Source organism: Arachis ipaensis, chromosome B3, assembly GCF_059453495.1.
Source record: "Arachis ipaensis isolate K30076 ecotype BB chromosome B3, ASM5945349v1, whole genome shotgun sequence".
NCBI classification, from domain to species: domain Eukaryota; kingdom Viridiplantae; phylum Streptophyta; class Magnoliopsida; order Fabales; family Fabaceae; genus Arachis; species Arachis ipaensis.
The window spans coordinates 7,538,676-7,682,854 of NC_142438.1; the positions used below are offsets into that span (position 1 = coordinate 7,538,676).

A 144,179-nucleotide genomic window follows, 5' to 3' on the forward strand; every position below is an offset into this window, starting at 1 on the left:
CATCCTCGGAATTTGATTTTCAATCCATTAGCAAGGTACATTATGATCGTTTTTCATCTCCACAATGTATTTTCACGGTCCATTAGAACTCTTGCAAACTATTTTCTTCCACAATGTCTCTTCCTCCTCAAAATATATCCACCACGATTTAAGAACAAGACTACACTCTTGATAACCATGTCCCCCACACTTAATCCACCATGTCATGTTAATTTCCCTCTGCCAGCTGTAACTTCCACTTTCCTAATTTATGACGAATAATTAATGAGTTTAAACAATTGTAATTACACAACTTTATAAAAGCATGAAAGTTAAACTCATAATTGATATGCAACAACCTTGTTAGGTTTTCTGATTGGACAATACCGGGGGGTTGGGTTTTGGAAAAGGAATACTCTGTTTCCTGTCTTTCTCTTGAGTGCATATGGGATATTAAATATCTCTTAATAAAGGATGTTTTTCATGTGTGATGTTTGTAATTTTTTAAAAAATAATTTAATTTTAATTTTATTAAATTATTTTTAGATACTTTTTATTTAGGTCAAAATTATTTCTGAACGCTTTTAATTTTATTCCTAATGTTTAGACCGAGTTAACGTCTAAAAATCCATCACTTATATTTTGGTAACTGAGTCACATGTAGTATAGTTAGAGAAATTATTTCATCCTTTTCCGAATTAACTATCTTCTTTATTTACAAAGTTTATTAAAAAAATTTTGTTTATTTATTAAATTTAAATAAATTTAGGAAAAGAGAAATATTTATTCAGAGACTAGTGAATGTGAATGGTCCCGCTCCCGCCACGTGTGAATATAAACTGAAGACAGAAAAATGCACGTGGAAGACGTGGTTATGGAAAAAAATATATATAATATATATATATATATATATATATATATATATATATATATATATTAGAAACGTGTAACAATGGGCGTCCGTTTTAAGGACATAGGAGCCTCTATAAATAGATTGAGGTGAGTTGCATTGTTTCATTCATCAGAGAATTCATAACACAAGCAAGCAGTGAACATATGATGAGCACCTTAATTAGCTGGGGTTCAACAGAACGTAAGTATATGTAATATAGTACATACAATGGATCATTTTTATTTTTCTTTATTCTGTATATAATATTTATTCAGGTGCTTTGTGTGAATGAAGGAGGGAAACTAGTTTTATATTTGTGTGATAAAATTAAAGTCCTCAAATGTGAATTTTATTCTTTATGGATAATTAAGTTTTTGTCAGTATTTTAAATTTTTATAAAAATTATTTATATGTAAAATGATCGGATTTATTTAAGTTTTTATTGATAAAAATAATAGTTTATTTGTTATTTATTACATAAAATTTCATGGGTAAAATATGTTTTTTCTATATCTAACTTTTAACATTTTTCAAATTTTTCCGAACATTTAATATGGGTAAAATTTGATTGATTTATTATTATTATTATGGGTAATGCTAGGTAGACAAAAAAAAACCAGAACTTGCTTTATTTAATATTAATTAATTGTCGCAACAATTAATAAATGTTAAATAAGGCAAGTTAAGGTTGTTTTTTGCTGATTTTCTTTAGTTACCAAATATTTTCGATTATTATTAGGTACCAACTGCATTACTACAAAGGAAAGAGAAGACATGGAAGTTGGTATGTCATCACAAAATACGCTGCACATGAATAGTGGTGTAGGAGACAAAAGCTATGCACATAACTCTTTCTTTCAAGTAATAAACATTTCTCTATAAAAATGTTTCATAACAATGATCTTATTATTATTATTATTATTATTTTTCAAATTTTTTATACTAATTAATGTGAGTGTTCTTCTAAGCAGAAAAAGGCAATCATCAAGGCAAAACCAATATTAGAAGAAAGTATCACAAGACTCTATTATAATATTCTTCCCAAGTGTTTAAAGGTTGCTGATTTAGGGTGTTCTTCAGGACCAAATACTCTTGAAGTGATATATAATATCATCAACATTGTTTACAATACTAGCTCCAACTTGAATCTTAGCTCACCTGATTTCCAATTTTATTTGAATGATCTATTTGAAAGTGATTTCAATACTATTTTCAAATCACTCCCTCAATTCTACAAAACATTGGAAGGGAAGAAGGGAAACAAGATTGGTCCATGTTTCATTAATGCAACTCCTGGAACGTTCTACAAGAGGCTGTTTCCTACTTCTTCCATGCACTTCTTTCATTGTTCTTATAGTCTACATTGGCTTTCTCAGGTAAATAATATACCAAACGAACTCATGTTTTATCTAACAAGTTATATATTTTTCTCATTCTTTTCAGTATATTATTGAGTTAAAACCTTGTTTTATTATAATTGAGATTATTGAGTAAACTTAACTCAATTAACCTATATCTAGAGACTATATTTTGATGTGAGAATTGTAATACATTATCTACCTGTTATTAAATTGGATAGATTTTAATATTATATTAGATTTAAAATTGAGTGGATCTATTATGAATCTCACGAGACCAATATTTAAAAAAGAGTTTCATATCGAAAGATTATCTAAAAAGAATTTTATAAAATCTTGAACTCTTTTGTGATATGAGTTAGCTTTTATGGTGATGGTTCTCCCAAAGTTTTGTAGTTTATTATATTAGTGCTTTTGTTGAGAGTCGTTGAAAAAGACTATATATAGAGGGTTCTAATTGATAAAAGGCCGAATAAAATGTCACTGAGTAAAATATTGTAAAATGGAGCTATAAAAAATGCCAACTTTTAAATGAAATGCTATATTATAAATCTCGCAGAACCAATATTTAAAAAAAAGTCCCACATAAAAAAGCTAACACCTGAAAAAATCCAATCTCAAAAGCTAGCAAAAAAGATGGGAGCTATTTCACTTTCATAAATTATTTAGAAACTATATATCCTAAAAAAAAATGTGGACCTTGTAATATGCTGAATATATATATTGTTCCTTTGAATTTGTTGTAGTCTCCAGAGGAGTTGACTATTGATGGAGGTGGAACAGTGGAAAGAGACGGCATATATTTAACAAGCACAAGCCCAATAGGAATGCAGAAAGCATATCTTGGCCAATTCCAAAGAAACTTGAAAGCATTTCTGAAATCACGTTCAGAAGAATTGGTAACAGGGGGTGAGATGGTTTTGACATTTATTGGAAGGCAAAATAATACTTCTGAAATCAGAGCTACTTGGAACTTATTGGGCCTTGCACTTAATGAAATGCTCTTAGAGTATCATACTAAAATTTCTTAACGCAAAAATTTGAAGTATATGTCAATATTTCATGTTCCCTTGTAGTATTTTTTTTTCTTTTCTTTTTTACTTAAAATATAAATTTTGCATAACTACTTTTTTTTATATACTGAAATTTTCTTAGAAAACAATAAAAATTGAATACTAAATTTTTTTAGTCATAAAAGTTTTAAATATCATGAATCCATTTGTTCAAAAAATTTGAAATTAGAAAAACATAAATAATAATTATATATTTATATATATATATATATATCATGTACAAACTTTTTCTTTGCTTCTTCCTCTGACTTTTACATGCACTCATTTCTCTTTAATTTCTCAACATCAATTTTCAGTACTTGATAAGTAAATATTTATTTGTATAGTATTTAATTAAAACTGTTTTATGTATATCAAAAATCAATTATTATATATATTAATTTATATTCTATACATTTGGCTAATTAGTAGTTAATTTTTTATATACTTTATTGTGTAATATTATTCTTTACATAGCATTTAATACAATATAAAGTAATTATACCTTGAATAAAAAATAAGTAGATGTATTATGCACAATAATAACATATATGTTGCATTGTGACAGAATTTGATTGAAAAGGAAACTTTGAAATCCTTCAATATCCCAAATTATGACCCTTCAATAGAAGAAGTTAAAGAAATAATTGAGGAAGAAGGGTCTTTCATTCTTCACAAAGTGGAAACTATCTGGATGGGTTGGCATGGCAACATGATGAATAATGAAGAAGGTGCTAATGGCAACAAACTTGATGAGAATATGACAGGGGAGTTTATAGCTAAATACATTAGAGCTGTTACTGAACCCCTTTTAAAGGCTCATTTTGGACAAAGGATCATGGATGAGTTGTTCCTTAGGTTTAAAGATAAGGCTGCCCAACTTCTTAGGGAGATTCAAATATTGGAATTTCCAAATTTTATAGTGTCTCTTATTAAAAATGCTTAATATAAAGGTATGTATTGTTATGTGGCTCACATTTATTGTTCTTTTATTAACTTTTTTTCTTCCCTTCCTTTCTTACATTTTGTATAATGAATGTTTAATTTGATGCCAAAATGCAAAAAGATATATACTACAGTAATTAGTGTAGTCCTATTTTCATTAATGCAACTCCAGGGACATTCTACAAGAGACTCTTTCCGATCAGTTCTTCCATTCTTTTTATAATTTACATTGGTTTTATCAGGTGAAGAATATAATGCTAACCCATTTTGTTTAGCAAATTTTATGGGATAAAATATGTTTTTGTCTCTAAAATTTATGATTTTTTTTAAAATTACTACCTAAATTTTACTCGATTTTATCTCTAATATTTTAAATTTGTGTTAAAATTATTTTTAGATGTTAATTTCATCTAAAATGTTAAATACAAAATTGAAAATGTCTAGGATAACCCTAAAACAAATTAAAAACATTATGAACAAAATTCAAAACGCCTGGTAGTTTAAACACGAATCGAAAACGTTAAGTATAAAATTGATTGAATTGAAAATATTGCACTCTCTAAATTATAAAGAAATATAAGTCCAAACTAAAATCTACTAATTAGTTTGGTAACTATAATGATCATTTTCTAAAGAGTATTACACTTTACTTTTTTTTTTTTTTTTTTGAAATGCATGAGAATTTGCTCTCGTTAATAGATACACAACAACAATAGTGACAGTATGAAGTAATGTTTTTTATCCAACAAATTAAATTAGATTAAAGACCATAAGACTGCACAAATTTCAGGTTCTAGAGAAGTTGATTGAAGGAGAAGAACTACAAGTATGTGTTAGCATTTTCTCTCAACTGCACCATTTTGTTGAAGAGTTTTCGCACATTATTTTTGGTGCAAGATACCCTTTAATACAAAGAAATTAATCAAATTGAATTCAGGGCCATATCAGACCTGATGCATTTAATGGTTTTAGAAAATTGAGTCTCTATCAATTTAACAAAATTTTGCAGCAAAGTGGGCACTTCTGATTTTGCCTTCAAAAATTGAACCCAAGTAAACCTACAATGGTCATTCATTATTGTAAGAAAATAGTTGTGACCTTATTAGATGTTATTGATAAGGGTCCCTAAATGTCTCTATGAATGAGATCAAAAACTGAATCACTAGTTGAATTGCATAAAGGGAAAGAGAGTTTCTTCTGTTTTGCTAAGTGGCAGGGTTCACAAATCTTATTGCCAGTATTATATGTAATGAAAGGAAAATCTTTCTTCATTGAATGTAAAATAGAATTGTTGGGATGTTCCAATTTATTTTGCCATGATATAGATGTGTTGCAATGATATGTGGTAAAAAGGATGGAAATTCAGAGGCGATCTTTGTAAAAATTTATGTATATGTTAGGCGAACTATATGAAAACACACAAAAATTAGAAAAATAATATCTTTTTAATTTATTTTAAAAATTAAAATTGTTATATTTTATTACAAAAAATCCCTGATTTCATGGCCTCTGTAAAAATATCTTTAGTTTCATGATTTCATCCCGTTATGTTATCAAATGAGGACAACAATGGAGAATTTTTTTTTAACTAATGTTTGACCTTTCCAACCCACATGGAGTGATGGGAGACACATATTCTTGATAAGTACTATGTTTACCGCCGCAAGATTTCAGCACACTTATCTTCTATTCTCAAATTTTCTGGAACCAACACGTGTCATATATAATTCATTTAGGTTATGTTTGATTGAAAAAAAAAATAAAAAAAAAAGAAAGTAGAAAAAAATTAAAAGAAAGAAATTGAATAAATTATTTTTTTTAAATGTGTTTAAATGAAAAAAATAAAAAAATTATAAAAAAATAATTTTATTTTTATAGTATAAAATATATTAAAAAAAAGAGTAATATTAGAAATAAGCAAATATAATAAATTTTTTCTCTACTTTCTTTCTAATATTCGAAAAAAAATTGATAAATTCTATTATTTTTTATAATATTTAACTTTTTCTCTCCTCAACTAACTAATAAAAGATAATTTTTTTTAAAAATTTTTTTTCTCTCTTTTATTTCTTTCCTATTTTTTCTCAAACAAACATAGCCTTATTATTTAAAAGATATTTTGTATTATAATTATAAATATTATTATCTTTAACTGATTTTAATTAATAAAATCGTTACAAATTTGTTATTTGATTTGAAGCTAAAAAATTTAGATATGGGTCAAAATATAATATTTTTAAAAGTAATCTTTTTTTTTTAGATGTAGAGATTGTTTAACAAAACACAACATTAAAGAGTTCAATTTTTTATTTTTTTGAAAAAACAAAATTGGAGGATTTAATTTTAATTTTAAATTATTAAATTTTTTGAGGTAAAAATTTAGATGATCGAATTTTAGTATTTAAATTTTTTTTAATGAAACGTAAATCTAAAAGATCCAATTTTAATTTTAAAGATACTTTAATTTTCTAAAAACAAAAAAATTGAATGATCTAATTTTAATATTATAAAAAAAAGTAATATTTTAATACTAAAAGGAATCATCGATTTGTGGAATGGCCACATTAACGTGAATACGTGATACATTAAAGAAATAGGTAGGATGGTACTCCTATTTAGCAAGTAACAGATCAATTTCGAATGGATCTAATCAAAAGAAAGTGTCAAATGAAGACATGCAACATTACTGTAGGTAGGCAGAGAACAAAACATAACGTCCAAAAAAATTAGACAGAAACTATCTTAAAAAATACGGTTCTAATAAAATCCACATGAAAATTTATAAAAATATATGAGGAAATAAAAAAGAAAAATAATATCTTTACTGCTGTTATTTATTCTTGCCATGTTAATCTATCTCCACAAATATTTGTTTATTAAAACTCATTATGAATGATCTAATTATTTAATTAGTATTTTTAAGATGCTTGTTAATTAATAATTTTAAAGCACTCATTAACCTATGTTAGTTTTAATTAAGTTTTAACACTAGAAGGAGTCTCTGTAAGAGTGTGTTTAAAAACTTTTAATAAGTTAGAGTTAAATAAAATTCTTGAGAGAATTGAATTAAACTCAATTCTAGAATAAAAATTTTGATTAGGAACCAAAAGAATGAAATTGAAATAAATCATACAGAATATGTTTGAAATGATTATTTTGTCCTCTTATTATTATCATTAATTTTTTACTGAGGATAATTTTAGTAATATTATAACTCATAAGAATAAAATTAAAAATCAGACCATAGATTTGATTTAAACTGAAATATGAGAATTAAATTCTAATTAGAATTGAATTTTGCATGATTTTTTACTAACAAATTATGGAAAAGAATTTTAACTCTTGATAAAATTGAAGACATAAAATTTTCAAACACACTCTAAATCTCTGAATCCTCTCTCCCTTTTGAGTGATTTTTGAGTGTGAACTTATAAACAAAAAGGGAGTCTCCATAAATCTATATTTTTTTAAAATCGGATTAGATGGACTTTTTCTCAATCATAATTAAAAAATAAGATTTTTTATTTTTAAAATTTATTAATTTTACACAAGATATTTTTGAAAATAACAAAAAATATTTTTAAAAAATCTAGAAATAAAATTTTAGTTTAAGCTATTTTTTAAAATATAAAAAAATATTTTTTTATATACTTGTTAAATAATTATTTAAATATTCTTATAAAATTTCGTATCAAATATACTAGTGATTTGTAAAAATATATAAATTATTTGTCACTTGTAAAAAATTATATTTTTTTATTACAGTTTAAAATATTCTAACTATTTTTTTGTTAGTAAGAAATTTAAAGAATGTTTTTGTCAATAATTAATAATTATTATTTAAAAAGATGTTCACGGGTGTCACTCTGGCTGTTTGTGTTAGTAGGTCTTCAACCTCAAGTTGGGCCACACAATTTTTAAAACAATAAATAAATAAATAAAATAAAAGAAAGTGGCTTTAAGCCACCGAGAGAGGGAGAGAGAGAATGTCAAGCCTCATTCATTTTTGAATGAGAGAAAAGGAAGCAGAACTTCGGCGTGAGGGAGAAGAAGAAATTGGAGAAAAATGACAAGGTCATTTTTTATCTGATTAAATTGGTAAATTTGCTTTATTTTTTATGAAATTTTAGTATGTTATTTCTGATATAAAGATGAATATTAGGATATAACTTGCTAGTTGTATTGCCTTCTCTTTTGTCTGATCTGAGATACCCACTTTGTGAAGGATTTATGTTGATTACATCAGTTTTGATGATGTATTTTGTTGATTGTTGAGATGCCCTAGTGCTACTAGAAAGACTGATTGTGTACCTATTATTCTGATAGTAGAAAATTTTTTTGGACTAGGTCTCGTGGGTTTTTTGTTCCTCTTTTTTGGAAATTTTCCTACGTTAAAATTCTGGTGTCTGGTTATTTAATTTCTGCCATTATATTTACTGCTTGGAGTATCTTTGGTATTGCCTATTTAATCGCACAAGTTGTGAAAAAAATATTTTTGGTGCTTCAGCTGTTAAACAGGTTCTTGTTTGAACCTTTGTTGAGTTTTTCCAACAAAGTGGTATCTAGAGCTCTGGTTGTTTATCTCTGTGTTGATTAAATAGAAGAAAATACTCATGAACCAAATATGGTCAAATTGAATTCCCAAAATTACTTGATTTAGAAGACCTTCATGGAAGATATGTTGTATAGCAAGGACTTGTATGATCATATGGAGGGGGGTAAATACAAAAATACCAAATACGATGCTGAATGGAAGAAGCTGAATCGGAAGGCAGTTGCTTTGATTGGGCAATGGCTTGATCGTAGCGTGTATCCACATGTTGACACTGAAACGAATGCCAAGAAGATGTGGAAGAAATTGAAGGAGTTATATGAGAGAAAGAATGTGCAAAACAAAGCATTCTTGATTAGAAAACTTGGCAATATGAAGTATATTGAAGGTAAATCGATGTCGGGGCACTTGAACATTTTTTAGGAGACGGTAAACTAACTGACAAATAATGAAATTACTTTAAATGATGAGTTGCAAGCCTTGTTGTTGTTGTTGAGCTCTTTGCCTGATAGTTGGGAAGTTCTGGTTGTAACACTGACTAACTCAGCTCCAAAAGGAAAGTTGACATTAGCAATGGTTAAAGAGAGCATGTTGAATGAAGAAGTCAGAAGAAGAGAGCAAGATTTGATTAATGCTTCCTCCCAATCAGAAGCACTTGTTTCAGAGTCACGGGAGAGAAGTCAAAGTAGAAAATCTCACAGTTCTGACAAGTCAGAGAGTCGAAGCAAGTCAAGAGGAAAGTACAAGCCAAGAAAGGAGTTTATTTGTCACCATTGTGGCAAGCGGGGGCATATCAAGAGGTATTGTAGGTTCTTGAAAAGAGAACAATCAAGGAGAAGAAACGAAGAGAAAGGTAAACATAGTGATAAAGAAACTGGTGCTATTGTTTATGAAGATGTTCTTATCACATATGATGAAAATTATGTGAATCTTGTCTGTGATGATTCCACTTGGATTATGGACTCTGGTGCCTCATGTCATGTCACTCTGAGGCGTGAATTTTTCACTTCTTATATTGCTGAAAATTTTGCTAAAATCAAATTGGGAGATAAAGGAGTGTGTGATATCATTGGTATGGGTGATATGTGGCTTGAAACCAACATGGGATGCAAGTTGCAGTTGAAGAATGTTAGACATGCGCCAGATATGCAGTTCAATCTTATTTCAGTGAAGGCATTGGATCAAGAGGGATATTGCACTTCCTTTGGTAGTAGAAAATGCAAGATTACCAAATGGGCTCTCATTATTGCTAGAGAAGACAATAGTCTCACTACTCTCTACCGGTTACAAGCAAAGTTGTGCAAAGAAGAGGTGAATGTAGCTGATGATTCCTCTTCTGATTTGTGGCATATACGTCTTGATCACTTGAGCGAGAAAGGACTAAGCGTCTTAGCCAAGAAGCACTCACTTCTCGTGAAAGGTACAATTTTAAATACTTGTACTCATTGTTTTGTTGGAAAGCATGCTAGAGTATCATTTCATAATTCTGGACCTCATAAGAGATCACATGTTCTAGATTTAGTTCACACTGATATTTACACTATGGATGCTAAGACACTAGGTGGTGCATCATATTTTGTTACTTTTATTGATGATTATTCTCGAAAAGTGTGAGCTTTTGTTTTGAAATCTAAAGACCAGGTGCTCGGTATTTTCAAACACTTTCATGCAAGTGTTGAAAGAGAAATAGGAAGAAAATTGAAATGTGTTCAAGCAGATAATGGTGGTGAATACAGGGGTCTGTTTGAAGAGTATTGTAAAGGACATGGGATCAAGCTTGAGAAGACGGTTCCTAAGACTCCTCAACATAATGGAGTTGCAGAGAGAATGAATCGCACTATCAATGATAGAGTCAGATGTATGCTCTCTCATGCAAAGTTGCCTAAATCTTTTTGGGGTGAAGCAATAAGGACTGTAGTAGATCTGATCAATCTTTCTCCTTTAGTTCCACTAAATGGTGATGTTCCAGAGAAAGTTTGGAGAGGGAAAGATGTCTCCTATAGTCACTTGTGAGTGTTCGGCTGCAGAGCTTTTGTTCACATTCCAAGAGATGAAAGGTCTAAACTTGATGGAAAGTCAAAGCAGTGTATCTTCATGGGTTATGGTTACGAAGACTTTGGTTGCAGATTATGGGATCCGGTGAATAAGAAGATAATTAGAAGCCGAGATGTGATTTTTCTTGAAGACCAAACTATTGAAGATCTTGAGAAGACAGATAAGCCAATAACTGTTAGACGTTCTGCTAATGATGAACCTGGTCCTTCCACTAGACCTCCTGTTGATGAGGGAGATGTACAAGTTGATAATGATGGTGATGATTTGCATGATGAACTTACACCTCAACCTGAGGTTCCAGATGCAGAAGTTCCACCAGATGTTGAAGTTCTACCTGAACCACCAGTTGAGCCTGAATTTAGAAGATCTACTAGAGAGCATCATCCTTTTTAGAAATACTCTCCTCATGAGTATGTGATGAACACTGAGATTGGGGAGCCAGAGAGCTACTAGGAAGCTATGTCTGATGAGCATAAAGAAGATTGGTTGAAGGCCATGCAAGAAGAAATGAAATCATTGCATGAGAATCATACGTTTGAATTGGTGAAGTTGCCGAAGGGTAAGAGAGCATTCAAGAATAAATGGGTGTTCAAATTGAAAGCGGATGAAAATGTCTCACGGCCAAGGTACAAAATTCGATTGGTTGTGAAAGGCTTTGAGCAAAAGAAAGGTATTGATTTTGAGGAGATTTTATCTCCAATTGTGAAGATGTTCTCTATTCAAGTTGTGCTTGGATTGGCGGCTAGCTTGAATTTAGAGGTTGAGCAGCTTGATGTGAAGACTGCATTCCTTCACGGTGACATAGATAAGGAATTGAAATTTATATGGAGTAACCAGAGGGTTTTGAGGTTAAAAGAAATGAGCACCTTGTATGCAAGTTGAAGAAGAGCTTATATGGGTTGAAGCAAGCGCCAAGGCAGTGGTACACGAAGTTTGATTCCTTTATGGAAGGTCATGGGTATAGTAAGACTTCTTCTGATCATTGTGTGTATGTTAAGAAATTCTCTGATGGTGATTTTATAATTCTCTTGCTTTATGTTGATGATATGTTGATTGTTGGTCATGACACTAAGAATATTGAAAGTCTCAATAAAGACTTGAATAGATCCTTTGCTATGAAGGATTTGGGTCCTGCAAAGAAAATCCTTGGCATGAGTATCACTCGTGACAGGAAGAATGGAAAGTTGTGGTTGTCGCAGCAGAAGTACATTGAGAAGGTTTTAGAGAGGTTTAGCATGAGTAATTCCAAACCTGTTAGTACTCCACTTGCTAGTCATTTCAAGATGAGTTCGCAGCAATGTCCTACAAGTGAGAAAGAGAAAACAGAAATGAAGAAGATTCCATATGCATCTGCAGTTGGCAGTTTGATGTATGCTATGGTTTGCACCAGGCCGGATATTGCTCATGTCGTTGGAGTTGTTAGTCGGTTTCTCTCTAATCCTGGTAAGGAACACTGGCAACCAGTGAGGTGGATTCTCAGATACCTTAATGGTACTTCCAAAGTTTGTTCATGCTTTGGGAGTGGCCAACTTGTGTTGGATGGTTACACAGATGCGGATATGGCTGGGGATCTTGATTTAAGGAAGTCTACTTCTGGTTATATAATGAATTTTGCAGGGGGAGCTGTGTCGTGACAATCTCGACTTCAGAAATGTGTTGCTTTGTCTACTACAGAGGCAGAATACATTACTGTTGTTGAAGCTTCTAAGGAACTCTTGTGGATGAAGAAATTTTTACAAGAGTTAGACATTAATCAAGAGAATTTTGTGTTATTTTGTGACAGTCAGAGTGCTATCCATCTCAGCAAGAATCCGATGTTTCATTCCAGATCGAAGCACATAGAGGTGAGGTATCATTGGATACGTCAAGCGCTTGAGATGAATTCATATGCACTTGAGAAGATCCATACTGATGATAATGGTTTAGATACGATGACTAAAAGTTTACCTATAGTGAAGTTTGATTCCTGCAAACAGAAAGCGGGTTTGATGGACCAGCCTATCCCCACTTGAGTTGGTAAAGGGGAGATTTGTTGGTGGATCCCCAACCTCAAGTGGGGCCTACACAACTTTTAAAACAAAAAGTAAATAAATAAAATAGAAGAAAGTGGCTTTAAGCCACCGAGAGAGGGAGAGAGAGAGAATGTCAAGCCTCATTCATTTTTGAATGAGAGAAAAGGAAGTAGAGCTTCGGATTGAGGGAGAAGAAGAAATTGGGGGAAAAGGGCAAGGTTATTTTTGATCCAATTGAACCAGTAAACTTACTCCATTTCTTATGAAATTTTAGTATGTTATTCTTAGTGTAGAGATGAACATTAGGATATAACTTGCTAGTTGTATTGCCCTCTCTTTTGTCTGATTTGAGATACCCACTTTGTGGAGGGTATATGTTGATTCCATCAGTTTTGATGATATATTTTGTTGATTGTTGAGATGTCCTAGTGTTACTAGGAAGACTGATTGTGTACCCATTATTCTGATAGTGGAAGATTTTTCTGGACTAGATCCTGTGGATTTTTTGTCCCTCTTTTTTTGAGGATTTTCTCACGTTAAAATTCTGGTGTCTGATTATTTAATTTTTGTCATTATATTTGCTGTTTGGAATATCTTTGATATTTCCTATTTAATCACACAAGTTGTGGAAAAATTATTTTTGGTACTTCAACTGTTAAAAGGTTCTTGTTTAAACCTTTGTTGAGTTTTTCCAACAGTTTAGAATATGATATTTTAATTTCTACAATCATTGGGATTTATATTAAATAATACATGTGCTTATGATTTGGTGAATAAAAATAGTGTACACATCAATTTTGGAAGGTGAATTATAAAATACGGAGATAAAACTTATACGTAACAAGCCAAATTACGATTGAATTTTTTAATATTGGTTGATATTTGGTATAATGCGTCATTGTGATATAACTGTGTATTTTACGGATATATTAGAGACATAAAAACAAATATTATCGGTAATTTGTAAAAAATTAGAAGAAGACCAAAAAAAAAGAAAAATGGAGATAGTGATTACTGCAAAAACGGAAAATATTTTTTTTAAAAAAGTATAAAATAGAGGGACAAGTTGACATATGATGGAGACGATTTTATACATGGTAGGGCGATTTATAAAAAGAATAAAAATTTAAATGTAAGCGAATATAAATAACAAGTTAGACGGCACTTTTTATGTTTTTATATTAGATTGACAATAATATTTTTTTTTTATTATAGACTGTTGGGGTATTAATTTTAAATGTGTCACCGTTTAATTTTGAATACATAAATTGAATCTTCTGATTTGTATATCTTCTATAATTAAAAAAAAAAACAAGTATAATATTTAAGTATATCACTCATCAATAGGTAGTGAAGTCGTAGTTTTTACCTCGACTCGTTAAGTTAACTCAAAATCGTAATTCGTTGAATTATAAGACGGAATGTAAATATGACTCGTAAAATATAAAAATTTAGAAAAATTTAATAGCAAAAACTGATTTTACAGATAATAAAATAAATCTCAAATAAGCTAAATTACCCATAGAATTATAACTAATATATATATATATATATATATATATATATATATACCATAACAAGTCAAAAGTCACAATTCAACACAAATTCACGAATCAAAACACAAATTCACAACTCATAAGTTCATACGACATTAAAATAAATTCAAGTGGCAAATAAACCAACCAAACTACTAGAATGAACAACTAATTAACTAAAATCTAAACAAGTTATTTAATAATCATTCTATTCTTCATCAGTCATAAAATCTTCACGAGTTTTACAAACTTCTGCATTACCATCTTCATCATTATCAGGAGCAGAAGGAAGAGGTCCTTGGAGAAGTTCTTCAAACTCATCATCATCAAGATAAGGAATTACCAAAGGATCCTTAGAGGCACCAACAACTCTATTACCACTTGCTCCATCATTTAAATCAGGATCTGGAATTAGAGCATCTAAATCTTCTTCTTCTCCATCTTCGTCAGCAACAATCCACTCATCATCAGAGTCCAACTCATCAAGACTATAGTCATAATCAAGACTTTTTCTAGTTTGTTTTTTCTTTGCTAATCTTGAGTTTGTCATCACAAACACAACATCATTCATGGTTTTAGCTTTCAAACGGTTTCTCCTTTTTGTGTGAACCTTTTAAAAGTAGATAAAAAATATTAGTCAAACAATAAGATAGAATTGAAGAATTAACAACCAAATTTATAAAAGTAAAATGCAACTTATATTTAATTACTAACCATCTCAAAAGCGCTCCAATTACGTTCACATCCAGATGAACTACATGTCAAATTCAAGACACGAATTACAAATTGCTGAAGCTCTGGATGTTGATCTCCATAAGAATCCCACCATTGAGCTGGAGTTTTAGTATAAATTGCATTTTGAGCTACTTTACTACCAAAAAACTCTTTTCAAGTCTTAAAATCTTCAAGTTGAACATCCATCTTAGTGATTAAATCTGGATTTTTTGTCATCCTTTCCATACAAGCATAAAACTGCTTCTTAAGCTCATAAGCAATTTTAAAACCAAAGCTATAATGAATTTGAGGATTCAAATAATAGCCTGCAGCATGCAATGGCCTATGAAATTGGTTGCCCCATCTTGCATCAATAATATCCCAAATAGGTATATAACTAAAATATAAAAAAAATTAATAAATTAGTTACAAAATAAACAATTTTTTCAGAATTGAAGTTAAAAATAAACAATAAATTAGTTACAAAGTAAACATTATGAACAACTCTTATGCATTAATTAAAAAAAATAATTAGACATTTTACCTTGTCTCAACTCCTTAAAATGTATCTCGTATTTTTTCCTTTGCACTTGTCATTTCTTCAAAAATAAATCCCGTTGCTGTCTTTTCTTCTGAATCCACCATACGAAGCACATGAAGAAGAGGGTAGGCAGCCCTCAAGCAAATTACCACTTCTTTCCAAAATACCTTATCTAACACCACACTTGCAATTATCTTTTCCTCTTTTGTCTTTGCAAATTTACTAGAAGTCCATTGATCAGAAAGAAACATTTTTATTAAGGAACCTTTGTTGTCATTGAGATATCCCAAATTAAGGTAAGAAGTTGTAAAATGGATCATACCTGGCCTCACCAAATCTTTCCCCTTAGTGTGGATGTGTAGTATTGCAATAAGAGCAGTTCTAGCATATATGTAAGTAGTAATCTTTCTACCTTTATAAATTGTGTCCATGTGAAGTGTTACTTTTTTTTTTCCAAATCTTCTAACATTAAATCAATGCAATGTGCTGCACAAGGCGTCCAAAACAACTTTTTCTTCTTTTTCATTAGCATTTCTCCTGCAGCTTTGTAGTTAGCCGCATTGTCGGTGACAACTTGGATGACATTTTCTTCACCAACCTCTTCAACCACATCATCTATCATTTTAAAGATTTTATCAGCTGTCTTAGTAATATGAGAGGCATCAACAGACTTTAAAAAAATAGTCCCTTTAGGACTATTAACCAAAAAATTTAGGATGGTCCGTCTTCTCTTATCTGTCCAACCATCAGTCATTATTGTGCAACCAACCTACTTCCAATATGCTCTATGTTCCTCTAGTGATTGTTGAATAAGCTCCACGTGTTTCTTCAAAAGAGGCACCCTTAATTCATGGTAGGATGGTGGCTTGAATCCTTGTCCATATCTTATAGTTTTCTCAAACATTCTACTGTATTCCTCGCTCTTTGAAACATTAAAGGGGATGCCATTGTTGTAAAAAAAGCACTAATCTCTAAACATACTTTCTCTCTCAAATTCTTCTTAAATATATTGTTGATTGTTGTTTGAGTACTAATGTGTGTTTTCTTGAATATGTTGCCATCTAGTTCTTTTCTCTTTCTTTTTTCACCAGTAATGTCAACTTCTTTAGTAGATTCACCTGAGCTTGCCCCACCCATGCTTGTTTTCTTCATCAAATTCACTTGCAACCCACTCACAATATCCTACATTTGCTTCTTAACTTCATCACTAACAGCTGTACAAGCCCCAACATCTTTTTGAGTTTCTGCTAAGTGGTGTTTCAATCTATAAAATCCTCCTGAAAAAATTTTATGACAGTATTTACATTGTATCTTCTTTCCATCTTCTCCAACAGATATCCCGTGCTCCCATCCTACATCAGTTCTACTTCCAAGAGCATTCTTAGAAACTTTTCTTTTACTAGCGATTCCAGCTGCACTTCCTGACTGAGAAGCTGGAATGTTAGTCGAATTTTCACTTGCATTAACTTGAGTCAATGTCATTCATGTTCAGAAAAAATGAAAACAGTAAATATTCAACAAATCAATTCAATATCATAGCAAAAATTCAACAATTTAACAAAAATTATAGAATTGTGTTCAATTTCAAGTACAACCATCTAAGTTCAATAACAAAAGTTTAACAATCCAATTTAAACAAAAAATACTAGCATAACAAAAATTAAGAATTATATTTAATGCCACAACAACAATTCAGAGATATAGATAGTTATAAAATTATTGGGATAATATAGGTGATAAATAACGAAGAATTGAAGTAGTGCTTATTGCTGCACAATTATTAGTACTGTCATAGTTGCTTATGATAAAGAATTGAAGATAGAACACATTACAATTACATTACAACATGCACATGTTTCAGGGTCTCGACTTCTGTAGTATGTTTAGCATTGATAATTGTAGTCTTCTGACACACATAATTTAATATCTTTTATTTATACAAACATATATACACTAAAATAAGAGAGATAAGAAATTCAAAAGTACAAGATAGTAAACAAGATTAATTAATGGTTATAAGGTTTGCTTATTCTATATATCATATTTGTTATAAGTCAGATACACAAAATGAAAATGTGTGCCTTAGCTTATGAGACTACTTTACCTGACCAATGACTATTGATAATAGATAATCAAGTGATTATGGCATCAGGATCTCATCCAGCATGCTATATATACATAGCCCTTGGAAAAGTATTTAACTGGATAAAGAAAGATGTGAAAACTTTGTAGAGTTTATTTAGATCAGAGTCTCAAGAGACTTAGGTACATCATTGGGATTTTGCTTGTGTTTGTGTGATTCTGTTAAGGGTTTGTGATATGATTGCGAATGGAAGGTTGCATGCGATAAATGATGTATGTAACTAAGAGTATGAATAAATATTGCTAATTTGATAACAAGAGAGAAATTGAGATAGAGGATAGCTTCTTTTCCTGTAAATAGAGAAGTTCATGTTGTTTACACATTCTACTAGGAGTGTACATGGGTCGGGCCATACCGGGTTTGGCTTAATCCAGATTCGGTCCGAAATATAGACCGAGTTTAATTTTTGGACCCTAACCCGATTCTAGACCCGATGAAACCTACGCACCTTCGGGCCGGGTGAAAATCGGATAAAAACCGGGTGAAAACCGGGTCTTTAGTATGTAAAAATCACCTAATCTCCAACCTTTATTTCACAATTCACATAGTAAAATTCACTTAAAAAAATATAACAAGAACCAACCCTTCTCTAAAATTATAACGTAACCATAATCAATACTAATATTGTCTAACACCAAATATTTAAATCAATACAAATAACACAATATTATGCATTTGTCTAAAGTCTTATGCATTTTAAACATAAAACATTAACTTATAATCTTATAAATGACTAATAACACAAAATATTAAGGTTTACAATATTTAAATTCTATATAAGAATAGCCATCATCCATTACTAATAACACAAAATATTAATTGTGTATGATGATCGGGCCACCGGGCCGAGTTCGGGTGACCCGAGCTATGACCCGGACCCGACCCGAAATAATGACCGGGTCTATCTTTAAGACCCTTACCCGGCCCTAGACCCGATGAAATCACACTAAATTAGCCCCTAAAGTGTTCGGGGCCGGATTGGATCTTCGGGCCGGGCCGAGCCATGTACACCCCTACATTCTACCACAGCTTTTTCTGAATTTATAATAAAGTTACTCATGTCTCAAGGTAGTTAAACTCATATATATAGCAGAGGAACACTTAGCTTAATTATAGTGTCAAGAATCAAGATAATTATTGTTCATAATTTGAGAACTACTATCTCAAATTCTCAATACATTTTGTGTTAAATATTATTGGGCATAATAAATTAACTCAGATTAAACTCAATCTTTTAGTTCATGATGGTTACCATGAATTAGTTAACGCTCTTGAACAAATGTTTGACACTACCATACCCTGTAATCAACTCTATCCCTATAACATCATTTACCTTTTCTTTCCTAATTAAAATATGATTGAAGAGGATAAAGATTAAAGAGGTCTTAACTCTTAACTTACCTGATGAACTAGCAGCAAAGGGGAGGGAAAGAGCAGCGACCAGCGATCCAAATTCCAAAGCCAGAGACAAAGAGGCAGAGCCAGAATTTGCGATGTTCATGGCCTCACGCAGTCCAACCACTACCATTCCGAGTCGATAACACTAGCGACAAACCTCACAGCGAGTCGGCGATGCTCCAAATTGGGGTTTTCGGTTGCGCAAAATTCAAATTTCAGATGGAAAGAGAAATAGAGTCCGAGATTGAGACTTGAGAGAGGTGAAAATTTAAAATTTTGGCCATAGAGAATTGGAGATAAACTGTAAAAGTGAGGGAGATTAAGAGATTGGAGACTGTTACTCTGCTAGGGCTCCTCTTCCATGGTCTTCTATTTAGATTGGGCCAATGGGTTAGATTGGGCTGCAATCAGGGGCTCAGGGCCAAGAATAATAACTTCTTCAACCTGAAACGCAACCACGCGGCAGAAGCGACGATTTCGACGACTCTGCGATTTTCAACGGCGATTTCACACGGAACAGCCTGGTTCTGGACGAGAAGCAAAAGCGCAACGGGAAGATGGAGTAGAAGCATATAATCGTGCGTTTCCACGAGTTTACACACGATTCTGACTACCTCACTTTCATAAAAAAAAAAATTAGTCTACAAATTTATGTTAATTTTGTAGATTCTCCCTCTGCTTTCTTTTTTATTCTCGTTTTTATGGTATTCTTTTTTTTTTTAAAGTTAATAAAAAAAATAATCTCTCTTTTTTATTTTCCTTTTTATGGTGTTTTTATATTTAAAAAAAATTAATAAAAAAAAGAATGAATGGTAAAATTATCTTAAACTAACTTAAAAAGAATAGGAGGAAGAATTGCAGAATAAACATAAATTTACATCTCCTAACTCGTTAATTATAATTCAGTCGCATTTAAAATTTTTATTTTCCCTTACAAATCATTCCCACCATGCATGAAATTGCTCCCATCATACGTCAACTCGCTTTAGGGGTAGTAATGGGTAGGATAAGATAGAGTTTAAACCCAATCCTAATCTTACGCGAGTTGAATTTGTTACTAAAATCCATCCTTACCCTACTCGCGTGTTAAGAACAATTCAACGCTAACCCTACCTGTGGTCAATCCGTAGTTCCGTACGTATCCAATCTTACTCGTGGATTTTCACAAATATGCAATATTATTATATAACTTAATAAATATGCAAATTTAAAATTTAATACAAACAACACAATCATTTCACAAACAACAAAATCATCGCATAAATTAAATAACATAACTATCACATAATTAAGTCTATATAAAAATCGAGACTTGCTACACATACAAGTCTTTTTGACTTACAAGTTTTACAAGTTGCTATTCATTAGGGTCTTTTAATGCGTTATTCAGTTTCCAAAGCACTACACTCACCGTGGATTATGAACGACTCCTCTTCCTCTTCCTCTTCCTCTTCCTCCTCTTCTTCTTCTTCTTCTTCTTCCTCTTCCTCTTCCTCCATGTATTTCTTCGTTATTCTCTTTGTCTTTTCATTAATTGCTTTACTTGCGTTTATTACTGGTATTCTTGCTTCCTTTTTTTTCGATTTTTATGGTTTCTGAAATCAAGCTTTGAAATCGTTTTGAAGATAATGGAACTTCAGAAATACACCCAAACGATTACAGAAATACACCCAAACGATTATAGAAATACACCCAAACGATATTTCTTCGTTATTCTCTTTGCCTTTTCATTAGTTGTTTTACTTGTGTTTATTACTGGTATTCTTGCTTCTTTTTTTTCGATTTTCATGTTTTCTGAAATCAAGCTTTGAAATCGTTTTGAAAATAATGGAACTTCAGAAATACACCCAAACGATTACAGAAATACACCCAAACGGTTACAGGAATTCACCCAAACGATATTTCTTTGTTATTCTCTTTGCCTTTTCATTAGTTGTTTTACTTGCGTTTATTACTGGTATTCTTGCTTCTTTTTTTTCGATTTTCATGGTTTCTAAAATTAAGTTTTGAAATCGTTTTGAAAATAATGGAACTTCAGAAATACACCCAAACGATTACAGAAATATACCCAAATGATTACAGAAATACACCCAAAGGACACCTTATGCATAATTCAGAACTCTTTCTCTTTCTCCTCCTCATCTTCTGCTGCTTCTTCTTCTTCAAAAACGATTTCAGAGCTTGATATCAAAAAATAATGGAAATCAAGAATAACAAAAAAAGAAAACAAAGAGAAAAGCACGTAAATGAAGAAGGAGAAAGAGAAGGCAAAAAACAAAAGAAAAGAAGAAGAAGAAGAGGAGGAGGAGGAAGAAGAATGTGCAGCAAGAAGAAGAAGAAGACGGTGCAGTGAAATTGTGCAGTAACGATTGAAGAAGGAGAAAGAGAAAGCAAGAAACGAAAGAAAAGAAGAAGAAGAGGAAGAGGAAGAAGAACGTACAGTAACGTTCAAGCGCGTTAATATAATAACTTGTAAAGACTTGTATAAAAAAATGCTTGTATGTGGAAAATTTCTCATAAAAATCTTTACTTAAATTAATAACACAAATATAAATAAAATGTAATGTAATATAATATTATATTTATATACCACTAAAATAAAATTAGTTTTTATATAAATAAAAATACTACATTATCAATTGATGATTACGACTCAATAATAAATTTCTTTTAAAATAGTTGAGTTCTGAAAATAGAATTTGAATTTTAAATTCGAAACCAAAAGAATATAATTATACATTTAATGTATTTAAAAAATTAGATAAAAATATTAAGATTAAATAGTTATCATAACGTGTGCGCGAGAGAGATAAGGTTTGATATAAAAATTTTGATGGTGGGAATTTGATAATATCTTATCTTATTATCAACAATAAAAGAAAGAAAGAGTGGGTCCTTTCTTGTTTGCAAATTGGGAGTTGCTATGGTGCTGAAGGACAAATTCTTCAGCAGGTGCTGATGCTGCGTGTCCCAAGGTGGTGGGAATACGCGTCTACCTAAGAAAATACAGAAGCAATATGAAGTGACGCAGATGTGATGGGACGAGTAGGTACTATATCAGTAACGTACGTACGCTAAGTACACAACCTTTACTTCTTATAACTTATTTAACCATTTAGCACTCTAGTAATATAATTAAAGATATTGAGAAATTAACTCTACAAATAAATACATTTTATTCTCCAAATAAAATAAAAAAATATATCACACATCTAAAATAGGTTCTTTATAATTACCCGGTATTGATACAAAAAAAATGACCGTAAAACTAAAAAATATAGTGCTTAATTTTTTTATTGACACATATAAAATAAAATATTGACTAAAGGTATTTCACATATTATATGTTATTTGATATTTTTAACGGTTGTTTTATTCTTATGTATTACCAACATAAAGTACTTCAATATTAAACTTGGTTAGAAAATTTATTTGATTTAGTACTTGCACAGTAGCATGGCTCCATCGTTATTATTCATTATTAAGGTCAAACCTATATCATTTACTATTTAGCTATTGTTCAGTATCACTTTAGACAATTTCTAGTAGAAAATTCATCTCAATTTCTATTTATAACTCACTTGTATTAAAAAGTAATTTTAGATTAATTTTTGTATTATAAACAATAAATAAAAACATAACGTGTCTCTTTCTTTTTCATCAAGAGAAACTAATTTTAGCCCTTATTATGGTTCCACTTAATTAATTAAAATAATTAAAAGGAATATAATTGTATTAGTCCGGTTGTATTTATTTGATGTCTATTTTCAGCAGTTTTTACTACTGTATACAGTAATAATCCGACAGAATTAAGAAAAATTTAGCTCATATCGTGAATATATATTCTTTTTCACTAACATTTTAAACATAGTCAAATAGAAATTTTACTCAACAATTGATAATCTAGTTATTACTTAATAAGAATATAACATTTTAGTATTTTTTCATAAAAACACAGTTTTAATTTTATTTTTAAATTAAAATAAATATTTTTTTATTAACTAACTCATTAGTTTATATTCATTATATTATTATATACTACTTAATATGTATTTATCGAAAAATAATATTAATAAATATTATATAATCTTAAAAAAAATTATATTGTTATTTACTAAAATATTTAATTTTTTTATTGATACATATTTAATTATATTTATAATAATAATCATGACTAATAAAAAATATACTTAATTTAAATATAAGTGAGTCTAAAATTAAAATAATTAATAACAGAAATTATTATACATATTGATACAACATTTTTTTTATTTTCTTTATTTATTTATTTCACAACAATATATATAATTTAGTATAATTACATATATCAAGCAAATCTCAAATGATTAATTTAACGCACGAAAATGACAACTGCTATAATATCATTAAAAAAATTATTCATAATTTTATTCTCCACGTTTTTAAATTATTAAGATATTAAATAATTATTTTAATATTATTGTTTATTAAAGTCCAAAAATAATATATTATATTTTTTTTGTATAATATTAAAATCAACTATTTTAATCATTCATTTTTTAAATCCCATTTCATTATTTGAGTTTTAGGATAGCATTATCATCCCTTATTTTTTTTAATGTTTTTAATTAAAAAAAAGACAAACAAATTACAAATTGAAAGATTATCCTATCTTTTATTAAAAATCAAATTAAAAGACAAAAAATATCCCCTTAAACTTATCTAAACATTTCAAAACCTATAAAATTTAACACACAAGTTAACTTAAATTAATTCTACCATTGGACTCGGATAATAAAAGTAATGGGACATGCATCATGTATACCTATTATCAAATTTACTGTGTCCACCACATCTATACTACCACATCTACATGTCAACTACTAATCACTTTGGTTAGCCCAGCTTTACCAAACAAAAAAGGTTTTACAACCCCGTCCATTTCATATAAAATATTATTAATTACAATAATTATATTATCCTTAACTGCATTAATTATCATCTCTAAACCATTTGCTAAGTACCGACAATTTACAGTTTTACACAGATACTGTCAATTGAGGGGGCTACGATAATTTTTGTTGGCTTACACAGACACGCATCATCTTTGGACACGCGTTTGAGCGACATGCATCGTCAGCGGGTGGGGATGGATCTTCACTCAGCACAGGAGAATTTTCCTTGCAAATTTCATCTTTTGCTCTCGGATCTTTTTGCTTTTCTACGTGGCAACGTCAACCCTGAAAGAAAGTGTAAATCAAATCATTTTCATTCTATTTATACCTGATGATATAAAAGGACGTAAATTGAATTTATTTGTTTTGATTTATTAGAAAAGTTTTATTTTATTTAGTAAATTGAATTTATTTGTTTTGATTTAGTATAAAATATAAATTAAATTCAATTGATTTGATTTATATGTATTGATATAATTTGATTTACATAAATTATTTAAATAGACCTGTAATCGATTTGGATTTATAACATCTATATAATTTTAATTTCCAATCAATTTATTCAAATAAATTATTCTAAATTTTAATGGAACATAAATGATATAATAATAAGAACAAAATATATTAATCTATATATATTTATTAACGGGGACAAGTGTTTCGCTTTCTTCTCATTTAGATTTGTCTCTCGTTATATCTTTTATTTTAAATGTAAAACGATAATTAATTTAACACACGCATACATATAGATTAGGAAATTTTCTTTCATATGTCCAACTATTTTTTTAAATCTCCTTTTTATATTTAAAGGGGAAAAACTATATCTTTTATTTTAAATTGTAAAAAATAATTAATTTATCATATATATGTAGAATAGGAAATTTTCTTTTATATGTCCAACTATTTTTTTTTTAATCTCCTTTTTTATATTTAAAGAAAAAAGATATTCATTGCTAAAACTTGAACTCAACACTATTGGTATAACTTATCATCTTGATAATCTCATAGTATAATTTTTTTTAAAACAAAATTAAGGCATTAACAAAAACGCTATATACACAATAAAATTAAATTTGTTATTAATCAATAAATCATTATATACACGAAATTTGAATCTCCAATAATTATTTCAAATATAAATATCCATGTTCTTTATTTAAATTTGTTTGAACAATTAAAAAAAATAATTGACGAAAATAATATTAAATTGATATAAATTGAATTTATTTTATATTAACATTGAATTATTATATACTAATAATAAAAATAATTCAATATAAAATTATTATATTTTTATACTTTAATTAATATTTTTTATATTATATGATATTTATTTTTATATAAATATAAAATAATATTTATTAAATTTAATTTTAAAAAATATAATAATTTTATATTAAATTAATCGGTTTAATCTAATTTATTTCAAATATTTTTTGATCGGAACAAAACCGACCCATTAACTTTTCGGGCCTGCTACACATCCATGTAACCCCATGTAACCAAGTTGGCCCAAACCCAAAACAATTAACGCGCATCCCAATCTCATTAAATAAACGTGACTTCGACGCGCCCCATACAAACAAAACGACTACTTCATTCGCGCTTCATTATAAAAAAATGTTCCTTCTTCTTCAACACACACGAAAACGCTCTGTCTCTTCGAATCTCTCTCAAAATCACTCAAACTTCAATCACATTCTTTGCGGAAACCACTACTGAAAAGGAATCGGAAGAAGATTTCACAAGCAACAACCAAAAACAAACGAAAACAGTAACAAAGACTACCAAAGGTATGAGAAAACTACTGTTCATCTAAAATCTTGCAATGTAACGTTCCACTTAGTTGCATTTTAGTTTTACTGGTTTGATTTGGTTTGTTTAGTAGATTGAACTATTGTGAATGATTTTTACAGTATAACTAGGTCTTGGAATAAAATTTTTTGTTATTTGCATTCAATTCAGTGTAACTAGGGCTTTAAGATATACGAGCTTATTCTTATTGGTGTGGATATTTAACTAGAGCTTTGTTACTATCTTCAATACTTCTTTTGCATGGAAGAATACTATTCTTGTTGATTGAAAGTTGATCATCATTTATTAACCACTTGAACGTTTTTCAGTTCAGTGGCTTTTGTAATTTTGGTTCTATGCATGAATGAGTTTCGGTTCTGTAGGTTGTGGCATTTTAATTAACTTGATTAAGATATACATGCTTGTGATTGTTGGTATATTGAATAAGTTTTGTTTAGGACAATTAAAATTAGAAACAACTCTTTCACTTTGATAAGCCATTCTACTGTAAAATTGTCTCATTATATTGAATAGATTTCAGGACGAATGGTAGTTGACCTTGATACTTAAAGAAAGATATCAAGTTTCAGTAAGAGTTTTTAAAGAATCCAATCTGCAAATGTCATTTTCAAAGAACACCTAATTGATGAAATTTGAGAAACTTTTCTTTTGGAAGATGTTGATTTGATTAAGATATATATGCTTGTTCTTATTTGTGGGAATAGTTTAACTACAGCTTTGAAAATGATTGTTACTATCTTCAGTACTTCTTTTGCATGGAAGAATACTATTCTTGTTGATTGAAAGTTGATCATCATTTATTAACCACATGAACGTTTTTTGGTTCGGTACCCTTTGTGATTTTGGTTCTGTGCATGAACGATTTTCTATTCGGTGGGTTGTGGCATTTTAATTGACTTGATTAAGATATACATGCTTGTACTTGTTGATGTATTCAATGAAGTATTGACCAACATTTTTCATTACAGCAAAACACAACAAGAAAATGGCAACAATGAAGGAGAAAGCACATTATAATGTAAGGAGATTAAATATATTTATCCGCTTTCATTCAAATAATATCTATTTTATATTATAAATATATCCTCACATTTTGTTTCAAAACTTGCAGAAAACTCACTATTGCAGATGCCAAACAAAGGCAATATCAATAGTGTATAGGGAAATGAGTCAAAAAAAAGAAAGATATTGTGGAAGAAATGGGATTTGGTGCCCTGGCAAATGTTCCAGAAATAAATGTCTCTAATACACTGTTGAAAGAATTGCTTGATCGGTTTGATGAAGAGAAAGGATGCCTGAAAATTCTCTAGGAAAAAATATACATAACTTCTCGAAAAGTAGAAGTTGCCCTCGGCATAACCAATGGAGGTAATACATTTTTCACTTACTGCTTATTTTCAGTTCATTAGTGTCCAGAAAATTAAACTGACAATTTTTGACTGATTTTTGTAATTAAAATATTGTAGAAAATTATTTTTCTGAAAAGGTTGATTACAACAACGTGAATCCAGCAGACAAAGAATGTGCTAGACATGAGTGTAGAAGGGGAGAAGAACTGGAAAAAATTCAAGAGGACTTTTATTGTCTTCATACAAAAGTGCTTCTTGCTCCCCACAACGGTAAGTGTGGCCTCCCCTCCATAAGCCACCGATCTTTCATGTGGACAACATTCGGGAATGGGATTGGGCGAAGCATGTTCTCAACTTCTTGATGAAAGGAGCTAAAAACAAGAGAAAAGGGAAGAAACAGTCTGTTGATGGCTGTGTTTTTGTATTAATGTTGATATACTTCCACGAAACGAAGTTCCCCCGCCCGTTTGCACCTGATGCTCCCCCTGCACCATGGGTGGCCCATTGAACAAGGGAAATGATGATTGAACGGATTTTATCCGAAGCAACAGAACTATTGATAAATACTCTACTAAAATTCTCCAAAAAATTTGTTTTTAAATGCTTTTAAAATACTCTACTAACTAAATAAACATCTGTTTTAGGTTGTAATTAATTTAGTTGTCCTACTTACAATTGTTAGTTTTTTCATTTGAATGTTTCTGCATTAAGAAACATTTTTATTGATGATTAAATAGTTGTCATGTACTATTCACCATATGAACATTTTTCGGTTCGGTGGGATTGTTTCATTTAGTTCACCCGATTGTTAATGTGTTTTCTTGGTGATTAAATAATTGAGTCCTTATTTCTGTTTTAGGGACTTCTATATAGAAAGGAAAAAGGAAAGAAAAAACAAAAATAAGAAACTTGGACAAGAAAGAAAAAGGAAAGAAAATAAAAAAGAAAATTGTCCAGACGGATTCTTCTTCGGAAGAGAAAAGACATTCTGAATCTGAATCCGAAAGCCAGTAAGTTTAATTTTCATATTGATTTCATTTAACTTGTTTTTGCTTAAATGTTCTTATGCGCTTGTTGCAGAGAAGAAGAAATAAAAAACCGAAACAAAAAAAGAAAACAACCACCAAAGGTGGTTAAAAAACAAACCAAAAAAACAAAGCCTGTGCCGATAGATTCAGAGAGCACAAGCAAATCTGAAAGCGAGTAAGTATTACATAATTTCTGTGAGACATTTTGTTGATTGCATATATATCACTTTTTGTTCAGCAAATGATTTATTTTCGGTTCGATGGGCTTCTAATTTTTGTTTTAGCACTTTAATTTAGTTCGGTTCAGTGGTGTCTGTCAGTTTGGTTGACTTCATTGTTAGTGTCTTGTCTCTGGTATAAATTCGATGTGTTTATCTATTTTCCAGAGAAAAAACACCCGTAATAAAAAGAAAACAACCGGAAAGGGTGGCAAAAACACCAGCCCAACCTGACAAGGAGTAAGTTTCTCGAATCATAAATTATTTTATTAATACTTACGTTCTAGATTTCTTGATACTTATTTTGTGAACTTTCAGAACTGAACAAGCAAAAGACAATGCTGCGGAAAGAAGAAAACGAGCATTGGAAATAATAAGAGAAAAAAAAGATCAAAGAAAAGAAATGATGGAGCTCAGTCAGCAAACATTGCTCCAGATCAGTTTGACTCTCCAAAGGCACAAAATGAATTCTCTCAGATGTAAGATTCAGTTTATTATTCCCGAATTCTTTTTCTTTCTTTGCTTACTTTTGCTACAACCATTTCTAATTCCTCTAGATTCAATTACTAATATTTATTTATCTTCCTTAGAGTGCCAACTGTAAATCTGGATAGCGAGCAAATATTACAGACTCAAGAAAGCTCTACACCTTCTGTAAATGCCGCCAGCAATACCAGGTAACTTGGTTCACTGCATATTATACTTTCGATTTGGTGGTTGCCAAAAATAAATTTAATGTGTTTCTAGACCTCTGCTTTTAATTTTGGTTTCTAATTTTAATTTGTTATCTATTTTTTAGGAAAACAACCCCGGAAAGCACGGTAAAATATTTAAAAAAAAATAAAATCTTCCCAAAAAAGACTTTTAAAACTCCACCAGTGTAGGTTAAAAATATTTATGTTACTCTTATAGATTTAAGTAATAATTTTTGTTTAATTAATCACAAAGAAAATGTGTTTAAATGTCACTAGAGCTACACCTGATTCTAAGCTACAAATTGTTGAGTTTCAACAAGAAACTCCTTCTCAACCTTTGGAAGTGTGAGTTTTTCAATGTGTAAATTCCTATTTTTCAAAACAAATTCTAATTATTCAATATTAACTTTATCCTTGTTTACATTCTTTAGACCTCCTCTTGTATTGTCTCTTCCAAGTTCAGTTCAGGAAGAGTTGATCAAGGATGACTTCATCTATGTCCCTCCACAAAAAGAAACACAACAAACTTCTAATAATGAGTAAGTTAATAAATATTTATTCACCACATGAATCTTATTCAAATTTTACTGCTTATACATGGTTTAATTATGGTTCAGTTGAAACTATAAATGAATTCAATGTGTTCTTGTCTTTGGACCCTCTTCTGTTTATTACAGCTGTCCTCCAGAACCCGAAAAGCAGGGTGTTACAGTGTCTCTTACGAGTTCTGTAATTGAAGACTTATTCAAAGATGACTATGTGTATGGAGTTTCTAATGAAGATTAAGTTTTACATAAAAATTCTTTTTTTTAATTTTAATGGTATAGGATAATAATTATGGGTTGTTATTGAACTGTTTTCTATTTAATGCAGCAGACCTCTGGAACAGCAAGAACAGCCCTGTGAAGAACCAATAGCACAGCAATCCGAACAAGAAGCACCTGTTGATGTGTAAGTTTTACTGCTTATACATGGTTTAATTATGGTTCAGTTGAAACCAGAAATTAATTCAATGTGTTGTTGTCTTTGGACTCTCTTCTGTTTCTTATAGCTGCCCTCCAAGACCCAAAAAGCCGGATGTTACGGTGTCACTTACGAGTTCTATTATTGAAGAGTTCTTCAAAGATGATGATGTGTATGAAATTTCTGATGAAGAAGAACAGCAACAATCCCAAGAACCTCCGGTGGCATGAAAATCAGAACAACAAACTCTAATCTTGTCATCATTTGATAGGTATGTTACTTTCTTTTCTTTAATATCATTTCAGATCACTATAAATTTTGATTTAGGTTCATTATTTGTTTAAATTTTGGTTCACTACAATGATTAAATATCATTTTTGTTTAATATCTTTGTTAAATATCTATCATCTTGCAGTGCTATTCAACCTAGGAAAAGGGAAGATGAAAGGCCTTCCTTTAACCTTGGGATAAGTCCACCAGCATCTCAACCAAGTCAGCCCTCTCAACTGAGTATTTCACAACTTGAAATCCTGGAAGAGGCGGTGATAGATGCTGGAGTGACAGCAGCATTAAACTTTGCTGAAGCAACAACTTCAGAACCAACCTTACCAGCTTCTGAAGTTTACAAAACCCCAGAGAAAAAGAAAAAAAAAATCACAAATGAGTTGATTGAAAAGTGTTATCATTGGATGACACATGTGAAACATACAAAAGATAGTAGCAATGAATATGATCCAATATTTGTTTTGAAACACGAGGCACTTTACGAGGAATTAAGAGAATATTTCATGTCTCTAATGCCCAAAAAACAAGTGCATGCCACGGTAAATCTTTTGCCAATTGCATTAATGTTAATAATTTTTCTAAACAATCTTATATACTATATTTTCATAAATTTTCATCCTGTAGGTGGTTTGTATATACAGTATGATTCTCAACGAAATAAAAGTTCGGCGGTATCAAGAACTAATATACATTGTGCCGCTGGATATTGTGGTAAGCTAAATTTCTTATTCACTGCTAATTGCTGTTCGGTAGAGTGAAAATGTTAATATTGCGTCACCTGATTTTTATGCGTTTTGTTGAGTTCTTTTGCATAAAGAAAACTTTTCTCATGATAATTGAATGTTTTTCAAGTATTATTCAGCACATGAATTATTTTCGGTTCGGTGCATGAATTGTATTGGGTTCAGTACAAATGTGATTTAACTGATATTCTTTTTGCAGAATTTTATGTTGGGAACACATGGCGAGTCCTACATTGATAAAAGTACAAACAATGCCTACCGGTTCGATATTGAACAGTATGCCACCACCACCAGTTTCTTGACAAAAGAAAACTTGCATCCCATCCATTTGTAAGTTGTAATTTCTAAAAATTATTTGAGAATTCTCTTGTTTGCTATTGTTTTGACTGAAATATTTTATTATTTTTCCAAACTTCAGCTATTTGTGCCAATTTACAATGGAGCGCATTGGTGGTTGTGGATTGCCGATGTGAACAAAAAGAAATTCTATGTGCTTGACCCTATCAATAAGCTGCTAGAAAATATACCTGATTCAAGGAAGAAACTGAACAAATTTGTTGTAAGTTATTTTCTTGTAAATTATTCAAATTATTCAGTAAATGAAATGAATTCGGTTGAGTGTTGTTGATTTATTTTTTTCAACTTTTGCATACCTTTCAGGGATTAATAATTTCTCAGATGAGGGTTTATGCTGGGGGAACCATTAATGGATGATGGACTAGGAGTAGAAGCAGAGTATATTCTACTAAATCATCAACGTACAGAGTAAGAATCATTCTCTTCTATAGTGCTATTTTTAATATGTTTTATTTTGTACAATATTAATCGTATTATACTCAATTCTTGCTTAGCTATGATTGTGGGATATACGTCATGAAATGGCTTGAAAAAATTAATCCACAAAAGATCAGAAGCATAAAGAGATATAAATATAGAGTTTGGACACAAGTTAGTACTTTCTAAATTTATAAACTTTTTTCTTTTCTGATTTCAGTTGTGTTCATTTCTTATGTAACTAATTCCTTTCAATTGAAATGTAGGAAGAGATTGATAGCTTCAGGTACCAATATGGTCCGCACATTCTGTTGCATAAAATGAATAAAATTAGAGACCAAGTGATTTGGGAATCTGAAGCAATAAGACTCCCAAAGTCATCTGCTGCCCTCTCCAACCCTTATTGTAAATTCACATATGGGGATTTAGATAGAAAATAGCATATACTAGGATTGGCTGTTTGTAATTAACAATATTTTGTTTAAATTGTGTAAAAAGCAAAAAATTCTTACTTCAAATATATATATGTGAATATTAATCTAAATATTAATGTTAATATTTATATTTGGTTCAACATGGATTACTCATCTGAGATGTTAATTTATATATCTGTTGGAACTGTCTGGCTGCTGTTTTATTCCAGATTCTCAGTGATTGCAATCACTGTATTTACTAATATATTATAAACTCTAAAAGAATACAGTGACCAAAATTAATAAACTGGACGAACCGAAATATGGAAACACACTACATCCCTAAACCCTAAACACTAAAACCAGAACCATGAACACTAAACCCTGAACCGATAAACCCTAAACCCCTAAAATCCTAAACCCTGAACCCTAAACCCTAAAACCTAAACCCTAAACCCTGAACCCTAAACCCCTAAACCCCTAAAACCCTAACCCCTAAAACTCTAAACCCTGAACCCTGAACCCCTTAAACCTTAAACCCCTAACCCTAAACCCTAAACCCTAGACCCTAAATCCTCAACCCTGAACACGATGAACCGAAATTGATACACTTGGCGAATCGAAAGATTGAAACACACTGAACCCCTAAATCCTGAACCCTAAACCCTAAACTCTAAACCCTGAACCCTGAACCACTAAACCCTAAATACTAAACACTAAACCCAGAACCCTAAACCCTAAACCCTAAACACTAAACCCAGAACCCTGAAACCCCAAACCCCTAAAACCCTAAACCCTAAACCCTGAACCATAAACTCTAAACACTATATTCGTCTAATTATTTTTAGACTCATTTCTGCATACCGAACCAAACACATGCACATGGTGAATCAATTCTTTCGTAATTACCGAACCGAAAAGTTACTCACATTTGCTCACAGTTACTCACAGTTACTCACACTCACAGTTACTCACAGTTACATATTATCAATTCAATTCAATTAAATTCAGATATAGATCACCTCAGTCCATTCAATTCACTTCAAATAAAATTAGCAGTTTTATTCCATTATATTCGATTCAAAATTCAATAATCCAAACCTCATCAAATTGATGCGTTTCGAAAGAATTATCCAAATCGCACTCATCCAACTGATTTGAAGTTGATTCATTCATTGTTTCAATTTAGAAGTGCAGATAAAAAAAACGAAGAAAAAGATGAACGACGAAACTAATTACGTTGAAGTCGATCCAGATTCATAATGCAGAGAAGAAAAATGGGAATAGAGGAGAACAACGAATTTAATTAGGTTGAAGAAGAAGAAGGGAAACAGTAAGAAGAAGAAGAACAAGAACAAGAAGAAGAACGCGAAAAAGATTTACGTTATATGAAAAGGTTTACGTTGAGAAAGGTTGATCACGCAAAATAAGAATTAAGTTTATACGTTATATGAGACGCGTGTAAAATAAACAAGTGTGTGGATAGAAAAAAACGCGTAAATTAAAAGATACTTTGATACCATCCATGTAATATTTACATAAATGTAAAGTTTTTTCGTTAACTTTTTAGGTTGGTTTCGGATTTAATTAAACCGTATCCGTCCCCGCATATGAAAGAACAAAATTAAGAAGACAAATTGGCGGCATGGACAGTAACCTACTAACCTATTGCTACAGTTAAAAAAAACACGTGATTTTTGAATGTTGTTAGTTGTTACTGTACAAATGTTTTAGAAATAAAAGCTTAGCTATATATATTTTTATTAAAATTTGATTAATATTTAATTAATAAAAAAAGTAAATAATTTTATACTATTAAATATAATTTTATATTATTAAAAATATTAATAATAATTGATTAATTACAATCATAAAATCTACTAATTTTCTAGTACCCCTCTTTTAAAAACGCGTTAAAAGTTGCTGTACAAAACTACAAATATCAATTCAGACATCGCAACGCTGGTAGACCTTATTGGTTATTATATCATATCAATGAAAAAGTCTATGCATATTTTCAAAGAGTTTAATTTTAATTCAGCATATAATATTTTATATAATCTTTTATTTATATTTATATTTTTAAATGATTATTTATATATATAAAAAATAATTATTTTTATTTACATAAAATGACATAATTAAATATACATATAAAATTTTTTATGTGGATAGTGTGTTAAGTTCAATTAAAAACGGGCAACAATGTAAGTTTTAAGGACAAATAAAGGAGCCTCCATAAATAGATTGAGGAAGTTGCATTGCTTCATTCATCAGAGAATTCATAACACCAGCAAACACATAACAAATGAGCACCTTAATTATCTCGGGTTCAAGAGAACGTAAGTATAGTATATACATTGGATTGGATTATTTCTTCTTTTTTTTTTTTTTTTCTTTATTCAGTTGCTTTCCTCCTTCTTCCTTTTTTTTTTTATTTTATTTTCTTTTTTCTTCCTTTAATTTATCTTTCCCCCTATTTTTCATTATTCTTTTTCTTCTTCCCTCACAAATCTTTCATTTTTTCAGCCTTTAGATTTTTTATATGTATTTATTTATTTTTTTATATTTATATATTAAACAAGTATAGTGGATAACAGAGAAAAAAAAATTATGAGTAATTTTTAAAGAATTTCAAAATCATTAAGGGAAAAAACATACTTTATTAAATCTCGTTATACACCAAATAAGCATGGCTACTTGACTATTTTTGTTTTTGTTATTAGTTTATCTTAAAAATATATAATCCTCGTTATCTTTTCAGTGACCGTATTATTAAATTGTTTGTAACAATATTTTTGTTTCTCTTAATTTGTTATATTTCATACAAACTGCATCATAAATCATAAATTCGTAATGAGGAAGAATATATAAAATTAAAAGAATAAACAAATTATGCAAAATTCATATATTTTAACATTTTTAGATAAGAAATGGAAATTTAATAAGTAACCAGTTCTGAATTAGATTTACCATTTTTCTACCATAGATAATACCATGTGATGGTCTTCAAAATTTGACTGATTTATTTATTTATTATTATTATTATTATTATTATTATTATTATTATTATTATTATTATTATTAGGTACCAAGTGCGTTACTACAAAGGAAAGAGAAGAGATGGAAGTTGATATGTCAACCCAAAATATCCTCCACATGAATAGTGGTGTGGGAGACAAAAGCTATGCACATAACTCTTTCTTTCAAGTACTATACATACACTCTCCCCTACTCTTTATATATATAATTGTTTAATAATAATGATCTTATTATTTTTTTTTTCGAATCTTTTGTACTAATTAATTTGAGTGTTCTTCTAAGCAGAGAAAGGCAATCATCCAGGCAAAACCAATATTAGAAGAAAGTATCACAAGACTCTATTATAATGATATTTTTCCTAAGTGTTTGAAGGTAGCTGATTTAGGGTGTTCTTCAGGACCAAATGCTCTTGAAGTTGTATCAAATATCATCAACATTGTTGACACAACTAGCTCCAACTTGAATCTTAGTTCACCTAATTTCCAATTCTATTTGAATGATCTATTTGAAAATGATTTCAATACAATTTTCAAATCACTCCCTCAATACCAGAAGTCATTATTGGAAGAAAAGAAGGGACTCAAGATTGGTTCATGTTTCATTAATGCAACTCCAGGAACATTCTACAACAGACTCTTTCCGAGTTCTTCCATACACTTCTTTCATTCTTCCTATTGTCTACACTGGCTTTCTCAGGTGAACAATATAATGTTAAGGAAAAGTCTAGGGGGCCAGCAGTTTTGTTAAATTTTGGCCAGCATGTAGCCAGCAGAGAAAGGTGAGTCATTGGATGAAAACTCACATCAATCTCACACTATTAGATCATCATTGATGGCTATTTGATGGCTACCAATCACAAAAGTTGCTGGCTCCCTAGCATTGCTCTAATGTTAAACCCATTTTATCTAACAAATTTTATAGGATAAACTACGGTTTTTACTTTTAAGGTGTCACTAATATTAATTTCATTTAATTTTATTCGTAATATTTTTTATTGTGTAAAAATTATTATTGGGCATTAACTTCATCTAAAACATTTGACATGAAATTGAAATATCCAAATAACTGTCACAAATTGAAAATATTAAAGATAAAATTAAATAAATAAAAAATGATACATTTTTTAACTTATAAAAAAATAAATAATAGTACACTCTCTACTTTTTCCAAAAAATATTAACATTCGCTCATGTTAACAAATACAGAACAGTAATAGTGACAGTAGGAAGTAATGTTTTTCCTACAAATTAAATTAGATTAAAGACGATAAGAGTGCACAAATTTCAGGTTCCAGAGAAGTTGATTGAAGGAGAAGAAGCACTTAGATGGGACAACATATATTTAACAAGAACAAGTCCTGTGTCAATGCACAAAGCATATTTGGAACAATTCCAGAAGGACTTCAAACAGTTCCTGAAATCACGTTCAGAAGAATTGGTAACAGGTGGTGGCATGCTTTTGGCATTCATTGGAAGACAAGATACTTCAGAAATTAGAACTGCTTGGGAGCTAATTGACATGTCACTCAAGGACTTGCTCTTAGAGGTACACACCACACTACACACACAACTTTACATAACTTTAAATACAGTAATAAATCAGAAAATAAATAAAATTAAAGTATTTCTGATCATTTGAATCCGAATAATTTTCCAATTATATACGTACATAGATTAAGAAAATAATTTTAAAAAAATTTGTCTTAGATCATGGTTCTAAAAATCAGACCGAACCGACATACATCAATTCCATTAGATTAATTGGATAACATGTTAACATACCATATTTTGTGTGTTGTGTGAAGAAATTGATTGAAAAGGCAACTTTGGAATGCTTCAATATGCCAAATTATGACCCTTCAATGGAAGAAGTTAAACAAGTAATTGAGGAAGAAGGATCTTTCATTCTTCAGAAACTGGAAACGGTTCATCAGGATTGGGACCCCAACACGAATGGAGGAGCCAATGATAACAATAAGGTTGATGAAAATATGAGAGGGGAGATTGTAGCTAAATACATTAGAGCTATTACTGAACCCCTTTTAAAGGCACATTTTGGAGAATTGAGAATGGATGAGTTATTCCTTAGGTTGGAAAATAAGGCTGTCCAACTTATTAAGGAGAATAAAATATTCAAATTTCCTATCCTTGTAATATCCCTTATTAAAAATGCTTAATACAGGATCCCTTTATGTATGTACTATGATAATGTATGTTAGTGCTATTCATATTTTGTGAATAACATGTATGTTGTGGCAGAATTTGATTGAAAAGGCAACTATGAGTCTATGACTCGTCAATGGAAGGAAGTTAAATACATTAGAGCTGTTACTGAACCCCTTTTAAAGGCACATTTCGGAGAAAGGATCATGGATGCATGAGCTATTCCTTATGTTTAAAGATAAGGTTGCACAACTTGTTAGGGAGATTCAAATATTGGAATTTCCTAACTTTGTAGTATCTCTTGTTAAAAATGCTTAATATAAAATTATGTCGTTATCGGTCCACGTGTAACTTGAGATAATTGACTTAGAGAGTTGAACTTATTAGTTAGTTATTGCTGCAAAGATAAGTATGTAATGCAGAAATGAATGATGAATGGGTAACAACTTTTATCTTTGCCAAATTCCTTCTTTTTCATCTTTTCTGATTCTCTCTTTCTGCAAATCCCAATTCACTAACAGCTTCTTCATTTGTTCCTTCTTCTTCTATTTATCTCTCTCTTATTCCTTTTTTTAAGTTCTTCATCCTTCACCTTCGGACTCATTTGACAGAAATTTATGAGAGCCTAAATCTCTTTTATGGTGTAATTTCACAATCAAGTTACACACTTGTTAAGAAAAAGAGTTATGCTATGTATACACTAAAATTAGCCACCAAAGTCAGCCATCAGTATAAAATACACACTGAAATACAAATACACATTGAAATAAATAAATTAAACTACACATGTATTTATACACAAATACATTGGTGGCTGATTTTGGTGTAAAAATAGCATTATAGATTAAAGACTAATGTAGTACACTTTTATTAATTTTAGAGATGTAATTAGTGCAATTGAAATTTAAAAAAAAAATTAATATACAATATTAATGTCAAAGACCACTTTAAAACTTATAAAATAATATCACATGTAATAAATTACCATCTATTATGTAAGTACATTTAACATCAAAAAATCTATTGTATATGTAGTTTGACTTTAAGTTAACATATAGATTGATCTAGGTAGGGTGTAGCTTTTAATTTTAATAAGTCTGACAAAAAAAAGTTAATATTTAATTTAATTTTAAAATTGTATATAAATTTTAATTTAGTTTATCACCTTTTAATTGTTTTTATTTAATTTCTAAACTTTATAAATATAACTTATATTAATTTCGATGATAATTTAGTTATTAATTACTAAACTAACTCAACTTAGTTGAGAATAAGACATTTTTTTTTGAAAACGAGAATAGGACATCTTAATAACATTATCTTTGGCATTTGCCACACTGAGAAAGACATTCTTTTCTTTGGGTAGTGGTGAGTGGTACTTGGTCTTACTCTAGCAGTTTTAAATTCAATTAAATAATAAAAATAAATAAATAAAAAATCGTACATGTAAATCATGAAAAATTAGAAAACATAAAAAAATATAAATTTTGACGCCAACAGAATAAACATAATTTTTGTAATTGTTTTTATATTTAAATTTTTTAAAATTTAATGATGCAATTATAACATTAGTTAATATTCCATTTAATTTAAATAATGATAAAATATATCGATTTTTATTTTTTAAATTAATCTAAATTAAATTATTAATATTTTTATTATTTTAAAAATTATATTTTTATATTTATAAACATATATGTCGTTTACCGTGTAAATAAATTAATTACGAATATATCTAGTTTACACAGTAAATTGAACAAAATACCTAATGACAACTTCTCACCCTTGAGATGAAGTTGTCATAATCAAAGTCATATTCAGAGCTTTCAAGATTGGATGCGTAATCAAGCCTGCGCGCATCTTGTGGAGAAAATGTCATTTCTACTTCGTTTAGATTAGTTGTAGCAGAAGTACTCATTGTTTCAATTTTCATTCTGTATAAAGGCAAATCATTATGATGTACCTCAATGATATTACTGCCACTAGTATTTGGACTCTCTTCATTTCCAGTTGTCTGATTTCTTTTGTTTTTGTTATCTTCAAAGCTGCAATTGAAATGGGCTTTGTCTCAGGCGAAGTGCTTTCTGTAAAAAATATAATTGACGTTTTGATATCTTCAGTTGACAGCTCATGATCATATGATCCATGATTAATGAAACAATTTTGATTATAATCAAATGCATTAATGTTAGAATTTTGATTATAAAGTGCTGAAGGAGTATTAACCTTATTTGTTGCATTTCTTCTGCTATATCTCATCATCTTAGCCGATGTGTTCTGAAATTGTGTGTCGATAGGTAATAATATGCAAAAATCTTTTACTCCTTGCTGTGTGGAAGTGTCATGACTATGGACAATGCTCATCATGTCACTTCTTTGGTTGATACATGCATTTGAATTCTGTCCACCTATAGAGTTTTCTTCTTTGGATTTCTTACTACTTCTTGATCTTGTGTTAGGTCCACGTATTAATGCTTCACTGAATCGTGGCCTCTGTTGGATAAGACTTAGTTGGGCGTTTTCTTCTTCCGGTCCCTCTTCTTGTTCGTCTTTTCTATTGGTTGTGCTTCAGGAGGATTGCTTTGCGATGGATCTTGTGCTTCTTTGTCGCAACTTGCTGTCCCTTCTGCTGTTGGAGTACATTCTTCGTATGATTTTTTTTCCTTATTACGATGGATCTTGTGCTTCTTTGTCACAACTTGCTGTCCCTTCTACTGTTGGAGTACATTCTTTGTATGATGTTTTTTTCCTTATATACTTCCTCTTGACAGGTTGATTATCTTCTGATTTCCCTTTCCTCTCGATGACTTTGATGCCTCTTTCATGGAAGTGACTATACCACAAGGAATACTTACATTTATACTGTCTCCAACTTCACTGTCTTTATCTGAGGTTGCATTTTCTGTGCCAGCAAATCCGTCAAATAAAGTCTTTTTACAAGATTTTTTTGTAGATTCTGGCGTTAAGTCTTTAATTGTTTGTTCTGCTGGAGTAGTAGGGGTCTTGTTTATTCCTTTTCTTCTCACATATTTTCTCTTGTCAGTTGAGTTCTCTTTGAGCTGAACATTCTTTTCTTCAGCTGGCTTTCGAGTTCGTTTTGGTTTGCCTTCTACAATGACCTTAGGACGGTGCTTTCTTCTCTTTTGTTTTGATTGTGGTGTGCTCTCTACCTGGATGGCATCCATCTTTATTGGTGTGCAAGCAACATCAAATTCTACCATAAGATTATTTTTTTTCCATATTCATTGACAACAATGCAATTTGTGAGCAACCAAAGAACGATGTGCCTGTGTGGCAAAAGATGATAAAAAAAAAATATATACAAGGTATCTAGTAATGCAAATAAATTTGTACTCATATGTATGCATCTGTACTCATGCAAATAAAAATTGACTTCGTACATAAAAAAAATCTAAAGAAGTATTCACCATAGAATCTACAGAATAAACACTAGTAAACTACTACATTTCACCGTTTTCAGCTGTATGCTTCCTTGGAAAACCTTTATTATGTGGGGATTGGCTAGGATCAATATGTCGTCCTCATATTTGTTTATTACACGTATGTTTTTAGTTAGGGGTCAATAACGTAACAAGTTTAAATGACATACTAATGTGATAAGACAGAATGAACAGTGGCTTGTAAAAATTATGTCTCACATCACAGAATATGTTTAATTTTCCTGAAATTGGATAAAAAAAAAAGATGATGTTACTATGGATTTGGTAAGTTTATCGCTCTCTTTCTCTTCAATCATTTTACAAGTGTTTGCCTATTTAATTATAAGCCCTCTTAAATGAAGAGTACAAAATTAGGTATATAAAATCAATAATACATTATAGAAAAGAGAAATATAAAAAATAATCGATGAGCTTCTTTGTCATTATTTGTTTTTACTTTTTTTAATTTTTTATTTATTTGTTATTGTTCTTATCCTATTTGTTATGTTGAGCTCTCTTGTTAAAAAAAAATGAGCGAATATCCAACCATAGTGCTCTATTGCTCACCAAACAATATATCCATAAAATAGCTCACCAGTATTTTTTGAATGGGCGCAACAAATACAACATGTATTACCTTAGGAGGAGACGACTTGAAGCGAAGGATAGATAATAGAGGAAGAACATAACGTGTTCACGTTATTCACCATTTCAATTTTTTTAACTTGAGAAATTGAGACATTGAAGCGTGACTGAATGAGTCATGATTATTATACTAATAGGAGATTATTGTTGATGACTATCCCACCGCCTACGTCATTTGGAAAGGACACCACGCCTGATGGGACAAGCAACTTCTTTAAGGTTTAATTTGGGGCAATTTTATTTTATGTTAATTTTTTACTTTTTCTTGCATATCTCTTTGGAAAGAACAATAACAAATTGACAATGATCATGAATTGGACACCACCGCAATGTTTTTTTTGTCCATCTTTTTAAATTTTTATGTATTTTTAATTTTTATTATCAATATTTTATCATTTATGGTCGATTTAAAAAAATATTTTCATAACAAAATTATTTTTTTAGAATAAATACTCTTGCTTTTTAAAAAATAAAAGTAAAAAATAAAAGAATTCAACAAATAAAAATTACTTTAGAGAGTATGTACTCAATATTGAATAAAATAAAAAAATTCAACAAATATATAAAAAAAAGTAGTAGAAGTTCTAATATTTATTCCGAAATAAAAAAGATTGTGCTTTGAATTGAAAACGTTTTTAAAAGTTAAAACTAAAAATACTAAAAACAAAGAAATATCAACAAAGAGAAGTAATTCATACTTGTTTTCGCTATCAAAATTAATATATTTTTCAAAAATAGGCTCGGCTATTTTGTTTCAGAGACATATATTTGCTTCCACTATCAAAAATGATTTTCAGGTCATAGTCACTAGTGCTAGACATACACAAAGTATCTGAGAGATCAGAAAATAATAGCCACCAAGATGTTTAGTGGAGAAAACATTGAAATTGTTAATATTGTCTTAAATTCAAGAGAAAAATAACGGAAAATTTTTATTTTTATTACATTAAAAAGTACTAATTTTAACTTTTATTATAATTCTTTATTATGATCGAAACAGCAGATAATCAGATATAATTTATCATAGTTGATTAAAGAATTATTGTTGTTGTTTTTCTTATTATTATTATTAGTTCTTTTAATCTATGAAACTCTGAAACAAGATTTTGCTCAAGTGAAAAATTAAACACATTGTATCATCATTGGAACATATTAAGCTTTGATAGTGATTAATTTATGAATTTTTGTATTCCAGCAACTTGAATGAGGATATCTTGCACGTAGTTTGTCTCTTTTGGTATTAACTTACCGAGATATATCTTACATTTTGTCATTTTGATAATAAAGAAAATCGACAATGATAACAAAATCATAAGTTTTACCATTAACGATTAACAAAGCTCAACACAAACGAACCAAATTCATTAACTGTGTCCCAAAAACAGGACCATCGTAACCTAAATACCTAGAGTATGACCAGCTTCACACAACCATTGATGAACCTGTAGTTAATATATATGATGTTCCAAAAACATAGCTACAAAGACTATAAATTGAAAGGACATTTTGAAACATAGTTGCAACTTAAAATTGAAAGACGACCTATAACTCGTTAGCCATTATTAATATTTTTAATGGTGTGAAATTACATCTAATAATATGTGATTACTCACTTTTTTTGCTGGTTAAGTGCTGGTCAAATTTTAATAAAAATGTTGGCTCCCTAAACTTTCTTATATATATATTCCAGCAGCAAAGGGAAGAAAAAAACATTTATAATTTTTAATAAAGTACTTACTATGTACAGAAATGAAAAAAATGATAAATATTTGTATTTATGTAACTAGTGAAATAATAAATACTTAGTTAATCAAATGTTTCCAATGATACGGTAATATAAGATTAGATGTACGTGTAAAAATAATTTTGCTTTTTGCTTCCTAATATATAACACTGAATAACATATAAAAGGTGCATATATATGGTTTACCATGCACCTTTTATGTAAATTAAAAGAGTAAATAAAGGTGGCTTATTATATGAATAGATAGATTTAAGGATAAATTTCAAGTGTATCGAAAACACCAATATTTCAATTATTTTAATTGTTGATTTTAATTAATATATATTATATATAATTTTTTATAATTCAGATCAACGATTAAAACAACGGAAATAACAGGATACACTTAAAACTCTTCCTAGATTCAAACCCAAAGGATATATAGGAGATTAGGAGTGAGGAAGACATTTTTAATTTTCTGGATTGATTAGCCTCTACCCACTCTTTGCGGACTTAGTTGCTTGTTGTTGGGCTTGGGTTCCATAACGGGCTTTTTATTTTCCTTTGTTAACTAACATCCAAGGCCTCAATGTTGAATTTGAATATTTGCTACTTTGGGTGTTTGGTTAAATTTTTTAAATAAGTTCTTTTGAAAAATGAGTTTAAAATATAAGAACTTTTATTAATAATAATTTTTAAATAAGTTATTTTATATTTGAAAAGTTATTATAAAAATCTTTATTTTAAATTTGTGCATTAAATAGAAATAATAAAATAACTTTTGAAAATAGAAGAAATCACATTTTTTAACTTCTTCAAAAACTCTTAAATAACTTTTTAAAAAATTAAATATTTATTTAAAAAATTATACAAAATACTTTTAATATAATTTTTTATAAGTCAAAAACTGAAAAAAAAAAAAAGTAATTTTTGGAGTTCCAAACGCACCCTATTTCTATTATAACTTCAGGGTACACTCTCTTCCTTATTTTTCGCCAAATCATTGGTTAAAGGAACTTTGTCCCATTATTATATGTCAATTTTTTTTTGTGACTATTATATGTCAATTATGTGTACTCGTTGATACATTTATGACACTTAGATTAATGAAAGAAATAATTTTAATTTCATCAATAAAATTGATAACTGTGCCATAATTTAATTAGAGAATCTTGAAAAGAGACACTACAATGTGATGTATAATATTCCTTTCCAAAAAAAATTAATCGCATTATATATACACAAAAATAAGGTATAAATCACTTATTCATATAAAATATATATAAAAAACATATATTAAAAATATATAAAATAATAATATAAATATATCATGAATGATTTTTTGTGTACGTATTAATTTTTATAGAAAATTGTAGTAATTTGATAAACTATTAAAAATAAAAAGTTGGTTAGGTAACTTTATTGAACTAACCCAATCTTTAATGTATATCAAACTAGTTTATAGATCTCATAGTTTGAATTGATGTTTAAATATTTGACAATAAAAATGATAATGTTTTTCTTAATTTATTATTAATTAAAACATTTTTCTTTTATTTGAATTTTGTACTTAATATTGGAAAAAAACAAACTTCTTGCGACAATGAATGGAAATATAAATATTGGCCGCGGGTTCATTTCTCTCATCCATGATAGGGAGTAATGTACTAAAAATATCTTTGTATCTGAGGGTCAATTATTTATTTCTTAAACTCTTCTTTCTAAAAGCCAGCATGACAAGCAAGTAGGCCTAACCAACGTGCATGCATTAATTAATATGCAGCTGAGGATAGGAAAGTTTCTTAATTCAAAAATATTATTTATATACTAAAATTAACTAATAAAATTAGTCATTAATATATATATATATATATATATATATATAATTTAATTTATTTTTAATATATATTTTATATTAGTACTTATTTTTTTATTATTAATTTTAGTGTATACATAATTTAATCTTTCTTAATTTCATGTGGGAAAGGATATATTATATACTAGTATTTTTATTTGTAATAACATTACGGGAATATAATTTTTTTAAAATTACGGTCCACTTTATTCTGAGAGTATAAATGATTATGCATGGCACAAAAAATTTATAAAATCAAACTACTTTACAAAAAAAAAGTCGTAGGTTGACAAAAGTCTCTGGCTAAGAAGACCAAGGTCTCTGTAGATAAAAAATCAAATAACAAAATTCTTAGTTATTATTTTTTTTATGAAAAAATCTAATTTTTTATTTGAATTATATTATTTTGTTAATTTTGTTTTCTATAGAACAAAAAGGTAGAAAAAAAATAGAGAATGGGAGAAAAGAGAGAGAAAGATAAAGATGAAGAATGAGAGTGAGTGTGAGAGTTTGTTAATTTTAAAAAAAAATTATTTTAATTGTAATAAAAAAATATGGGATGACATATATATTTTGATTTGTCAAATTACTAATATAAAATCTATATTATATATAGAGTGAAAATGGTAGAGAGAAATAGAAAAATGGAGAGAGGTAGATAGATGAGAGAATTTAGGAAGAGAGTTTATTAATTTTGGAAAAAAATATTTTCTTTCAATTTTAATAAGAGAGTGTTATGTGACACATTTGATTATTAAATTAGATAGTAATATATGATACATAATATAGGTATATTTTAATTTCAATTTTAATATTTTAATTTTAATTTTAATACAATTAAAGAATGTCATGTTGTATATTTTGATTGTCAAATTAGTAATTAGTCATTGATATTGATAATGATATATAAAATAGATAGAGTGGTTGAAGGAATGAGAGAGATAGAGAAAGGAAGAAAGAGGAGGGGAAAACTCTTTAATTTTGGAGGAAAATATTTGATTTCAATTGTAATAAGAAAGTGACATATGTCACATTTTGGTTGTAAAATTAGTATGGAGGAGGGAAGAATTCTCCTTAATTTTGGAGGGAAAGATTTAATTTCAATTACAATGAGGGAGTGACATGTGGCACATTTTGGTTGTAAAATTAGTAAGCAGTAAGAAGAATTCCTTAATTTTGGAGGAAAATATTTGATTTCAATTGCGAGGGAGTGATATGTGGCACATTTTGGTTGTAAAATTAGAAATATATAATAGATATGATCGTTTCTAGATTACTATTTTTTATTAATTGTATAAAAGTAATAGATAAAAAAAAGAGTAAATAAATGATGAATAATGATAATTTCATTTAGAAAATAAAAGAAATAAAATTGTGTAAAAAACATATTTAAATCAGTAATAATAATAAATGAATTAAGTGTATGTATAAAATTAAAATATTTATTTAAGTGTACAAATATCAAGAGAGGTGATGAAGCACCTGTATATATATAGATATAGATATAGAAGGGAGATTATCCACAGAAATAAGACATCACTTAAATAGAGGAATGGATGCCCAGCAAGTCCTCCACATGAACAATGGCAATGGAGAAACTAGCTACGCAAATAACTCTAAGTTTCAGGTACCTACAATATCTTTAATTCTCTCTCTGTAAATTTTTACTTATATATATTGTCCTTAGCATTTATTAATTTTTAAATTATCTTTAGTACTTAATTTAATTTAATTCAATTTTACAATATCTAAACTTGCTTACAATCGTTTATATTATATAATCATATTAAGTATATAAAAAGAATTAGTCATTATTATCAATTAATAGTATAAAAATATGTATTTAATATCTTATAAAAAATTATTGTACTACTGTAAAGGAATTTTTTATTATTAGTTTATTATGAATTTAGTTATTATGGTGGCTGATTATATATTTAGTGATTATATATTATAACTGATTTGGTAATTGGTTTTTGAATGTCGACATAGGACAATGTTCTATATTTATAAAAGTAATGAGTATAATTTAATTTTGAGCAGAAAAAGGTAATGGTGACAGCAAAACCCATTCTAGAAGAGAGTATTATGAGGTTATATAGTGTTACTCCTCATCCTTGCTGTTTGAAGGTGGCTGATTTAGGATGTTCTTCAGGACCAAATACACTTCAAGTGATATATGATATCATAAATATTGTTGATATCACTACTTGTAACTTGAATCCTAAGCTACCGGTTTTTCAGTTCTTCTTGAATGATCTGTTTGGAAACGATTTCAATACCCTTTTTCAATCACTTTCTCAATTCTTGAAAATTATAGAAGAGAAGAAGACACATAAATTTGGTCCATGTTTTGTTTATGCTGCTCCTGGAACATTTTACAGCAGGCTATTTCCCAACAATTTCTTACACTTGGTTCATTCCTCTTACAGTCTTCATTGGCTTTCTCAGGTAGAAGCTTTAGTTTTTATAAAAAAATTACTAATATTTTTGCAAACTAAAACGCACAGCTTAGTTGGCTTAACTCACTCTCACATAAAGTTATTGATTTTTAATTTTTAACATTAGTAACTTGATTTTTGAATTTGGGCTAAAAGCAGGTCACTGACTTTAATTTTAATGATGGAATTGGTTACAATAAAATCAGGTATTTTTTATCTATTTAATTTAATATTATTTTATATTTTATTATTTTTAATTTAATTTTTTATATTATACAAAAATATTAGAATATTCAATAAATATTAATATTATTGTATTTTTATAGATTGATAAAACAAATTTACAAATTACAACTTAAGAAGTTTTAATTTTTTTTAAGTTAAGTTCTGAGCCCAAGCAATTATACTTTTTAGCATTATATTTGTCAAATTGGATATATTTTTTTTTAACCAAAGATAGAGAGATTCGAACCCGCAACCTTTTAAGTGAGTATGAAGAGACTATGCCATTTGAATTATAACTCATTGGCAAATTGGATATTTTTTTATTCATTCAATTTAGTACTATTTTATGTTTGTTAGTTCCTCAATTGAATGTTTTTTTAATAAAAAAAAATTAATAAGTATTGGTTATTAATATTGAGAAAGAAATTATTAAAAAATTTAGTTCTTCTGAGTCAATTATTGAGAATTTTAAAACTCAAAAAATATCATTATAATTATTATAGAATATTTTATAATTTCTATTTATAAAATTATTTATTTATTACCGTATTAGTAACAAACTTAAAAAATAATTATATCTATAAATTTATTTTAATTTAAATACTATTATAATTTTATTAAATTTTTAATTAATTTTTAAAATTTAAAAACTTATAACTGAGATTTTATACTATATAAAAATTAATAAAATTTAATTATAAAATTTTATCTAATATAAATTTTTAATTATAAATTTTTAAATGATGAAAATTTAATAAAACTATCGTAGTAACCAACAGAATTATTAAACTTTCTTACTTTCACGTATGTTTTGAATAATAGGCACCAAAGGAGTTGGCTAATAAGGAAAATATACATCTAATAAGTACCAGTCCTCCAGAAATGCACAAAGCATATCGTGAAAAATTCCAAAAAGACTTTAAACTATTTCTTAAATTACGTTCACAAGAACTGGTACCTGGAGGTGCCATGTTTCTTACTTTACTTGGAAGGGACAAAACTCCTGTTATGAGAAAAGCTTGGGAGCTAATTAGCACAACACTAAATGACATGGTATTGGAGGTATGTATATAATAATTTTTTTTTCCTTTATATTTCTTGTTTTGTACTATATATATATATAGTTATGATATACCTCTTACTCAAACATATATATATAAATACCAAAAATCAGTTATTAATTAACCACAATATATAGAAATACATATTCTGTATCTTATAATAACTTTTTTATTATAATATTATAAACAAGTTTGATTATTTTGATAATTGATTATTTAATTAAAAAATATTTAAATCGATATATATTAATATCTAAATATATATATAGTACCTGATTTGGTGATTGATATTTATTGTATATATAATATTTTTGATAATCAGATGTTATAATAATGATATTTGTTGTAGAATTTGACTGAAGCCGTAAAATTGGAGTCCTTTAATTTACCACTGTATGACTCTACAATAGAGGAAGCTAAAGAAGTAATTGAAGAAGAAGGATCTTTCACTCTTCTAAGGTTGGAATCTGTCACACTGGATTGGGATGCACACATAAATGAAGATATTAATGATGACAATAATGAACTTGATCTAAATATGAGGGCAGAGTTTATAGCTAAATACCATAGAGCTGTTTTAGAGCCTCTTTTGAAAGCACAATTTGGAGAAGAACTCATGGACCAATTATTTCTTAGATTTAAGAATAAGGTTGTTCAATGGTTGATGGAGGTACAAGTATTAGAACTTTCTACTCTCGTAATATCACTCATAAAGAATGCTTGACGACTGAAATATATGCGTTATTTGATTATTGTTAGAGATATAATTAGTTTTCTATATATTAGTTTAAGTTGTTGGAACAACGATTTAATAATAATTTATTATATTTTGAGCCGTCTAATTACATGTTGCATGAATAAATAGTCACTCTAGCTTTAGTGTTTATAAAATATTTGTATTTCTTTAAATATAAGTTACTTTTAAATGATTTCTCTGTCATTTTAAATATTTTTTCTAATTTTTAAATTAAAAAAATAATTTAATATTTTAAATTTATTTTTTCCTCTAAATACTCCATTTCATTTCGAATGTCCAAATACACAATTTAACAAATGAGCCACTATAATGCCATTATTTTTTTCTTGATTTGCTAATATTTCTGTGTAAATATTAATCCCAACAAATTAAAATTTTGCACTGTATACAGTACAGTTACTTTTGAGTTGGGATGTGGTTAGGAGCCTTACATATATACAAGTTGATGAAACTAACTAGAGTTAGATTACTTACTAATCAAGCTAACCACAATTAACTAAATAACCGTATCCTTGCTCTAACTAACTCTGCCAGCTGTGATTGGTTGGATAGCTGTAATTTCCACTTTCCCTAACTTGGGACTAATAACTGATATGCAACTAACTTGCTGTTAGGCTTCCAGATTGGGGAATAGGGTGCGCCAGATTAGCGGTGTACATTCGGTGGCTAACCAGATTTGCAAAAATATATTAGTATGTTTAGTCTAATATAGATTTATCTTAAATGAATGGATCGGACTTTCATTTTCGAAATTTGTATAGATTATGATAAGAAGACAAAAAAATCAGCTAGAACTTATCTTATTTAATATTTATTAATTATTATAATAATTAATAAATACTAGATAAAATAAATTCTTACTATTTTTGGGTAATTTATTTTGGTTAATTACCAAATATTTTCGATATTTGATATATAATCGGTCTCCCCATTTAATACTCCTAGTTAACGATTTATTTTTAAAGGTTATTAAATAAATTAATATTAATTAGATTAAAGTTAAAAAATTAAGCTTATTTACATAAAAAATGCTTCACTCTATTTTTTTTTTCGGCGCTCCTCTTAACAAATATACAAAACAGAAATGGTGATAGCAGGAAATAATATTTTTCCTACGAATTAAATTAGATTAAAGATGATATAAGAGTGTACAATTTCAGGTTCCAAAGAAGTTGATTGAAGGAGAAGAGCCAATGTGGGACAACATATATTTAACAAGAACAAGTCCTGTGTCAATGCACAAAGCATATTTGGAGCAATTCCAGAAGAATTGGTACCAAGTGGTGGCATGCTTTTGACATTCATTGGAAGACAAGAAGATACTTCGGAAATGAGAACTTGTTGCGAGCTAATGGACATGTCACTCAAGGACTTGCTCTGATACCACAAGTTTATTTTGTGAGAAAATCAATTGTATTCTCTCTAGCTATTTTAACGTATATATACACATATATAGAAAAAATGTTTACTATTTTAGGCCCTATCGTTTAGCTACTAACCCTACAATTTAGTATTTTAATTTATAGCTTTCATATTTAAAAAAAGAGATCTCTAAAAATAAGTTATAGAATTTCTATAATTAAGCATAAGAAATCTCAACACTCCCCCTCAAGTTGGTGCATAGATATCACATATGCCCAACTTGCTTAAGAATTTTGAAAAAACTTGACTTGAAACTGCTTTTGTGAGGATATCTGCCAATTGATCTTCTGATCGAATCTTAGGTAACTCTAGAATCTTCGCATCTAGTTTCTCCTTAATGAAAAATCTATCTACTTCCACATGCTTCAAACGATTATGTTGGATCGAATTATGAGCAATATCACATGCAGCCTTGTTGTCACAATACAATTGAATTGGTTGCTTGGGGGAAAAATCCAAATCCATCAAGAAGAGTCATAGCCATAGTATTTCGCATAGTCCAAGTGCCATTCCTCTAAATTCAGCCTCTGCACTTGAACGTGTTACAATATTCTGCTTCTTGCTTCTCTAGGAAACAAGATTACCTCCTACAAAGGTGAAATAACCAAAAGTTGAACATTGTTCATTTATTGTCCCAACCCAATCAACATCTGTATATGCATCCATATTTTGACAATCTACATTTTTAGTGAACAAGATTCCTTTTCCTGGAGAAGATTTCAGATATCTCAGAATACGTACCACTGCATTCATATGTTGTTATCCAGGATTATGCATAAACTGGCTCACAACACTCAATGCATATGCAAGATCTGGCCTTGTGTGTGCCAAGTACATTAACCTTCCAACCAATCTCTGGTATCGCCCTTTATCGACTGGCACTTGATTTGATTCAACTGATAACTTCAATCCTTCTTCCATTGGTGTATCAGCTGGCTGACAGGCTGACATGCCAGTTTCTTGTAACAAGTCTAAAGTATATTTTCTTTGAGATAGAAAAATATCTTTGATGGATCTAGACACTTCGATTCCAAGGAAGAATTTTAAAGGGTTGAGACCTTTCATTTCAAATTCTTTAAACAAGTAACTTTGTAATGCCTTTCTTTCTTCAGGATCATCTCCCATTACCACCATGTCATCTACGTAAACAATAAGTGCAGTTATCTTACCATGTTGTTTCTTCAAGAACAAAGTATGATCTGTATTGCTTTGATTGTAGTTGAAAGCCTTCATGAATTTGGTGAATCTTCCAACCCATGTCCTTGGAGATTGCTTAATCCCATACAACGATTTTTTTAATCTGCACATCTTTTGAGTGTGTTTTTCTAGTATCATGCATCCTGGTGGAAGGTCCATGTAGACTTCTTCAGACAACTCTCCATGTAGAAAGACATTCTTCACATCAAACTGTTGTAATGGCCAGTTCAAATTTGAAGCTAAAGACAACAAGACTCGAATTGTGTTGATTTTGGCTACAGGTGCAAATGTTTCTGTATAATCAATTCCATAGACCTGAGTGTGCCCTTTAATAACTAGTCTTGCTTTAAAGCGTTCGACTGTACCATTAGCAGTAGAGACAAATTTTTGTGAGAAAGGTTTAAGGGATGAAACCTGTCTAGAATCAAAGGTCATGTGATCCGAAGCACCAGAGTCAATTATCCATGTACTATTAGAAACAGGTGCGCAAATATTTAAAACTTTACCTCCATTACCTGCTGTTGCTACCAAAGCTGGGCCTTTTTCCTCAATATCTTGATCTACCTTTGATTCTACAACTGTAGAAGTGGAGTTCTTGTGTGAATTCTTCTTTCGTGGATCACGATTATGATCCCACTAGTCCGGATATCCCACAAGTTCAAAACAGTGACTTTTGGTATGGCCAGATTGATCACAATGGGCGCATCTATAAGTGGATTTGTTAGCACTATCAGTAGATTTAAAATGATTGGAGCCTGTTCGATCTTGCTGATTGGGATTGGATTTGTGTTGAGTGGATCGGCTCCGGCTAACAAGGGCTGAAGCTTCAGGCTTCTCAGGTTCTCCTTTCATTGTTGCAAGCCACACAAACTCACGACGAACCAGTGAGTAGCATTCTTCTAAATCAGGGATTGGATCTTTTCTCAAAATATCACCACGAATCTGATCGAACTCACAATCCAAACCAACAAGAAAGATATGCACCCTCTGTCTCTCAATGGATTTGCGATACAGTTCTACATCTTTCTCAGATTCCATACTCACCTTATTGTGATGATCCAACTCACCAAAAATTTCAATTAATTCACCATAATAGATAGAAAGTGTTCTGCCATCTTGTTTGGCAGAAAAAGCCCTCTGATTCAAGGTGAAAACTTGCAGTTCATCAGCCCATTATAGAAAGCTTTTTATAAAGCCTTCCAAATTTCACGAGCAGTAGGAAGACGAATATATCGCTTCATGATTTCCGGAGACATGGACATCAATAGCCATCTCTTAACTTTTTGGTTGTCTGTGTACCACTTGTCGTAACTTGCATCTTTTTCAGTCGGTGGTGCTGTTTTACCACGAATAAAGGAGAGTTTCTCCTTCTCAGCAATATGCATCTCCATCATCTAGTATCAAACATCATAGTTCGTTTCATTGAGGACAATTCTAGCATTGAAAGATGAATTTTCAGATTGAATAATGATAGGAGCAGTCTTAGTGCCAGAGGGTTCAGAGGGGTCAGACTCTGACTTGTCCATTGTACTAGACGTAACCTGGGCTCTGGTACCAAGTTTATTTTGTAAGAAGAAAATCAATTGTATTCTCTCTAACTATTTCAACGTATATGTACACATATATAGAAAAAATGTTTACTATTCTAGGCCTTATCGTTTAGCTACTGACCCTATAATTTAGTATCCTAATTTATAGCTTCCATATTTACAAAAAGAGATCCCTAAAAATAAGTTACAGAATTCCTATAATTAAGTATAAGAAATCTCAACAGTAGGTACACATTATACACACTTTTACATAATTTTAAATATAATAATTAATAAAATAATGAATAAAAGTATTTCTGTATTATAATTATCCAATTATAAATAGGTGGACTTTAGATGGTCGATGCTACAATAGTTATATATGTGTTGTTAAAATTAAAATTATATTTTTTATGTATTTTAGTAAGGATTTTTTTAGTAATATTTTTTAAAAGTATTGTTAAATAATAAAAAATTATTATTCTAATTTTAATAATATTTTTAAAAAAATATATTATAGATATTATAATTATCATAGCATAAACATACTAATATATACCTCATAATTATATACATTTATTAAGAAAATAATTTAAAACATCTCGTGTTAGATAAATTTAAGTGAGTATAAAAAGTTACTCTTTCTTTAATTATCATATTTTTATAGTTATTTCTTTTTCTCGTTTATTCTTAGCTTTCTTCTTAATTTAATAAAGTTATTGATAAGAAAAATTAGTAGATGTCATTGGTCTTTTTTTTAAATGAATAATTGTTTCTAACAAAATAAACTAAAATTTAAAAGTTGAAACAAAATAAAAATTTGCTCTAAGAGACAATAACAATACTTTATCTGTCCTTTAATGAACACTTCAGTATGTTATGCACAATAACATGTATGGTGAAAATACCATATTTTTGTGTGCAGAATCTGATTGAAAAGGCAATTTTGGAATGCTTCAATATGCCAAGTTATGACCCCTCAATGGAGGAAGTTAAACAAATAATTAAGGAAGAAGGATCTTTCGTTGTTCACAAACTGAAAACTATTCAACATGAATGGAGATGCTAACGATGACAATAAGGTTGATGAGAATATGAAAGGGCAAATTGTAGCTAAATACATTAGAGCTATTACTCAACCCCTTTTAAAGGCACATTTTGGAGAATTGACAATGGATGAGTTATTCCTTACGTTGGAAAATAAACTTGTTCAACTTATCAAGGTGATTAAAATATTCAAATTTCCTACCCTTGTAATATCCCTTATTAAAAATGCTTAGTGCATTATATATATATAACCAACACAGTTGAATGGTCAACTCACTCGTCCGCTTAAGCAAATGTCGGAGGTTCGAATTCTGTCTTGTGCATGCAGCAACCTATACTAGAGCTCCTATAGAACCTTTTTTGAAGTGATAACTCTCTAACTAGAGTTATACTTTATTCTTGTCTTTTGTTATAGTTTATGAATTTATTTGGTTAAAATATAATAAAAATATTTAAATTAATTTATTATTATTAACTAATATTGTAACACCCTACCATACAGAGTCTTATGCTTAAGTCATAATTCAGAGATGGCAAGGTATTACGACCTCTAAAACAAAAATTTAGTACGTATAGTATTATGAATGATTGATTATAACTAGGAGCCTTGTAGAAAAGGGGGTAAACAAAAACCGTAACTCGAACGCGCAACACTCTGATCGATAACGTAACGAGCAAAGAATAAGCTAGCGCAAGATCATATATATAAAGAGTGTGAAAAACGGGAATATCAAGACTCAAAACCCGGTTGCGAAGATAACCGGTCCGAGCATAGCAATATATACATATGATAAAATAAGAAAACCCCAAAGGAAACCCAAAGGGACACAAATACAGAAAACCTATTCTCCAAAAATTCCCTCTAGAAGGAGTCGTCACAGTTTGTATTATTTAATGGAGATAAAAGTATCTAAACAAGATATATAACCCAAAACAGAGTCCCGAGAACAAAGGATCTTCGCTAATCCAGAAGTCTCCAGCATGCTTCAGCGAGAAACCTCACGTCCTGCATCTGAAAACCACAAAATCCGCATGGGTGAGAACCAGATGTCCCCAGCACGGTAACAGCTTCCACATATATAATACATAATAATAGAGGAAAGCCGAAGGCAATCCTAGAACTTCCTCCAGATAATATCAAAGCTTATAAACAAGCTAAACCGTAAGTGGCAACTGGCTAAAGATTCTTCAGTCTAACTAATACTTCCCTTTCCAATTCCTTCAGACCTCCCAACCACCAGCAGGAGTATAATATAGCAAACACAGTTATATCAGACAAGAAATTTACAAATAGGAACAAATAAGGCATTTAGGCAATTAGCAAGTAATATGCAGTCAAATAGGCAATCTCAAACAATTCATGTAGTATGCTTATGATGCATGCCTGTCCCTAGTGGCTGATGATATCATCTGTCGGTTATAGAGCCAACCCGACAAGTCCTGGTAGCTAACCATTGGACTGTCCCTCTGTCGTGCATCCCCAACTCGAGTTATACTCATCATAAACTTGATCATAATCATGATCTATATCCATCACCCTCACTGGTGAATATTTATCCATCACCATCATTGGTGAATATTTACGGGGGCGAGCTCATCCGGGCCTTTCACAGTGCCCGGCCACACTTACGACATAGGGTCAAAAGAGCTTCGAGTCTCAACCTGGAGCACGTGGTGGCTAGCCACTGCTACTACCCAGGGAAACCCTCATCTCCAATGGTGGAAGTGCAAACATTCACAATTCAATCAACAGCATATATGCATTTATACTTGGCCATAAACATGGCTCCGCCGTAACACGGCAATAATCCAGCCATCCGGCTCACGGTTAAATCCATAACCAGCCAATTCATTAACAATTACGGCCTTTCGGCCCATGGCATAACAAGTACTTCCACCGCCATTCTCCGCATCTCACATAATCATCTTTGATCCTCAATGATCATTCATTTTTCCCTTGCTTCACTCGCAAGTTACCACATTCACTAGTCCTTTTTCTCATGCTAGGCATATCATAATGATTTAAGACATAAGTGGTGAGATCGGAGGCTTAGAAGTATGAAATTTGGCTTTTAAAACTCAAAAATCAACTTTGGGATGAAAACAGGGCCACGCGTACGCGCACTCCACGCGCACGCGTGGATGATGCTTTCTCGAAGAACGGCGCATACGCGCCAAGTGCGCCTACGCGCGAGGGGTCATTCTGCTAAAAATTTTCTAAGTTAAAAGCTGCAGAATTCACAGATTCAACCCCCAATCTTCCGACGGTCATAACTCTCTCATTTTAAATCATTTTTCACCCGTTCTTCGAACGGCATGGACATCCCGGATCCAATTTCATTTTTAAACAGAATTGGCACGAATCAAAGATCCGTAGTCCAAGTTATGTCCCGTCAAAGTATGCCCAAAAACCATATTTTCATTCAAAACCACAAAGTGCCATTTTCAAAACAAGCCACTTTCAACTCTTTTCAAAATCAATTAAAACATGCCAATTTCATCCCTTTTCTTTGAAATCAATCAAAGTGTACCAAATTCAACAACAAGCCATCCTCAACTCACGCATTGACATTTTACCAAAATTCTCAAAACTACCTCCAACCATTTTAACACTTCTCAATCAAAAGGCCAAAGGATAAACACAATATTATGTCATACATCCTTCTCATCCCAATTTCTAACAATATCAATTTCCAATCAACCATCATTATACATAATCATCATACTCACCAACAATATGGCACTACCCATCAATTCAACCTCAATCATTCATCAAGCATATATCACAACATGCATTTTCTCACATATCACACAATCAAGGCATCAATATTCATAATCACACATATGATCACATCATATATCTCAACCATTCCACAACATCATCAATTCAATGCCTATCTTAGGGCCTCTAGCCTAAGTATTTCCTACCACATTACATATTAGATACGGGAAACCGAAACCATACCTTAGCCAATTTCCCAAGCTCAACCGGAGCACTTCCAAACCACTTGTCCACAAGCTCTCAAGGCATCAACACCTCCAAGAACAGATTTTATCACACAAAACCCTCTTCCAAGCTTTCCAAAATCACCAATCAAGCTCCAATATTCACATATACACAACCACACCCAAGGTCAAAGGAGACAAGATTAACCTTCTCCTTCAAGAGAGTTGGGTCCTCAAGATTAATTGTATGGGTTTTTGAGAGCTCTTCGCGGTGAACACGTGGCCGCAAACGGAGCGGCAATCGGAGCTCTAGATCAAAAGTTATGGTGGTTTAAAGATCAAGTGAGAGATAGAACTTGAGAGAGTGTTCTTCCCTCCATGGCCTCTCTTTTTCAGCGTGTATTAGTGTTGTGTGAGGAGAGAGAGTGCTGAAAAATAGGGTTTTGGTTTAGTTATGTTGGGCCAAGGGCCCACTTTGGGTCCGGTTGGACCGGTTTGGCCCGTTCGGTCCAATCTTGGTCCGATTTCCATAAAATTGGTACCGAAATTCTCGTCTCAATTTCCTCTATCATATTAAGCCATAAAAATAACATTTTTGGCTTTCTAGAATAAATTCTCATTTATGGGTTAATTAGCCGTTAATTAACCGGATCTTACAAATATTATTATATAAAGAATGATATTTGTATAATTTTTAGATTACATTAAAAGTAAAATCAATAAAAAAAAGCTTAAACATGCTAAAATTCAAATGCCAACTCATAGATATATATACTTAATTTTGGATTAGCAAGAGGCTAAAAAACATGCAGAAAATTAACAAAGACATATAGTTTAATTTCTATCAAATTATAACTATAATGTCATGAAAGTCAAGATAATCAAGTTGCCAAATGAAAATTACAATTAGATTTTGTAGAAATTTAAAGATTTTTAGCTGTCACAATCACATCTTCACCAAATCATGCTGTTAGGAGTTGAAATTGATTCATTTTTTACTCTACAAAAGGAGAGCTCACTTAGAGCTTCATAGAGAGAGTTTTTAGTGTGAATTCCACTCATAAATAGAAATACATTTTTTAGAAAAGATAATTAAAGAAGACTTCAATAATGTACACTTATCTCTCCTCCTTCATTTGAAATTTCTATTTTATTTGTGTCATTATGAACTAATCTTATTAGTTAGGCCAAAGATGTAGTCTTTATGTGAATTAGATACTTATAGGTCAATGTCATTCAATAATACTTGTTTTCAATCATGTATTTATAATCAATCTTAATGTTTGATCAACATTTAAATAATTTATTAATTTACAATACACTTGAAGAAAAAATTATAAATAAAACTACAATTGTAAATACCATGAATTGAATGAAAATTAGAAATAGGCAAACGCAGTTTATGTGATTGTTATACAAGTTTCACAAAATATAATTTTTTTATTCATATAAGTTGTAGTTAAGAGATTAGTACATTTATATGAATTTAAGAGAATTTTTTTATCTTAAAAAGGGCTAAAAACTAAATTAGAAAACTTAATCAATTTGAATTTGTAAGAATTGGAAATAATTAATCGATTAATTAACGTAAAATAATAATAATTTAATTATTTGGAATAGGTTTAAAATTGTAGAATATTAATTAGAAAATATAAATATGATATTTGGACTCACTAGATTTTTCTGAGTTGAAAAATGTAATTTTTTGCGAAAAATTACGTAAAAAGCGTACTGGTAAATTAACTGGCAGTACCGGCTTAAATCTGTCCGGTACCGAGCGAGAATAATAAAAACAGTAGAAAATCTTAGGAAAATATTTAGAATTGAAAACCGGGCATTAATTTTAAAGGTTTGTCTCGAAATTAGACCAAACGAGCAAAAAACGCTCACGAATTGGACCGGGTCCAAGTTAGGCCCAAGCCCAACCTATATAAGCACTTAAAGGCACCCACTTCAACTTATTAAACACATTCAAGGGAGGGAGAGCAGCTGAAGTGAGAAGAGAACGAGAGTTTCAAAGTTACTATTCACATACAACTTCAATCCATCATATCTCGAGCTACAGTGCTCCGATTTACGTGTCGTTAGCGGCTATGCGAAGCTCTCACTGAACCCGTTACTCTCATTTAACTTTTATAGGTAAAATTTCGAAATTTCTATTCCATCCTGCATCCTTAAGATATTCAAAATTTAAGATTTTGGTTTTGAGTAGATTTTGTGTTTTCAATTGATTAGGTAGTTTCTAAGGTTGGGCTATTGGTGGTTTGTTCCCCAAATACCATCGAAGAAGGTAAAAAAAACTCTTTGTCTTTGTGAATTTGTGATTTTGGTAATCATAAGTTGACTAGTGGTATTTGATATGATTTTAGTTTGAATTCTTGCAATTGTTGGCTAATTGGAAGCATTTGGATTGGAATTGGTGAAAGGGCACAAATTTTGGTGTATAGCACATATTAGAAATCGGCCAAGGTATGATTTTGATTTTTTCTATGTAATATATAATATTTCTAGACACTTAGACTAGTAGAAGGGATAGGATTGAATTGGTTGTTGATGATTGTTGATGTATGATGATTATGATGATTGTGATGATTTTAATGGATGATGATGTTGATTTTGATATGGGGTGGATAATGAAGAATTTGAGAATTGATAATGAATTTGAGGCTTGTGGATGTTGATAAATGTGAGGAAAGTAAAATAATGGTTTATGATGTTAAATTATTGAGCTTTGAATTTTATAAGTGGGATTTGGTGTATGAAATAAATGATAATATAGATTGCTAAGTTGTGAATTGATGAGGTGTATGTATATAAATTTGGTACATTAGAACTGTTTTGGATATGGAATAGGTGGTTTAAATTGAGAGTTTTGACAAAATTGAGTTTTTAATGTTTTTTGTAAAAATGGATTTTTGGCTAACTTTGATGGATCATATCTTGAGCTACATTTTTGAAATTGAATGAATTTTATATCAATTTAAAGAACTTTAAAATGGTATAGATTTTGTAGAAATCTAAATTTTGTAGAGAAAGATATGATCGTTGGAAATTGATGTCAGAAATCTGAATTCTGTGATGTTGCAGAATTTGTGATTTTTGGTTTGTGTGCGCACGCACACTGCTGTGTGCGTGCTCTGATCAGTGGCTACACTTTGACTTGTGCGTATGTACAGCCTTGTGCACACACACACCCTGTAAATTTTTGAAAACGTGCGTACGCACGCAATGGTGCGCACGCACACACAGAGATATGTCTTCTATTGAGGGCAATCGCACACTCTGGCACGCACACACACCTTGTGAAATTTACAAGTTGTGCATACGCACAACCTCGTGTGCATGCATACGCTGAAGGGTGCATTCTATTGAGGGCGTTCGCACGTATCTATGCATGTACGCAGAATGAAAACTTTTACTTACTGTGCGTACGCACACTTTTAGAAAACTCTTTGGGGAGTGCGTACGCACAACCCTATGCGTACGCACACTGACCTGTTTTTCAATAAAAATCTTATTTTTATCTGTTTTATCTTCCCAAAAAATTTATAAACTTCCGTGACACTTATCTAAGACTCTTTAGCTTGTTTTTAGGTGTCAAAACATAGAGAAAGTTCTAGGTGAAATCAATTAGGTATTTTCTTGCAAAAAGTTAGAAAATGAAGATTTAGGTTTCTGGAGTATTGAGGACGGGTTTGGTTGAGTGAGATGGCGGAGTATTGTATTGATGATTACTGAATACTGAAAAATAATTTTTTAAAAACCACTGAATTACTGTTTTATACTGATATTGTTGAGACGCTATGCGCCTGGCAGGGACAGCGGTTGAATTCCGCCTATTGAGGTCGTGGCGGCGGCGTAAAGGCGGTGGTTAATCCCGCTTACGTTGAGATGTGAGGTCTGTGGCAAGAGTATCCCGGTCGCATCCCTTCGAAATCACTATAGTGTGCAGGCACTGACATCCTGGACCGTGATCCGAGCACGATATCTCGGGGGTTCTCAATATGAGACCAAAGGGCGACATCTCCATGGAGATGTGTTGGGTTGGCAGTTGAACCGACAATGTGATATCAGAGCCAAATAGGACAGACATTCATTATGTGCATCTTCTATCTGTTTGTTTGCTTTGCCGACTTGATTTGCTTGCCTAATTGTATAACATGATTAATTGCTTCTTGAATTTCTTGATATACATGCTATACTTGTGTTTCACTTGCATTGTTATTACTTGTGTTTTCTACCGGGATTGAGGAGGTTCGGAAGGCGGTGGCGATGGGATCGTATGGCGGTTAGGCTGGTGAAGGCTGTGGGACAGCGGTAAATTGATAGTTAGAAATCCCTTAAGTTAGTTTACCCTATTTCATAAAGGTTTTAAAGTAATGGTTTTAAATATACTTATGTTTTAAGCTTGAATCTCATGATGGATATGAAACTCTAGGATTGCCTCTAACGTCCAAGAGTCTTATATCTTACATCACTGGGTACTGTTACCATATTGAGAACCTCCGGTTCTCATTCCATACTTTGTTGTTATTTTTCAAATGCAGGTCGCAACCCACCTCGGTGAGTTGCTTAAATGGTGACAGAGCAGAGGACGTTATTCCATTTTGTAGTTATTTTGGTTATTTTGACTAGTTCTCTCACTTTTGTATTCACTTTTGCCTTAGATGCTTACTTTGGGAGAGATATTTTGTATAAGTTGTTTTACTGTTAAAAATCTGTACGTCTGTATATACTAGTCAGCTTAAACTCTGCGGGCTGCGACTAGTTCTTTATGATTATTCTACTCTTATATTTTGCTATCTTATATCTTTATCTTGTGCCTTAAGTTTGTAGCTTCGTGAGAACGATTCGCGCTTTTGAAACTCTATTTTAAGGTTATTTTTTCATCGGGCTTCTATAACTATTAATCCTTTCTATATATATTTATGTATATGTCTTAGAATTATCGTAACCTTTGATTAACCTTTGCTTTACGGCTAGATGTAAAGCTTAGGATAATTAGGGTGTTCCAGAATTGATCACAACTAGAAAGTTGAGTGACATAATTATAAATATCTAATTTCATAATAAGATAAAATCAATTGTCTTAATATTTATTTTACTTATTTGAACTCACAATTCTAAATTCTTGTTTTTAATTGGAATAAGTACTATTTTGGTATCTAAGGTTTAGGGTCAAAATTGAATCGGTCCTTAATCTTATTTTTAATTTAAAATCATCCTCAATGTCAAAATTGTTCTTTTGACAATTTTACATTTGTCTCACAAATTCTATCCTCTCATCTCTCTTATCCCAATTCTATCTTCATTTTCATCAACCTAACTAGACTAACCATCACACACACATTTAGATGAAAAAAAAGGGGTAAATTAGAATTTGGTGTAAAAAGAAGAAGAAGAGAGGAGGAGAAGGGATGGCACCGACGGGTTGAGGGCCACCGTCACCATCAACACAATAGATAGAGAGAGTAGGAGCAACAACAACGGTAATTTCAGATCTTCTTTTTTTCCGCAATCTCCACCACTATCATCGGCTTTATCTCTACATTAAATGTAGGCAGATTCTTTATCTACCCAAACACATTCGTCTCTGCAATAGCCGGCAACAGAAGTTGTGACTTACTTTTGTTATCGTCGTAGTATAGTTTGAAGGCTGCACCTCCTTCACGATCGGCAATCATCGACATCGCTAGGGCCACCAAAAAAAGGAAGAGAAAGCAGACTCTCTCTTTCTACCTCACGTGGTCTCTCTGTGCCTCTCGTTCTCTTGTTTTTCTCTGGCAATGACTCTTCCGTAAGCTAATGTTGTGCTATCCTTCTCCTCCTCCTTTTTTCTTCTTCTTCTCTCCCATCACTTTATCTCTCTTCTCTTTGTCCTAATTTTTTGCTTCTTTTTTTTTCAAAAAAAAAATGAATGTTGCACGTTTTTTATTACTGAATTTGATATTGTTGTTGAATTTGAATGATGTGTTATTGTTAGTGATGGATGAAATTAATAATTGTTTAAATTTGAATACTAAATTATTGTTGTTGAATATTGTGTTCTTGAATTTAATTGTTGGTATTTGGTGGGAGTAAGGAGGTGGTGACAATGATAAAAGTGGTGGTGGTAGATGATGAGATTGGAGTCAAAACAAAAGCAAAGGTATTTTTGTCTGTAAAAAAATCAAAAGGACGATTTTAATACCAAATGAAACGTTGGTGACGATTTTGAATTAGAAAAAAGATTAGGGACAGATTCGATTTTGGCTCTAGGCTTTAGGAACTAAAATAGTATTTATCTCTTATTTTAACTTCTTTTGCATTTGAAAAATTTTATTTTTCAAATAATAGTTTAATTAAGTTCATTTGAGTAATTAACAATTTGTCGTAAAAATAATACTTTATTTATGGGTTAAGTACGATTTTGGTTCCTAAGGTAGGGGCTGAAAATTTTTTTCGTCCCCGACCTTTTTTTGCAACAAAATGGTTCCGAAGGTTTAACTTAGTTTTAAAATCGTCCTTCGGATGAAATACCCTTCTCCCTTATTCCCCAAATCAACCAGAAAGCAGAGGCAGATGCAGAGGTCGAAGGAGAAACAGAAGCAGAAGTAGAATCAACAACAACAATGGTGAATCAACAACATCAACAACAAAAGCAAAAACAGAAGCAGAATCAACAACAATAAAACAACAACAATAATGATAAATGGTGAATCAACAACAGCAACAATAGAAGCAGAAGTAGAAGCAGAAAGCAGAAATAGAAAGCAAAAGCAACAACAATGAAACACCAATGGATTTGCTGGCGTCCGGCAAGAAGCATTAACGACCGTCCAACCTCATGGATCTGCTGGCGTTGACGTGACCACATTCCAGCGGCGGCAACGGGACAGGCTCGATGGCGACCGACTACAGTGGTTCGCGATGAGGACGACGACAGGGCGTGGCTAGACGCGGTCTTCCTTAGCGCCTCCGTTCCTCTCTTCTCTTCCTCTCCGCTTCTCTTTCTCTCTCCCTCTGCTCTCTCCTCTCTGGCCATTAGTGTGAGTGAGATCTGGAACCCCTCTCCTCTCCCGTTAGTGTGACCGAACGACGAGGAGCGGCAACGGATGGCGGCGGCGAGGAGCAGCGGCGCTTCCCCACCTTCCCTGAAACAACCCCCCCCTTCAACGAAGCATGAGTCCCTTCCCCCTTAACTCATTTTTTTTATTTTCTTTTCTTTAGTTAGGGATATTTTTGGAATAAAAATTAAAATTTTGGTAAAAAAAAAAACAATTTTAAAATTAAGTTAAATCTCGGGACCATTTTGTAACAAAAAAAGGTCAGAAACGAAAAAATTTTCAACTCTTACCTTAGGAATCAAAATCTTATTTAACCTTTTATTTATCACTTTATTATTTAAAATGATTAGTGCACTCACTAAAAAAGTGTGTGTGTCTAGTCCACATCATTAAAGTACATTTAGAGAGGTCGTCAAGACTCAAGAATGAATTTTTTTTTCTCCGTTTCAAAAATAAGATTTTTTCAAGTGATCGTGGAGGTTGAAATATTAGATTTTCCTACTCTTGTAATATCACTTATTAAAAATGCTTGAAGGAATATCACTTATTAATTAACATAAATTATGAGAGTTGGGTTGTGGTGGGTAGCCTTATATTACTTACTAAGCAAGCTAACCGCAGTTTGTTAAATAACGGTATCCTTGCTCCAACCAACTTTGCTAGCAGTTATTGGTTGGATAGTCGTAACTTTTACTTGGGACTAATAACTCATATGCAACCAGCTTGTTGTCAAGTTTTTAGATTGGCCGGCTAAACCATATTTGTCATACTCTACATTTTAATTGAATCCAATCTTAGACTCGATGAACCCTCAATAATATTGGGTCACATTAAGACCGGTCAGGTCCAAATCGGGACATAAAAAAAAAAATGGAACAACAGAGGCAAGCCGCGGCAGAATAGCTCAGCCTTCAAGTATTAGTATTACTTTCTCTTAGTCTTGGTCAAATCCAGAGAAAATCCCCTTTTTTTTCTCATTCTAATATTCATTCATGCAGAAAAATGCTATACCCCGTACAAAACATATCATGGAAGTGTATAATCAAGTTGTATAGGACAACTTTACCAGTGTTTGAAAGTGGCGGATTTAGGGTGCTCATCAGGTCCAAATACTATTGTCAAAGTTGTTGATGCCCTGAGTCAAACCTTGAATCAAGACCAACCCATGTTCCAATTTTCCTTAATGTTCTATATGGCAATACCATGTTTTGTTTCTAGGCACCGTAAGTTTAAAAGTTTTTTATACCAACAACTAATCATATATTATCGCTCACAAAATACCTAAACTCATTGATATTTTTATCTAAAATATATAGTAAATAATAGGATAAAATACTGTTTTAGTATTTAATGTTTGAATTAAATTCTAATTTTATTCTTAAAATTTGAAATATGTTATTTTTATTACAAACTTTTTATTTTATTAAATTTGATTCAAAGAGATATAAAAATATTTTCATTGGTTATTTCACAACTACAAAAATTTACAAAATTTATATTAAAGACTCTAAAATTGTGATGAAAACAATTATGCATGTCACATTTTGTGAATCTAATGCCACTTTTAATATTTCTTTATATGATATTGCAGATAAAACAAAGGTAACAATCAGCTTTAGACAAAGTGCTATTATTGAAGTACAATCAAATTTTACAACTGTTACTGATAACGAAAATTTAAAAGATAAAATAGAATTATCTCCTATTTCTGTAAAAATCATTGTATCTGAAAAAACTCCAAAAAGTGTAGTACAAAATCGGCTTAAAATTCTTTTAAATTGAGAGGACGAAAACTCCTGTAGAATTATCTTAAACAATTTATTATTAGAGATCCAACACATAATTACCACAAAATCTTCTGCAAAGCTGGAACTAAATAATATTGCATTTATTTTAACAATTGAACTTTAAAATGTTGAAGAGTTACTTGTTGATCCATCTTGGGATTAAAGCGATGAAAGAACAGTTGAAGTAGGAGTTCGAAAAGACTAAGGTTTGGATTTTGGTTTCTAATAAAAAAGTCACTGAAACCAAATAGCTATTCAAAAACAAGTTTGAAAAAGATGACAAGATTGTTAGAAATAAATCAAAGCTTGAGGCTCAAGGATATGATCAAGAAAAAAAATAGACTTGGATGAATCATTTACTCTAATTGTTCAAATGGAAGCAATAAGCTAAGGTGGCTGCTCGTTTATGCTGCCTTCAAGGATTTAAGTTATACCAAATGAAAGTAAAGTGTGCTTTTTTTAATGGTATAATAAATAAATAGATATATCTGATTCAACCTCCTAATTTTAAAAATATTTTGTTTTCAATGTTTTTAAACATGCTAAAGTTGATTATGATTTGATACAAGTTCTTAGAGTCTGGTATGAAAAGTTTAGTTTGTTTTTTCTTTTAAATGATTTTCAAAGAGAAAACACAAATACTATTCTATTTATTAAAAGCTCTTTTGATCAAATTATTATTGTTTAATAAGTATATTTAGTTTAGATGATATTGTTTTTGGTTTGGTTAACAAGTCTTTTGAATGCAGATTTTGTAAAATTGATGCCTAATAATTTTGATACAAGTATGATGAGGGAATTAATTTTTTTTTTTTGGATTACAAATTAAACAAACTCCTCCGAACATCTTCTTATATAAAAGAATATGCAAAGGAGCTAGTAAAAGAGTTTAGAATAGAATATCCTAAATCTATAAGAATACCCATGCATCTAAACATAAAAAAGGAAAAAGATGAATAAAAAAAATGTGAATAAGATATACTACAAAAAAATTATTAAAATATTAATGTATTTGATTTTATCAAGATCTGACATCATTTGAAGTGTGAATCTTCACGTTTCAATCTCAACTTAAGAAATCCTACTTAGCTGTTGTCAAAAGAATCATTTAATATGTTCATACATAGAATAACTAATTATATTTTATGATATCCTAAAACTAATATTTTTAATCCAGTTGTCCTTAGTGATGCTAATTTTGTAGGTGATAGAGTAGACAGATAAAGCATCCGTAGAATATATTATTTTTAGACAAATATCTGAATGATTGATTTAGCAAAACGCAAGCAATTATTACTCTTTTGAAAACTGAGGTCGAATACATAGCTGACATTGCATCATGATCATCAACATTCAATTCACCACCCACTTGCCATTGCTTATGAATGCTAAACTACATAAGCCCATGCTTGTTAGGTACAACCCTGAAAATTATAAATTGTTCTCTTGACTCTTACATATGATCAACAATGGCAACTGAGCAAGTCCTTCACATGAATGGAGGTACCGGAGAAACAAGCTACGCCAACAACTCTACGTTTCAAGTATTACTTTCTCTTCCTCAAAATCCTTTAACTTAAATATATATAGAACTTTCTCCCACTTCTAATATTGTTCATTCATGCAGAAAAATGCAATACTCCGTACAAAACATATCATGGAAGAGTGTATAACCAAGTTGTATAGGACAACTTTACCAGAGTGTTTGAAAGTGGCGGATTTAGGGTGTTCATCAGGTCCAAATACACTTATGGTAGCATCTACCATTGTCAAAATTGTTGATGCCGTGAGTCAAACCTTGAATCAAGACCCACCCATGTTCCAGTTCTTCCTGAATGATCTATATGGCAATGATTTCAATACCATATTTAAGTCACTCCCTGATTTTTACAAGAGGATGGAAGACGAAATTGGTCACAAATTTGGACCATGTTTCATTAGTGGCACCCCTGGCACGTTTTATGGGAGACTCTTCCCCAACCATTCCATTCACTTCTTTCATTCTTCCAGCACCTTGCACTGGCTTTCTCAGGTGTAAAGTCGTTGATATTATTAACCAAAATATATAGTATATAATAATAATATGGCATTCTAATTTTGCTTTGGCAAGTGACATCAGATTCCGAAGGAGTTGAATAGTGAAGTAGAAGAGGCAATGAACAAAGGAGCAATATGTCCCACATCGGAGAGCCCTCCAGGAGTTCACAAAGCGTATAGTGAGCAATTTCAAAGAGACTTGAAGGTGTTCTTGCGATCACGTTCAGAAGAATTGATTCCTGGTGGTGCTATGGTCCTTGCTTTCATCATTTCAGACCAAAATCATAATATCAAAGGTTGGGAGGTATTTGGTGGTATATTCAACGACATGGTCTCAGAGGTAAGTAAATGCAACACCATATTAATATTAATAACTATGTTATGTGTATACAAAAAATCAGTTAGTGATATAAAATACAGGGCAAAGTACTAAATTGGTCTCCTATGTTTTGGTGAAATTCTGTTTTAGTCCTTAAGGTTTAAAGTGTTCTATTTGAATTCAAAAAAATTTCATATAGCATTAATTTAATGTCCTACATAACAACAGTACAAGAACAAAATCGATAATATGAAAAATAAGTACAAGATTTAGAGGCACAAAATCAACCGTTGATGCATCAATACATTTATTTATTATTTTTCTTAATATATAAATAAAATATTTTCTATAAAACTAAAGATAATGATAAATAAATGTATTGATGCATCAACGGTTGATTTTGTACCTCTGGAGCTTGTACTTGTTCTCCAGATTATCGATTTTATTCTTGTACTGTTGTTATGTAGGACATTCCGTTAATTATTTAACTTTGACCTCATTGTGGGACTAAATTGATACTAAATGAAACTTTTTTGGATTCAAATAGAACACTTTAAACCTTAAGGATCAAAACAGAATTACGCCTATGTAACATAGGGGACCAATCTAATACTTTACCCTAGAATATATTACTACCAAGGAATAGCTCTAATCTCCTCAGTCTTTATTGTGCCAAATTACATTGTATTAAGATTTAAGACCCATGCAATATTAGTGTCCGTGCTTCCTAATTTAAGACTTTTATCATGTGTGAATTTTAATCAGTTAAACTCATCTATTCATAACCTACATAATGGTACGATTTATGGTGCAGCATATGGTTGAGAAGAGAAAGTTAGACTCATTCAACATATCATCATACTTTCCTACGGCCGAAGAGGTTAGGCAAGTAATTGAGGAAGAAGGATCCTTTAATATTCAAAGGATGGAGAAGACAATATATGATACGATGGAGAGTGTAATGGAGATTGGTAATGAGGATGAAGACACGTTCGCAGAGAGGCTTACCAAGACCATGAGAGCCGCAACCGAACCCATTTTTAAGGCAGAATTTGGGGAAGAAATTATGGACGAATATTTCACAAGGTTGCAAAGCAAAATCATCCAACTCCACAGAGTAGAGAGATTTAAGGGTGCTAATCTAATCGTCCACATGACAAAAGATACTTGATAACTAGAGACAAAGGGGATAATAATATATCTTATGCTTGGTTGAACTGTACCCTCTTGTGTTTTATTATCCTAATACAGCTTTTAAATAAAGAAAAAGAATTTGAGTTCATCTTTTTAATTTACCAGTCTTTGTTTCAACCGATCATATATAAAGTAGCCTCACTTGTAAAAAGTTATTGCATATATAGTTTGAATTCATCGTATAGATTGATCTTGGTCTTTTGGAGGTCTATAACTTGACCTGTATTTAGTCTGACTTAAAATAAAATAAGTTTGGGTCCGGACTATTTTAAAAATTTAAATTTGTTATTAGATCTAGTTCATGTTCACAACTTAGTTTTATTGGCATGTGAAATATGTTAAAATATAAATAATTATATAAATACCTTTTATAATTAAAAGTTATTATATTTTTAAATTTGTTATATTTTATTATAAATATTTTGTATATTTTAAAAATTTAGATATTTCTGTAAACATTGATTTAATATATTACATATAAGTATTTTTATAAAAAATGTTTTTTAAAATCATACTTTTAAATTTTTTATTTTTGCAAAAAAAATGCCACACATTTTAATAGACTTTAGTTCAGGTCAAACTGAACAACATATCAGACTTAATATTTGAAAAAAAAAAAAAACAGTATGATTAACTACAGTATAAACTTGGCTTGTTAAGAATAAAGTCCATATTTTCACTAGTAAACTCAATATATAAGCAGTAAGTTCAATCCTTAGGATCACATGAGGAACAGAGGACGTGCGGTTTTTGAGTCTGTCTCAACTCTCAAAAGATTAATTGAAATATTTTTTCCCCCTAACAATTCAACAAATGAGCTATTACGCCATTGACCATTGGCATAAATTGAGAATACTAAACAATATTATGTCAAACTTGCAATGATGGGATGTTGTCATCGTGATCAATATTCAATTCACCATCCACTTGCCAGCTGATGATTGCTTAATTACATTAGCGGATTGATAAACTCTAATTTTATAGTTTATCTTATGTTTAATTTGGAGATTTTATCACATTTTTTCACATTTATTCAATGAAATAACATAGTTTTGCAATTCTCCCTTGATTTGTGTTTAAATGTGAAAACATATTTTTTATGCCTTAAAATAGCTAAATTTAATTCACTTTAATTCCATTCGATGCCTTGATATGTTTGTTGAGTGATTTTAGGTTCACAAAGCAAGTATTGGATGGAAGAAGTGAGGAGAAAAACATGCAAAGTGAGAGAACTCATGAAGAAATGAAGGAACTGTAAAGCTAACAGAGGTCCAAATGAGGCGGTTCTAATTGCGTTGGAAAGCTAACATCCGGGGTTTTAAAATAATATAAAATTTGCCATAATTGCCTGATGTCTAGGGGCGCGCACGCGCCATGTACGCGTGTGCGCCGATGGAGCACGTGGTTCAATAAAGTGAAATCGTGGCCAGCGATTTTGTAGCTCATTTTGGGCCAAATCCAACTCATTTCTGATGCTATTGAACCCAAGGATTGAAGGGAGAATGAACCAAGTAGTCATAGTTTAGTTTTCATCATGTTTTAGGGTAGAATTCTATAGAGAGGGGCTCTCTCCTCTCTCTAGATTTAGGATAGAAATTAAAGTAAAGTTAGGTTAATCACTCTCAAATTTCTCTCTTAATTCTTGTTTTGATTTCAATTCTCTTTATGTTTTAGTGTTCTATTGTCTTTGATCTTCTAGTTTCTCTTGTTAATTTCTTATTTTACTCTCTTGTATGTTGATGAATAATTGTTGGATCTTGATTTCTTCTAATGCAAATTTATATTTCCATGTCTCTTTTATGTTGATCTTGATTGTTATTGTTGATTTCTTGCTTGTGTTAGTTATGGGTCTTTTTTAATTCTTGCATTTTATGATGTTTACTTTCTTTGCACACTAGGTATTTGATAAAATGTTTCCTTTAGTTTTTGAGTAGTTTTCTTTGCTCTTGGCCTAGGCTAAGGGAATTGAGTGACCTTGAGTCATTGGGTCTCAATAAATTGGTAATTTGAGAACCCTTGGTGATCAATTTGATACTCATTGACGCCAACCCACTACTAATCTAATTAGTAGGTAGGTTGGGACTTATGGGTTGATGTGATCAAGCCTATTTGACGTACCTCAAGCTTAGGAGTAGATATTCCGTACTTAAAGTTTTGGAAGTAGACTTAATAGGTTGGCCTCTCATAATTATCAATATTTTGTTTATAGACAAGGATATTGATCTCAATTACCTATGTCTAGCCAAGAGTACTTTTCCTTTATTTTATTCGTTCTTGTCATTTTACTTTCTTGTCATTTAATTCTTGCCCCTTTACTTTCTTGCCCCTTATCAATCAAATCTCCCTTGCATCTTCATAGCCAATAATTGATCATTTCATTGCAATTCCTTGTGAGACGATCCAGAATCTAAATACTTCGGTTAATTCTTATTCGGGATTTGTTACTTGTGACAACCAAAATTTTTGCATGTGAGGATTCTTTGTCGATTTAGAATTATACTTGCAACGAGATTTCCTTTGTGAAATTCTAAACCGTACAAGAATTCGAACATCACGCATGCTTGTTAGGGACAAGCCTACAAATTAAGTTGTTCCCTTAACTTTTCCATATGATCAACGATGGCAACTGAGCAAGTCCTTCACATGAATGACAAGCCTACAAATTAAGTTGTTCCCTTGACTTTTCCATATGATCAACGATGGCAACTGAGCAAGTCCTTCACATGAATGGAGGTACCGGAGAAACAAGCTACGCTAACAACTCTACGTTTCAAGTATTACTTTCTCTTCCTCAAAATCGTTTAACTTGTACATAGAACTCCCCCCGCTCTTTCTCCCGTCTCACTTCTAATGTTCATTCATGCAGAAAAATGCTATACTCCGTACGAAAGACGTGATGGAAGAGTGCATAATCAAATTGTATCGATCAACTTCACCAGAATGTTTGAAAGTGGCGGATTTAGGGTGCTCATCGGGTCCAAATACACTTATGGTAGCATCTACTACTGTCAAAGTAGTTGATGCCATGAGTCAAACCTTGAATCAAGACCCACCCATGTACCAATTTTTCCTGAATGATCTATATGGCAATGATTTCAATAACATATTTAAGTCACTCCCTGATTTTTACAAGAGGATGGAAGAGGAAATTGGTCACGAATTTGGACCATGTTTCATTAGTGGCACCCCTGGCACATTTTATGGGAGACTCTTCCCCAACCATTCCATTCACTTCTTTCATTCTTCCAGCACCTTGCACTGGCTTTCTCAGGTTTAATTAATATAACAATGGATTTAGTTTCTAGGCACCATAAGTGTAAATTTTTTTTATACAAACAGCTAATTATCTATTACTGCATCACCTAAACTTAGTTATTATTTTTAACCAAAATATATAAGTATATAATAATGGTGTGGCATTTTAATTTTTGGCAAGTGACATCAGATTCCGAAGGAGTTGAATAGTGAAGTAGAAGAGCCAATGAACAAAGGAGCAATATGTCTCACAAAGGCAAGCCCTCCAGGAGTTCACAAAGCCTATAGTGAGCAATTTCAAAGAGACTTGAAGCTGTTCTTGCGATCACGTTCAGAAGAATTGATTCCGGGTGGTGCTATGGTCCTTGCTATGATCATTTTAGCCCAAAATCATAATACAATCAATGGTTGGGAGGTAATTGGTGCAATACTCAACAACATGGTCTCAGAGGTAAGTAAATGCAACATCGTATTAATATTAACTATTCTAGGTGTACACAAAATAACCAATGATATAGAATATATTGACCAAGGAATAGCTCTAATCTCCGTTTTTAGTGCGCCAAGTTTCACTGTATTAAGATTTAAGACTCTTATCATGTGTGAATTTTAATCAGTTAAACTCATCTACATCATAACCTACATAATGGTGTTATTTATGCCGCAGCACAAGGTTGAGAAGAGAAAGTTAGACTCATACAACATATCATCATACTTTCCTACGGCTGAAGAGGTTAGGCAAGTAATTGAAGAAGAAGGATCGTTTAACATTCAAAGGATGGAGAAGATAATATATGATATAGTGGAGAGCGTAATGGAGACTAGTAATGACGACTCTTTTATTCATGAGGATGAAGACGCAATTGGAGAGAGGCAAGCCAAGACCATAAGAGCCGTAAGTGAACCTATTTTGAAGGCAGAATTTGGGGAGGAAATTATGGATGAATTGTTCACAAGGTTCAAAAGCAAAATCATCCAACTCAACAGAGTAAAGAAATTGAAGGGTGCTACTCTAGTCGCCTACATGACAAAAGATACTTGACAATGAGACATGAGAAATAATATATCTTACGGTTGCTTGAACTTTACCCTCTTGTCTTTTATTATCCTAATAAAGTTTCCTTTGAAATAACTTGCCGTATGTGCCAAATATTGTTGAGTTTTGGTGGTAAGTCCCTATATCTATCCTCAATGACTCAATAGGTTTACGCCTGTATAGTCATTTACGAAGAGAGACTTTTACTATAAAAGTTTATTTGTAGATAAATTATTATCTATGCAACGGATGGGGTCTCTCCACCCAAATTCATCCAATTATATAATCCAATGAACAGAAAAGAAAGAAGAAAACTCACGTGGGATAAGTGATTTAACAAAATAACAACCAAAGTTTCCCTGTGAGAAGTAGGAGAAAGGACTAAAACAGGTAAACAAGAAACCGGTAATCATAAATGTCAAGTTACTGACCTTCATATAAGTATAACTTATTGTCTGCATTTGATAAAAACGAAATAACCTAAATCACCTTAGACCCACGACTAAAGGATTCTCAATGGCGACACACACAAAATATGAAGTGTGCCAAAGTAGTTCTTTATTTTCTCTATGAAACTAAACATAAACCTCCTATAGTATTAGCCTGAAACAATAAGAATATGCCTCAGTACAGTAGAGAGAGACCAGAATCCGGAATAAGTGCCTAAAGATGTAATGAAAAGAAATACCCTAATCTCAAAATAGGGCCTATGCTTTCACAGATTAAAATTCTCTGAAAAGCAGATACATCAACTTGTTATAATGGAGTGGTTTTCAAACTTATAATATTATTGTAGGTACTGTAATTTTGGAAACCCGGATTTTTCTTTTTACAGTTACCAACTTGAAACTAGCTCAACTGAATTAAGAGTTATTTTTTCTTACTTGCCTCGTTTCAGAAAAACCATAACAACTTGAAGAAAGGATTGAGATGCTAATAGATTCCTAAACAGCCATCTTCATTTCAATTTTTTGGTGAGGATCATAGCCTATGAGATTGAAATCAGCTGCCACAAAAGAATCTATATCCTTCTTCTTTGGGTTTATCTTCAAAATCTGCATGCAATTCAGGTAGTTAACTTGAGAAAATCCATAGCATTGCTCAAATGTGAACTGACTAAATTAAAGCAAAGGCTTTATCATACAAACTTCACATCTCATGTAAACTATAAAATAATATCTAATTGCTGTGAATATGCTAAAATTAAATACCGGAAAAGGTTTAGGATGGTTTTGGAGCTGTTCCTGCAAAGGTCTCACATGATTGCGGTAAACATGTGCATCCCCAATAACATGGATAAAATCACCTGGTACAAGATCTGAAAAAAAGAGGACATAATATACAGGTTGGTTAATCTAAGTTTATTTAATAAAACAACTAAATCAAGCTGCTAGTGGCAAAGTTCAATACATAGACTCGTCTGTTACTGGAATTTTAAATGGACCATAGGCTGCGTTTGATTTTTGAGAACATGACAAAACAAGATACTGTGAGAACAGGAGACAAAGGAGAGAGACATAAAAATTAGTGTTTTTATATTTTGTTTGTTGATAAATTGAATATAAAAGAGAACAAACAATAAAAAGTCCAATTTGCCTTAATTTTTTTCTTCACAGAAAATTTAGAATAAAAAATAAAATGATAAAAAAATATAATTATGAAAATTTGATAGTGATAATAAAAGAAAAAATAAAAAAAATAAGCCGTGTCTCCGCCCAATGTCTCTATGTCCTTCCTGTCGGACACAATACATGAATTTAGTGTCCCAGGACTCAATATCTCTGTCCATGTCTAACCTTCCAAACACGATTTTGTGTCTCTGTATAAATGTTTCAGCGGGTGCCCTTGTAAACAAACGCAGCCATACAGCCCTTTGTACACAAACTAACCAGAGCATAATGTTAAATTATTAACAATCACAACCTATTAATCAGCTTAAAAGCTTAGCCATTTACAACCAACCAAAGTGACAAAAATCTCTATTGAACCCATGAAAACCTCAACATTTAAGTTGTCACATTGCAAGATAGAGTGATTGAACAAGTATCTAGTCTAGCATAATTTGCAAGAGTAGATATTTGATCAGCATAGACGTTATTAACACATCCGTAATAATTTTCATTTAGCACAAAAAGTTCAGAAAAATAGATTGCATACCACAAACATGAGCAATCATGCATGTCAAGAGTGCATAAGATGCAATATTAAATGGCACACCCAGGCCCATATCAGCAGATCGCTGGTACATTTGACACGAGAGCTCCCCATTTGCTACATAAAACTGAAATGAAGGGGGGATAAAGTAGGTAAAACTTTGTGTGAGAGACATAGATTTCTTTAAAGAGAAATCCAAATATAAATGCAGACCTGCGCAAACATGTGGCAGGGTGGAAGAGCCATCAATTTAAGATCAGCTGGATTCCACGCTGAGAGAATGATCCGTCGATCATCAGGATTATGCTTTATCTTGTTAATAACATCTAAAAGCTGATCAAATCCTTGACCAGAGTAATCAGCATGCATGTCTGTATACCTATAAAAATATGAGATAGAAAGTGAAAACCCAGTAATCACAACAAATAATAACAAATTATGGTACAGAGGTAAAGTAACAATTCACCTACCTGGCACCAAAGTGCCTCCACTGAAACCCATAAACAGGTCCTAAGTCACCCTCCTCCCTGTCTGTCAAACTAATGCTGCAATATAAATTGTAAATCCAGTTAATGCAGCAACGGACAAGAAAAATTTGCAATCGATTTTTTTATTATCATGCTTGCCTATCAAGGTATTCTCTGGAAGCATTGCCATCCCATATATGAATGCCTTTATCTTGCAGAACCTGTCAATATGACGTGTTTGTTTTTAGGATAAAATTGATCAGTCATATCATGTGGGGAAAACCAGAAAAAGATGGGCCAAAATATATCATTACCTTAGCACTTGTTGAACCACTGATAAACCAAAGAAGCTCTTCAACAACCCCACGCCAAAATACTCTCTAGGGACAAAGAAAGAAATCATGTCAACCTACAATGGACGTTCCTCTTCCTAGATAAACATCCAAAATAACATACGAAAGTATTTCTACCAAAACTAATGAGAAAACAAATAAACTTGCAGAGTATATTGGACTCATTTTCAAACAAAACAGGTACATGCCTTAGTTGTCAGAAGAGGAAAGCTTCTGCGCAGATTGAACCTCATCTGAGAAATCATGGAGGATGGTCAGCATATAAATTACAGAAATTTTCACAACAAACCAATCAAAACATTACCTGGCAACCAAATTTGGACAAGGTACCAGTCCCTGTCCTATCATCCTTAGTTGTACCTTCAGAAATGATTTCTTGAACCAGTCTAAGGTACTTGTACTCTTCATGTCTCTCAAAAATCATTTTAGGAAGAAAAGAAAATTTCTGAACTTCAAACTTTCTAGAGTCTGAACTATTATCAAAATCTGAATGAGTATTCTGACTCAGGGACTCCAATGCAGAGTTTCTCACACGTACAAAAGTGGTGAAAGAATAGCGAATGTTGTCTTCCACCAAAGGAAAATATGAGTACCATGGCTGAAACATGGAGGTATCAATTTGAGGGATAAAAGTGTCGCACTCAATGCGTTCTTCAATTTCTGTAATATGCACAGCCTCACATCCAGGTGCATTAAGAGCCTCCCTGAACATAAAAATTATCAGGTACGGGCAACGAGAGAGAGAGAGAGAGCCTAATATGAAAGGGATGAATAAAATTTTCACCTAAATATCTCTCCACCTCCTGTAAGAAATACTTTCTCAATTGAAAGACAGTAAGGAGATGCAGCCAACAGTTCCATAGCAGAAGACAGACTTCCACATATAACAACATTCTCTGCTGTAGCTATATCGAAACTACCAGAGCGAGTCAGAACAACATTAAGTCGACCAGAAAGGGGCCTCTTCTCGGGAGGGATACTCTCCCATGTTTTTCTACCCATCACAACAGCATTCTTCTTCCCAGAATCAGATGTTGTTGTTGTGATCTCCTGAAAGAACTTGAGATCAGAAGGCAAGTTCCAGGGCATTTTCCCATCCTTGGAAATTCCCATATCTCGAGTCGCAGCCACTACTGCTTGGTAAGTCCTCCGCGGCAGATCAGGCTGTAGACCGACATTACTGTTGCCGTTGCCGTTGCCATTGCCATTGGGGATACTAGCCATACTAGAACTTAAAATCTAACCGCGTGAATCGCTTTGGAAATGCGATGGAATCTGAATTAAACAACGCAATGAATTAACACACAGATGAAACGGAATCAGACATGCAGTTTAGGATTATCATTAAGCAAAACAATCACGGAATGGAGAATTCGTATAACTAATGATCCATGCAAGTTACAGAACAGGCACAACACAGGCCTCATAAGAAAACAAAAATTAAATCCAAAGTGGAAAGAGCTATCACTCCTTTGGATAGTATACATGAGACCTCAGGTTTAAACCTCATTGAAATTGTTGTAAACAAAAACTATGAACTAGAAGACAAATAAATCAAATACACTGAAATAAGTTAAAGACTACGAACATCTCCAATTCTTAATCGGTCAAACTAGTAAAAAGAATAACTCAGAATTCAATTTCAACGATCTACTTACAGTGTTAAAACTAAATCAAAAGATAATGATAATACTACTGCATTATCAAATGAATCACGAAAGCCAGCAAATAAACGAGAAGAAATTGCGAAAATAAGAAGCAAAGAGTGTACTAATTCACACGAACATCGCGTTCGTCTGTGACTCCAAAAAACAACACATGCAACAAATTCACATTAACGAAAAACCAAATTAAGAAAAAAAAAAAAGAAACAAATAACATTTTTGAAAAAAAAATGCAGAATATTCAACAAACACACATTGAAGTCGCGGATCTTACATACACAAATTCAAAAAAATTAATAACAAATAAATAAATAGAGAGACTTTGGAAATGACGCTGACCTAAAAGTCTTCCGCAAAGTATATCTGCTCTTCAAAATCCAGAACAGATGAGAAAATTAAAATTGGAAAAAAAAAGAGCGATTTAAGAAAAGAAAAGAGTAGCTGAAAAGTGATCAACTAAGAGTGGAGTAAGACTGAAAGAGTTGAGAAAGAAGCGAAAATGCAAAAAACTGGTCGAGAATGTGTGAGGTTTTTATCCCTTTTCTTTCTTTCTTTCTTTTTTTTTTTTTTTTGCAGAAAAAAAGAGATGAAAGAAAGAGAAAGAGAAAAGGGAAAGAAAATCGAAAACCACGGTTGACGCTAAGTGCCGCCAAGTAGCGTATGTATAGCGTACAATACATTATCCGTAGAGACGTATTGTATACAGTATAGCGTACAGAGTGGGTGTGACTTGTGAGTTGTGAGCCCCTTTTTGCTCTCTTTTCCATCATTACCCCTTGCCCCTTTCGTCTTTTTCCCCAACTAAAATGTTGCTATTGGAAGGTTACGAGGGTATTTTGAGGATTACGTAATAATTAGTGAATAGTGTATGCGGTAGGTAGGTGACATTAATACAAGTAAGGCATAAGGCATTGGTGGGGCCCAGAGGATGTGAAGTTCTCCCTCAAGGGCGGGAAATTCAGAGCTACCCAATAATAAAGCGCCACCTGTCACTTTACATAGTACATTCCGCTTCACAACCTTCTGACACAACCTGTCAAAATCAATGCCATTTTGGTGTTTTTTTTTTTTTTCTTATAAGAATTGAATTTTAAAGCATTTCCAAACACTCAGTTAGTACATTGTATAATGCTTTTTATTTTTAAAATAACACGATTAGAAAATTTTTAATTTAGATAAAAAAGGAAGAATGAAGAATGATTTTAGGATGCAGATACGAAAAGTACGAGTGTTTTACGTAATTGTGGTGTTAAAAATTAAAATTTGATTATTCAATTTGTAAGTGGTATAGAAATTAGACCATTCGATTTGTATATTTTAAATTTTTTAAATATAAATCGGAGAATTTAATTTGTGTCTTTTAAATTTTTAAAATTTTTTAAACATAAATCAGAGGGTCTGATTTTTCTGATTTGTGTACATCACACAATTTTAAAAAATATTCAAAATTATAATATTAAGATATATTACATATCTTATTTTTATATCTAAATTTTTTTAGCCCACGATTAGTGTTTTTCATCAGTATTCGATACTCACCTGTTAAGTATTTTTTTTTTTTGTCATTAGCTCAAATCGCTAGTCACAATTTATTCTATTCCATATAAATGTATTACACTAATTTTACATGATATTACTGTATTACACCCTTCATTTTACAATATCTAAAAAAAATAAACCCATTGTATAACCATCGTATTTTTAGTAAAAATTATATTTGAAATATAATACAATTTCAATACTAATAATTACAATTATTTATTTTTGGAAATTTACTAAAACCATCTTAAAGACAATAGTAGAAATATGCTATAATATTTAAAATATGGATTTAATTTTTATAGTAAAAATAATTAATTTTTTAATTTAATATTTAAAAAATTATTTAAATTTATGAATTGAATTATATAATTATATAAAAAAAATTATTATTAATATATCAAAATTAAACTCTTAAATTAAATATGCATGAAAAATCATAAATCAGATATATTTTTGACAAACTTCAATTTTATAAAATAATAAATATATAAGAGGAAAAATATTGAAAAAATAAATATAATATAACTTAAAAATAAATGTTGCATATAATTAAAAATTGTTGGAATTAAAACATCAGACTGAAAATTTTGAAGACTGATATAAAATATTATTCATTTTTCTACTAAAATATTGACAGTTTTATCATTGTCTTCCATATAAAAATTCTGAAATTTTGAATTAATTATCCAATTCATCCATATGTTATCAATGGACAAAAAATTAACCACTGTATTTGAAAATAAATTTTCCAATTGTGGATAAAAAATATTCACATCACCCAAAAAAAATATCTTCTAACAAAAGTTTTATTCCTTCGTAAGTAAGCGACCATTTGAATCAACAATATTGACAATGGCATTTTGGTTCGCTGATTAATCATATTTTAAGGGTAATTAATTAATTAATTAATTAATTATTAACCATTTGCTTAGACGCTTTGCAGCTAACATTTCGGACAATGCATGGCTGATGTAATCTTGGCCGTCCATGTCATCATCAACATTATTTAAGAACCGAACTGTAATTCTCACATTAATTTCTGTTTCTTTTAAAACTTTCACAAATCACAATGATGTTTTTCTATCAAATCACTCTTTTTCAATCAAACCTCCCTTTTAGTGTTCCATTTTCTTAACCCTTTAATAACTTCAAACTCATTTATTCAAATTCACAATAGGTAATCCATCGCTGCTTTACAGTAACTAAGTTATTATTCAATAACTTGTTATTTAAGAATTATTTGTTTTAAATCATCATGAGTAACTGATTTTTTTAAATATTACTAATGTATGTTAACTTATTTTATATGTTACTTTGATGGTGAGTATGATAGAGAAACTCTTTTTAAATGGATGATATCTAAAATTAACATACATAATTTTGAACCATAAGATAATATTTGATAATCTCATTAAGTAACTAATAAAAAATTTAGCCAATAACAAGTTAACAAGTATTTTTGAATTGCACTCCATACTAATTAATTGTCACTAATTAATTAGTAATTATTTAAAATTTATTTTTAAAAGATACAAAATTAATAGTTATTAATTATAGTTATTTAAAATTAACTGGTGAGAATTGTTTAACTTAAAAGGTTAATTAAAGTTTAAGAAACGATGATATGCAGCCATGTCAAATGAAAGTAACATGACATCATTTCAAATAACGTTGCCATTAAAACAGGGAAGAACCTATGTACTCACAAGTAACCAAAATTCTTTTTATCACTTGGAACTTGCATGCTTATTGTTTTAATGGAAAAGCTTCACAAAAAGAATGACAAACTTAAAGGATAGTCCCCTTATTGTCATATCCTCATTCTTAAGATAGCGTTTGAAAAAACAGGGACTAAAACTGAGATGGGGGAGGAGGATTGGGTAAAAAAAAAAAAAAAAAAGTAAAAAACTAAATTACAAGCAAGAACGAAAAAATTATCTTAATTGATGACCTACCATGCATATTAATTAATGTGGTATTATTTTAATGAAATAGATCAAATATTTATTTTGCTTTAAGAGGCTCGGAGCTAGCAACCAAGTCTTTTTTTTTAAGAATATCTATTTTTAATATATAAAAGTAGATACTAAATACATAAGTTTACCCATATTATTTTTAAGACATTTTTCTTCTCCTACTAATGTTATGTAAACTCCAGTTAAATTAGTAGATAATTAGTCAATAAATTAATTTTTAATAAGGAGGATTAGAAATGTGAATATTATATTAAATTAGGGTAGAGCTCATTGAAACGAGAATTTTGACACTAATTTTGAAGAAAACGGTCTAAAATTGGACCGAAAAAACCAAACCAATTGAACTGGACCCGAACCGGACTATCGGTCCAACCGGACCAGCCCATTAAAAAGAGCCACGGGCTCTTCTTTCCCTCATTTCCTCAGCGACACAACTGAGCTCCAGGGAGAGGAAAGGGATGCCGAACCCTTACGGCAAAGTTCCAAATCCTGTAACTCCTCCGTTTGAGCTCCAATCGCCGCACTGTTTGCGGCCACGCGTTCACCGCGTTGAGCTCTACATTTCTACCGGAACAATTTCTAACTTGCTATTCCACTTCAGCCTCTCATTTCCCCCAATTTTCGAGTTTTGAGAAGGGGTGTTGAATTTCTTTGATTTTTGATATTTTAGGATCCAATTAGTTTGAGGAAAACATTCACTCTTACTTATGTGAAGCTTTGATAAGGTGAGGATACGATAATTCTATTTTATTTTTATTGAATTTGAGCTTTGAGTATTAAATTGGATATATATGTGTTATGAATGTGTATTAGGTTGTGAATAAATAATTGGAGCTTGAAATTGTGAATACTGGAACTTGGAGGAAGCGGATTAGTTGAGTTTTGAGGGGCTGTCTTGGTTTTGAATAAATAGCTTTGGTCGTTACGTGGAAATCGGCCAAGGTATGGTTTAGGTTTCTTGCATTTAATATATAATGTTCTGTGAAAACTTAGGCTAGACGACCATAAGATAAGTTGAAATGCAGGTGTATGTTTAATGTTTAGTAATTTGTTGATGAATATATTTGGTTGAAGTTTATTGAATAATTAGTTATTAATTTTGGATGGTGAATGTTGTTATGTTAATTTGGAGAGAATTATGGTTGAATGTTATTGTTGATGAACATGGTTGGTTTGGTGCTTGTTGATTAACTAATGATTTGGTGAATTATTGATTTGAGGTATAACTATTGTGGAGGTTGTTGTGATAATGAGGTATTTTGTGTTAAAAGCCTAGGATTTGTGAACTATGATTCTTAGTTGAGTTTTAGGTTGTTGGATTTGAATATTGTATGAGTATAATTATTTATCTGAGGTAGATTTATTGTGGTGATTGTTATGATGATGAGGAAGGGTATGTTGAATTGAAAAGAAAGCAGGTTTGGACCCGAAAATGGTGGCAAAATTCGAGTTTTAGAGGAGATGCTGCCGAAATTTTATAAAAATTAGAGATTTTGTTTATATGATTATTTAAAAAGATTTAGATTCAAAGGTTATATGGTTTGATTTTGAGTTATTAAAAAAATGAGCATGTTTTAAGTTTGATTCATTTAGAAAAGAATGAATTATGTTTTGAATTGGAACTATTGATGGACGGAATGGGAGGTGTGATAATGAAAGAAAATGATTGAATATGATTGATGTATGATGATGAATGAGATACGATTGAGAATGATGTGGATGTTGATGAATTATAATTGAATTATTTACATGGCTTGAATAATTTAATGATCTGAGATACGAGGTTCCCTGGATTAAGTGCCGTGGCTTGCCACCACGTGTACCAGGTTGAAAACTCGATACTCTGTTGACCCTATGACGTAAGTGTGACCGGGCACTATATAAATTTCTGAGAATGTTACTCCATTGAGTAATATTGATTATTTGAGATAAAGTTATGCATAGACTCTTGGGGATGCACGTCGGGGGACAGTCTAAAGACAATTCAGACTTGTTGGGTTGGCTGGATAACCGACAGATGAGCCTCATCAGCCATAGGACAGGCATGCATCATCTGCATATTACTTGAATTACTTGCTTGTGCATTAGTTGGGTGTGCCTAACTGTATTTGCCATGTTAAATGTGTAATTGTTACCTGCTATATTTGTAACCTTCTTGTGCTTGCTTATATCTGCTTAACTGTCTGTGAAATACTGAAGAAAGTGGAGGTATGGAGGAATGACAATATGGGATTTAGATTTAAGGTTAAGTTAAGTCAAGTTTAGGTATTCTTAGAAAACCACCTTTTATGGCTTCTGATTTAATACTTTAAGCTCTATAATCTGAGTGTCGGCGTTCTAGGATTGCCTCTGGCATTCCCAAAACCTTATATATTATGTGTGTGGCACCTTTACCATACTGAGAACCTCCGGTTCTCATTCCATACTATGTTGTTATTTTTCAGATGCAGGTCAAGAGACATCTCGTTAGGCGTCTAGACTCTTGAAGCGGAGTGGTTACAGGGCTATTTTGTTATGCTATGATGTATATATATATGTACTCGGTTTTCTCTCCGCATATCTTGTTCTTTTGATCCTCCTAGAGGTCTATGGAGAGGCAGGATTATGTATATGTACTTTTGGGTTTTGGATATGTAAATATTCTCCGGCCAGTCTTGACTTCGCAGACTGAGTTAGGAGCTTGTTATTTTGTATCTTTGGCACTCTATTCCTACTTTTGTTATCATATGTTTAATAGTTATGGTTTTCTTAGCGTGCAGATTAACTCGTTCCTTGAGCGTTGCGCTTTTATTTTGCGATTTTTGCTTCCTCTATTCTTCAAGACTCCTAGCATATTACAATTCTTCTGCTATTATATGTACTCATTTTATTTTAGAGGTCGTAATACCACACCACCTCTGTTTTACGACTTAAGCGTAAAGCTTAGTGTGGTAGGGTGTTACATGCTATGTCAGTAATATTGCTTATTTGGCAAAATTTTAGAATCAATCACTTAATTTTTGTTAAATCATCTATTATTTTCAAATCAGCAAAATATATACATATATATAAAACAATACAATAATTACCAACGAAAATAATTAGAAATTAATAGCGTCTAACTAAATTTGTAACTTACAAAGACATTAAATTCATATTTCTATATTTATTATATCTTACTGTTGTAAACAATACAATAAATTTATAATTCTATTAATTAATTTATTAATTTCTATAAATAAATCATTCAATGTAATAAACATCCATATTACAAATGTCATAATAATATTATTAATCATAATAAATTTTACGTTACAAATATTCAAATTCCATACTATTTGAACTACTTATATAAGTCTCTTATTACTATTCCTTCAAATAACATCAAATTTAGTACAAAAAATTTAAAAAATTTATTTTCAAACTACACACCATCTCAAACTTACTCAATGGAGATAATTATATTGAATGTGAAAAGTGTAAGAAGAAATGATATGAAAAAGGAGATAACTACATTTGTGGCACTGACACATGTAATCAAACACACACTATCCAACAATAAGGTAACTCTATATAATTTTCATAATCTCATCTATCAAATTATTAGTTACTAACTCAATACTTATTTTAGGTTCGAAATTCAATTAAAGGTTTCAGATCAAAGTGGTACAACAATTTTTGTACTATTTGATGACGAAGCAAAAAAAATTGTTGAGTACAACTATTTCAAATCTAATGGTACTCCATAAAAGTAATGACATTGAAACACCACCCAATTGAAAAATTTGTGCAACCTCACTTATATTTGAAGTCAATGTAAATTATTTTAATCTTAAAGAAAGTTCTAAACAATACACTCTTACCAAGATATTTATTCCAACAAAAAATACTAAACCTCAACGGCTCAACACTCATTACAACAAATAAAACAGGTAATACTAAAAAAATTACTTATTTTTGCTATTTTAGACATTATTTTATTTCTAATTTAAATTATTCATTGATTATAGGAACTAACTTCGCCAACACTAATATTATTATGAAGATCACATACCCATCAATAGATTAAGGAGAAAAAAACTATACAAATTCAAGGCATATAAAAAGTGCATATAACTCAACAATTCACAAAGAACATGTCTTCACAAGAATCTACACAAAAAGAAGAAAGTAACAACTCTAACAACAACCAATAAAAAAAAGGAGGACGAGCGCCACATAAGAAAACTAAGTTTATCGGCTAAAACAAATGCAAAAATCAAACCACCAAATAAAAATGTCATTTTGTACATACAATTCTAATATTCAAATCTTTTTTTACTATAAATTATTTTAAATAAAATACCTTTTAAATTTAACTTTAATTTACACATTTAATTTAATTCTATAAAATATAACAATTTTTAATATTTATTATATATTATTATTAAATATTAATTTACACCCGCGCGATGTCATTCTAGTTAATTAGAATAAGTAAATAAACAAATAAGGGGGAGAGAAGATTGACACTAATTAATCTATTAAAGGAGAACTAACAAGAGTGTTGAAAATGTCACTAGGGTTGAAATCATGACCACCATTCTCATAGTTGGCTCATAATTGGCAGCAGAGTCAATTGTTAAAGCTTCTAATCTTAGCATGCTTTGATTTTAGTCAAAGTCAATTCTTCTTTGGAATGAATTTTTTCATTTTAGTGGTAGCTGGACAGGAGGCATGCCTCTAATTAAAATTTAGTTTTCCAAATGTTTTAATCTCGAAATCTATACCTCATAATAAAGGTTATTAATTAATTTTAATCAATAAATTAAAAACCTCACTAGATTAATTGTTTAAATTAAGATTGTTATGTCATCATATTAGTCCATTAAAGGTGATTTAATATAGCAGTAATCCATCAAGGAAATTAAAACATGCATCTTTTTTTTTTTAAAATTAATATGTTCAATTATTTTTTAATTTTTTTTGGATATATATTAGATCTAATCATTTATTGCTTTTAATTATATTTTAAATCAAAATAATATAAATTAAGTAGGGTAGACCTAAAACATATATATAATTGATTATTTGGATAGCAGTCATAACTAATTTATGTCTTTCAGTAATTTAGTTAATTACTTAACCAAATAATATACGTTCAAGTAGACTATATTAAGCGATTTAGCTCCTAACTAACAAAGTATACATGTAACACTATCTAGTTAAAAAATACTGATGAATACTAAAAATAATAATCTATAACCCTAAAATAGAAAAAAATAATAGAACCCATTAAATGAAATTGTTGCTTCTTAGTGTAGCCAAAAAAAAAAAAAAAAAGAGATTATACTCGTCTAAACGAAGATCTATGAATAGAAGTATTAGAACAAAAAATAAAACAGCAAACACTAAAATTGAGTTGCGGTAACGTAGCTAACCCGTTTTGGTAACTCCATATCATGACCTCACTTCAAGAGATATATTCGGGTCATATATTTTGCATTTTTCTATTGTTTTTACAATTCTATCTCAAAGTTCACCCCAGGTATTGTTTTTGTATTCTTCTTCTTCTTCTTTGTTGTCAATATTCATAATAAACTTCACGAAATTCTTAAGGATTATTGTTTTTCTTTCTAGATTTAATATTTTTTTCTTCAACTAGAATGATTTGACATGCAAATTAAGTAGGTAATAAATTAAAACCAGTTTATTCTATGGCATTGCCACAATAATCATATATATATTCGTCCTTTTTTTTAATGCATGACAAATATGAAAAAATCTGGTGTAATTTTTCTTTTGCTTCTTCTAATAATTAACATTTTTTTTGTTATGGATAAAAGGTGCAAGTGCACGTGAGGATTCAGCTGGGGGCATTTGTTATATGTGATTTTGTTGATTCTCTTATGCCTTACAGCTATATGTGTTGATCATCGATCATTTCATCAGTTATAAGCTAATTAAGCCTACGAGATTCAATTAATCATGTGTGACACTTTGTCATCTTTATCTAATCCAGATCGACCTTATAAAGTTGGTAAGTCTAATTAATGATAATAAGTAATTATTATATATAGAGTTATAGTTATTCATCATCATCATATTTAATTTATATTGCAATGAATTATTATTAGGTGTTGAAATTGAATTAATGGAGGATGATGAAAAGAAGCCAAGGAGGCTTGGGTCATTGAAGAAGGTAGCAATGAATGCATCTTCAAAGTTTAGACATACATTAACAAAGAAAGGAAGGAAGCATAGTAGGGTTATGTCTATTATTGATGATCATCTTAATTCAGAAGACTTGCAAGCCGTTAACACTCTGCGCCAAGCACTTGTTCAGGATGATCTTTTACCCCCAAAATTTGATGATCACCATTTGATGCTAAGGTATATATAGATTTAGATAAAGAGAAAGTTCAGGAACAACGTTTTTTTAACAACCTAAACAATACCTTAAAAAAAAGTTAATTTTAATTTTAAAAATCAAATTTTGAATTAATTAGATATAATTCTTGTTTTGAATAGTTAGTGGGCCTGAAATGCAGCCCGTTGTTCACGTCATTCGCATCTTTCATTGTTCACTGAACCAGATTGATATATAAAATAGTGATAGAAATGGAAGAGTTTTAATCAACTTGGGTTAGTCAAGTAGTCAGTTCACTCGTTCGTTTAAACAAATATCAAGGATTTAAACAATGTGTAAACAATGTGAATTAATAGGGTTAAAAGAGTAAATTTAATTAGTAGCATTAAATTAGGGTGTAGTGTATTTTTATTTGATTAGTGGTTGTTTATGTTGTTCAAGATAGTCATTGTTTACCTAGCACTCCCCTTCTTGTTTTGAATAGTTTTTTGACCTAAAATGCAGCCGTTGTTCACGTTGTTCGTATTTTTCATTGTTCACTGAACAAGATTGATATATAAGATAGTGATAGAAATGGAAAAGTTTTAATCAACTTGAGTTAGTCAAGTAGTCAACTCGCTCGTTCGTTTAAACAAAGGTCAAGGGTTTAAATCTTGTTCTGTACATGCAGCAATTCAATGGCCAACGACAAACCCTTAAAAAAAAGCTTTGTTCATGATATGTTTTCATTATTGTAACCAATTTAGATTAGTTAAGTTGTTAGTTCATTCATCAACTTAAACAAATGTTTAAAATTCAAATCTTATATCGTATATGTAACAATTTATTGAGCAAGAAATTGTTAAATAGATTTCAGATCTGTTGCGACTTAATCCTTAACATGTTTTTGTTACTGTGTCTTATTCTTGTGTCTGTAGATTCTTGAAAGCAAGAAAATTCGACATTGAGAAAACAAAGCAAATGTGGGGAGATATGCTTGTGTGGAGAAAGGAGTTTGGTGCTGATACAATTATGGAGGTATTCATCATATAAAAATTGTTCCTATGAAATTAATTATAGATGATGCCTAATTATATTATTATTATGAAGGATTTTGAATTCAAGGAGATAGATGAAGTAATGAAATACTACCCACAAGGGCATCATGGAGTTGATAAAGAAGGAAGACCAGTGTACATTGAAAGAATAGGTCAAGTTGACTCCAACAAGCTAATGCAAGTCACAACAATGGACCGTTATCTTAAATATCATGTTAAAGAGTATGAGAGAACATTTTCACTTAAATTCCCTGCTTGCTCAATCGCTGCAAGAAAACACACTGATCAAAGCACTGCTATCTTGGATGTCGAAGGAGTGGTGCGTATTTATGAAAAGGCGACTACTCATACGAAGATATTTTCATGTGAAGATAATAACCGACTTCAATTTTTGTACAGGGTCTTAAAAGTTTTAACAAAGCTGCAAGGGACCTTGTCCAACGACTTCAAAAGATTGATGGTGATAACTATCCTGAGGTACCCTACTATATATTTATCTACATTCCTCGTATTCTTAATTTTGAATTTTCACTAATTGAACCCTTTCTTTTTCATCTAGACCTTGCATCGCATGTATATCATTAATGCCGGTTCTGGATTTAGATTGCTATGGAATACTGTTAAGTCATTCCTTGATCCCAAGACCACCGCAAAAATCAATGTAAGCATTTGCAAGATGCTTATTATTTTTAAGTGGATCCTACGTTTGGGTGTAATTCTGTTTTGATCCTTAAAGTTTAAAGTGTCATCTTTAAATCTAAAAAAGTTTTATTTAGTTTCAATGTAGTCTAACTGTGAGGTCAAAGTTAAATAATTAACAAAATGTCCTACTAACAACAAGATCGATAATCTGAAAAATAAGTACAAGTTCCAAAGGCACAAAATTAACTGTGGATGTATCAATACATTTATTTATCATTTTTCTTAATTCTATAGAAAATATTTCATTTAAATTGTAAGAAAAATGATAAATAAATGTATTGATACATTTACGGTTGATTTTGTGTCTCTGGAGCTTGTACTTATTCTCCAGATTATCGACCTTATTCTTGTATTGCTGTCATGTAGGGCATTTCGTTAATTATTTAACTTTGACCTCACGGTGAGACTATATTAAAACTAAATGAAACTTTTTTTTGATTCAAATAGGACATTCTAAACCTTAAGGACCAAAATAGGATTACATCCAAACGCAAGGACCAATTTAATACTTTACCCTTTCTATGTTTAAGGTTTAGAATTTAGAAGTTAGAATTTTTATGGACATATGACTTATTAAGGTTATAAATTTTTAAAAAAATATATAAAAAGTTTAATTTTTTTAATGTATTTGTTATATATTTATTAAAGTAAAAGATTTTAAAAATTTTACTAACAAAAGCATTAACATGTTTTAAAAAACTTAAAATTGATATATAACTTATAAAATACAGTTACTCATCTATAGAAATATTGTCACTCAGAAGCAGTGTTACTGAACAGATTAGTGATGATTTATTGATTAGGTCCTAGGTAACAAATACCAAAGCAAATTGCTTGAAGTCATTGATGCCAGGTCAGTATTTTTTTTCACTGAATTATGTTATCTCATTTAATTTATTAATTATAATTAATTACTCCTTGGTTTTTGTATATTTATCAGTGAACTTCCAGAATTCTTTGGTGGTACTTGCAATTGTGAAGGTGGTTGCATGCTTTCTGACAAGGGTCCATGGAAAAGCCAAGAAATCTTGAAGGTACTACTTACTTTATTGTAGCAAATATCATCAATTTAAGAATCATATGATAAATAGATAAAGAGAGTAACATATAACTTTTTTGCATGAAATCTAACTAGGTGGTTCAAAAAAATGAGGAAAAAAGAATCAACAAAACCTTATCTGAAATTAAGGAGAAAATAATCATTGAAGATGAGACATTATACCAAAAGGTTAGTTAGTTTCTTAAAAAGAATTGTTTGCTAATAAGCAGAATTTATTAACATCCTTTATTTATTTATTTATTTATTTTGTAACATAAGGAAAGTGATTCTCACAACAAAGAGTTAGTTAAGAAGGAAGTGCAATATGTGGTGCCAAAAGTGGAACATCCTGAAGCATCTCCAATTGCTGAAGTAAGTTTTGTAGAGTTCAATTTAGTTACTTGATGAAAAACAATACACAAATTATTGATTTCATAATATACTCTTTAGTCTATAATTAAATAGTTAACATGCTATAATTTCCCTATGTTATGTATTTCAGGTTGCAAAACAATGTAGTGCATATCAATATGATGCTTTTCTCCCAATGGTTGATAAGTCTATTAATGGATCTTGGAAGAAAACAGTAGAAAATGATCAATTTTCACTTTCTAAAGGTACCATAGCAATTTTATTTATTGTTTTTAGTTTATCAGCAATTTTTCACCTTAATTAGTTACCAATTTATACATGTTTAAGACCCTTGAAGAATTTGTTGGTTAAAATGCTAAAGAAAATTGTTTGTGTCTGAAGATTGTTACCCTGTCGATACTACTTCTTATGGTCGTTCAACTCAAGGTTTTGGTGGATTCATGGCCTTCATAATGGGAATCATTGCCATGATCCGCTTAACGAGGGCAATGCCGAAGAGAATCTGCCCCATGGCCGAGCATGATGATTGTAACCCGATTTATTATGACGGCACTGTGATGAAAGCACGTAACGTTTCCATGGAGGAGCAGATGGCGATGATGAGGCGCATGCTTGAACTAGAAGAGAAGGTGCAAGAACTCAGCAAGAGACCAGAAATGCCTCCAGAAAAAGAGTTGATTCTTAATAATGCTCTAAATAGAGTCAATATTCTTGAAGAAGAGTTAGACATGGCCAAAATGGTATAGTATAAGTTCCCACCATTTTACTATAACTTCAATTAATTTATGAAAATCATTATTTAAATGTTCAATCATTTATAATAAGATCTCTTTTAGGCACTTGAAGCTGCACATCTTCGACTAGTAGAACTCCAAGCCTACATTGACAAAAAGAAGAAAAAGACACTGGTAGGTCATCTGAACTATGACCACTGAATAATTTGAGATGCATATTAATACAAATTATACATTAGTTCACAAACTTTTTTCTTCTTCCTTTTAACATGCATAAGCTTTGATTTGTAATTGCAGTTCCACTGGTGAGGAAACAAGCGTATGTTTTACCTAACCTCAAGATTATTACTAGTTTGTGTTGATATGATTGGTGGCGTTCCCATCTTCAGCCCCATTAGATGTTATTTATTGAATTCACTTTGGTATAAATTTGATCAATGTATAATGCACTGTGTCATCCCTCCAATGTGTGTGTATTATGTATATATGCTGAATAAGTGAATATAACTGCTTGGTTTTTTTTGTATAACCAAGTTACCAACTAATTTTCTAATTTAATCTATGCAAAGAGAGATCCAGAGGAAAAAACGCTCTTCATTTTCCAACTGATAAAGGCAAATCACATTAAACACAACTATAAAAAAAAAGTGTGACACAGCAAACTTGTGTTTAATTCGGCAAAGCAGCCAGAATGGCTATACACACATTAGAAAATTTCCTTAGTTAAAGTCAAATCCATTATCAAGTATAAATCAATATTTAGAGTTTACATGTGCAAGGGGTCAGCATTCAGCAATCCTCAAAAACACCATGGTATGAAAAACTTGGTCGTGCAGATTCTCTTTCAGCAACAACACTCACCAGCAGAACTTCTTCTTCTGCTAAATAACATCATCAAAATGAAGGAAATAAGGAAATAGAACTATCAGAAATCATGTGGAAAGTGAAACTATATGATTTAACCGTGTTCTAAGAAGATTTTAGACAACTTACCCTTAGCCTAGCTTCTTCTTGGCTGTCAATGTAAGCAAGCAGTTCTTCTTGCCTCATTAGAGCTTCATACAGAGCCTAATACATAGTGCAAGAGCATTACTTAGGTGAGGAAACCAGGGGCCAAAAATGTAGTATTCATCACATCGACAACCATATCACTATGACATTTTCAAAATGCATACGAACATAAATAGCTAGATTACAAAAAAAAAAAAAACAAAATGATGACAATGAAATATTCGCATGAAGAGAACAAATGCACAATGGCGAGTATGCAATAAGCAATTCAGATAAGTCACCGTTTAAGTGACAGGAAATCAAAACCTAAAAAGAATGAAAGCTTTCGCAACATACTTGGCATTACTTGAATATTAGTATAACCACAAATAAATGTTCATCTAACAACATAGGACATGTATAAAAATGAAGCAACAAGACATGGAGAGTATTTTTCACCCTTTTAAAAATGCAACAGACATGCATGTAACAAGTATAAAAATGCATCATCGCTGCAGCTACTTCGAAAAAACAATGGAGATAAAACATATTGCACCCTACCTTTTTAGTTGCAATTAACTCAGCCTCCAAAGCATCTACTCGACAGACAGCAGCATTTAGCAACTCCTCTTTCTCATAAGGCATCTCAGATGGCTTTGATTGTAGCGTGTCAACCTTCTCTTCAAGCTCCCCTAACCTCTTCATCACAGAAGAAAGAAGATTTTCATCTGTGTTTGCTGGGGAGGGTGAAGAATGGCAATCTCCCTTGGTTGTTGTATTAGCAATTGGCTCTAATGTGCTCTGATCATCATTGCATGATACTGCAGGAAGTTTCTTGGACACACGCATTGGGATTTTCCGGAAGAAAGTGAATAGGCTCAAAAGAAGTACAGTCAGGGCTACCCAAATCCGAGCATGAATCTTTTCTGGTGCTTTAGGAGTTTCAGGAGGGGGAGACGTTCCTATAAAGGAAATTCCAAATGAAATTTTCCAAAGTAAGTTAGATCAAATAATTCAAATCAAGAAACCAGAGAAATCCAAGCTTTAGGCACAAAAGCCAGGCCTTCTGAGGTCTTTGTCTCCACTCCACACACACAAATAAAAATAAAAGATAACTCGGGTGGTTAAAACATCGATAAAGCACAAATAACCACATTATATCAGTTCATTTATTATCAAAAACCTCAGCCTTTATACTATGATATGCTGCAAATAATAGATTGATGCACAGGCATACTTTGTTTACACCCATCAATTGTCCTAGGATGATTAGGGCCTTAGGGGACAAGTTGGTGTCACTATGCTGAGGGGGAATCAGATTCTTGAGAGTTGGACCAGAAAGTTCGCAGAACATTAGTATTCAACATCATTTTTGAAGCATTTATATCCATTTCTGGTGAATAAGCACCCTACAATAATATAAAAAGGGCATATTTACTATGAACACTGGGTAAGAGTTACTAACCTTTAGACGTTTGAGACATCTGGAGTGAAGCTTGCTTCTTCCAGCCAGCATCAACAGCTTTGTCCACCATTGGAACATATTCATCATACCCAGATAAGTTACTAGTACCAGCATAGCTTGTCTTTCCAACTACCTTGGCCTGACAGAACACACAAAAATTGATTGAAAAGAAATGTTCGGGATAGAAATCTTAAGAACAGGCTACTTGACTACATATATTCCGATCATCTTGAAGGTATCTAAGGTATTTTCATTTAAATGATGCACAAGAACAATATACATGGAAAAGCAGATATTGCCGAAGTAAAATCCGAGGCTGTTCACAAAAGGCCTACAACCAACAAATCGAAATTTCCACTATTTAAGGAAAACAATGGCAGAAAACATATACTAAGGTCAACACTTACTTCCTCCCGGACAGGCGTCAATCTAAGGTGAGCGTAGCTTTTCATCGCTTTTGGAGAAGCCATATCTTCAGCTTCAGACCCTGATTCAGCTGTCGAAGTATCACTGCTTTTAACCTGCAAGAGGGTGTTTTTTTTTTTTTTTGGGGGGGGGGGGGTGAAAGAATTCACAACATCAGACAACGGAGGGAGAGAAAAAAAACTCAGGCACAAAAGCTTAAAATTTCACTCCACTCAATTTAGGCAACGCTTAACTGTTAATTACCATTGGGAATCGCGGTTTAGCATATGCAATAACTTTGCCTTCACTGTTCAGAACCTTTACTATCTGCCTTGTGCCCCGTGTTTCACCGTTGAGAATCATCTGCAGAAAGTACACATGCAATGAACTGTTAAGCAATATTAATATTGTGGTACACACACTGAACCTATCAAATGGTATGTAACATCAGGTATATGACCTTCAATATTTCAGGGTTTTTCCAAGGCCCTTTATCAGATCTGAGGCAACCTCCCTGATCTGCGCATGTGCATGTACCTCCCAGAAATTCTGGCAACTCACTTCATTAAATGTAAAGTAAAAAAAAGGTTATTCAATTTGAAGGATGAAGCTAATCACCATAGATAATTTAAAATTAAGATACATTGGTCATAGAAAGAATCATAAAAAGAAAAAACCCTGAGTTCAGAGAAACAAAAAGTAAGCAACAGGCCCATACCTGACATCAATTATTTCAAGCAATTTGCTTTGGTACTTGTTTCCAAGAACCTGAGTAATGTTTTCCAAAGCAACATTGAGCAATGTCAGCTGCCAAAAATAATCATTTAAAGAGACCTAGGCAGCTATAATACAGAATTTTTACATACATGAATCTTGGAAGTTGTTTTGGGATCAAGGAAGGACTTGATAGTGTTCCAAAGCAATCTAAATCCAGGACCAGCATTTATGATAAACATTTGGCAAAGAGTCTGCATCATCAAAAAATGGGAAAATTAATCATTGATCACTGAGGTCCTAGTATCTGTTAATATTTAAAATTTTTCAGCAATTGATCAAATGAGAATAAGTAATATGATAAAATTCAGGGGAACTAAAATCTGAGATTACTTACTTCAGGATAATTGTCACTATCAATCTTCTGTAATCGCATAATGAGTTCTCGGGCAGTCTTGTTAAAGTTCTTAAGGCCCTAAAAGTTGACAATATAACATAAGTTTTTTCGTGTTTTACAGAAATTCGTAGACAATGCAACGAGTAGTAATTAATAGCAACATACCACGCCCTGTACATCTAAGATTGTGGTGTTTGAATCTATGTGCCTTTTGGCAGCGATTGTGCAAGCAGGAAACTTTATTGCAAAAGCTTTCTCAAACTCCTGTACATGATACTTTACATATCTGTCAAGAGTTGTAGCTTGCATGATTTTGTTTGGATCCACTTTTCCAAGCCTTTCAATGTAAACAGGTCTTCCCTCCTTATCGACACCGTGATAGCCATGCGGATAGTACTTTACAACTTCGTTGAACTCTTTGAACTCAAAATCCTGATGAAGAACATGAATATTTAACACAGAAGATCCAAGGGTAATGAAAACAAAAAATGGCGTCTATGTTAGCAAAAGCCAAGTGAAATAATGAATATAAATTGAGACTCTGTCCGCATCTACCTCCATTATAGTGTCAGCACCAAACTCCTTCCTCCATTGTAGCATATCAGCCCACATATGCTTTGCTTTGTCAATATCAAACTTCCTTGCTTTAAGAAACCTGTAAAATGAAACAAAAGGCGTAAGATCACTGACCACTTAATCAACAACCATCATAGAACTGATTCAACAGCAAGATAGAGCACCTTAACATCATATGGTAATCATCATGTTTCTCGGGAAGCAATTCGTCCATAATCAATGACTGCCTAAATGCATCTACAGCCCGTAGCTCCTCCACATCCCGAACATCCTCAATCGAAACCGAACTGACTCGTCCGTCACTTTTTCTTCTGCTACTCTTTTTCTTTAAAGAATGCTTGAATTTCGAAGATGCATTGAGCGCCTTCTTCTTCAGAGATCCAATTCTTGTCCTCCTCTCATCCTCAGAGTTCTCAAAATCAGATCTTCTTTCCTTTTTCTCATCACTGCCAGAGAACCCCTCAAAGCCTGGCAGAAACAAAACAAGTAAAAATATTGACCTCTGCAATTTCCCAGCATGTATTATCTTGTCAAAATTAGGGCAAGAAACATTCTTGTCACAAAAAACCAAACAATATCAAACAAATTTTCAGATCTTTCCTAGCGGAATAACTAAACCATTTCACCAAAAATCACCATTTTTTCAGGTAGAACAACCCAGATAGCGGCATTTACACATATATGAAAAATCCTAAACCCCAGTCCTTCTAAGCTGTCAAAGCTTAGCTGAATTTGCCTTGATCTAAAGTCCCACAAGCCCAAAGCTTTCACATTTGCCACTTCCCCCTTAAAAAAACCTAATTTTCAGTAGCATACAAATTCAAACACAGAAAAAGAGAGAACTTACATGGTCTGGCGAAACGATCGAGTGGTCCAGACATAGATGCAGTTATGAATTTATGCAGCGGAGATCAATGTCGCAGCAGGCAAAGCCACATTCACCGTTTTGCACAAACCCTAACAATTCAGGAAGAAGAACAAGAAAGAGAGAAAGAGGGGCTAACAGTAATCACTGTAGAACCAAAACAAAACCAGAGAAAAGGGAAAAGAGGGGAAGAGAATCCCTAATGCAATCGATGCAGCTGAAAAAACGAGTCAGAGAATGTTCCAGAAATCGAACACAACCCAAGATTTTAATGTCTCAAATTTTTTTCAGTCCAAAGACTTATCTCTCTCTTCTTCTCCTCTCTCTCGCTGCTGTTGCTACTTTTCCACGATCTGAGAGCAAAGAGGTGAAATGAATAAAGAAGAGGTTCATAAATAATAATAATAATAATAATAATCTTAATATTGATTCTTTGCACTAGTTAATTATATGTATATTATATTATGGGAGGTGGAATAATTGTTTGGTAACAATAATATTAGTTAGTAGCAAGTTACAGTAGGAGACAGCTATAGAGAAAAAGAGTGTAACTGACACGTGGCGGTGGAAGGGTGAAAATAATGAAGGATGCGCCGGCGGGGCTTTTTTTTTTTTTTTGGGGAAGCGTAATGAGTGGCTATAGCCTATAGGGAGTGGCCCAATGATTTGGTCAGCTACATGTGTATATAGCCTCTACCTTATTCCTTTTGACCACAAAATAAAATAAAATAATAATAATTAATAATATATTATTGCCTCTTGGTCAATTGAGGGGGGTTATGGACTTATGGTGTTATTGAACTTATTGTTAATCATTTCTCAAAATGGAATCACTACCAATAATAATTTTAAAATTCCAAATTTTGGGTCAATAGGTCAAAAAGATCTCTGGCAAAATTGGTATAAAAATGAAAACTAGAGTAACTTTTTATTAAAATAATATTTAATTTATAAATTTCTTATGAAAATTCTAAAATATGTTTGTTTTAATAAAATGAAATTTAGAAAATTATCTTAATTTTAATTTAAATGGATTTTTTAAATAAATTTAAATGAGTTTAGTATCGAACTATCAATCAATTTATTAATATTATAATATTTCTCTTCGTCTTCATGTTAATTCTATCAGCATTTTATTTTAAAGAATTATTATCTTTTAGTTTGTTTTTTTATTTTAAACATTATTTTTAACTGCATACATTGTATTTTATATATTTTTTTTAAAGTTAAGAGTGAAATTTAAATCTAAGGTTTTTAATTAAAAATAAAAAAATTATACCATTTAAACTATATGTAATTGTATTTTATATCTTGTAAAATTATTTCAATTGCTTTTGATCTTTTCATTGAATTATATAAACATCTATTTAAGAATATTATGAGCCTTCCAAATTATTAATGTTTTATATTTATGGTTTTGATATTTTCATTGAATTATATAGACATCCATTTTTTTTGTGTCTTTATATTAGGGGTGGCAAAACGGGTTGAACTCGTCGGGCTGACCCGTTAAATCCACTAAAAAGGGCGGGTCAGGCTAGGATTTGGAACCCGCTAAATTAAAAAAAATTCGTTAAATTGGGGGATTTTGGCGGGACGGGCGGGCCAGTCCGTCGGGCCGAAGATTTTTATTTTTCTTTTTTTTATTAAATAAAATAGTGATTACTATTATAAATTAATAATTATAAAATTTTCAAACACTTCTTTCTTTTAGTTATTAACTTTATTTATTTTATTTTACAATTTCGTATATTTGTTCGAATTATATGACTTGTTTTTTAAAATAAAGATAGTTCTATTGACAAATATTATTTTGAATAATTTTATTGAAGTTCAAAATTAGAAAAAAAAAGTAAAAATTTTATATTATAATTTGACTATTTTTTATTTGTATTTGATTTTTTAATTATTATTTTTTAGTTAATTTTAATAAATTTTATTTAAAAAAAAAGTCAAACGGATTAGTCCGCTGACCCGCCAATCTGCCATAAAACGAAACAAACTAACATTTTAAACCCATTTTAATTGATGAGACGGACCTGGACGGAACGAATTGGAGCGGGACGGCCGCTTTGCCACCCCCACTCCATATGGACATCCATTTAAGAATATTACGAGCATTCCAAATTATTAATGTTTTATATTTATGGTTTTGTTGAATAATTGAGAAAAGTTTATGATCAGTCAACGAAAGAAGCCGAACCTGGATCATCTTTCTCAAAAGAAGAGGAAACGAAAATTATATTTATAATTCACAAAATTCTAAAATAAAAGAAATTTTTGGGAAAAGAAAAATGAAGAAAGGGAAAAGAAGCTTGAAAATCGCCGAAAAGAGGTGCAAATTGAAATGCACCAATAATGAAGGTTTCAAAATTGGGCCCGCAAGGCCCCAATGTTGTATTTTTCAATTGCATGTGTTCCTTGAAGTTGATAACATTATTTATTTTATTATTATTTAACCAATTTGCCAAAGAAAAAAAATTCTTTACTCAGATGTCTCGAATCTGTCCGTCTATTATTCTATGATATTTCTATTATATATTATTAAAATCGAATTTTTCAATTACTAATATAATTGAGGTAGTATATTTTTAAAGATTTTTTATCAATTTTATTAATTTATTTAAATATGTTAATTAATTATTTATTTATTTAATTTAATTTAAATAAATATTAAATTATTTAATATTTTATTTGATTATATTAATTATAATTAATTAATTATATTACATTAACTATAATTAATCAATTATATTAATTATTTTTAATATAATAAATTAATTAATTTACTTTAATTTGTATTAATTTTTTGTTTTAAGTATTTTGAATAATAATTTTAACAATTATGTTACGTGTACACTAAAATCAACCACCAAAACCAGCTACTAGTAGGAGTGACAAACGGGCTAGCCCGCCTTGCCAAAAGTCGACGGCGGACTAGTTTGTCTCGCTCCGCTTAGTGAGGCGATCTCGAATTCCTCCTTCCGCCCCGCCTAACAGCAGGTTAGTGGGCTAAGCCTACCACTTTTCTCTATTTTTTAATTAATAAATCATTAGATATTAAACAATATATAATTTTACAACCATTTCAATAAATTTATCATTTTTAAAGATATACAAAATTATAATTTCTAAATTCACAAATATTAAAGTCTTTATAATTGTAAATAGGTAATAAACATAATCATCAACTAAGTTTTTTAAACAAAATAATAAAATTAATATTGTACAAAATAAAATAAATATTGTCCAAAACATATAATTAAATATCTTCAAGTCTCTAATCAATCAAATATAGAACATAATCCAAATTATAACTTAGAACGTCTTCAATTAAAAAAAAAAAACAAAACAAAAAAAAAACAATGGGCTCGCCAAGGAAGCTTGCCTCGTCCCGTCGAAACTCGTCAAAAGCCCAAAGATTATTAGGCAGTGCGGGTTAGACGAGCTTTTTAATTATAGCGGTTTTAAATTTTCAGTCTAACCCCCTTTTTTGGCGAGTTACACGAGTTTCAGCCCGTTTGCCACCCCTAGCCACTATTATAAAATACATGTTGGAATATAAAATACACATTAAAAATAAGCTAAATAGTATATATATTTATACACAAATAGTGACTTATTTTGGTAGCTAATTTTAGGGGCAATTTACTAAAATAAATCATTTACATTTCAATTTTACCAGATTACAACATTTAAAGATTGCATACACAAATGTAACTTTTACATTATTTTAGAAACCGCGATAATAGGTTCACAAGTAAACCCCTAGAGGGGTATAGCAATTTACGTTTAAACACAATAATAAAAAAGAAACCATGACACCCTCCAGCGGTTTACGTGTGAACCTAATCCGCTGATCCTCTATCGCAGTTTCTATAATAATGAGAAAGCTGCATTTGCGTATGTAAATTTTAAATGTTGTAATCCGATAAAATTGAAATGCAAATGATTTATTTTGGTAACTTACTCTAATTTTAGTGTACATATAATATTTTTATAATTTTAAAAGTGTTTTAATTAATTATTTATTTGATATAATTGAGATAAATATCAAATTATTTAATATTTTATTTGATCATATTAATTATAACTAATCAAATATTAATTATTTGATTTGATTGAAGTAAATAAATTAATTTTCTCTTAATTTATATTAAATTTTCGTCTCATATATTTTTATTAATAATTTTTTAAAATGTTATAATTTTTTATGATATATTTATAAGATCTTTTTTATTTATTTAACATATTTTATTGAAAAAAATCATTATAATTAATTCATCAATAATGTTAAAAATCACTCCAAATATTATAAGAATAGAAGTTTAATAATTATATTAAAATAAGCACTAAAATAAATTTTATGGTATTAAATTTATTTAAATTGTTAATATAATATTATAAATGCCAATTTTAAATACGGAAATTGTTAATAAAATTTTACCTATTTGATTTATGTATTTTATTTTATTCTGCTTTGCACAAAAAATTGTGACTTATCTTTTTTAATTAATTATTTAAAAAAGATAATAATATTATATGATATTTTAATTATGTAATATTTTTTATTTTTTACTCGAATAATAAAACATGATTATTGTTGCACTCATATAAAATAGTGCGATATAGTATTAAAAAAATTATTATGTGCTATCGGTATAAATTATAACTCTTACACTGATATATTAATTGAATGATACGTTATTATTAATGAGTGTTTATAACAAAGTTAATTTAGCATATCTAACATAAATTGATTTGAAAATGTAGATCATTTTATTTTTTTCTCAAAATACCTAATAATGGTTAATTTTTATTATTTTTATTTTATATTGAACTGATCTATTATAAAATATATAATTTAATAATTATATTACTCTTTTAAATTCAATAGTTATTCTCATTCATGTATAGGAATTCTAGTCAAATATTATTAGAACTTTTTAATTATCAAATTGTTAAACTTTTAATTATTGAAAATAAATTATCAAATTTAATTTTTAAAAAATATTTTTTTAAAAGTTGTAGCATCTATGTTTAATAAATTAAATTAAAAATAAATTATTTTTAATAAGCACAAGAAATAAAAATTTGATTTGGTAAAATATGTTTTAAAAATTTAAAAAATCATATCAGACATAAATATAAGAATAAATTTAAATTTTATTAATATATATATATATATATATAAGATTATATTAAATTTTTTAATTTTGATAAGTATAAATTAGTTTTAAAAAGTACTCTAAATTTTAAAAGTGTATAAGCACATACAAATATTTTTATTAAACTAAATTAATTATAATTTGTCAATATATCAGTTACTCAATTTGATTAGGATAAATATCAAAATATTTAAATTAATTTTTTAAAATTAATATAATAATTTGTAATATAGTTTATGTTGTTCAATTGAATCATTTATTTGTTATCATATTGAGAATAACATGGAGAATATAATGCCAATCAACTAAAACAATAATTATTAGATTTACTTCCTTTCGTAAAACCTTATGAAATTTTAATTTTTCACTTATATAAGAATGTATTTTATTTTGATCAAAAAATCAAATTAGTATACTTACACTCAGATAACTTTATAGCTCTCTTTAATGGTTTTCTCTTTGACCTTTTCTTGATGTCTTTTTTTTTTTTTTTTGGGTTCTTCTACCACAAATCACATTTGTAATAACCTACTCATATCGACAAAGTATATATACAAAACAAAACAACATTATTTGATAGATAATATTAATAGAAAGAGTACAGTTTTGTGAATAGTAAAGATCTTTTTTATAATAGAAAAAATTTACCAATAAAAACTTACTATGTGCTATGCATATGATCATTTAAATTTAGTAAAAAAAACTTCTCTTTTCACTTAATATGCTTTTGATTAAAGAAATTCCTTTATTTAACTTTGAACCTATAATGTGGAAAATTGAAGTTACAACAGAATAAAAAATAGAAATTCAAATATTATATTGTTTTACTTTTATATTCGATCAAAATACAAAAAAAAAAAAAAATTCTTTTTACCAATTTTAATACCTTATATAGCTCCCCCAAAAGAAATGTTATTATACCTTAATTTTTGCAGCTATATATATTTGCCTTAAATAGATTTAATATGCAATGATTTTCGTAATTCCATCTAAATTTTGGAAGAATCCTCCTAGTTGGTTCCCAATCGCTTTCCCTTATTACACAAGCAAATAAACAAGTAAATACTCATTTGAAAAAGAAATTTGGCTAAATGTGATAAAGTTATGTGTTTATATATAGATTAAGTATTAATTTATTACAAATTTAAATTTTATTTAAGAATTTATTATTGTTTAATAAATTATTATATATATAAAATAAAATTCAAACTTTAAATACTTACTTAAATATACGAGTTATTAGTGTGAAAATGTTATGCCTTAAGGACTTTTTTTCATGATAAATTAATACTTTAGGAAATATTTTAAGTGCACTGGAAAGTATCGGTACACCAGTTGTATTAAACGTTGATTTCAATTAATATATATTATATATATTTTTTATAATTCAGATTAACTATTAAAATAACTGGTGCACCGATACTCTCGAAACACTTGAAATGTTTCCAATACTTTAATGCATGCTAACAGCCAAGCAGCTTGCTACCCTTTTATTCTTTATTGTCATTTCCTTGTTTTCATACTTGGCAACCTCTTTTTAATATATTTAATGTCTTCTTAAATTATTATGCCAGTAAGTAATAATGCTTTTAAAAAAGCATCAATCAAATGCTACTCCCGCGTGAGATCATGCATGCCTCAAACTATCCCTTAACTCAGCATATCGTGTAGACTTTATAGTAATCGATAATAATTATGTTTATTTTATACAAGTGATTCGGTTTGATGCTGCTTTCTCGATGTTTAATTGTGTGCCACTTTAAACAATACTAATAATAGTAAATTTTGATCTCAAAATAAATGAACAAAAATAAGTTAAGATATTTATTTATATATAATGATTTGGAAATATATATTTTTCAAAGAGAATTTTTTTTTCCGAAATAAATATTGTCATTTCTTAATTGATAATAATATTCATTTATTATATGTTATTTTCATTTTTTTCAACCTCCCCTTGTGTAAACTTGGTTATTATCTATGTCCTTTTGGAAAATTTCCAGGCAATAGGGATTCGATTATGGTTGTTACTTGTTAGTGGTAAATATCTTTGATACTAAAAAAAAAAAAAGTTTATTTTATTCCACTTTGGTTTTCCTTAGAAGTTAGCACACATGGAAACGTTTTAATTTGATATCTCACATAATGAAGTACTAGTTCACCAACCGTGACCAAAACCGTGATAGAAGGAAACAATAAATAAACTTGAATCGAAAGTTGTCAAAACATTTATTCTTAAATTAGAGTGGCCAAAAAGCAACATGTCATTTTTTATCTCGTCGTTTAGTTAGATAGGTTAAGAACTAATTCGTTAGATTTGAATTTCATTTAATAATTTATTATTGACTGATAAATTACTGCATAAATAAAATAAAATTCAAAATTTTAATATTTATTTAAGTGGATGATTTATTTAAATAGATAAGTGAACATAGCATCTTAATTTTGCCAAATTACTACCAATTTAGATTATGAATCAGTAGTCAAAATAAAAAAATTACTGTCTATGCAGTATGCATCATGCATGTACAACACGGTACAAATTAGCGTGTGCAAAAAGCAACCTAGTTTGCATCTTTGGGGTCCATATGTATCCACCAAAATTTTCATTTATTTCAACTCTTATAATTGTTATTACAATATTATATGCTTGATAATAACATATGCTATGTCACGGTCAACTTTTCTATCCAAATTAATGATATAGTCTCTTTATATTTACCTAAGAGGTTGTGAGTTGGAGTCTTTCTATATTCAATAAAAAAACGCTTTATTATAATCAAAAGGAGACAACAAAAATTTTCTGTTCTCAATACTTGAGCTCCATGCCTCCATTTTAAAAGATCTATTAGCCAATAAATTGATTACTATATAAAATGAAATTCAAACTCCTAATAACTTTTTAAGTGGGCAAATAAACTCATTATTCAACCAACTTAACCTAGTCGTGAATTGGCATTTTTTTTTTAATTGGATTTAGGGTTTAGTGACTTTAGTCTAACATTATGTTTTTAACAGTTTTGATATACTTTTTGGGACATAACGGCTTTGGTCTATCATATACAAGTGTTTCTATCTTTTTGGATCAACAACTGTTTCTGTTTTTGTTCATGGATCCAACACCAGTTTCAAAACTATTAAGTATGGGCTTTAAATTGAAGTCCAAGAAAGTATGTAACAATATGAAAATAATCGTATCATGCAAAACAAAAAGGTCAACTCTAATATTCATTTCAAAAATCAAAACCAAGAAAAGAAAAAAGCATGATCCATTCGGAGACTTTACATAACTAAAAACATGGCCCATGAATAAATATGGGCCTGAATCTTAAAGACTAACACAACACAACACATTACTCATGAAGTCTTATTTTTTCTCTCCGGAGTAAGTGATGAAATTTTTCTAGCCAACTTTCTTTCCACTGAAAATATAATAATTTCTAAGGTTTCTAATACATTATATATTCTAATAATTGAACAGTAGTAACATGATAATAGTGATATATAAATATTTTATGTCCATAAACAGTAACGTTAAGGAAGAAAAAACAAATCTTATCTTATCTATACCTTAGCAAAGGTCATTAGAGGTTCACGTAACTAAACTCGCTTCCACATGAGAGCAAATGGAAACAAAACACGTTTTTAATCTTGTGTGTACTGCATACACACGTGTTCAGTATCAATTTGAATCTTCAACTGTTTCAAATCATTTCAACTTGTCGTATATAGCCGAAGGAAAAAATTGACATATATGGCGAATGTCAATGTATTTTAGAGAAATTAAGAAATGTAGTAAAGAAAGAAGAAAAAATAAAATACTGAATTTTAAATTATAAATTCTAAATTTTAAACAAAATTATTAATATAAAATAAATTTAAATTTATCGAGAAAATTTTTTTGAATTTCTTCATGATTTTTTTAAATTTAATAAATTTAAACATATATTAATTTGCTGCGAATTTGTACTTCAATTAAGTATGAACGTATATAAATGGTACGAAATTAAATTTAAATAGATTTGGACCTAATTCTAAAACAGGGTTTAATTTGTTATACATATTCATTCAAACATAAATATGATGGTACATGTTTATCATTTCATTCATAAAACACAACTTTTTTATGAACACAATAGCACATAAGGCACCGTTTGGTTATTGTTTATGTCCACAAGAGATATGCACACTCATTCATAAAACACAACTTTTTTATGAACACAATAGCACATAAGGCACCGTTTGGTTATTGTTTTTGTCCACAAGAGATATGCACACAGTAGTATATGTTCATTGTTTGTTTGTTGAGACAATCTTTTTAAGATATAATTACACATGGTTATTCACAAAAAATATGTATTTTGTGTCTTCTCAAAAGTAGTGTTTGTTTTGAGGTACTGAAATAGAGACCGAGAAACTGAGATTCAGTATCATGTTTGTTGGTTCAAAGACTGGTACTAAAATTTTTGTTTCTGTCTCCAAAATTTTAGTATTTCAGTACCTCAAAAAAGTGGAGACACAGAGGACTAAAATTTAAAGACATTGAGACTAAAATTTTAATAGCATTTTATACCTAAAATACCTTCATTTTAATTAATTAATTCCAATTTTACCCTTTGTACAAATTAAATTAGAATTTTATTCTTGTTTCATTTTCTGTCTTTCACTTTGCACCAAACAGAATACTGAGATTTATTTCAATCTATGTCTCTTAGTCTTTGTCTCTCAGTCTTAGTCTTTCTATCTCTGTCTCTCCACCAAACGCTACCAAAATGTTGAGACACGGATTTTTGGCTTGAGACACAGATTGAATTAAAGTGTTGGACAATTCTATCCTTATTATTTTTTAAAAATTTCATACTTATCCTATACTATTAACAATCTCTCTCTTTTTTTTAATCCCTTTTCTCTTCCCTCTTTCTGTTCTTCTTTCATCTTCTTCTTCATGCCCCATATAGCAGATTTAATCGTCATCATCATCTTTTTCTCTTCTCTCTTCTGTTCTTCTATCTTCTTTTACCCATCATCTTCTTTTTCACGCTCCAGAGGGCAGATCTGGTCTTCGTGTTGATGCTTCCCTCACTTCATCTCCAAATTTGTATATGCTCTTCTATCTGCCTCTTTCATGTGCTTCTGCTTTCATGTTTTTTAGATCGTGCTGCTTTCAGATCTGCCTATTCTTCAGCCGTGGCGACAATGAGTTTGGATGATGAAAAAAAGTTACACAAAATGAGCCACCACTTTTTCTTAAAAACTTGTATTTCATGATAATAGTAATGGAATACAAGAAAGTCCAATTACCGCCTCCTTCTCATCTTCTTTTCATTTTTTATTTTCTGTTTAATTTTTTTAATTATTGAATTACTTATGAATTAGAGACGTTGATGATAGTAATTTGGATTGTAGAAAAATCAATGATGGTGGTGGAAAGCAATGATGACAGTGGTAGATACAGTATAGGGACAAAAATAATATTTGATTTAGATAAGTGTGTCTTATACATTATGACCAAACATAATAACAAAATTTGTGTATTTTGTGTCTATGTATCTCTATGTATTTGTGTCTCTGCCTTTATGTCTAAAAGACACTAGCCAAACACTGCCAAAGAGCACATAAAATATGTGTTTTCAATATCTCTCTTTTAATTTGGGATACTAAGACACAATTTATAAGACATAAATTTTTTATTTTTATTCTTTTTTTTTTCAATTTTAATTTTGTCCCATATCTCTTATCCTCTCATCACACCCTTTCTCATATTCAATTTCTTCCAACACTCCAACGTCCTCCCTTCTTTTTTTCCCTTCCTTCATCCACCATCTTCGTCATTCCGCCGTTGTTATTGGCACCACCACCCTCCTTTCTTTCTTTTCTCTCACTCTTCACGACGTCTACCGCCTCTCTCCTTCTTTCTTTCCATGGCGTCTACCACCGCCTCTCTGCCACTCTTCTCTTTATCTATTGTGCCTTCTCTTTTGGTTTCACTTTTTTATTAAGATTTATACCATATTTTTTTCTGTCGATCGCCATTGCTCCTCCATGTCTGCTTATCCTTCTTTTCTCTTGAAAAACTCAAGCTTCGGGTCGTCATCCAGATCCGCCGCTATCTTTAATCTTTGACGACGTCTCCTTCCATTTTATTTTTGGCGACACTGTTTATTTTCTGTAAAAAAAAAAGTCTTTTTCGATCAGTTCATCCTTCTTCATCTATTTTTTTCCATTGAATTTTTTAATTAAAAACTTGAATATGTGTATCTTATTTTGTTTGAAATGTATCAAATTAATTTTTTTTGTTGATTTTATATATATTCATTTTAATTTGGATTAGAATACTATTATTTTTGAATTTGGTTGAAGGTGTCAGTGCCATTGATGACTGATAACAACTCTTCAGAGGGAAAAAGGGCAAAAATGTTGGTGGTAGAGGAATGTGAGGGTAAAATTAATATTTTAAGTTGTGTGTTTTATTGTGTCTAAATTATTAAATAAGATAAAAAAAATAAAATATCTTTTTGTATCTATATATTTTTATGTATTTATGTCTATGTCTTTATTATTTTGAGATATTAACCAATGCGGCTTAAAAGACCACCAAATCAATTTTGGATTCAATCCAAAAGTGACTCGAAATAAATAGAGTTAAACCGAAATTGACCTAATATAAAATTAGTATAAACAAATTTGTAAATTTTATATATTAAGTAACAAAATTTTAGGTTTAAAAATAAAATTTTACAAACGTTATATCATATTTATTCCAAAATAAATTATTTCAAAATAAAAATAATATTGGATAATATAAAAAATATTAATTAAAGTATAAAAATGTAATATAACATTAATAATTTTACTTTAAAATATATTTTTATGGTTTAAAAAAAATCGGGTCGGGTCAGGTGCCCCGGAGCATAATTCGAACCCCGATCCAAAAACAATGTCAGTAGAAATGGCAAATTAAATCCGGCAAAAATATACCTCAGATCTTGGGTCGAATTTCGGATCGGGATGGGTCTTGACTACTCTTATATTTAAGGGTTTGTTGTTGGTCAATAAATAATTGTATGCACAAGGCGATATTTGAATTCTTAATTCTTAGTTAAGCAGACAAGTAAGCAAACTGTTCGACCAACTTAAGTTGTTTTTTATTGAATAATTAATTTATTTATTTGCTAAAATAAGTGTTAGAATTCGAATATCATTTTTTACATGTAGTAACTTATTAACGAGTGTCAAATTATTAAATAAAATTTAGATTTATAACGAATTAATTTTGGTATTATTGAGGTGAAAAATATCCCGAGAAATCAAATTAAGTTATAAGTGTAACCATGAGTACCAGTTAGGGTAATATCACTTTGAATTGTCAACTTTCAATTTTATTTTTCTTTCCAAAGAAAATTTTCCTGGTGCTTCTTGTGCTAGCTATTTAAAATCTCAACATCTCTTTTTTATTAGAGGGTTGGAATGTGATTTGATTGTGAGATTCAATTATATATTTTGTGATTTTTTTCTTAGAATATATATATATATATAGAAAAATGGGAAGTAAAGTAAAAAACGAGACTTTGGGCGCGAAAGCAAAAGCTGTTACGTTGGAACATGTCCAAGATAAATATATGGTACGATAAAGACACAAAAGTTGCATCACAGAATTGGTTGTCTTTGTATTTTCGATGCACTAAATCAGTGAATCTTTTCTCAATCAATCTAGCCTAATTTGATCCAATATTAACAAAAATTTTACCACATGCTTAGATTGATTAAGGGGTCAATTCAATATAATTATTCATTTAAATAAATATTAAAAATTCGAATATTATATTATGTATAAAAAATTAATAAATTTTTAAATAAAATTTAAATTTTCAACAGATTTATACTAATATAGAATAGTAATTTAGAAAAATTAATGCACAAAATAATAATACTAAGTTTAACATGAAGAAAGAAACTACGTAATTAATATGAATGCATGAGAGTATATAACTTCAGTCTTTTATAAGAATAATATAGTTAACTTAGATTTAAAAAGAAAGTTCTTGAGACTGAAAAGTTATTAGTAGTAGCGAGGAATTTTCAATTTAATTTTTGGATTAATAATTAGATGCACAGTTTCTTTATCAAAATCAACAACTCACAAAGTATTGAAAGGTTGAAATGAATATTGTTCATTATATATCAGTCACGCTCCGATTGATCCAAAAAATTAGGTAAAAAAGAATTCAAGTAAAGATGATATGTAAGTATAACAAATTAATTGATTTTTAATATTTTTTAATTAAAAAAATGGGTATGGAATCAAATTGAATGAAATAATGATAAGAACATTAGAACAAGTGTGGGAGTGAGTGTCTGCGTGCATTTATGAATTCTCATATTTTTTTATGCGACATGTGTTTGCAATCTCTTCTATGTAATGTAGGGTTTTCGTTAATTTACATGTCATAATCAATTTTCACGATTAAAAGGAAAAGAAATTCCAACGCACACGTCAAAAACAAAAAATCCAACATAATTTACTTGTACAAGCTTCACTCTCATCTGAGATTTTTTTTTTAAAAAGAAAAGGATGTTATATTCGTGGATGTTGCTATCAAGATTTATAGCCATCTAACTAGTAACTTCTAGAAGATAACATACGATGAGTTTAGTAAAATAATTGGATATCAGTATTCATTTTTTAATTATTATTATAATTTCTCAATAAAAAAGGTTTATTTTTTATATTTTTTATATCCTAAATAAGTAATATATATTTCATTTTCTTACTGTTTTAGTAAAAAAATAATTAATCATTTGATTATTTTCAATTTTTAACAGTTGGTTTGCGACTTTTTAGACGTAACTAGTGCGCATAAAATTAAGATTCTAAAAATCGAACCGTTTTATTTATTGGTTTATTGGTTTAAACAATTTGATTGTGGTTCAACTGAAAAAATTATTTTATAATAAAATAATAAATAAAATATAAATAAACACAGTAAAACATAACTATAGTTTTACTATTCTCTTCATTAAACTTACTTTCCTTTTATTAGTTTTACTTTTTTGAATCTCTTTCAATAAGAGGAGTGCTACACATACAAGTTATTTGGTTTACAAGTCATACAAGTTGGGAGAAACTTAACAAAAAGCACGCTGACCCATATACGATTTTCATGGCGTGCTTCGCGTTTCTCTTTTTCCTCCTCCTCTTCCTTCTTCTTCTCCTTCTTCTTCTCCTACTCTTCTTCTTCTTCCTCCATGAAAACGAGTTTCTCGCCAAATTTGATCTCTTTGTGCGTTCTCTCTTTGCCTTTTCATTCGCTATTTTATCTGCGTTTATCATTGGTATTCTTGCTTCGTTTTTTTTTTTTTTTCGATTTTCATGGTTTCTGAAATCAAAATTTGAAATCGTTTTGAAGATAATGGAACTTCAGAAATATACCCAAACGGTTACAGAAATACACCCAAACGGTTACAGAAATACACCCAAAAGATTTAAAAAATACACCCAAAATTCGTTGAAGTACACCTTATGCATAATTCAGAACTTTTCCTCTTTCTCCTCCTCATCTTCTGCTGCTTCTTCTTCTTCATTTTCTTATTTCATATTCTCATAATTCTTTTTGGGAGGAAAAAATCAAACAAAGAAGAAAAAATACATAAGGTTGCAAAATCAAAAGAAGAACGAGGAGAAATACGACGATGAAGATGAAACACTTCAAAAACGAAGAAGAAGAGGCACGGAAAAAGAAGAAGAAGGAGAAGAAAAAGAGGAGGCATAGAGAAAAAAAAGAAGAAGAAATAAATGACTTGTATGACTTGTATGGGAAAACGCTTATATGTGGAGAATTTCTCTTTCAATAAACCTTTCATTTATTTTTCTACGTCATAAAGAACGTTAGAACACTTCTTTAATATCTCCACCCATCTTTGCCAAATGCTTTTTCATTCTATTAATTTTCTTTCCCCAAAGTACTCAGACAAAATAAGCATTAAAAATATGTTTTTTCATTTATATTTTGTAAAGCAACGTATCTCCGAGTATGATTAGTTTCTTTCCGAACATTTGAAGTTTGTGATTGACTATCGTTAGATCCATCAGGAGGAAGAGAAGTTTCATTCGAAACCGAATTATTCTCTGCATTATTATTTCTAGGTAGTTCTTGATTGATACTCTCATTTATACCTAAAAATTATCGGTAATTCAATAACAATACAATCCACAACAACCCACACATTAACTAAAAACGATTATTCAACACAATAACAACAACAAAGTTCACAGATTAATTAAAAACAATTATTGAACCTAGTAATTCACAGATTAATTAACAATTATTCAACTCATAACAAATTTAACAGAGCAATAGGCAATACTGTTTGAATTATGGCAGGCTTTTATCACAAAGTTGAATATTTGTGAATAATCAACATCTTCTTGTTGATGACATCCCTTGACAACCAAACATTTCTTATGTTTTAATATATTATTATATGAAGCTCTCTTGATGGCAAAAATTCACCTGCTACCAATCACAGTAGCATTTGATGAAGATGAACAGTTGTCAAATATTTTGTTTAATTAGAGCATTAAATTTTTCTCTCATTGCCTGAATTGGCCAATAGGGATAGTAAGTTCCTGTTTAACCATGGTAAGAGTGTTTTGCACAAGATCAATAGTTGTAATAGAGACATTGAGGACCTTAGACTTAGAGTAACTCATGTTTTATCAGGTACCCATTAGATGTGTGTTAGTGGAAGAAGAAATTTGAGATGAAAGAGGTAATTGAGCTTCAATACCAAAAATGGACATGATGTTTGAAGGGTGAGTGGTCTCATGAAGATCAGTAACATTAGTATTATGTAACAACTCTTCTACCAGCAAAACCACGATTAAACTATGTAGAATTTTAAGAAAAAAGATTGAGTATAGATTACCCATGCTACACTAAGATTAGTGGTTTGCTTAAATTTCTCCAGCATTTCTTCACGTGAGATGAGCAAAGCTTCTATTTTTTCAATTGTGTACATTTTAGGTTTTGCACGAACTATAGTGATCACTGAGAAATACTCCTCAAGTAATCAAAGCAGATAACTTCCATATGATCTTCATAACTGATGGTATGACTTTTGGCAGAAAAAGATGAAGGATTATCATGTGTTCATAATACGCAGTGGAAGAAAAGCAAATAATCCTAAAAATCTATTTTGTGCTTAAATTTTATTCGAATAATATATATATCATATCTAAATACCTCATGACGCTTTAGTAAAAATTTTATTTTTTGATTGTACGAAAACTCTATGTGTATCTACACCAAGACGAATCTTTGCTATCAACTCTTTGACCAATAGACATCTGATCTAAATTGAGAAATCTCTTGCAACTCTTTGTATGTCATAAAATTCTTCTCTAAGAACTAGACTCACATACATTTATATGTGTAGAGGTGAAGGAATAAAACTCTTGTGTGTTGGTTAGTTCCTTTACTCTTTGCATACATATATATAGTATGGGATTTGTTACTGATTTTAAATCTGAATCTCATTTCAAGTTTAAATCATATATTATTATTTCAAACTTGAATCTTTCACATTTATGAATTATATCATAACTCAATTTGAAACAGAATCAGTTAGAATCTCGTCCAAATTTAGAATTCAAATTTAGAAGTAGAATAACTAATTATTCTTAATTATCATATTATTATATTCTTGGTACTAGCAAAGAATATAATAATATTTCATATGAATTAATACAATTATTTATTTGATCAAATCAAAATTATAATTAAATAATTCTTTAGCAAAGATTAGAATAATCGTTAGTGTGTGACCCCATAGCTTATTTAGAATAAACTCATTTCTTCATTTATTCAATTCTATTGACCAAGGTTTTATTTATGTCAGTCATTATAATCATAAGGCTCAAAATCTTTACCGAGAGTTGACGGATTCTTTATTGACTAATCATTAATTTTACATTATTTAAATCATATCCAGTATCCATTCAACTAGTACCCTAGGGTATTAGGTGTACGGAATCAAAGTATAATAAATATATTATTAATTACTACGATAGATGCAAGTCAAAGGAACTCTAGTATCATGTTCATCTTGAAAATATCCTATTGACAAATATGCGGTAATTATAACCATTATGAATTCTCAAAGTAAGTCGGTTCAATGGTCATATCTCTATATACACCATCTATATATATAATTTAGTAAATAAGATCTATTAATTTTTATTCAATGAAGACCATTATATATATTAATCTTTTCGGATTATGAATGTCCTTTTAATAATTATATAACAAAAATAATTTAGATTAAATTATAAAAAAATATTTCTCAGTATTATGATCACTATCACAATGATAAATTTCTAAATTTAATTAACGACTTTATTATATTAATATTTTAATATAATAACAATAACAACTTTTTTGACATATGATTAGTTGGATTGTGGTCATACTACTTATTTCCAACAAGATAATCGGTCAATTTCTTCACCTTGACAAAATAATCTATAGCTGACAGATTTATCTTTTTGACATTTTTTAACTGTGTCTTGAATTTTCGTCCTGATTTTGTTTGAAGAGATGAAATAATGTTGTAATCAATCCCAAATTTGATAAGTAAAGGTACAATGTACCATTCGATTTTGATGTAGAGGATAACAATTAAGAACAGAGATTATAATTTTGAATAAGTCATTCTTAATGTTTGACTGTCAGTATCAGTATCAAATTCTGGAGGTTATTTGTTGAAAAGAAGGTGATTTTGATACATTTGACTATAAATTGTGAAAAGAGTTAACTATTACCAAGTAATAAAATTGTTGTTCATTGAGCTTGTCAGGAATCAGATAGAGGAGATTCATGAGGTGAATGTGTGAGGTCATTATTAACTCAGATAATAGATGAAATTAAAGACTAAAAAAAAAGGGAAAAAAAGTTGAATTAAGATCGAGGAATTAAGATTGTGATTCTTAATACCATAATGAAATAATTGGAAAGTGATGAAATGAATATGAGAATTGAGATGATAGAATGCAAAAAAATAGGATTGTAATAGAATGAATTATGAATTTTCATGGTAAGTTAGAGAAATGAATCATTACATTATATAAAGAGTATAAGTTATAAGAGAATCAAGATTAATAAAACACGAGTGATTTAGAAAACAAAACATAGTTCTAATATATATAATAGAATTGATGTCTTAATTCTGTTATGTGATTTAAGTTTGTTATTATTGATGGAACTGCTAGAACTTGAGAAGAGGGGGTTGAATCAAATTAGCTCAAAACTGAACTTCTTTAGTTTTGTTTTTACGGAAGCTAAATATGTATGAGATTTTTTCGTTTTGTCTCATACACAGAAATAAAACAGAGAAAAAAAGAAGAGATAGAGGCCAGCATGTATCCTGGTTTAGTTTCTATGTGCCATGAAATCTACAACCAGTCCCCACTACAACCATTATGGAATTTTTTTTATAATCAACAGATTACATTTACCAATACTATTGAATTATAACCTAATTCAATTAGTATCTACTAGTAAGCTTCACCAAAGCTTAGCTTCCCAAGTGCTGTCCCAACTTGGAAGGAGAACCTAAACAGATTCAAACTCACCAAGTGCTATCCCAACTTGGCAAGGAAAACTAATCCTAGTTCAATAACTCAATTTCACAGATTTTTCAGTGGCTCTTTCATGCATCTTTCTTGCCTTTTCTCTCATGACTTTTTCACTCACATAATCAGCCTTTATTTTCTCAATACAAAAGATGACATAAGATAGCCATAACAAATAAAATAAAAAATGAAGCACTAGTAGAAGAAAAAGAATTTAGGTCAAATATGTTGAGATGATACTCCTCTGCTTTCTCTCTTTTTCTTGATCTCAAAATGTTGAAGTGAGGTCTGTTTTATATCATCCGCTTGCTCTCCAATTTGCCTCTTCCAATTCCTTGTCTCTTCAACCTATTGGAGCTGTCTCTGATGGCATGCAGTCTTTTTTTCATCTTGCTCCACTAACTCTGCTGGTTGAGGAACCATTTCACCACCTTTGCTGTCCTTAGATTTGCTTTCTTTCTTAGCATGCATTTCTTTCTTCCCTCTGCTCAATTACCTCTGCTATATGGAGAGCTGCTCAACTATTTCTGCATTTTTGTAAGTTTGTGTTTTGCTCTCTCATATTTTGAATGTTGTTTTACTGATGTCCTTGGAATAGTGAAATTGTCCTTGTGTCTTGTTGCTTTACTAGAGTCATAGTTGTCCTTATTGTGTTGTTAATTCCTTTTTGTTCAAGCGGCCCTCCTTTCTCCATAATAGAGACAAATGCCCTTTTTTTACTTAGTAAATGAACGGTGCTTGTTAAATGCCTTGGACTTGTGCATTGATTTAAAGCATTAAAAGAATACTCAAGCAACGTGTTGGGTTGAAAATTAAATAATATACCTGCATCACTAATACACACATTAAATAATATTAGGTTTTTAACCCAAATAATATTTGTCATAATATATGAGCCCAAAATTATACTTAGCTCAACAACTATATTCTTTATATGATAAATAATTAACTTTTAAAAGAATAACATCGAAAAAGAATGAAAAAAAAAACAAAAAAACAAAAAAACTCAAAAGGAGTGTGGATTGGAATTGAACCACCTTCGTCGTATTGTTAAAGTATCACAATATAAATGAAATAATTTAAAACTCTCATTTGTTTTGAATATCGAAAAATTTTATTTATAACAAAATATCTGAAAATACTTAAGAGGTGAGACATTATTTTCGCTCTTATGTGTCATTCCAAAAACATTTTCAGCAAAAATATTTTTAATAAAATAAAATCAACATATTTTCAATTTTTTTTAATTTTTATTTTAAATAAAAATGAAAATAGACAAATCAGTCGCACCATAATATAATTCATTTGTGTTTTCTTTGTAATAACTAATCATTCATTCATTTAAACCCACTTAAAATGAATAAAGCTTAACTCATCAATTACTTACACGCACAAGCAACAATTATTTTCAGAAAAAGTAATATTAAAATAAACATGCACAATCTTGTATTAGTGTATTTTATGATGAGGATAGTTTCATATTGTACACTAATCTTTGTATATAATATATAAGAATTCTTTTTTTTTTTTTTTTACGAGTGCGATATGAATTTTGAAAAAATAAAACTTAAAAAGTAAATAAAATACCACTATGTATATAATATATATTAAGACACGTAAAAGATGAATCTTATTAAAACTAAATATTATATTTCTTTACATAAAATAAGACAACTTTCAAATAATTAAATTTAGATTTATGCAGCTTATTAATATTAGATCATAAGAATAATATTTTTTTTTAAATGAGCTTGCTAAGTGGTGGGGAAAAAAAAGCAAACAACTCATATTAACTTTTTTTTTTTTACATAAGAACAAATATCTCATTCATAAAATGGTTAGATACATTTATTCTCCCCTTTTAGCCCTCTTAACTATTCGTTGTTTTATTTGATGACAATAGTTAGGTACATTCTTTTTTTGGTTACATCACCAACTCACCAGCGATTTTGATATCACTTATTGGGAATAAACTTGAGAGATTAACTTTAATAGCATAATGATGAATGTGATTGAAAATCTTAAATCAACTTTTTTTTTATATATTACGAGAAAATGACATTTCTTTAATGACTTTTTTTTTCTGTTCTATTTATAAATTGGGGATTGCTTTCATACTTTAAGATTTATGAGAGAATTTATATTCTATATATATAGATCAATATAATACAAACACATGATATCATTAATCTCAATAAACTAATAATTAAATAATTTAAAAATTAAAATTTTATATATTTTAAAAGTATATTAAATATTATTTGTATACAAATACTAATACGTATATACTATTTACTATACATGATTAATCTTGATTAAATGTTATATTTTATTAAAATTAATATAAAATAAAAAAATCTTTCTTCTCCTTTGTCTTACTCTACTCTGACTCCTGGTCCTCAAATACTAAAGATTCTCAACTTAGATAAATACTTCATTCTCAGATCTGAACTTTTGCTGATAGCTCTTCTATCACTGCTGTTCACCACCACTCACCAACACCGCCATATTCTTTCTGTCTTTCACTCTTTCATCTATCTCCATCACTGTTTATCGCGTTCTTGGCCTCCGTGATCCTGATTCTACCGTCTCTAGGTCCGCTTCCTCCACCAACGCCGTCGCGTCTCGCCACCATCTCTCACATCCTGAGCTTCCGTGACCCCTGTGTGTCCGCCTCCTCCGATCCACCAGAGTTGTCGCGTTTCCATCACTGTGACAGACTCTGGTGGATCGGAGGAGGCGGACACACAGGGGTCACGGAAGCTCTGGATGTGAGAGATGGTGGCGAGACGCAACGGCGCTGGTGGAGGAAGCGAACCCAAGGATGGTGGAATCAGGATCACAAAGGCCAAAGACGCGATAGACAACGATGGAGATAGACGAATGAGTGAAAGATAGAAGGAATGTGGTGGTGTTGGTGAGCGGTAGTGAACGGCAGTAATGAAAGAGTTATCGACGAAAGTTCAGATCGGAGGGTGAAGTGTTTCTCTGAGTTGAGAATTTTTAGTGTTTGAGGGCTAGGAGTGGTGAGGAAAAGAGAAAAATAATTTTTTTATTTTGTATTAATTTTAATAAAATATAATATTTAATCATGATTAATTATGTATGGTTAATAGTATATACATATTGGTATTTGTATATAAATAATATTTAATGTTCTTTTAAAATATATTAAATTTTATTTTTTTTAAATTATTTAATTATTAGCTAGTTGGAACTAATGAAAATATATTTCTATATTATATTGGTTTACATACACAGAATATAAATTCTCTCATAAATTTTAGGTAAGAGAACAATCACCTTATAAATTATACACTCTTTTAATATGCATGATTAAAATAATAATAATATATACACTTGAATCTATTTTATCAAAATACTTATCAATAATAATTATTATAATTATATATAAATTTATATTAATTATTTGGTTGATTTAAATATCATTACTATATTATTATTATTGTAATAGAATTTATTTATTTTAACATTTTAATTATCACACATAATGCAAAATATTTTAATTTGTTACAAAGATATTTACTTTACAATTATTTTATATATTTTATAATTGATGATAAAATATTAAAAATAAATAAAATTTATTATATTAATAATAAATAAAAATTATAACATTAAAAAAATCATTTAAAAATCTCACGTAAAAGAAAAGTGTCATTTTCTGTTATATATATTTTCACCTTCTCCATCTTATTAGCTGGTGTGAACTTTGCACCCTCATACATATAGTATGCAGTAGTAGACGACCCTGTACCAGTGAACTAAATTTGATTTGATTTGGATAGATTCAAACTGAAGAAGTTGGACTTAAATTCAAAGATATAATGTATACAACTACTATTTTACTAGCTAGGTGCATGCATGCTATTAGTACAAGTCGCATTCGCACTCACTCAGCTTGCTAGCTATATATGGTCCTACATTATTCTTTAGTTTTCTGTACCAAAAAGTCAACATTTGACTTTTTTTAATTTCATTACATAGGCTGCATTTAAAAAGAGACAGAAATTAACAGATTGAGACGGAAAAGCAAAACTTAAATTAAACTTTTGAATTATGTTTAATATAAAATATAATAAATTGAGTTATACTTTAATATTATATTTAATTTATAATAAATATAAAAATTAAAGAGTCAATTTAAAATTTAAAAAAATAAATAAAAATATTTTTAAAAAAATATTATTAAAATTTTAGTTTTTATTTTTAAATATTTTAATTTTTTGTTTTTATTTTTTAAAAATACTGATAAAAAAATTAAAATTTTAAGTCTTAGATCAAGACTGAAATTTTAGTTTTAATATCTAATTATTAAATTTAATATTAAATCTCAATTTTCTAATGTCAGCTCCAATATCAAAAGAAACGCTATCATATAAAACACATAATAAGCTAATTTCTCACTAGGTCATAAGCAGCAACTACCTTGAAACTTCGTCCATATATGCATGGTTGCGTCTAGATTTCAATTTCGTTTCTTAAGCTCCATTAATGCTTTGATTTGAAGCAAGATTTCTTGCTGATCCTGTGCTTCCATTTTCTCAATTTGCTTGCTCCTGTTTTGCTTTTTCTTCCACCACTTGAACATTTGATAGATCACAAGATCAACTTTATAAGCTAAGTCAGACTTTGAAAAAAAAAAAGAAAAAGAAAAATATTTATGTCTTTGTTTAAGGTATTCTTTATTCCTGCACATTGTTATGAAACTAATATTCTTCCCAAGCTTCCTTCTTAGGATAGAAAGTTGTGTTATATGATTGATAGACTAAAAAAAACTTAGGAGTTTAACTATTTATTGTTTTATTAATTTTTTAATTAAATTCTTTCTGTTTAAGAATTTGTATTTGAATAATCTCTATACTAGATAAAAATTAGTAATCAAGTGTTTACTAGTTATTATTCTTTTAAAAAATACATAGTTTTAGAATATATTTTTTTATAATATTTCATAATTCATTTTACATCAAACACAAAAATAAATATTAAAAAAATTAAATTTTGAACAAAAAATTGTTAAAAAATATCTAATTGAAGATTTGTATTTAAAAAAAAAAAAACTCAATTATAAACTTTTAAATATAAAAAACCTAATTAAAAATTTGATAAAATTACAAAAATGTATAAAATAATTAGGAGTATGTCTATTAATACATCAAAAAGTAATAAAATGGGTCTTATTTATTAACACGGTATAAGTGTCCAAAAGAAAGATTAAAATGTATGGCAACATAAAAACATACATGAGTTAGGTGTTAAAAAAAATGGTTTAATTACTCTGTTGGTCCCTATAATTTTGTGAAATTTTTAATTAGGTCCCATACTTTTTTTTTTTAATTGGATTCCTACACCAATTTTTTTTAATTAAGTCCCTTTTAGTAGTAATTGGCTTAATTTTATAGGGACCCAACTAAAAAAAAAAGAATTGGTATATGGACCTAAATAAAAGGAAAAAAAGTATAGGGACCAAATTAAAAAAAAATTTGGTGCAAGGACTCAATTAAAAGAAAAAATAAAATATAGGGACCTAATTAAAAATTTTGTAAAACTATAGGACCAGCAGAGTAATTAAACAAAAAAAATTATCCTTTTTTGCATAATGACATAATCAATATCTTGGTCTTCTTGACAATTGTCTTCTCTACATTTGAACTACGGTTTTCTCCTTCAAAACTCATTTATTATTAATGTTGTTGTTGCTGCTGCTGCACACAACTCTTAATTTATTGGTGTTAAGTGGGACTTAAGCTTTATTTATACACATTCCTTACAAGGATGATGTAATAACAGTCTCAAATTAAATGACATTTTACTATGGTGACTCTATACCCATCTTCTTCTATATGTGTTCGTTCTTTTACATTAGCAGTTCTAGAAGTCATTCATCTCGGGACTATTATTCTTTTTATTTAAGAGTTCAATCAAAGAATTATTATTTTGGTTATATTAACTATTTTTAATTTTAAAATTCAATTTCAAATCCTAAATTCTAATCTTAAATCATGAAAAAATAAAGTTAAAAAATTAATTTTATAATAAAAATTAATTCCATATACTTCTCCTTTATTTAATTAAATCATGACTAATCATTCATGATTAAGCCCTAAATGACAGAATTTTTTTGCCTACTCAGATCCCATTTTGTTAAAGATTATGTATACATATAGTAATTAAAAATTTATAATGGGAAAAGTGGAGCTTGGTAGTTGGTATAGAGTTTTTTTTTTTTTTTAAACTAAACTAACTATTATATTGAGCTTCTAAAATAGTGAGATTGATGTGAAATAAACTGTATATGCACCACACAAAAAAATTTGAAATATTTATCAATTTGGTGAATGAAACAGATCGAATGCTAATAAAGTAATAAGCCTTAGTTGGATAAAAGTTTTTTAAAAAGATTCTTGTGATTTTGAAAAGATTACATACTTGTATAATTATTTAGGCTTGGTTTATTAGTAAATAAAAAGGATTAGGTGTTTGTATTTGTCATTTTTAATTTAAAAGTTATGGATACTTTTAAAAGATAAATATTATTTCTACGTCAAATATTTTTTACACTTGTATAAAAATATAGTTTTTATTAATTAATTATGTATTTAAACTATTTTTTAATTAACAAATCAAAGAGAACACATGTTTGACTATTAAAAAAATATTAGTGTCAAAATACTATTTATTAAAAACAATGCAGACATAATGAAAGTGTTTTTAAGAATACTTAAAAACGAGTTTTTTACAGTTGATTTATACTTTTTAAAATTAAAATGTCTAATATAATTCTGTATATTAAAAAATATTTGAATTTATTCTCATATTAATATCTATTATGAGTTTTTTAATTTAAAAACTATTTTATTAAATATAATTATTACTACTTTTGTTTATTAAAAATATTTTTTATTTAGTTTATTAAATATAAATAGAATTTAATTTTGATGCACTGTTAGTATAAAATAGTTTTATACGTATATTCAATTACGTAATGCCACATCAATAAAAATAACTAATTTTTACATTGACCGCATGAATAATTATCCAAAAAAATAGATCTAATTATACAACAATATAAAATACTTTACATTATCAGTATGTTAAATTTAAACTCATATAAATATTATAGTTTTTTATAAAATTAATTTTTAAAAGTCAATTTTAAAGTTAAAGTTTTATAGAAGCACTACAAGAAAAGAGAGCTATTTTAACATAATTTTTTTTACAGTCATAGTTAAATGTAAAAATTAATATATATTTTTGATAAATATCACAAATGTTAAATTTTCTATGTTTTTTATTTATAATTTGATTGTAGAAAATTATTCCTCAATTTTGACACTCATTTGTTTTCAACATACTCTATTATTTCTTTTTTTCGTTGAGCTCCGTCAATTTTGACATCACACTGCTCTCCGTTTGGGATCATACTACTCATTCTTCATCTTCAAGATCTCAGTTTATTTTTCAGTTTCAAGATCTCATCTCATTATTTGTTAAAAATTTTTTGTTGAGAATTTTTTATGGTCAATAAGTGTCAAAATAAATAGTATTTTTGACGGTTAATAAGTACCACAAAAAATATATTTTCAAATTTTTCTAACAAATTATTTTTGATGACTAATATTTATCAAAATAAAATTTAAATATTTTTTACAATTACTTATATGTTAAAAATACTATTTTTGACAAAACTTTTATTAATATATTTTTATAGTTAAAATAATATTAAAATTTAATTTTTTGATGAATTTAAATTTTTTTGACACATAATAATTCTTAAAAATAGTCTATATTATTATAGTGAAGCAAGCCTAAGTGCCTATACCATTTTTTTTTATCGTGCACACTCGGGAGTGGAGCCTCATATATTTGACGGAGGCAATGCCCCCAATTTAAAAATTTTTATGTATATAGTCCTTTCATTTTTACATTAACCTTTTTTTTTTCTTCCAAAGTTATATTTTTTATATTAGCCATTCCAATAATTATTCCGCCCCTGCACAGCACACTTTTTTTTTTTCATGTGGGTGAAGGTATAATAAATTGTCGTTTTCCAGGAGGAAAATATTATTGTTGTTATTAATACGTAATGCAATGCACCACCAAATCCAAACACAGACAAATTTTCAACAAAGTGACAAATTATATGCTGTTGCAATGATGATGATGATTTAATTTGTGGTCACTCTCCGTTGTGCTCCATCTTATGGAAGCGAATTTAATTTTCGGTCTTCCAAAATTTCATGAAAATATATACCTTCTTTTTTCGTTTTAATTTCATAGTCAATTCTTCTTATCTTTGTTCCCTTTGAAGTTCTCGTAATAAGTAAATTGAACGTGAAAATTAAAATTGGTAACATTATAGCTCTCTTTTTTCACCCAAAAAAATAACTTGTTTTGAATGGTCGGATAATTTCTGCTATGTTTCACCAAAATGAATAATCAAAACTTAAAGGTTGTTTTGTCATTGCTTTTCAAAGCTCTGTAATACTTTAAAAAATGGACAATAGTTAGATTGAATTGTTTCTCGATCTCTTTTTCCCCCTTAATATCAAACTTTTTCTACAATTAAAAGAAACGTATTAAATAGTTGTTTCATGGTTTGAAAAATTACGTAAATGTTGTAATTTATTAGATAATTTTGTCTAGCATTCTAGGTAATTTTGTCTAATTAATTCAAATTTTGACAAATATCAAATTAGTTTATTTATTTTATTGTTATAATTAACAGTGTTTAGATTTTTTATAATATAAAAAATTCAAATATTTCAAATGCATTATATTCTAATGATTTTAGCCGTTAATTTTAAAACATTGAAATACTAGTATTTATGAAATATTCGACAATTTTTTTATGGTATATATTTCCCTTAGGTAGCGTTTGGTGGAGAGACAGAGACGGAAAAATTGAGACTGAGAGACAGAGACAAAGAGACAGAAATTGAAATAAATTTTAGTATTCTGTTTGGTGCAAAATGGGAGATAGAAATTGAAACAAGAATGAAACTTTAATTTAATTTGTACAAAAGGTAAAAATGGAATAAATTAATTGAAATGAGGATATTTTAGGTATAAAATGTTATTAAAGTTTCGGTCTCCATCTCTAAAAATTTTAATTCCCTGTGTCTGATCTCCACTTTTGGAGATACTGAAATACTGAAATTTTAGAGACAGAGACCAAAATTTTAATACCAGTCTCTAAACCAACAAATATGATATTGAGTCTCAATCTCTCCGTCTCTATCTTAATACCTCAAAATAAACGCTATCTTAAAGATCAATATCGGGAATGCACTAGAAGCTCCCACAATGGTTAATTTATGGAGTCCCTCAATCTTTGGCATGCATGCGTTGGAGAATCTCTGGCTTCAGTCCCAAAAATCTGTGCAAGGAAGTAGGGCCACTCTAAAGAGGAGGGACTCAAAATAAAAAAAAATGATTTAATTAAATAATAGTATAAAATAATTTACAATATTAATTTATTAAAATCAAACTCTATTTTAATTATTATTTAAAAAAATAAAAATCAATTCAGCTAAGTATGTAATTAATATTTATAGAGTAAAAAAATGTTTAGTTTTATCAAGTGTATGTGACATAATTTAGTCACCAAAAAAAAAAAGTGTCAAATATCATAATGTGCATTGTCAAATATATTATTAAAGAATTTGGATTCTCTAAATTTTATTAAACTATATTTTTATTTATATTAAGTAATGTTGTTATTAATTAGTTAAAACTAAAATTATATATTAATTTTTATTGATGTTGTTAAAATATATGAAGTTATTAAGCTTATTTTCTCGTATATTATTAATTTTTAGTTTTTAATTATGAATTATTTTTAATATATAAATTTTAAAAATAATATTTAAAAAATAAATTTGATTTTTTTTTGTCTAAACTAAACTTCGAATAACATATTATAAAAACCTCAGTAATTATATTTATTATTTTAATTTTAATTATTTAAATAATTGATACTACAATAGAAATTGATCTTGTCTGTTAGAAAAGAAAAACACCTTTGATCTGTATTTATTATTTATTATTTATGACAAGCAGCCATAAAAAGAAATCTAGCGGAGAGAATTCCTGTGCTCTAATGGAGTGTCTCAACTCTTCTGAAGTTTCAAGTGAACTCAATGATGAAGGCCCAATATGCTGGGGCCCCAATTTCTAAAAGCGATATTTATTTGGTAGGCTACATCAAATCCCACCTCCAAAGACGACAACAACAAAAATAAAATTTAAAAAACTTTATGTGAATATTAAAAATTAATTATTATATATTTATGTGTATGAATATATATTTTATTTTTTATTTTAAAAAATATATTTTTAATTATCTCAGTATATATTTCATGAGTGTCTGATTTAATATAATTTATAATGTATATATAATACTTGAGAAATGATAATATTATTTTTTTATAAATTTATATAAAATATAATATTAAAAATTACATAAAGAGTAATATTATTAAAATTTATTTTAAATAATATTATAAAAAAAGAATGATATTATCTTTGTATAAGACTATTGAAAAATGATAAAATATATATTTTTTATTTTGTTAAAAATTTTAAAAATATTTTTAAATTTAATTTAATTTTATTTTAATTTTGTTTTAAATTTTTTTAAATTATATCAAATATATCTCTAACAGCTAATTTTTTTAAATCTTAAGATTAATTCAACAATAATTTTATAAACACAACCTTTAATATAAATATATTAGACATAATTGTAATGTATTATTACTAGTTGGTCCTAAATTTTTAAAAATTTAGCTGTTAAAAATATTTTTTATGCAAATAGATAATTTTAAGGACAAAATAAAAGTTAGAAATATTTTTAAAATTTGTTGACAAATTTAAAAAAAAATATTTTATTAAAAAAAAACAATAAATTTAATTTAATTTTGTAAACTCCAACAGCCAACAAGTGACTCGTGTCACAACGTTACTGACCCTAAATTTCCATCTCACTTCTCGAGCGTTCAGGCCACTTGCTACACTAGCACCGTAGGTGACATCACGCGCTTCCTATCGCAAGTGGGAGACAGCGACGCATTGATGCCAGATTCGCCACTATATATGACCACGGAGAGCAGTGTCGGAACCGCCACGCGCAGCTTTCTGAACCCTGACTCGCAGATCTTGCGTGCGGGGTTGGCGCGTGTTCATACGCGCCATTGGATTCCGTGGGTTTTGCGGTCTCCCACTTGCAGATGCAACGGTGAAACGAACGAGCAACGTGCGGCACTGCTGATTGCAGCCTTTGGTTCCGTACAGTGTATTGAAAGCTGGAAGGGGAAAAAAAATCTCATTGGTTTTGGAAAAGTTTTATTAAACAATTTTTTTTTCTTTTTCTAACGAATAACTTTGTTATAATAAAAAATAAAAAAAAATGTTCATAGAGCACTTGTTTACAGTTTCATGCATTATTATTAAAATTCAAAATATTAATTTTTATAAAATACTTTTATATTCTTGTATTCTTAATTTGGATGAATAAAAAGGAGTAAAATATAAATAAGTTGATAATTTTTTTTTTGAGGAACACATAACTTTTAAGTAAAATAATTAATTGCTTATCAATTTTTAATTTGATTATTGATTGATGGAGATATTTATGCCTTTAAAGAAAAGGATTTTTGTCTTAGGTTTTCAATGGTCAAGAATCTATAAGTAATTAATTTTAATTAAGAATTTCTATTTTTATTTAAAAAATGTTCTAGAATTTATTTGTCTTTTAATTTTATTAAATAAATTAGCCAAAAATAATTTGAACTTATTTTATTTAATATTTATTAATTATTATAATAATTAATAAATACTAAATAAACAAATTTTTACTTTTTTATTTTTATAGCATTACCGTTTGTATTAATACGTACTTTTTATTATAACTAGTTTCAATAAAATTTTTATTAAAAAATAATAAAATTATGATATATATTACACATTCTTGTTAGAAAATTATACGAAGTTAGCCCCTTAAGAATTCCATTCCATCGCATAATTAGTGTTGCTGCATCGTCTATTCCCAAATGATTCTAAGCTCTCATTGAACCATATACATGCTTCCAATTTTGCATTTCAATTAGCACATTAATTACCCTCCCTAGCCAAACATAAGGTATATGGAATATGAAGTATGAACCACCAAATGTTACTTTAATATTGACTACCCCATATCAATTTCAGGCAGACAACAAAGATTTTATTTATATGGAGATCAAAAAAGTTTTAAATAATTATTCTATTATATGCGTTATCACATATATCAAAGTTTTGTTTTATAATAGGTAAAATTACAGAATTATTTTAGTGATAATTAATGAATAAAAAATATTTTGTATACTAAAATAAGTTACTATATATTTTTGCCAATGAGTTATAGCTCAATTGGCATAGTCTCTCCATATTCAATTAAAAAGTTGCAGGTTCGAGTCTCCTATCTTTGGTAAAAAAAAAAGTTACTATATATCTTTATAATATATATAGATTAATTTATGTTTAATATATATTTTATATTTTAATAAATATTATATACTAATAACTAATTTTAATAATTAATTTTAATGTATATTTAATATAATTAAAATTTTTATTATTTAAATTTATTTTTGTTACCTCCCAAATATTATTGTTATTTTTTTATCTAAATTTACAAAATTCTTTTACATCTACATTCAGTTAAATGATACAACGAGACACCAAAAAAAAATGATACTACACTGACATATTTTGTTTGTAATTGAAAATTTGGGAAATAGGGTATAGAAATTAAGGGGTAAAAACACATATACAACTGCATTTTTTAATTTAGATATGAAAATGAGAATGATGTAGGATGCACACATAGATACAGAAATTTATGGTGTTTTATGTAATTGTGGTGTTAGGATTAAATTAATCGGATGGTTCAAATTTAAGTACAGTAATTAGACGATCTAACTTTAGATACAGTAATCGAACTGTCTGATTTGTGTTACACCGATCATGTATCGCATATGTGTGATAGCCCATTACAGTGACACTCTCTCTCTCTCGTGCAAAACACTCCACTTGTGAAACCCCATTCTCTCTTTCTCTCTGGAGTCTTTTTTTTTTTCAAATTCTAACCACCATTTTATCTCTTCTTCACCAACATAAACCTTCTTCCAAGTGTCATTAAAAAACACTTAGAATGCCAAAGAAGTAAAAATTTAACGATGTAGATCGTCCTAAACTTCATATTATCAATTATCTCTGCTATCTGATTATATAATTAAACTCCAAATGAGTCCCATCTACCTGGATCACTAGCTTACAATGTCTGAATATTCTAATGCAAGGATAATAACTTAAGAAGACTCGATGTAATACCCGAATATTAGTTACTAAGTCATCGTCTTGATATGCAGGCATAGTTTTAAAATGGACGACTACTGAGGGCTTTTTATGACACATGGCCTCAAACCATATGGACAAAGTTTTGTACGATATTTTTCAATCTCTGAATATTTTTTTCATTGACTTTTGCTTAGCCAACCATGCTTTGCGATGGCTGATGGTGTAATTGAATTTCGACTGTACTTCCGCAATAACTGATTTCACCTTTATAGAGGGGTCAGCCTCTACCAACAGCTTTATTACTTTTGCAATTGTGTTTGAATACAGATTCGAATGATTCTAAGAAATGGTGGCTCTGGTACAAGTGTGACTATCATTATACCTCTTTATAACCCAACAGTACTTTCTGCGAATCATACTAACCCTAATCAGCCAATTACAACCTGACTCATAATATGTACACTTGGCATAAAATATCAATGGTTCCGATTCATACACCCGATAGTCTATATCTCTGCAGATGGTATAATCTTTCATCGTCATAATGACAGTTTTTTTGAAATTGAATTTTATTTCCACGACAAATTCACCATCCACTACAATAAAAATTTCTACTACAACAACACTATGCGATAAATATTTAATAAGTGAAATTAAAAGTAAAATCTACCTATAAATTATAAATTATAAATAAATTATTTTAAAGTTTATATTAAAGTTATAGATAAATATTCCCATAAAAAATATTCACATCAAGATATTAATATTAATATAAAAATATCAAGTATACCTACATAAATGCTAATTATATTTATCCAAAAAAAATAAATATAATAAATATTTCCATAAAAAATACTCACATCAAGTAATTAATATTAATATAATAAGTATTCATATCAAACAAATCAACATTCATTATATTAATATTAATATTTATATTAATACTAATATAAATAAATATTCGTATAAAAAATAAAATTCACTATATCAATATTAATATAAATAAAATTCACGTCAAGTAATTAGTTCATTTTTAATTAAATAAAAACATAAACACATAAATAAATACTAATTAATATTTAAATAAATAAATAAATAAAATTATTATCTTAAGTTTAATTAAATAAAGACATAAACAAATGCTAATTAATTATATTTTTACATGTCATACATGTAACTAATTAATCGATCGACAATATAAATTATAACAAAATTTTAATCCTTCGTATAAATATAAGTAATTATGTATCTGCATACATATATTCAGGAAATTTCAGAACATGCATGACTTCCAAATCTAAAGCGCGTATGAAACATAGCTCCTCAAACGGATGTCAATTTGCTAGTGTATTTGTCACTTCTGCCACATTTGCCTCCATAGTGTCGTCAGCTTGATTTTCCGTCTCCATCTGAACTAACGACTTCGTAATTGCTTTTAAACTCTTCCTCACTTTCACTATTATAATATTTCCGTTCAATATTTCGGTCGGCTTCAAATTGTTCGAATTCAACATACAACTCAATGAACGACATTTGAGAGCGACTTTCAATATACATTGAAAACATCTCTTCCATGCTCGCTTTATCAGTTACATATTTGGTTTGAAATTGAACGAATCCACGCTAAATACTGGTATAGGATATCTGTATAAAATACACGATATTCTCCTTGACATTTCAGAATCTATCTTCTCACAAATCACACATTTTAGTTCTTCAAATGAGATTGTGAGTGGAATAACAATATCTAATGAATTTTCACAAATAAATTTCACTCTTTTAGATGTTTTTAACAAAATGTGATCAAAATAATATACTTTTAATACGACTTTATCATCCTTTTTTTCCCTCACATAAATATGAACTTCACTGTCGTAAATTTTTTTCAAGCACAAACAAAAAAGATAGTTCTGGAAGAAGAGAGATCTATCAAGTCGGATACGAATTGCACATATATATATAACAAATCGATTAGTCCGATTTTTATTGACACATTAAAAAATAATTTCCAATAAACAAATAGAACGATCAGATTATCTAAATGCAAATTTAAATTTTTTTTTCACATAAATCAGACCGTATAATTTATGTATCTACTTTTACTAACAAAAAAATTAGACGATCCAATTTTTTTTCCTACATTTCAAAAAAGCAGCCACCATATTCAGGTCTAGCACTCCTAATCTAAATAACAAGACACAACACATACAATATGCATATCCAAAAAATGAGCCTGCATAATTCAATGTCATGCAAATTAGAATAGTTACAAATAACATTTATTATGCATAGAAAAAAATCTGGTTTATAATTCTGATGAGAACCAGATTTATTAAAAAAGAAAAATTAATTGTTTGATCTGGCCATGGGGTCATATTCATATGAAAGACACAGAGACTTTTCAATTTATGTGATTGTGGGGGACAAGTGAAAAAGATGGAGCAAATTACTTAGCCCTCTAAACCTGCTATGCTATGAAGAGTGCTATGCAGAAACAGTTTCTGTGAGAGTGAGAGTGTGATGCTGCTTTTGGAAGTATTTTCAAATTTAATTTGATCATACATTTCTCTATGATTGTTGGTTCCCAGCTGTATATGGACCCCTTTATTCTTCTGTCTTCTCTCTTAGTCCCATTCTTCAATTCTCCTATGTTCTTATTATTTTCATTTTTTCTTTTTATGTATGTCTACACACCCTTAATTCCCATCCTTTTCCTACCACCTTTCCTTCAACCAATGTCTCCTCACATCTCCTTATAAAATAATAATAAAAGTCCTATTTTTGTTTTGTTCTTCTTATTATTATTTTCCTTATTGGAATTGTTGTTTGTGAATGTTGTTCCCACTATATTATTATTAATTAACATTATATCTCTAAATATCATAATTATATTCAACTATATGCCAGATAGTAAATAAAATTAACTAAATGAAAAAATAAAATATTTTTCCCTAAAGTAAAATGGAGACTACTTTGGTTTGATTCTTTGTTTTCTGTCTATTGGATTTGATATAAATAAAAGAAAATAATTATTATTGTTTATTATTTTACTGCAAGTTGTTAACTTTTTAAGTTCTATAAATTCCTGAGACGAAACACACATACTCCCCTTCCACTTTCTTCTCCTCTCTTCTCATCTCTTCATTCATTCACACCTTTCTAGATATTTTTCTTTTGTTCTCCATAATAATAACAACAATAATAATATAATCATATATTCATATATGGTCCCTCATATCTCTTCTTCTTCTTCTTCTTTACCAACCCTTTCTTAGCTTCCACATGCTCTTGAGCTGCTTCCTTCTTCTTCATCAAACAGAGTTTGAAACCCCTTAGATTTCTTCTTGTTTTGAAGGGAATTTTGAAACGGATTTTAAATGTCCAACATCTTGTTGTTGATGTTTGATATTCATGTATCCGATTCTCAGTGAGATCTTCCTTTCCGGGTGTATGATCAATTCCACTGTTAGGCGCAGGACCCATCTTGTTCAATCTTTCTCCGTTGCTTTCCTCTACTGGCTCTACTACGTTTCATGATTCTTAATTAACCTTCTTCACCTATTTTAATTTCCCACTACATATTATAATAAAATAACAAAATCTCTTCAATAAAAATTTATAAATTTTCCGTTTTTGTTTCTGGGTCCTGCCGTCGTTCGTTCGTGTTCTGTGTCCGTGTTAGTGTCCGTGTTTTAGAGTCTTTCTTGATAACATAACCAATATATATTACTTCTATGGCGTCTTCAAGTGGAACATCTTCAGGTTCATCAACTCTTGTGCTTCAGAACTCGGGTTCTGAGGAGGAGTTGCAGGCTTTGATGGATCAAAGGAAGAGGAAGAGGATGATATCAAACCGCGAATCGGCGAGGAGGTCGAGGATGAGGAAGCAGAAGCACCTTGACGATCTTGTTTCTCAGGTGGCAACGTTAAGGAAGGAGAATCAACAGATCCTCACAAGCGTCAACATCACTACGCAGCAATATCTGAATGTTGAGTCGGAGAATTCAGTTCTTAGGGCTCAGGTTGAGGAACTTAGTCACAGGTTGGACTCACTCAATGAGATCATTGACTTCTTGAATGCCAATAACACTAGCAATGGTGTTTATGGTTCTTCTTCTTCAGGAGGGTCATTCATGGAGCCAGTTAATAGCTTCTTCAACAACTCTTTGAACATGGCCTTTCTCAACCAACCCATTATGGCCTCAGCATCCGACATGTTACAATACTGAGGCCGGTTTGGTAATTGTCTCAAGACAGAAAATACAGAGATACTGAAACATACATAAATAGAGACTTAACTTTTTCGTCTTGTCTCTAGTTTAATATCTCTCTATTTTTCTTATCTTGAGATCTGGATTTTGGGAGTCTATAGATGAATTGAGGGGTATTATTGGTTTTTCAATTTAAGGTTCTTGAGTCTGTTGTTGAGAAATTGTAATCACTCTATCAATGGTGATAGTGATGATAAGTTTATTTCTCTAAGGAATAATGAATGAAATGTGTATCATAAAAAAAAGGTGAGGGTTGTTAGGTGCTGTTCCTGGTTCTGTAAAAAAATGAGGCACTATTATTATTATTATTGTTGTTGGTGTTGTCATCTTCCTCTGTTATATATTAATTATGAATTTATTATGATGATGGTAATTAATGTTGACCAAGTTCTCTATATATATTTCACCCGTTCATTTTTATTTATTTTTTAATGAATTGTGTGTTTTGATCCTTATATAGTTTAATTTGTAGTGATTAATATGCTGAAATCATGTGTTTGTTTGACTAAAAGACAATTTTTGCAATTTGCATTTGAATGTTTGTGAAAGTGGACAAGCATGAATTGAACTTTTAATAATATCAATTCTCTTTGGACGTGTGCGCACATTGTATATATGATGTATAAATGAATATATCCAAGTATACGTCTCTGTTCTCTCTGTATTGTATTATTTTGACTACTTTCTAATGTATTTTTCAAGTTTTTAATTAAAACAAATTAGACCCATTTAACAAATTTAACTGTTTTAATTGATTTTATCGATTTACTATTGATTTTTGCAATATTTTTTTTATTTGACCCGAATTAATTAAGCAATTAATTTGCGAATAATTAAATAGTAAAATAACAAATAAATTTTTGAGAATTTACACTTTAAATAAATTAATTCTTAAAAAAATACCAATAAAATTTTTTAAGATAATAAATAGATACACTATTTTTATATTAATTTTTGTAATTAGAATAAAAATTTAATTTAAATTAATTTATCTATATTTATTATTTTAAATTATTTTATTAATATTTTTTTAAAATTAATTTATTCAAAATTTAAATTTTTAATTTAAATTAAATCGGCTAGTTTGATTTGATTGTTAGTACCAGAAATTTTTTTATATAAACTTATTTTTTATTTGATCGTCATACTGATAGGTGCTAGAAACTAGTGAGTATAGTAGTTGATGTGGTTGTTAGTTTAATTAGATCATAATTAAAAAGCTATGATTAATAGTAAAGCACATAGAAACATAGATTTAAGAATGGAAGATATCTATGAAAGATATATTTGTACTTGTATTGTCTAGAGAAATGATGGAGTAGCCAAGACATACGTATCTTAATTGGAGAGAAAATCCAAAAAGGGCCAGAAAACTAGAAAAGGACAAGTGGTCAAGTGGAGAGAAGTGTAGGCCATTGCATTGCACACCCCATTTGCTGCTTTTTCTCTTCATCATTAAACTGCTTGCCAACTACAAATTTTATTTAGTGCAAATTTATATTAGTCCGTATATATATTATTTTAGAATAAAGTATATTTTTATTTTAAATTTTAATAAAAAATTTTAAAATATTTTTAAATTTTATTTTGTAATAATTTTTTTAAAATTTTTAATTTATATTAAATATATTTTTAATAATTAAATTTTTACAAAATTTAGAACCAATCTAATAATAATGTTCAACAACTATCTTTGGTTTATTTGATGTAATTCAAAAGTTTTTTGAATAAAATTAAAATAAAATAAAAATTATGAATATTTTTTAATTATAAACAAACTTTAAAAATAAAAAATATATTTTATTTTATATTTTATTACTATATTCAAATTTTTTAATATTAGTTTATAAAAATAAACTAATAACTAAATATTTGCTAAAAAAAAAATTTATGCTTAACTTTGTAACACTGTTATTTTATTTATTCAGTATTTTTTATTAATTTGAAAATTATAATTATCAGTCAAGGAAAAGAGATTATCTGTTTTATTATTACATTTTTATTCATATGATACTAATAAAAACTGAACATGTGTTATTTAACTTTTTATTTATTATTAATTTAATGATTTTTTAAAATAATTTTTAATATATGCGTTTAATTCTTATTGGTGATACAATACGAACACCATAGTGGAATATGTGATCTTAATCTTTAGTCAATATATACATCACTTTTATAACCAAAGCCTACCATCTGGTTAACAAAAATTTTAGAACACTCGTTTATTTTTTGTTATCGACATATTTGTAAATTTCGTTTTGTATTCTGGAAGTATCACATGTTTTTTAGTTTCTCTTTTTTTGAATTTATTCTTAGTTCTCTTAGTTATTTTTTTGCCTTGAATTTATATCCTCAGATCACGGTATTTATCTCTTTCAAGTTAAGTATGCTTCTGATCTTCTTACTTGAGACGGAATTATAAATAGTCGCATTGAGTCTACTTCTCTTGAACTTAATGTTCGGTTTACTCCTATAGATGATGTTGTTTTAGATAATCCTACTCTTTATTGAAAGTTAGTTGGATGTCTCGTCTACTTGATTGTCACAAGACTAGACATCGCCTATCCAGTTCATGTTCTTAGCCAATTTTTGTCAGTTCCTCGTACTACTCATTATGCGGCAATTCTTTGCATCCTTCGCTACATTAAAGACATTCTGTTTCATGGCCTTTATTTTTCTGCCCATTCATTTTTAACCCTTCAAGCGTACTCAGATGCTGATTGGGCTGATGATCCCACTGATCGTCGTTCTACTACTGATATATTGTTTGTTTCTTGGTGACTCTCTCATTTTCTGGCGAGCTAAGAAGCAAACATTTCATTGCTCGATCAAGCACCGAAGATGAATATCGTGCTCTCGTTAACACCACTACTGAAGTTGTCTCGATTCATTGGCTTCTCAAATACTTGGGTGCTCTTTAGTCGTCCTCAACAGATACTTTTGTGACAACCGCAGTGTTATTCAAATTACTCATAATGATATTTTTTATGAACATACCAAACACATTAAGATTGATTGTCACATTGTCCGACAACGTCTCTTTATTGATGTTGTTCGTCTCATAGCTATTTGGACTTTAGATCAGACAGTTGATATCTTCACGAAATTTCATCATCCTACTCCTTTTCGGACTCTAGTATCCAAACTCAAGATGATATCTTTAGCTCTCTTTTGAGTTTGAGAGAAGATGTTCATAATTAGGATCAATAAAAATCAGTTAACATCTATTATATTTATTTAGCATATACGTATATTTATTGTAGAATATTACGTTTTTATTATTTTAATTCTTCTAACATCTATATATACTCTTGTACATTCTATCATTCACAATACACTAAAATAATACACCACACTTTCTTCAATTTAATCTGTTGCTTTTAACAGTAATAAATCCTACAAGTCTGTGGGTCGTTAAAGTTGCTATGCAAAGTTCTTGGAAAGGTTATGAAGATACTTGTTTTGATAAAAATAAATTCATAAATAAATAAATTTAAAAGAGAAAAAAAAAAGGTGAGGGAGTCAGAGATATGGTGCAATCTTCACGTGCAATGAACAAAGTTCTCAGAGCAACTGAGCAAGTGCCTTATATACATGTATAAATTGAAAGGTCAAGAACAAATCATGGTTTGCATTAAGCTTTTAATCTCCATGACTTAGCTTTTACCTTATGAATGCCATTAAAATAATAGAGAGTGACATGGAGAAGCATGTGAGAAGATACTATACATGCACAACAAAAGGTTTTGGCATGAGTAATAATGTATTTTTCTATATATAAATTAATTCCCACAAATATACCTACACAAGTTTAAGTTAATTGAAGAAAAGACTACATTGAAGTTTATGCTATTAGAAATGAAAGGAAATAAATTATATTAAGGGAAGTAAAAATATAAATGAAAAATTATTAACTATAATAAAAGATGGAGAATGATGACAATAGACATTTTTTATATATAGATAAAATGAGATAAAATTTTAGAACAAACTAATAAATCCTAATCAATCTTGTCATAATTAATATTTTCCAATAGATGTGACTATTCTTCCTAATTTAAAATTGGATATTAATAATTTACAAAAATATCTTATAAATATAAAAATTAATCATCAACTCATTCACAGATATTTGTATATATTTTTGTAGTATAGTAATTAAATATTTTCAATAATAAATTTTTTGTAAATACCAAAAATAACCATTGCATTTGTATAGTTTTATTTGTATTTTAGTTACAAATGTGAATCCAACTTGATTGTAAATATAAATATGAAATCATTTTGTATGGCTTCATGAGTGATTGATCTGGTGTATGTTAATATAACATGATAATGAATAATACAAACAAAAATATTATATAAACAGAAAAAATTATCCACTAAATTAGCTGATATGTATTTGTGTAAAAATATATTTATTATTTAATTTATTATTAAATATGTATTTTATATTTTAACATATATTTTATATAAATGACTGATAAATAATATGGTTGACAATAATAATATAATTATATAGAGTGAGAGACTCATTTAATAAATATATATGAAAAAAACAATGCTACATAATTAACAAAATTTATTATTCTTTGATTAATATTTGGCCAATAAAAATATTATTATACTAACTTCTAAATAAATCCTAAAATCTAAATCTTAATAGTATAAAAATATAATTTATGGCCAAAAATGTTGGCTAAAATATTGATAAAAAAGTATTAGTCTCTATTATTTCTATGAAAAATGACTATAAATTTGTTAATAATGAATAAATAGATTTTAGGGTAATTTACTTGTATAAATGATTTAGAAAACAATACTATATCTGATTGTCCTAAAACCAATTTAAATACAATTTTATCCTTTTATCTTTTATGTAAATAGTGAGTTTTATAGATGATTAATATTTGTTCATAAAACACATGCAAAACCAACGATTAATCATGATGTGTACATACAAGTAAATCATGAGTTTTATGAGTGTATTAGAAAAAAGCAATAAAAAGTGTAAATTACAGTTAGATGGTCATATTTATCTACCACTTATTTAAAATTACATGTAAAGAAAATCAACGATCAATTTATTTTTTTTCTTATTGTTTTTTCGTTTTTATTTCTCTTTATTTATTGACACCCACACAGTAAATCGTTGACTCTTTTTCTATTTTATTTCTTAGCTTTTTGGCCATGTAATAAATCGTGATATGTTCTCATCATATTTTACATTTTCTATTATTTTTTCAATACACTTATAAAACCCACAGTTTACTCCTAAGTATATATACGTATCATGATAAATCATTGGTTTTGCATGTGTTTTATAAACAAATATAAATTATCTACAAAATCTACGATTTACATAAAAAATGAAAGGACAAAATTAGATTGAAATTAGTTTTTGGACGATTAGGTACTATTGTTTTTCTAAATATTTTTATTTACTTATAATTAACTAATTCTTATTGTTGTTTCCTAATCTGTTCTCTTTCTAAGGAAATCTTGACATTTTGCATATGAGACAATAAATAAGATATCAACCCTAAAGTAGGTGTGTGATTCTATGGCCGTGTGAGATCTAATTTAAACAGTTTATCTCAAAACAGCCTTTGATTCTCTGATAATGTCCGATTTGATATTCTCCTTTTTAGAAATGTTTGGTAACAAAAAAAAATCAGCAAAAAACAGCCATAATTTATCTTATTTAGCATTCATTAATTGTTGCGACAATTAATTAATGCTAAATAAGGCAAGTTCTGGCTGATTTTTTTGTCTACCTAGCATTACTCTTCTCTTTTTATGTAAAGAAGCTTTTCTACTCAACACATACACAAAATAAATAAATAAATAAATAACAACTAAAATGCTTCCACAAGGCGGAAGCATACGGAATAATCAATCTAATCAACATTATGAATTTTAACTCTAGCTTATTGGATAAATCGTTTGTATTATTGGCCTGGTCATTATTTTTCTCAAGGGAAAAAAAAAATGAAGTTATCTACAAAAGCATTCTTGTACCGTACGTGACTTAAAAGTAGTCCATAAAATTAAAAGACAAATAAAAATGACTTTTTAGTTATTAAATTGCTGGAATGATTCAATACCAAAAGGCTGCTAAGTGATTAAAACTGATGTCTAACAAAGAAAAAGTAAGCACGCCATCTTCTAGTTACGACGTCGTTTTAGTTCGGACCATATAAGCTAAGACCGGTTTAATTATGGCAGCCGAAAATTATATCAAATATAGACAAAAGTTTCTCGTTCTTGATGAACTTTTCTACAAGCAAATTGATCCTCATTTTCACACTGAATTACAAAAACATCATTTTTTTAATCGAGAGATTTTAAATTAACAATAAATTTTGTATTTCTATAAAAAAAGGTCTAAAATAAATATATATATTAGGAAACTCAAATTATTATTTGAAATGACTTAACCTAGAAAATTCTTTTAGGAATCACTACCAAATAAATTCATAATATTTTTACAGTGACTACAACTATATTTAAGGGCAAGGCTTAATTATTTTTTAGCTATATATATATATATATATATATATATAACTTTCAACTGGATTGTGATATTAGTGGAAGATAGTCCATATGCATGCACCAAATCTATAAAGAAAATAAGATTTGTCGTTGTAAGTGTGGGAGGTTAAATCAATAAAATCACTATTTATGACGAGTTACTTTTTAAAATTAAGTTTGACCTACTAAATTCTAGTTATTAATAGTCGTTTTTAAGTATTTTATCTAATACTTGTAAAAATGTAGGTAGCACTACTTTTATTATTTTTATTTAAAATAAATATTATTTAATTTTATGTTACTATAAGTTTTTTTTTTCAAAGACAGAGAAACTCAAACTTATTATTTTTAAGTGAGTATGAGAATATTATACTATTTGAGTTATAGCTCGTTGATTTATGTTACTATAAGTTTATTTTTAAGGAACATGGCAAAATTATGCAATAAATTGAGAAATTGAGGCTCTATATAGTCTATAGTTCTCTCAAGATTCCCACATCTTATATTCGCTTCTATTGGATAATGAAGACAAACTAAACACAATAATTAAGTGATTCTTTTATAAATTTTCTATCTCTAAGTTTGTCTTTGAACGCCTCATTTTTCTCCCGCAAAAGCCAAAAAGATTATTGTAATAAAGGGGTATAATCAAATAATGCCCAAGTCACATACCATGTAGTATATAGATATTTTCTTAAAAAAAAAATTATATTTGTATATACAGTTTTGTGGCAACTTACGCAACTTAAGTCTCTTTTAATTAATCCTCTTTTGAAGAAGAGTAGTAACCATTAAAGATTGTTGATTGTTATGTCAACCCACAACTTTGCAATATAATAGACAAGAGCAGCACCACAAAAGCATGTCTTTATTTGAAATTGAAATGCCTAATATGTTTTTTTTTTTAAATAGTATCTTTTAGTCTGATGGATAAATGATTAATTTACTATAAATTTAAATTATTTAAAAATTTATTACTGACAAAAAATTAGAATAAATTAGAATGCAACAAATTAAACAAGAACAATACATTAGAATGCTCAAAATAATATTAATAAAAAAGGTTTAGATAATTATATTGAAATAAATGGTAAAGTAGGTATGGTCGCGGTGGTGATTAGTTATATTAGTAAAATATCAAAGCATTCAAATTAAAAGAGGTTGCCACAATGCAAAAATAGTGAGTGCATGCAAGAGCAGGATCTGACATTAATTAACCATTATTCTGTGAGTATAGTGCTACTATAAAGTAATTAATTAAGGGATGCAGCTTTAAAAAGTGGTTAAATCTAAACAGCATTGACAAAAAATTAAAGCATACATTGAGTTTGATGCCTATTGGTGATAAATTTTAAATGAATAATATTCGATAAGGAACACATACATATATACATGATATATATGGCATGAAGATAGCATGTTTATATGTCTAACTGTCTAAATCTTAAACCGGATAACCTCATCAACTAAAATTGAAAAAAAAATATTAAAGACTCATCAAGTGCAGCTAAATTTGACTATAATTAAAAATTATTAGATAAAAATTTAGTCTAATTTTTTAAATTAATTTTTAACTATTAAATTTACATAAAATTAACTGTATTTAAATTTAAAAAAAAATTAATAATTGGAAGTAGCCTCAAATTGACTTTCACGTTAGGGTATATATGACTACTGAGTGGCGGCCAAATTAAAGTAATGTAACAATAAATTCTTATTATATTAGGATAATTCCACCACGGCTCTATATACATTTACTCAAATTCACAATAAAAACGGCTATTATTATTATTATTATTATTATTATTATTATTATTATTATTATTATTATTATTATTATTATTATTATTATTTATGCCTCTCATAATTTCAATTGTAAGTGTGTAAAGGTACAATAAAAAGTGGTAGAATAATTTAAATAAAATTAAAAATAAAATATTATTTTTATCTCAATATTTAAGATAAATCTTAAAATTATTTTTAATATTTAAATTATTTTATTTAAGTTCATAATATTTTAAAATTATTCTAATGTTATCCTGTCGTTCAGTGATCTATTAACAGAATTGACGATAGGACAAAATTAAGACGATTTTAAAACGTTAGAAATGTAAATAGCATGAAAATATTAGCGACTAAAACGATACATTACTTTTAAAAAATGACCAAATAGCATAGTCTTTCCATACTTAAAAAAAATATGTTGTTTTTGTCCTCAATGTTGTCGTCCTATTTAAGTCCCTAACGTTTTAAAATATCTCAATTTTATCCACTGTCAATTCTATTAACAGATCACTAATAACAAAACAACATTGAGATAATTTTAAAACGTTAGACACTTAAATTAAAAGATTTAAATATTAGAGACAATTTTAAAAATTACTCCAAATATTAAAGATAAAAATAATACTTTACTTTAAAATTAAATAATATTACAAGACTAATAAAATTTATTTTTTAATTAATATTCTAAATTTTAAATACTAAATTTTAAATTATATAATTTAAACTATTAATTTTAATAATATAAAAATAAAATATTCATCAAATATTAACTAATATTAATTAAAAAAATATTGACTTCTTAACATTTTACATTAAATAAAAACACGCAAGTATTTTTACATCTAATATAACCACACATAATATATATCCTCCTTTTGAGTTTTGAGGTTAAAATATGATTATAAGTATAGGATCACATTATTTTATGTTGATATTTAACCTTTAATTAAGGAATAAAATATTATTTTAATCTCTAATATTTAGATTAAATTTTAATTTTATTTTTAATATTTAAAATATTTTATTTCATCTATCCTATATATTTTAATTCTTTTGTCAAAATTTTTATTCTTTTCTAAAAATATCA

At 29.6% G+C, this 144,179-nt stretch overlaps 9 protein-coding genes, 1 long non-coding RNA gene and 2 pseudogenes across 14 annotated transcripts; 8 read left to right on the forward strand and 4 right to left on the reverse strand.

Moving 5' to 3' along the window:
• Window positions 1–1,012: 1,012 nt before the first annotated feature.
• Window positions 1,013–4,450, forward strand: LOC107628866 (S-adenosyl-methionine 4-1-methyl-2-pyrrolidinyl-3-oxobutanic acid methyltransferase). The gene is made up of 5 exons (XM_088509622.1): window positions 1,013–1,072; window positions 1,611–1,732; window positions 1,843–2,247; window positions 2,976–3,237; window positions 3,848–4,450. The coding sequence occupies exons 1-5, from the start codon at window positions 1,036–1,038 to the stop codon at window positions 4,225–4,227; spliced, it is 1,206 nt and encodes a 401-aa protein (XP_088365748.1). The 5' UTR covers window positions 1,013–1,035; the 3' UTR covers window positions 4,228–4,450.
• Window positions 4,451–15,634: 11,184 nt separating this feature from the next.
• LOC110269348 (uncharacterized) lies at window positions 15,635–17,117 on the reverse strand (annotated as a pseudogene).
• Window positions 17,118–34,661: 17,544 nt separating this feature from the next.
• LOC110262379 (S-adenosyl-methionine 4-1-methyl-2-pyrrolidinyl-3-oxobutanic acid methyltransferase) lies at window positions 34,662–37,915 on the forward strand. 2 transcript variants are annotated; one of them, XM_088509247.1, is made up of 6 exons: window positions 34,669–34,735; window positions 35,482–35,603; window positions 35,721–36,131; window positions 36,723–36,980; window positions 37,240–37,539; window positions 37,817–37,915. In XM_088509247.1, exons 1-6 carry the CDS (start codon window positions 34,702–34,704, stop codon window positions 37,913–37,915), a joined length of 1,224 nt encoding a protein of 407 aa, XP_088365373.1. In that variant the 5' UTR covers window positions 34,669–34,701. The 2 variants fall into 2 exon arrangements, with proteins under 2 accessions (XP_088365371.1, XP_088365373.1); XM_088509245.1 differs by lacking the exon at window positions 37,817–37,915 and having other exon boundaries at window positions 34,662–34,735; window positions 37,240–37,708.
• An 8,858-nt stretch (window positions 37,916–46,773) lies between these two features.
• On the forward strand, window positions 46,774–51,205 carry LOC107632284 (S-adenosyl-methionine 4-1-methyl-2-pyrrolidinyl-3-oxobutanic acid methyltransferase-like). Of its 3 annotated transcripts, none has more exons than XM_021117970.2 (5): window positions 46,774–46,887; window positions 47,304–47,711; window positions 48,749–48,988; window positions 49,337–49,657; window positions 50,905–51,205. In XM_021117970.2, the coding sequence occupies exons 1-5, from the start codon at window positions 46,813–46,815 to the stop codon at window positions 51,040–51,042; spliced, it is 1,182 nt and encodes a 393-aa protein (XP_020973629.1). In that variant the 5' UTR covers window positions 46,774–46,812; the 3' UTR covers window positions 51,043–51,205. The 3 variants fall into 3 exon arrangements, with proteins under 3 accessions (XP_020973629.1, XP_088365667.1, XP_088365668.1); XM_088509542.1 differs by having other exon boundaries at window positions 46,800–46,887; window positions 47,645–47,711; XM_088509541.1 differs by lacking the exon at window positions 50,905–51,205 and having other exon boundaries at window positions 49,337–49,916.
• Window positions 51,206–51,925: 720 nt separating this feature from the next.
• LOC148569728 (uncharacterized) lies at window positions 51,926–53,889 on the reverse strand (annotated as a pseudogene).
• A 5,976-nt stretch (window positions 53,890–59,865) lies between these two features.
• On the forward strand, window positions 59,866–62,636 carry LOC148569729 (uncharacterized). The gene is made up of 4 exons (XR_015907158.1): window positions 59,866–60,024; window positions 60,121–60,175; window positions 60,255–60,354; window positions 62,433–62,636. It is a non-coding gene; the product is annotated as an uncharacterized LOC148569729 (long non-coding RNA).
• Window positions 62,637–68,067: 5,431 nt separating this feature from the next.
• LOC107634078 (S-adenosyl-methionine 4-1-methyl-2-pyrrolidinyl-3-oxobutanic acid methyltransferase-like) lies at window positions 68,068–70,450 on the forward strand. Its single transcript, XM_016337658.3, has 4 exons — window positions 68,068–68,262; window positions 68,346–68,750; window positions 68,838–69,095; window positions 69,889–70,450. Exons 1-4 carry the CDS (start codon window positions 68,188–68,190, stop codon window positions 70,243–70,245), a joined length of 1,095 nt encoding a protein of 364 aa, XP_016193144.1. The 5' UTR covers window positions 68,068–68,187; the 3' UTR covers window positions 70,246–70,450.
• Window positions 70,451–72,834: 2,384 nt separating this feature from the next.
• LOC107628865 (S-adenosyl-methionine 4-1-methyl-2-pyrrolidinyl-3-oxobutanic acid methyltransferase-like) lies at window positions 72,835–74,661 on the forward strand. The gene is made up of 4 exons (XM_016331482.3): window positions 72,835–73,042; window positions 73,135–73,539; window positions 73,714–73,974; window positions 74,191–74,661. Exons 1-4 carry the CDS (start codon window positions 72,968–72,970, stop codon window positions 74,563–74,565), a joined length of 1,116 nt encoding a protein of 371 aa, XP_016186968.1. The 5' UTR covers window positions 72,835–72,967; the 3' UTR covers window positions 74,566–74,661.
• A 304-nt stretch (window positions 74,662–74,965) lies between these two features.
• LOC107628864 (bifunctional dihydrofolate reductase-thymidylate synthase) lies at window positions 74,966–79,832 on the reverse strand. Its single transcript, XM_016331481.3, has 11 exons — window positions 79,537–79,832; window positions 78,318–78,808; window positions 77,838–78,237; window positions 77,722–77,766; window positions 77,495–77,560; window positions 77,340–77,401; window positions 77,184–77,258; window positions 76,927–77,092; window positions 76,717–76,840; window positions 75,771–75,877; window positions 74,966–75,614 (listed from the first exon to the last, which is right to left on the reverse strand). The coding sequence occupies exons 2-11, from the start codon at window positions 78,755–78,757 to the stop codon at window positions 75,504–75,506; spliced, it is 1,596 nt and encodes a 531-aa protein (XP_016186967.1). The 5' UTR covers window positions 78,758–78,808; window positions 79,537–79,832; the 3' UTR covers window positions 74,966–75,503.
• An 8,218-nt stretch (window positions 79,833–88,050) lies between these two features.
• LOC107632283 (phosphatidylinositol/phosphatidylcholine transfer protein SFH3-like) lies at window positions 88,051–93,479 on the forward strand. Its single transcript, XM_016335981.3, has 15 exons — window positions 88,051–88,221; window positions 88,520–88,713; window positions 88,811–89,066; window positions 89,961–90,060; window positions 90,133–90,399; window positions 90,480–90,557; window positions 90,640–90,741; window positions 91,586–91,635; window positions 91,723–91,816; window positions 91,918–92,010; window positions 92,101–92,193; window positions 92,324–92,438; window positions 92,575–92,933; window positions 93,030–93,101; window positions 93,225–93,479. Exons 2-15 carry the CDS (start codon window positions 88,662–88,664, stop codon window positions 93,234–93,236), a joined length of 1,743 nt encoding a protein of 580 aa, XP_016191467.1. The 5' UTR covers window positions 88,051–88,221; window positions 88,520–88,661; the 3' UTR covers window positions 93,237–93,479.
• Window positions 93,480–93,501: 22 nt separating this feature from the next.
• On the reverse strand, window positions 93,502–98,641 carry LOC107628863 (phosphatidylinositol/phosphatidylcholine transfer protein SFH8). 2 transcript variants are annotated; one of them, XM_088509340.1, is made up of 14 exons: window positions 98,322–98,641; window positions 97,639–97,942; window positions 97,454–97,553; window positions 97,064–97,330; window positions 96,899–96,976; window positions 96,654–96,755; window positions 96,506–96,555; window positions 96,248–96,347; window positions 96,052–96,150; window positions 95,790–95,903; window positions 95,383–95,521; window positions 94,479–94,879; window positions 93,921–93,995; window positions 93,502–93,805 (listed from the first exon to the last, which is right to left on the reverse strand). In XM_088509340.1, the coding sequence occupies exons 1-14, from the start codon at window positions 98,353–98,355 to the stop codon at window positions 93,785–93,787; spliced, it is 1,884 nt and encodes a 627-aa protein (XP_088365466.1). In that variant the 5' UTR covers window positions 98,356–98,641; the 3' UTR covers window positions 93,502–93,784. The 2 variants fall into 2 exon arrangements, with proteins under 2 accessions (XP_088365466.1, XP_088365465.1); XM_088509339.1 differs by having other exon boundaries at window positions 93,502–93,808.
• A 34,950-nt stretch (window positions 98,642–133,591) lies between these two features.
• On the forward strand, window positions 133,592–135,167 carry LOC107628862 (bZIP transcription factor 44). The gene has a single exon (XM_016331478.3). It carries the CDS (start codon window positions 134,234–134,236, stop codon window positions 134,726–134,728), a length of 495 nt encoding a protein of 164 aa, XP_016186964.2. The 5' UTR covers window positions 133,592–134,233; the 3' UTR covers window positions 134,729–135,167.
• Window positions 135,168–144,179: the final 9,012 nt, after the last annotated feature.

Coding starts and splice junctions, on each gene's coding strand:
- LOC107628866 (XM_088509622.1), top strand. CDS start 1,036: ATGATGAGCACCTTAATTAGCTGGGGTTCAACAGAAC. Junction 1,073..1,610: donor TAGCTGGGGTTCAACAGAAC/GTAAGTATATGT, acceptor GATTATTATTAG/GTACCAACTGCATTACTACA. Junction 2,248..2,975: donor GTCTACATTGGCTTTCTCAG/GTAAATAATATA, acceptor AATTTGTTGTAG/TCTCCAGAGGAGTTGACTAT.
- LOC110262379 (XM_088509247.1), top strand. CDS start 34,702: ATGAGCACCTTAATTATCTCGGGTTCAAGAGAAC. Junction 35,604..35,720: donor CACATAACTCTTTCTTTCAA/GTACTATACATA, acceptor TCTTCTAAGCAG/AGAAAGGCAATCATCCAGGC. Junction 37,540..37,816: donor TTAGGTTGGAAAATAAGGCT/GTCCAACTTATT, acceptor TGGATGCATGAG/CTATTCCTTATGTTTAAAGA.
- LOC107632284 (XM_021117970.2), top strand. CDS start 46,813: ATGGATGCCCAGCAAGTCCTCCACATGAACAATGGCAATGGAGAAACT. Junction 48,989..49,336: donor TAAATGACATGGTATTGGAG/GTATGTATATAA, acceptor TATTTGTTGTAG/AATTTGACTGAAGCCGTAAA. Junction 49,658..50,904: donor TTGTTCAATGGTTGATGGAG/GTACAAGTATTA, acceptor GTACAATTTCAG/GTTCCAAAGAAGTTGATTGA.
- LOC107634078 (XM_016337658.3), top strand. CDS start 68,188: ATGGCAACTGAGCAAGTCCTTCACATGAATGGAGGTACCGGAGAAACA. Junction 68,263..68,345: donor CCAACAACTCTACGTTTCAA/GTATTACTTTCT, acceptor TCATTCATGCAG/AAAAATGCAATACTCCGTAC. Junction 69,096..69,888: donor TCAACGACATGGTCTCAGAG/GTAAGTAAATGC, acceptor TTTATGGTGCAG/CATATGGTTGAGAAGAGAAA.
- LOC107628865 (XM_016331482.3), top strand. CDS start 72,968: ATGGCAACTGAGCAAGTCCTTCACATGAATGGAGGTACCGGAGAAACA. Junction 73,043..73,134: donor CTAACAACTCTACGTTTCAA/GTATTACTTTCT, acceptor TCATTCATGCAG/AAAAATGCTATACTCCGTAC. Junction 73,975..74,190: donor TCAACAACATGGTCTCAGAG/GTAAGTAAATGC, acceptor TTTATGCCGCAG/CACAAGGTTGAGAAGAGAAA.
- LOC107628864 (XM_016331481.3), bottom strand. CDS start 78,757: ATGGCTAGTATCCCCAATGGCAATGGCAACGGCAACGGCAACAGTAAT. Junction 77,561..77,721: donor TTCCTCTTCTGACAACTAAG/GCATGTACCTGT, acceptor CTTTGTCCCTAG/AGAGTATTTTGGCGTGGGGT. Junction 77,093..77,183: donor TGGAGGCACTTTGGTGCCAG/GTAGGTGAATTG, acceptor ATATTTTTATAG/GTATACAGACATGCATGCTG.
- LOC107632283 (XM_016335981.3), top strand. CDS start 88,662: ATGTGTGACACTTTGTCATCTTTATCTAATCCAGATCGACCTTATAAA. Junction 88,714..88,810: donor AGATCGACCTTATAAAGTTG/GTAAGTCTAATT, acceptor AATTATTATTAG/GTGTTGAAATTGAATTAATG. Junction 91,817..91,917: donor AAAGCCAAGAAATCTTGAAG/GTACTACTTACT, acceptor AAATCTAACTAG/GTGGTTCAAAAAAATGAGGA.
- LOC107628863 (XM_088509339.1), bottom strand. CDS start 98,355: ATGTCTGGACCACTCGATCGTTTCGCCAGACCAT. Junction 96,151..96,247: donor AAAACCCTGAAATATTGAAG/GTCATATACCTG, acceptor TACTTTCTGCAG/ATGATTCTCAACGGTGAAAC. Junction 95,904..96,051: donor CTAAACCGCGATTCCCAATG/GTAATTAACAGT, acceptor ACCCTCTTGCAG/GTTAAAAGCAGTGATACTTC.
- LOC107628862 (XM_016331478.3), top strand. CDS start 134,234: ATGGCGTCTTCAAGTGGAACATCTTCAGGTTCATCAACTCTTGTGCTT.